Below are 116,109 nucleotides of genomic sequence, written 5' to 3' on the forward strand. Positions count from 1 at the left end.
CCAGAGAACGGAATCTCCCTTTTCCTCCTGTAACAGATGTTGGTCTATGTTTTCATGAGTAATGTATTCAAAAATGATCCGCGAGGGACTTCAGTACATCTGCTTAGCCCTTAATTCACCTGAGTTGTAAATTTAATTCAGGGGCTTCCTTGAAACCAAGCCACGTAGGACCCAGAGCTGAAGATTTTGCCGCACTGGCTTGAACAAATCACTGGGAAACAAGACAGTTTTTAATCATCTCAAGTACTCTGTCTCTACCTGCAATCAAATCTCCTCAATTCCGCCCCATTATATTCACTCGTTAAAGAGGTGCCCCCCGAAGAGGAGAGGATAAATACGTAGCCCACTTTTAGAGGGTACCATAAATAGCCTTCCCGTTTTCCTGCCACTCTTGCTTCCTGCAGTACCTTTCCATTCTACGAATTCCTTTCCTGTTGTTCTCTGTCTCCAAAGACAAGCCGACAAAATCTGAGCAGAAATCTCTTGATTTAATAAATATATCCTGGCCATAACCTAGCTGTCTCACTCTGTAAACTATGCCCTAAGCAGCAGTATTATGAACAAATACTGCATATGAAAATACATGATGGGATAATGACTTTGCGGAAGATTTAATACAGGGTTCCTATGAAGAAAATGAATCCAGTGCAATTATGATGCATTTGCCAAAAAAAAAAAAAATGCTTTTTTTAAAAAAATAGATGGTCTAATTCTATTGCATAAATATTTTATGTGTTAAAATCCAATTAAATAGTTGAAATAACACAAGAACTGGAAGAATTTAAAGCTTTTTATTTTCCATTCCCGTGTATTGAATATGTAAGTAATAGATGCCAGACACTCTTGTAAATGCTGGCAACACAGCAGTGAACGAGGCAAGGCGTTTATACTCAAGATGCTTATATTGGAAGGTACAGACAATAAGCATAAATAGGGAAATCTCAAACCACTAATTCTTATAATGAAAACAAGCAGGACAGTGGGGTAAAGATAAGGGTGTTATTTTAGATTGGGGGGCATCAGAGAAGCCCTATCTGAGTAAGTGACACTTAATCTGAGACCTGAATGACAAGAAAGATCCAGCTATGGAAATACCTAGAGTATACTAGGTAACAGGAGCAACTAGTACAGAAACCACAAGGAGCAAACAAACAGCCATTCCTCTAGACCTTGGTAGTAGTTCTCAACCCCAGGTGCACATTCTGAATGACCTAGGGAGATTTAAAACTTACAAATGGCCGGACCAAATGACTCAATCTCTAGAGGTCAGTGCCAAGCATAGTACTTTTTAAAAGCTCCCCAGTGACTCTAATGTGCACCCGTGGTTAACCATTGCTCTAAAGCTCTCAAAGAATGAGAGCCGCATTAGCATCACCTGGGAACTTGTTGGAACTCCAAGTTCTCAGGACCTACTTCAGCCAGACCTATTAACCCAAAACTCTGGGGTAATCCCAGGAAAAAAATAAATAAATATATATATATGTGTATATATATATGTATATATGTATATATGTGTATATATATATATATGTATATATGACTCCATTGATTATGACCCTAATCATATATATATATATCCTAAATCTTTCCTAATCATATATATATATATATATATATATATATATATATATATATATCCTAAATCTTTCCACTTTTCACTGACTCCATTGATTATGACCCTAAGGGTCATAATCAATGGAGTCAGTGAAAAGTGGAAAGATTTAGGATATGTTTTAGAAGGAGAACTGCATCGGGATTGGCTGATACATTAATTAGATGTGAAAACAGGTGAGGAAAAGAAATCAAACATGATTTCTGGGTTTGTAGCCTGGGCTTCTAGGTGAATGAATGTGCCCTTTCTTGAAAGGTCAGATGATGCAGCCATCTCCCCAGAATGCTTTACGGACTCTTGTCTTTACAAACAATCCTTAACTGCCTGGGCAAAGGCTGTAGTTGGTGACTGGGTAAAATCACACAACCAAGAACCAGTCTCTTAACTCTCAAAAGTCCAAGGGCTTTTCCACTAAATCATGCTGCCATGGGTCCCTCATTTGCTATATTAGCATTGATTTGTATTTTCAAGGATTAATTCTGTAAGGATTTTCAGGTATAGGGTCTTGAGGTTACTCTTGAGCCACAGTCATTTCTGGAGCCCTCCTACTTCCTGTTCTCATCCCTGTATAAAATGCTCCGCCCCTTCCTTTCTGACCTACTTATCCTTAGATGTTGGTCCAATTTCCTCCTCAGTAAGAGGAGGTCTATTCAGTAAGACCTGGTTTCCTATTCCAGTCACTTGTCCGTCTAGCTCCTCTAAGCCAGTGGTTCTCAGCCTTACTTACACGTTGGAGTTATCCAAGAAGTTTTAGGAACAGATTCTCTGGTTTCATGTCAGGCATATGAAAGGTGGGGAGGGAGGTACAGAGGGTCTGTAACTGTGTAACATCCTCTACGTTTTGATGCACAGTCAGCATTGAGAAACACTGGCATAAACTATATTCAGAAATAAATTAAGTACTTACCTTATGATATTCCTTGGATTGTTTATATATATTTAGCATTTAAAGTATACATATATAGTATTTAATATTTCACATATGCATATATACATTCTGATGCTTAGAAAAGAACACTTACTCCTCCCCTGCCATTGCCTTCCATACGGGAGGAAGCTCAATTGGTAATAATAGGTCCAGTCTCTCTGTGCTCTTTTATTCCCTGTGTCCCTGGTCCAGGGAGAAGTGACTTATCTAATTGGTGCATTTAGGAGAAATAAAGTGGGTTTGCTGAGCTTGGCTCCTCCCACATTCCTCTAGGGTGTGAGCTGCCTTAAGCCTCATAACTGTGTAGGCTTTCAGCATAGGGAGGGCCACACTAGTTCAGCATTGCCTCAACTTAGGGTTTAATTAGCAGGCCTGACCGGCTCTCACATTATTATGTGTTCTCTGACCTAGTCTTTATTATTAGTAAAGGTGACATTTGGCCTCCACATGTCTTACTGTTGTTTTTTTTTTTTTAATTTCTCAGTTGAACCACATTGTTCGTTGTTCCGTCTCAGCAATCCCATGCTGTTTTTAAGATAACTAAGAAAAGGGGTCATGAATTCAGCATGTGTATTACCACTTAGTAGGTGCTTGTCAGATATTGATTGGTCCAAATTTTTTATCTCTAAAGCATGGCAGTAAGCCTGAATTTTAGTCATTTGATTTCTAAGTATTGTGGAAAGGATTATGCTAAATGTGCAATGGATACAAACTAAGATTCCTGCCCTCAAGGAAAACCTAGTTCTAAATTAAGTGTTTACCAAAGACTTCCTTGTGCCAGGTACTGAGCTTGCCAGTAGCCATACAAAAATAGAATAAGTATGGGGCACCTGGGTGGCTCAGTTGGTTAAGCTTCTAACTCTTGATTTCAGCTCAGGTCATGGTCTAACGGTTCGTAAGATCGAGCCCAACATCAGGCTATGTGCTGACAGTGTGGAACCTGCTTGGGATTCCCTCTCCCCGCCACCCCTGCTCCTCCCCTGCTCCTTTTCTCTCTCTCTCAAAATAAATAAACTTTAAAAAATAGATAAAGGGGCGCCTAAGTGGCTCGGTCAGTTAAGCATCCGACTTCGGCTCGGGTCACGATCTTGCAGTTCATGAGTTCGAGCCCCGCGTCGGGCTCTGTGCTGACCGCTCGGAGCCTGGAGCCTGCTTTGGATTCTGTGTCTCCCTCTGTTTCTGTCCCTCCCCTGCTCATGCTCTGTCTCTCTCTGTCTCAAAAATAAGTAAAACATTAAAAAAAAAATAGATAAAATATGCTCCCTTACATAAAAGAACTCAAACTGGCTCAGCCTTTTTCAACACTGACCCTTCTGTGCATCATGAAATCAGTTTAATGAATCATGATAGGTACCTTAAAAAATAGAATAAAATAGAAGATACCACTGTGTATCACAAGTACTAAGGGCAAGCACTACTCATGAAACTTGTTTTAGTTAACTATGTATGTGGGTGTGTGTGTGTATGTGTGTGTGAACTGAATTACAATGCAAAATACATTCTTAATGTGGGTTATAGTTTTTAAAAAGTTGAAGACCTACAGTCTAGCAGAGGAAGCCAGACATATATATTTGTGACTGTTTGAAATATTATTGTACAGAATTATTGTACTATTGTTACAGAACAGGAATTTTACAGATCAGATCAAGGCTCAGGGAATCCAAAAATGTAGGAGTAGGTAAAAGGTAGAGCCGACATCCAAACTGAGGTCGGTCTGATTTAAAAGATCATTTTGTTTCCATTGGACCACAAGACTGAGATGCCATCAGGCAGGTTCTCAGGAAAAGGGGAAGATGGAAAAGACATGAGCAAAGTCTTGAAGTCATTCAAATGCATTTTGTGAGTATATACAGGGGAGGGTCAGGGTCCTTAAGATTCCAAGGAAAATATACATTTCCTTTCAGTTCTAATGACCTGGGAGTAGAGGTATAATATGGTGGCTGAGAACTCCTGTTCTGTAATTAGACTCTGGGTATGAAATCTGACTTGGTTGGATTAGTTCATCTCTCTAAAAGTTTAAACCACTTCCACGTTGGTAAACATTGTAATATTTGTGACCATTTGTAAAATAGGCATATTAACAGTGCCTTCTTCATAGGGTTGTTTTGAGAATTGAATGTGTTGCTACAAAGAGCTTACTTAGCATAGTGCCCTACACTTAGGAGGTTTTCAGTCAATGTTAGCTATTAATTTTAATGAATAACCTAACGTATTCTAATATAATAGAAGGAACAGAGCGGCCCAATTGGTTTCATCCAATTCATTTTTACTTAATTTGGAAGAGGGTTTGATCAGAGAAGCAGAACCACCATGTGTGGCGATATGGAATAAGGCAACTACTATAGGAATTAAAGGCAGTTGTGTGAGTGGTAGACCGTCTATGCAGGCGGTTGCCTCCATGTCCAGTGTTGATCCTACAGTTGCTAGCCCAGCAGTTGAGAAGGAAAACTGGATGTGAATGAGGGCAAGGGCAAACTGGGACCGACATCTATTACCCAGAAGGACTAACGAGAACCCACATCCTCCTCTCCCTACCTCCATCCTCAGTGCCACCCATGATGGTAAGAGAAGCCATCTAGGGGTTGGACGAGGCATTCTTCCCTAGGTGTCAGTCTCTCTGGGTCTTCAGGTGGCTTTCTTATAAGGACACTAGTCATCAGATTTAGGGCCTGATCTGGAAGGGCCTCATCTTAGTATAGATGATGATATTTGCAAAGACCCTCTTTCCAAATAAGGTCACATTCTGAGATTCCAGGTGGACATGAATTTGGGGAGAGGGGAGGGGACAACACCATTAAACTGTGCAGGTGGAGGAACTGCAGCTGGTTGTTCCCCCATGACAATAGGTGGGTTAGCTGCAGGTCAGAGACAGTGTGCCTGGCACCTACCACTAGCCATCAGAGCATTAAAAAAATAATGTGGCAGCTGCTTCATTTCTTCCTCCCAAACAGCATTCAAAATGTCTCTGTTGAGAAAAGGAAACAAACCATAAGAGACTCTTTTTTTTTTTTTAATGTTTATTTTTGAGAGCGACAGAGACAGAATGTGAGTGGGTTAGGGGCAGAGATAGAGGGAGACACAGAATCCGAAGCAGGCTCCAGGCTCGAAGCTGTCAGCACAGAGCCCGACACGGGGCTCGAACCCATGAGCTGTGAGATCATGACCTGAGCTAAAGTCCGTCGCTCAACCAACTGAGCCACCCAGGCACCCCAAACCATAAGAGACTCTTAAAGATAGAGAACAAACTAAGGGTTGATGGAGGGATGTGGGTGGGGGATGGGCTAGATGGGTGATGGGCATTAAGGGGGGTACTGTGGTGATGAGCACTGGGTGTTGTATGTAAGTGATGAATCACTGAATTCTACTCCAGAAACCAATACTGCACTGTATGCCAAATGACTAGAACTTAAATACAATTTGACAAAAGGACAAAAAAATGTCTCTGTTGGCCAACACTGATCCAGAACCGTACAGGAAAGGGAATTATAGGAAATTCCAGCTTAGCTAAACCACAGTGCAGTAAGTCATTGAGGATTTTGTTTTTTCTGGAACAGGGAAATAACCTGATGGAAATGTCTTAAAAACTTTGATCTGGCAGCTGAGTGGAGGAGAGATTGGGGGTGAAGGGGATTGAAGATGTTAAGAGATCATGGGCATAGTCTAGAAGAGTGGTCTCTAAACTCTTTTTGATTGTCCTTTTGGTAATGGTAGACAGCATGTTACGGAACCAGGCTGGAACACTGGCGGAAAAACCAAGGGGCACTCGGAGATCTTGGTGGATTGGAGATTTATTTAACACTGGCGGGCTCAGAGGAGACCATTTCTCCTAAGATCTGAGCACCGAATGCAAGTGGGGAGGGTAATTTATAGTTGTTAGCTTCCATATCTGTGGGGGTTTTCAGGCGCACAGCAAACAAAGGAAGAAGAACCGGAGGAAGGGTGTCTAAGCTACAGACCAGAGTTTGTTTTAGTCCCATCGGCCATCTTTGGTGCAGTATTTTATTCATTTCTCCAACAAGATCAATAGGGCTGACCGTCTGGCAGAACGCAGCTTAAAAATCTGAACTGAGAGAAACTCTAAATGTCAAAAACACTAATAACATAATGAAGAATAACCAGTCCAAGATCAGAGAGGAGACAGAAATGGAAATCCAGAACCAAGAGCTGGCATTTAAGGGGTCTTTTACCCAGAGATGCAACGGGGAGGTCCTGAAGAGAATGCTGAGCAGTTCTTCCCAGAGCTCTGGGGACAAGAGCAAAGCTGGAGTCCCGGGCTCAGGATGCTGGAAGACTACCAGGCCCGTGGGGCTGAGAAATCAGAAAGCCACACCACAGGAGTGAGAGGGAACCAAAAATAAACAGGCAGCCTGGGTCAGCTTTGCCTGATCTGGCTGACCCAGAAAAGTTCAAATCCTGAAATTGGATTAAGGAAATCCTGGATTACTACAGCCCCAAGGCCTGACAGAAACAAATTAAGAAACAAAACATTCTCGGACTCAAGTTATTTTTACAAATAAATTTTCAAACAGTTTCCAGCACATACTCAAGCTTTTTTTTAATTGTTGTTTGCCATTCTTAATTAAAAAAAAAAATTAGCACACCTTTAATACATATTTATTTGCTTACAATATGATAGAGACCAAAAAAATATTAAAATTTTCAAAATGTTATGCCTAATGGTAAGAAAACATTTTAACACCACTGTTTAGTAACCAAGTACCATAACCAAGTACCACAAACTGGGTAGCGTAAAATGACAGAAATATATTCTCTCATAGTTCTGGAAGCTAGAAGTGCCCAATCAGGGAGTTGGTTGGGCCATGCCCCTTCAGACGCCTTTAGAGGAGAACCCTTCCATGTCTCTTCCAGCCCCAGGCATGCATTGGTTTAAGGCAGCGTAAACCTAATCTCTGCCTCCTCTTTACAAGGCTGTTTTCCCTCTGTGCTTCTGTCTTCTCTTATAAGGACCCAGTCATTATTTTAACTGAAGTTTATCTTCAACAACCCAATTTCCAAATAAAATCATTTTGAGATACCGGGGGTGAGGATTTCAACTCATCTCTTTGTGGGCCACAATTCAACCCGTTAACAATCACCAGTCCTCATTACAATAAAGAAGATCTTTTGAAAGGGTTAATGTTTTAGATTCAGCAGCTCAATGATCTAAGTTCAGTTCACCTTATAATTGATTCTAATGTTTTTTCATAATTGTAAGAGATGCCTCAGAAAGATCCGGAGATCCAAATGAAAGCAGAGCATCTCTGACTGACTTTCTGAATGGGGATACACATTTGTCAACCCCATCCATTTATTATACAAAGAGTTCCGTAAATATTCAGTTAGTAAATTTCCATCCTTCCCGTGTCAGTTGTTCTCGAGCACTCATTGGGAGATGGTGCATTTTTATTATTTTTATAAATAACTTAAAAATCCATGAGGACTCTTGGGAAAATTGGCGACAAGTGAAAAAATTCTGGTTTCAAGTTTGTGAGTGATGCAACTGTGTAGTTTTTGACAAGTAAGTCATAGAACAGTGGATGTGTTTTCAAAATATTCTGTCCATCATGTGCACTTCTTTTCAAAGTAACTACTTTCTCCTTTATTAAGACATCCTCTTTATCTTGAGGAAACAGATTAGATGTGGCTATTTTTCCAAACTGTCAGCTACCTACTATACTATAGACAGCCACTCTATCATTTCGTTGCAGAAAAGACCAGCAAACTTTGTATTGTTGGCTGCTGGGATGACACCGACCTGCCACCCGTATGTACCCCCTTCACGGTGTCACACTGTAGTTCCAGCTGTAAGGAGCACTTCAGAGATTGGCTTGCCCACCCCTTCCTAGGCTGTCCACAACCAGCGACTGATCCACACACGAATACAAACATCTGGCCATCTGAACACAACTCAAGACAACTTGAAAGAGCCGTTCTAGCTCCAGAGCTCCTGTGGGGTCAGCCCAAGTCATTGGCCTGCGGTGCAACTTGACTTCTCCTTCTGATCAGTCCTGCTTCCTTCTTATTCTGCCTTCTACTCGTGTTGCAAACTGAGGGCATGCCCTTCATTACCATCTTGTGAGCTGTGTCTCAGAATGTCCTTCATAGGAACCCAACCTGGACGCCAACATTTAAGAGAAAATAATGCATAATTCTTTGCTAAGAGAAAATCAGAAAACTCCTGTGTGGTACAAAATATTTGCCGGCCATTCTGATGAGGACATATTCTTTTTAATTCTTGTTTTTACGTAAAATGAAGCCCATCGGAAACAACTCGTAGCAAAGAAACCGTAGCACACAGTGATCGCCAAAAGTGGAGCCCCTACTATGCCCTCAGGTTACTGTTTCTCTAGTTGACATGTGATCATATAGCATAAGGACAAGTGAGGGCCTCAGCATCCTTATAGTAGTAAATATTAGGAAAGGTTACTCTCCTTTTCAAACAAAAATATTTACTTTCTTATATTTTCCTTTTACGTTCTCCATGTATTATATTTCACATTCCACTCCTCTGGGCAAAAAGCCACAAGAACTGAACAGAGGATATAGCAAAGAAAGAGCAGAAGGGCCCAACACTATGGAGACAGGACCCATGAGTTATCTGTGCTGCTCAGGGCACAAAAACAGCTGATGATAACTTCCAGATTGTGACCCCAAGTGACTTAATGAAAGTCAGCACCTTGAACAGAAATCTTTGACTTGGGGAACAAGGTGACATTTGCCATGCTGGATTTGGATCGTGATGGCAGGACGTCTAGATAAAGACATTCAGAGGAGGAGCTCCAGGGCGGGCTGCGGGGGGGGGGGGGGGGGGGGGAGGGCGGGGGCGGTGTGTGGAGTTTGCTCATGAGAGCAGTCAGGCCACTTTGGGAATGTGAAAGCGAAGGAAGGGATGAAAGTATAAGAAAAGAAGGTGACAGAATCAAAGTAGTGTTTTTAAGATTACACCTAGAGGGGCGCCTAGGTGGCTTAGTTGGTTAAGCATCTGCCTTCGGCTCAGGTCATGATCTCACTGTTTGTGAGTTTGAGTCCTGTGTTGGGCTCTGTGCTGACAGCTCAGAGCCTGAAACCTGCTTCAGATTCTGGGTCTCCCTCTCTCTCTCTGTCTGCCCCTCCCCCACTTGCACTCTGTCTCTCTCAAAAATAAATAAACATTTTTAAAACAATAAAAGAGTATACCTAGAAATCTTGGGGGAGGGGGGAAGATTAGGCCCAGGAGGCCCACTTTGGCATATTAATATATATTTTTTTAATGTTTATTTATTTATTTTGAGAAGGAGAGAGTGTGAACAGAGAAGGGGCAGAGAGAGAGGGAGAGAGGAAGAGAACTCCAAGCAGGCTCCATGCTGTCAGCACCCAGCCTCATGCAAGGCTTGATTCCATGAACTGTGAGATCCTGACCTGAGCCGAAATCAAGAGTCCAACACTTAACTGAGCCACCCAGGCGCCCCAGCATATCGTATTGATATTTTGAATTAAAGGTGCAGGAGAGACAGCATATACAGGAAAGACACACTGATCTTCCTTTTCTTCATGAAAGCAGAAGATAAAATTCCCACGGGAAAGATGCCCTCCCTGCACCAAGAGGAAGGAAGGCATTCTTACCACCAGAGCGGAGAGTTGAGGTCAAGAGAGATCTGTATAAACAAACCTGGTTAAACTAACCCTTATCTTCCTGGCCACTTCTCCACCATCAACTTCACTGGACCAGCGCCTTTGTCTTGTCCCATTTTCACAATTGACTGCCCTTTGTCCAAACTATAAGCATGGACCCTGACTGCTTCTTGAGATCCTCATTTTTCTTGTGAAGGCTCCCATGTACATGTAAAATCTCTAAATACAACTTGTATGCTTTTCTCCTGTCAATCTGCCTCCTGTCAGCTTAATTCTTAGGCCGATCTGGAGACCCTAAGAGAGTGGAGGAGGAATCTTACCTCACCTGCAAGCCTCAAGGTGACATCAAGGAGGCCAAAGAGGTGCAGCTTTGGGTTAATGAAGTCCAAAGCGAGGGCATGGGGAAGAGGCAGGGAGGGAAAGGAGAGGATGGGATCAAGAGCTATCACTAAGAAGGGCAAGCTCTGTGAATGTGGGGAACCAGGGAGAGGTAAGAGTTCAAATTTTCCCTCTAGACCTTCCTTGGAAAAAATGTCTTCATTTCGAATACACTGTCTCCTCTCGTTCTGACCTCATGGAAATCCACATAAGCATGCTTCCATTTTTAGAAGTGGTTTAAGTTATAGTTAGGCATGGAACACACACCAGCTTCTCTATGGCAACTTAGCTAACTATAGTAATAGATTTTTATCTATACAGATTGTAGCAGCTGGTCACTAGCAAGAGGGTACGTGTGGCTGATCCTTGCTTTCTTGGTCTTCTCATTCCCACGACAAATAGAATAATCAGTTGTACAGATGAAAAGATGATATTGTAGCTGTTTAGGTCAATTTGTTAGGTTTTCTTAAGGATAGGCTAAACAATTTAGAACTTTAAAAGATAGAGAGGGGGGCGTCTGAGTGGCTCAGTCAGTTGAGCATCTGACTTCGGCTCAGGTCACGATGTCAGGGTTGGTGAGTGCCAGCCCCGCGGTGGCCTCGGTGCTGACAGCTCAGAACCCGGAAGCTGCTTTGGAGTCTCTGTCTCCCTCTCTCTCTGCCCCTCCCTTACCTGCTCTCTGTCTCTCTCTCAAAAATAAATAAACGTTAAAAAGAATTTAAAGATAGATACTCTTACTTTCACAAGGTAATAGATTGAACATTTGTAATGGATACTGTCTTAATCTGTTTGGGCTGCCGTAACAAAAATAACACAGACCGGCTGGCTTAAATAACAGACATCTATTTCTCATGGTTCTGGAGGCTGGGAAGTCCAAGATCAAGGGATCAGGACATTCAGTGTCTGGTGAGGGACCACTTTCTGGTTTATAGAAGCCTGTCTTTTCACTGTGTCCTCATATGTCCAAAAAAGAGAAAGAGATCTCTGGGGTCCCTTGCACAAGGGCACTAATCCCATTGGTGAGGGCTACACCCTCATGATATAATCACCTTCAAAAAGCCCCATCTCCTAATACCATCATTTGGGGGGGGGGGGGCTAGGATTTTTTTTAAGTTTATTTATTTATTTTGAGAGAGAGGGAGAGAGGGAGAAACAGAGGGAGAGAGCAAGAAGGGAAGGAGCAGAGAGAGGAAGAGAGAGAGAATCCCAAGCAGGCTCCGCACTGTCAGCGCAGAACCCAACACGGGGCTGGAACTCATGAACCGTGAGATCATGACCTGAGCTGAAGTCAAGAGTCAGATGCTCAACGACTGAGCTACCCGGGTGCCCTGGGGGCAGGATTGTAAGGTATGAATTTTGGGAGGACATAAGCATTCAGTTCATAACATATCACGCTTCTTTCCTGTAACAGCTCAGCCTATCTTATTTATAAATACCCCAGCTATTTCTGCCTATCAGAAAAATGGGCAACAACAGAGAGAGGCACTAATACAAAAGAAATGAATTCCTAAATCACATGCTGTTTTCCTTGGTGATACACAGAATGGAGTTTGCATCCTTCAATTTGAACAATAAAGTCCCAACACTTGCATTGCCAGAGAAATGTGACATTTTACTGGATCTCTCTTTTCTACTACAAAAATTTTCATTTCTAGTAGAATATTTTTTCCCCAGGATAGTTCATCAATCAGTTGATGAAGTTTTTGAAGGTCCGTTTGAATCAAGACTGGGGAGAATTGCCTTTGGTGATGACTGAAGACACTTTTATTGGACTTGTTATAGCTCACGTCACAATTTTCAAGCCATTGTTCAAAAAGCACTTGCCAGTACAATACTTTTTTACCCTATCATGAAAATGCAAAATTAGGCTCAAACTCTTTACACTGTAACTTAATTGAAGTCTGACTAACAGTAGCTGATAACATTCCTATTGTACTTGTTTACAATGTTTAAGATTTAATCTTCACCTCTATTCTGCTAGGCAAAAACTATTATGATTCCCATTTTATAGATGAGGAAGCTGAGGCAGAGAAGGTTAAATGTCTAGCTAGACCAAAGTTGCATAGCCAATAAATGGGAGAGCCAAGGTGCAGGCCAGACAGTGAGCTCCAAGTCCGAGCTCTTAACCCCTCTACTACCCTGCCTGTGTAAGGGAGGGGTGTCTGGTTATGGGTGGAAAGAACACTCCAGCTTGCCTCCATAAAATTCCAAGAATCTGACATGTAGTCATGTTGTAGATGGGGAAGAAAATCAAACTGGGACCTGCAGTCATATAGAATTGCTCCTGAAAGACGGGGCAGGTCCTGTCTGCCATTCAGGCTATGCTGCGGTCCCACCTTCCAACTTTCCATCTCACACAATAAGAAAGAAAAAAAAAAAAAGTACACGTGTTAGGAATCTAAAGGCAATACAGTCTTCTGACATTTTGTTGGTGAATAGTAATCAAAACCAAAAAGACAGAAAGCTGAAAGTGTCCTCCAGTTCAAACTTTCAGGTCACCAGTCATTCACAAGTTGGGAGAAGCATTTTTTTTTAATGGATTGCAATAGAATAACAATGTCGGAGTACGTTTCATAGAGTAAAGGTATCATTTTACTTATGAGACTTACTTTTGTACAGAATCACAGCCTAAATAGATATCTCTTACTGTGGGTTGCAAACAAAAAAACTTTGATATCTGCTGATCCAGTAGTCGATATATTCCCTTTCCCGAGAGACTAGAATCAAATCTTCACTCAGCAGTGGCTGTCCATCTGAACCGAAGCGCACGCTTAAAAAATTCAGGCCTAGCACTTACCACTTACTTGGGCAGTTTTTATTGCCTTCAGAATAACTCTAGATTTACAAGCGCCTAGGTGGCTTAATCGGTTAAGTGTCCGACTCTTGATTTCGGCTCAGGTCACGATCTCAGGGTTCGTGCTGTGCTGACAGCATGGAACTTGCTTGGGATTCTCCGTCTGTCCCTCTCTCTCTCTCTGCCCACCCACTCCCCGCTGGTGTTCTCTCTCTCCAAGTAAATAAATAAACCTAAAAAAAAAGAATAACTCTAGAGTTATATTTAAGACTGTTGTTTAACCTTTGAATCTTGCAACTGAACCTTGCAATGTTCTATTTTGTTTTTACCTAGAACTATATAGATTAAGCTAGAAGAGATTTATAGGTAAATGCCTCCAAAAAGTGGAGAGTTTTTCCAACAAAATAATTGCCCAAGAACTTCCTGTTCTTTGCTATTCAAAGTGTGGTCCACAGACCCCTGGAACTAGCATCACCTGAAGAAGAATCTCATGCCCAACCTCAGGCCTCCTCAGTCAGAAGCTGGAAGACCCCCAGCTGATGGGTATGCACTAATCTCATCCTTTGCCTCTCTATAAATCGGGACTTTTAGATACTAGCAGGGAGAATGTTCATCGATTTAGATCTAATAGAGCTTTTCCCAAAATTAGAAAACAGCAAGACAGAATAGTAGACACAAGTTATATCTTGCCTCTCACCACATATTTATAATTTTATAAGTTACATCTTGCCATAAATACACACACACATACACACACACATGTATACACACACACAAATATATATATACATATATATGCATATATATGTATATATATATACAAATATATATATACATATATATGCATATATATGTATATATATACAAATATATATATATACATATATATGCATATATATGTGTGTGTGTGTATATATATATATATATTTACAGATAGGCATGGTTATTTATGTCCTCATTCATTCTCTGGTCACCTCACTTACTACTCACCATCTCCTCTGCTTGCCCACCTGCTCTAACTCACCTCCCTATTCGTTCCCAGCTCCTCTCCTTTTCTCTAGCTACTTTCTACTATGTTCTCTCTCAACCCAAGCACAACATTAACCTTTTGTCCACTTTGCTCTTAGGATTGCACATCTAAATGTTTTTATGTACGTAGGTATAGCCTTATTAGTTTATATCTATGGTAGGTTTAATAAAATTTATTAGGGGGTCTAATGAAATGCATAAAGAAATTTCAGTTTTAAATTGCTTTTACTGAGTTTATGATCTAGGAAATATGGGGAAGAGGTATAAAGATGAAGGGGATATTGTTCCTATCATATTTTTTACAATCTTGTAAAGAGAGAAGTGTGAAATGTGTTGTATAGAAATGCAGATCCTATGTTATGGAAGCAGAAGCAGAATTCATTTTGGGACACTCAGAGAAACGTTCCCCAAGGGGTAGTTTTGCATTGGCCTTTTTTCTTTCTTTCTTTCTTTCTTTCTTTCTTTCTTTCTTTCTTTCTTTCTTTCTTTCTTTCTTTCTTTCTTTCTTTCTTTCTTTCTTTCTTGTAAGCTTCACACGCAGCGCAGAACCCAACACAGGGCTTGAACTCATGACCCTGAGATCAAGACCTGAGCTGAGATCAAGAGTCAGAGGCTTAACCAATTGAGCCACCCAGGTGCCCTTGCATTGATTTTTTAAGAGTGATTGACATTTCAGGGCTCCTAGCTGGCTCAGTCAGCAGAGCATGTGGCTCTTGATCTTGGGGTCGTAAGTTTGAGCCCAGTGTCAGGAGATTACTTAAATAAATAAAGTTGAAAAAAAAAATAGAATGATTGGCATTTTTATAAGTGGAGAAGGCAGAGAGAAGAAGAAGAACGAGCATGTCAAATGAGCATGGTGGGTGTTCTCAGGGAACAATAAGCAACCATAACACCTACGAATGGGTGGGACTGGAAAAATAGACAGCGCCTAGTCATGGAGAACTCTAATGTCATGCTCAGGCACTAGGTTCAATTCTAGAGTCTAAGGGAAAACACTCTTGTTATATCAAATGTTATTCTTTCTCCAAAACCCAACAGGAGTAATTTTGTTTTCAGACACAGAGCTGATGGTGCCCTGTCTGTAGCATCTACTCTAACCCCCACCCCTTTCACCAGCTCCCAGCGTTCTTGAGTCCAAGAGCAAATCTCCCACCCGTGACCTACAGGCCCTTGATCTGACCCTCCCTCCCCTCCCTCCCCTCTCCCCCTTGATCTCTTTACAGGAACCTTGTTTGCCTTTCACATCTGCAATCATCCGGGCTCCAGGGTGCCACACCATTACTTTCTGTGCCTGGAATGCTCTTCCTCCTCCTGCCCACCCTGGTCTTTAGCTGGTCGGCACCTGCCCATCGACTTCCGTTCATCTCAACTCAATCACTGCTTTCTGACTTAGTGGACGTAAGTTAGGTCTCCCTGCTACATATTCACAGAGTTGTATCCTTTCAAATCACACATTACAGTTCATAATTAAACACTTGCTGATCTCCTCATTTGGCGAAAGCGCCACAATAAGATTGTCAACTCCCAGAGGACAGATTTCACATCTGTTGAGCTCAACGTGAAGTTCCTGCCCTCAGCACTATGCCTATCACATAGTCTGTTGAATGAGTAGTTGCTAATGTCATAATTTGTACTGGGTTTTGGCAAAAAACTCAGAGGACAATAACGAGAGATTGGAGGCTCGAGAGCCCTGTGTGAGCATGGGAGGCAAGGGTGTTGCTAGAGAGAGACATATAGTATCACAAATGTCTAATTTTCACCATAATATGCATATATATATATATACGTATATATATACATATATATATACGTATATATATACAATGCATATATATTTGCATTGTAAATGTGTAAATTATATACACTTTAATGACATATGCATCCGTATTTCTTTTTTCTACAGGATCTATAGAAGACACATACCATTGGTCGATGAATAATTTATCAGAAGGTATTTGTTTGAGAAGAAGAAGTTTGAGAAACTTCTTTTAGTATGGAGTATAAATAATATATGCTCCAGGGTCTATATTTGAAAAGCACAAGTCAAAAATCTCACACAGGCAGGAATCACCTATATTTATCAAGAGGGCCACATAATTTCTTCAGCAGAGGGTGCTAAAATGTAACTTTGGCACAGTGAAGCTTGCTTAACATAAGTTTGTTTAGTTGCATAATAGATTTGCCTATTCCGTTCTAATGGTCAGATACAGCAAATGTATCTAAAAAGGACTAGTCTAGTAGAATATGGATATAAGAGCTCATAAAAGTTTTATAAGGTTTTTTTCAATATTGAATGAAATACAAAGGTAATTTCCTCTCTGCTATCTTGTCACTTTGTAAAATACTTAACGTTCAAGGGGGTAAAACTTGTTGTAGGGTGCCATACAAATAATACAATATATATTATATGTATAGTATACCTCAGGTAAGTTACCAGAAGATTGGAAGATGAGCCTTTTTGGAAAGGTTGGCAAAATTATCATCAGTCCTTCAACTTTGTAGAGGGCGTGTTATCACACTCATCAATCCAAAAGCTTTGTGGAAGTTATCTTCAAGGTTATCTGGAGGCCTATTTGTTTACTCCTCAGAAGCTTTTTAAGAAACCCTAGAATCAGTCAAGCAAGACTGGGTAACGCTGCCATAACAATCTCAGTTTCGGTGATTTCAACAACAAAGATTTCTTTCTAGCTCATGCTTCGTGTCCCTCACGTCGTTGTCCAGGGGCAATGCCCAGTGTTGTCCTTACAAGGGTAATCAGGTTGACGGAGTAGCCCCCATCTTGAAAGTCGCCAGTCACCATGGCAGAGAGAAAGAACAGCACGGGCAACTAGGCATTGACTCTCAAGGCTTGTCCGGAGGTGGCATCCATTATCTTTGCTCACACTTCCTTCACTAAAGCAAATCACGTGGCCGTGTCACCTAACATGTAGAGTTTAGGAAATACAACACATGCATATGGGAAGAAAGCCAGAAATATCTGGCTGATAGCCTCTGTCACTACCACATGCTACAAATGCGATAATAATTAAAAGTCATCAGAAATAATACAGCAACATTGACTTTGAAGTTATTTTACCTTCCAAGTAAGGGATTGTAGGCTATATCGCTAACTTTCTTCCTTAACGATAGGAACTGTTAGCACGGATAATCAAGCTATTCTCCTTTTGGCTTTTAAATTCATTGCCACATATGATTTGGAGGGGAGGGGTGGAGTGTAGAATTACTTCTTTACTTAGGGTTTGCTTTGATTAATGTTAAAACCAACTTGTCTTTTCTGAGCACACAAGAGCTGCTGTGGGTGTGAGAGGATGGAAGAGATACAACCAGGATGGGGAGAAAGGGTCAAGCAGCTGGAAGCTAACCTTTTGCTGCTGACGGGTGACAAAATAGAAACGAAAATTTGCTAACCAGCATTCCCTTTTCGCTTAACCTCATGAAGTCAGAGAAACCGCTTTCTTTAATAAAGATGTAAAATGGAGGTGCCTGGGTGGCTCAGTCTTTAAGCATCTGACTTTGGCTCAGGGCATAATCTCACAGTTCGTGAGTTCGAGTCCTACATCGGGTGAGCTCAAGCGCCGCATCAAGTGAGCACGAGCCCTGCTTCAGGTAAAACACCTACCCCAGATGAGCCCCACTTCCCTCTCTGTCTCTCTCTGCCCCTCACTCACTTGCACCCTCTCTCTCAAAAAAAAAAAAAAAAAAGTTGTAAAATGAAGTATTCCTTCCAAGTACTGAAAAGAGGAGTTTTCATTTCCTTTTATTTATTTTTTTTAAGTTTTTACTCATTTATTTTTGAGAGAGAGAGAGAGAGAGAGCACATGTGGAGTCTGGGGATGGTGCAGAGAGAGAGGGGGAGAGAGACAGAATCCCAAGCAGGCTCTGAGCTGACAGCAGAGAACCCGCCGCAGGGCTCAAACCCACGAACTGTGTGATCATGACCTAAGCCAAAATCAAGAGCCAGGCACTTAACCGACTGAGCCACCCAGGTGCCGCAAGTTTCATTGTTTAATGTAATAAACCTAAAGGAATCTCAGGTGGCTGTGCCAGTAAGCAGGGAGTTTGATCGCCTTCTGCAGTGACAGCTGTCACTGCTCACCAGGAACAATCCAGGGTTGCAATCAGGTTGTAATCAGAGAGGCACAAAACTTGTTATCTGGGGAACAAGGCTCTCCCGCCAAGATGGAGCTGGCAAGTTGCCTGACCTCAACAAAATGGAAAGAAGTTTTAGGTCAGAAGCAGGCCACAAGGACCATGGCCACTGGCAATCCAAACACGATCCTGGGCTTTTTTAAAGGGACCAGCAAAGAGACGATTAGCAGTGGATATGGATGATCAATATGCCCTTACTCTCACCACACTGACCTAGATTCTGCCTGGAAAGGGGGTGGAGGCAGGTGAGGAGTTAGCTCCCACCTACCCAAGGTGCAAGTTGCTGAGTTGTGGGGAAAGCTGCAAGGAATGCTTTGTGCATTTCTGCAAAATCAACAATGGGGAACAGACGCCCCAAGTAAACTTCGTAAGAATGCAGTATTACATTTCAATATTCATCATCTTCACTCTCCAGTCACTTGAACTTTGTTTGCTGATGTCCTACTCATCATTCAGGGGCCCTGAAGCTCCCAGGTTCTCCAAAAGCTTTTTCTAATCCCCCAAAGCAGAATTCTTTCTCTCTCTCTGTTCTGTATCACTTTTCACCCGTAGCTCTGTGATACCGTGCACCACAGTCCCCTTGTCATTGCACCTGCTTGTGTCTGTCGCCTTCTACCCCAGCTTCTGGATTGTGAGCATTTGGAAGGCAGTGATCAAACATCATGCCTGGGTGGCTCAGTCAGTTAAGCATCTAACTTCTGGTTTTGGCTCAGGTCATGATCTCATGGTTCATGAGTTCAAGTCCCGCATCTGGCTCTGCACTAGAAGCCCGGAGCCTGCTTGGGATTCTCTCCCTCTCTCTTTGTGCCCCTCCCCTGCTCATGCTATCTCTGTCTCTCTCAAAATAAATAAACTTTAAAAAAAAGTATATTGTTTATAAACTGATAAGAATCGTTATATTGTACACCCGAAACTAATAGAACACTGTTTGTTATCTATACTGGAATTAAATTTTTTAAAAAAAACTAAAAACAAAAAATTTTTTTTCAACCCATCAGTAGTAAATAAATAAATAAATAAATAAATAAATAATAAAAACTGATAAGAGGGAAAAAGAGAACCTATAGACCAAAAGAGAATTAAAAGATATATCAATCAGGTATAATGTAGGGGGTCTATTCTATAGATCCTAACTGAATCTGACTGAACACTGACTTCATTGGTATTAAGGAATTATTGTTAATTTTTTACGATGTGACAATGGTATCGTTCTTATGGTCTTTAAAAATAAGAATCCTTACCCTTTAGAGACCTAGCGTGATACACTTACAGGTTAAAATTTACAGTATTTGGGATCTGCTTCACAAATAGCTAGGGTGGGATTAAGGGAACCAAGTAAAGGCTCAGATGAGATTAAATTGGCTGTTGGTTGATACTTGTTGAAGCTGGGTGATGGGTACATGCAGTCCACTCATTGGAAATTTTGAAGTTTTCCACAAATACTCAGCTCCTTGAATATATTTGTCACGGGTTGGGTTTCCCCTGGGAAGCAGTCTCAGAGGTGGAGAAAATTCTCTGGGGAATGCGCTTGGGATCAGCATCTGTGAGGGAGTGAAGGCAGGAAGCCCAGGCAGTGGAAGGAGGATTCACTTGATCCTATGGGTGCTCAGGCCGGGATGGCACATCATTGGAACTAGCCCTTATATCCTCACGTGACCGGTCCCTTAGATGTATCCATGACCTGGGCAAAAGAGAGGCTACAACTTTGAGCCAAGCAGCAAGGTTCTCCGGCCTAGACTAAGTCCAGAAACACGCTCGACTATCTGAAGCCAACACTCACAGCAACCGGGAGAGTAAGTGAACGTGGACAAGGATAAATATTGGTCAGTAGCGACAAACCAACCAACCGACCCCTTCTTATTCCATTTCAAGTACATTATCTCCATCTTTCGTATCCTCAACAAAGACTGCCTCAAAGCAGGCATTTTATTTCTGTATATATTTCAGGAAGCCATTGTTCTCTTCATCGCTGTCTACCAGTTATAGCTCGAGGAAGACCTTTCTGTCCTTCCACAGGAGAGATACTTACACGCTTCTTCCCGGCTGATGAGTAGCTTCCTCCAGACACCTCCGAGAGGCAGCCAGAGAAGGTAAATAAAAATACAGAAAACTCCTAGAGAGCCACATTCGTTAACACGTTATTGCAGCCAGTTTTGTGTTCCACAAAGGCTGCGTGGCAGATGTCTGGTTTATCTCACTAGGGACTCTTCTCTCGCTGAAGCCCGGGCAAGTGTGTGCGTAACCAGCCCTTCTGTGTGCATAACCAGCTAAAACTTGCAGCCAGAGAGCAGTGACTCAGTTTCAACGAAGGCTAAAGCAATCCTTCCTCTCTTCTGCTGCAATATATTTTTTAAATTTTTTAAATGTTTATTTTCTGGGGGTGGGGGGGAGAGACAGAGAGACAGAGTGCAAGCAGGGGAGGGGCAGAGGGAGAGAAGGAGACACAGAATCTGAAGCAGGCTCCAGGCTCCGACCTATCAGCACAGAGCCCCATGCGGGGCTTGAACCCACGAATCGTGAGATCATGACCTGAGCTGAAGCCGGGCTCTCAACCGACTGAGCCACCCAGGCGCTCCTAGGTTTTTCACTCTTATTCAGTGGTCTGTCAGTGGAATGGGGGAGCAGTTCTATCTGGGTGCAAGCCACAAGGGGGTGTATAGTCTGACAAGAATGTAATAACATGTTTTAAATGAACTAAAACATCTGTCTGACTTTTATCATCACTATGTGAAGGGGTTGAGAGCCGGGCGGGGATAAGATGGGTGGCTCTCTGGCTGTGTGTAGAATCAGCTGAAGTTACCTTCTCAGCTGAATTTAGCAGGTAGCTGGGCTGGGATGGAAGGTCCAAGATGGTTTCAGTTCCACGTCTGCTGCCTGGTGTTCCTCCATGTGACTTTTTTCTCTTTACTTGGTGTCCCATAATACAGTGTGTGCTTGAGTTTCTTTGCATCCGGGTGGCTGGATTCCTCAAGAAATACAGAAGTTGCCAATCCTTTTATAGGCAAGGCTCAGAGTTGGCACACGATTACTTCTGCCATATTCATTGGTCACCGTAAGTCACAAGAGCAGCCCAGGTTCAAGGGGACAGAAACTAGATTTTTACCTCTTGCTGTGCTGACAGGAGAAAAAACAAAGGATTGATGGCATTCATCTTCAGGAAAAATATTTTAAAATGTCACATAAATATGGGACAAATGAAAAGAGAGAAGTAACTACCAGAAGACCTTCCCCAAAAGGAAAGGTCAAGGAAATTCCACAGGCAAAGGAACAGAAAGTTAGATCTATGAAAAGAAATGAAAATCTCCAGAAGTGATTAAACTGAAAGTAAAATATAAAAGACATTTTGTTTTGGGGCACCTGGGTGGCTCAGTTGGATGAGCATCCAACTCTTGATCTCATAGTCGTGAGTTTAAGCCCCATGTTGGCTCTGCACTGGGTGCCAAGGTCACTGAAAAAAAAAAAGACATTTTGGGTGGTTTTTTTTTTTGTTATTTATTCATTCATTTCTTTTAATTTTTTATTTTATTTAAATTCAAGTTAGTTGACATACAGTGTAGTCTTGGCTTCAGGAGTAGAACCCAGTGATTCATCTCGTACATATGACACCCAGTGCTCAGCCCAAAAAGTGCCCTCCTAATACCCATCACCCATTTAAGCCATCCTCCCACCCACCTCCCCACCAGCAACCCTCAATTTGTTCTCTGTATCTAAGAGTCTCTTATGGCTTGCCTCCCTCTCTGTTTTTCTCTTATTTTTCCTTCCCTTCCCCTATGTTTATCTGTTGTGTTTCTCCAACTCCATATATGAGTACAATCATATGATATCTGTCTTTCTCTTAGTGACTTTCTCTTAGTGACTTATCTGACTTTCTCTAAGTGACTTATTTCACTTAGCATAATACCCCCTAGTTCCATCCATGTTGTTGCAAATGGCACGATTTCATTCTTTTTCATTGCTGAGTAATATTCCATTGTAGATATATACTACATCTTCTTTATCCACTCATCAGTTGATAGACATTTGGGCTCTTTCCCTAACTTGGCTATTGTTGAGAACACTGCTATGAACATTGGGGGGCATGTGCCCCTTCAAATCAGCATTTTTGTATCCTTTGGGCAAATATCGAGTAGTGCAATTACTAGGTTGTAGGGTAATTCTATTTTTAATTATTTGAGGAACATCCATACTGTTTTCTGGAATGGCTACACCAGTTTGCATTCCCACCAACAGTGTGAAAGGGTTCCGCTTTCTCTGCATCCTCACCAACATCTGCTGTTTCCTGAGTTGTTAATGTTTGCCATTCTGACAGGTGTGGGGTGGTATCTCATTGTGGTTTTGATTTCTATTTCCCTGATGTTGAGTGATGTTGAACATCTTTTCATGTGTCTGTTAGCCAACTGGATGTCTTCTTTGGAAAAGCGTCTATTCATGTCTCCTGCCCATTTCTTCACTGGATTATTTGTTTTTTGGGTGTTGAGTTTGGCCAGTTCTTTATAGATTTTGGATACTAACTCTTATCCAATATGTCATTTACAAATATCTTCTCCCATTCACTTGGTTGCCTTAGTTTTATTGATTGCTTCCTTTGCAGTGCAGAAGCTTTTTATCTTGATGAGGTCCCAATAGTTCATTTTTGCTTTTATTTCCCTTGCCTTTAGAGATGTGTCAAATAAGAAGTTGCTGTGGCCAAGGTCAAAGAGGTTACTTCCTGTTTTCTCCTGTAGGATTTTGATGGTTTCCTGTCTCACATCCATTTTGAATTTATTTTTACACATGGAATAAGAAAGTGGGCCAGTTTCATCCTTCTGCATATTGCTGTCCAGTTCCCCAGTACCATTTGCTGAAGAGGCTGTCTTTTTCCCATTGGATACTCTTTCCTGCTTTGTCAAAGGTTAGTTGGCCATATATTTGTGGGGTCCATTTCTGGGTTCTCTATTCTAACCCATTGATCTATGTGTCTGTTTTTGTGCCAATACCATACTATCTTGATGACTACAGCTTTGCAATACAGCTTGAAGTCCAGAATTGTGATGCCTCCAGGTTTGGTTTTCTTTTTCAACATTACTTTGGCTATTCAAGGTCTTTTTTGGTTCCATACAAATTTTAGGATTCCTTGTTCTAGCTCTGTGAAGAATGGTGGTGTTATCTTGATAGGGATGCCATTGAATATGTAGATTGCTTTGGGCAGTATCAACATTTTTAAAAATTTTTTACTGTTTATTTATTTTTGAGAGAGATAGAGAGAGAGAGAGAGCACAAACAGGGAAGTTGCAGACAGGGAGACACAGAATCCGAAGTAGTCTCCAGGCTCTAGCTGTGAGCACAGAGCCCAACACGGGGCTTGAACCCACAAACTGTGAGATCATGACCCAAGCCAAAGTCTGTCACTTAACGACTGAGCCACCCATGTTCTTCCAATCCATGAACATGGAATGTTTTTCCATTTCTTTGTGCCTTCTTCTATTTCTTTCATAAGCTTTCTATAGTTTTCAGCATACAGATCTTTTACCTCTTTGGTTAGGTTTATTCCTAGGTATCTTATGGTTTTTGCCGCAATTGTAAATGGGATCGAATCCTTGATTTCTCTTTATGCTGCCTCATTACTGGTGTCTAGAAGTACAATCTATTTCTGTATGTTGATTTTATATCCTGTGACTTTGCTGAATTCAGGTATCAGCTGTAGCAATTTTTTGGTGGAATCTTTTGGGTTGTCCATGTGCAGTATCATGTCATCTGCAAAGAGTGAAAGTTTGACTTCTTCCTTGCTGGTTTGGATGCCTTTTATTTATTTTTTTGTCTGATTTCTGAGGCTAGGACTCCTAGTACTATTTGGGCAACAGTGGTGAGAGTGGACATTCCTGTCGTATTCCCTTAGGTGGAAAGCTCTGTTTTTCCCCATTGAGGATGATATCAGTGGGCCTTTCATAAATGGCCTTTATCATGTTATGTTCCTTCTATCCCCACTTTCTTGAGGGTTTTTGCCAAGAAAGGATACCATGTTTTGTTTGTATCTCTTGAAAGGATCATATGGTTCTTATCCTTCCTCTTATTAATGTGGCGTATCACGTTGATGGATTTGCAAATACTGAACCAGACTTAAAACCCAGGAATAAATCCCAGTTGATTATGGTGAATAATTCTTTCAATGTACTGTTGAATTAAATTTGCTAGAATCTTGTTGAGAATTTTTGCATCCAGTTTCATCAGGGATATTGGCCTGTAATTGTCCTTTTTAGTGGGAGAATTTGGAATCAAGGTAATTCTGGGTTCACAGAATGAGTTTGGAAGTTTTCCTTCCATTTCTACCTTTTGGAACACTTTGAGGAGAATAGGTATTAACTCTTCGTTAAATGTTTGGTAGAATTTCCCTGGGAAGTTCTCTGACCCAGGACTCTTATTTGTTGGGAGAATATTGATAACTTATTTAATTTTTTTGCTGGTTATGAGCCTGTTCAAATACTCTGTTTCTTCCTGTTTGAGTTTTGGTAGTGTGTGGGTGTCTAGGAATTTGTCCATTTCTTCCAGATTGTCTAGTTTGTTGGCATGTAATTTTCCATAGTATTCTATAATAATTATTTGTATTTCTGTGGTGTTGATTACGATCTGTCCTCTTTCATTTGTGATTTTATCTATTTGGGTCCTCTTTTCTTGTTGAGAAGTCTGGCAAGGGGGTTGTCAATTTTGTTTATTCTTTCAAAAAAACAGTTCTTAGTTTCGTTGATCTATTTTTTTTTTTTTTGGATTCTATATCATATATTTCTGCTCTAATCTTTATTATTTCCCTTCTTTTGCTGGCTTTGGGCTTTCTTAGCTGCTGCCTTTCTAGCTCCTTTAGGTGTAGGGTTTGTGTTAGGTTGCTTCTTGAGCTGGCCTGAATCGTAATGTATTTTCCTCTTAGGACTGCCTTTGCTGCATCCCAAAGGGTTTGGACTGTCGTGTTTTCATTTTCATTTGCTTCCATGTATTTTTTTAATTTCTTCTTTAATTTTCTGGTTAACCCATTCATTCTTAGTAGGATGTTCTTTGACCTCCATGTATTTGGGAGCTTTCCAATTTTTTTTTCTTGTGGTTGATTTCAAGTTTCATAGTGTTTGTGGTCTGAAAATATTCATGGTATGATTTCAATCTTTTTGTAGATGTTGAGGGCTAATTCGTGACCCAGTATGTGATCTATTCTAGAGAATGTCCCATGTGCACGTGAGAAGAATGTGTATTCTTCTGCTTTAGGATGAAATGTTCTGAATACATCTGTTAAGTCCATCCGGTCCAGTGTGTCATTCAAAGCCATTGTTTCCTTGTTTATTTTCTGTTTAGATGATTTGTCCATTGTTGTAAGTGGAGTGTTAAAGTCTCCTACAAGAATGCTATTATTATCAATGAGCTTGCTTATGTCTGTGATTAACTGATTTATATATTTGGGGTTATCAAGTTGAGGGCATAAATATTTACAAGTGTTAGCTCTTCTTGATGGATAGACCCCTTAATTATGACACAATTCCCTTCTTCATCTCTTGTTACAGTCTTTGAAATCTAGTTTGTCTGATGTAAGTATGGCTACTCCAGCTTTCTTTTGACCTCCATTAGCTTGAGAGATGGTTCTCCATCCCCTCACTTTCAATCTGAAGGTGTCCTCAAGTCTAAAATGAGTCTCTTGTAGGCAGCATATAGATGGATCTTGTTATTGTTATCCATTCTGATATGCTATATCTTTTGATTGGGGCATTTAGTCCATTTACATTCAGAGTGATTATTGAAAGCTATGAATTTAGAGCCATTGTGTTATCTGTAGATTTCATGTTTGTGGTGATATTCTCTGGTCCTTTGTAGTCTTTGCTGCTTTCTACTCACAGAGTCTTCCTTAGAAGCTCTTGTAGGGCTGGTTTAGTGCTCATGAACTCCTCTAGTTTTTCTTTGTCTGGGAAGGTCTTTATCTCTCCTTCTATTCTGAATGACAGCCTTGCTGGATAAAGGATGCTTGGCTGCACATTTTTCCTATTAAGCACATTGAATATTTCCTGCCACCTCCCTTCTGGCCTGCCAAGTTCCAGTGGACAGGTCTCCTACTAACCTTATGTGTCTAACCTTGTAGGTTAAGAACCTTTTGTGCCTAGATGCTTTCAGAATTTTCTCTTTATCTTTGTATTTTTCCAGTTTCACTATGATAGGTCATGGTGTTGACCTGTTTTTGTTGATTTTGAAGGGAGTTCTCTGTGCCTCTAGGACATGGATGCCTGTTTCCTTCCTCAGATTAGGGAAGTTCTCAGCTATATGTTCAAATAAAACTTCTGCTCCTTTTTCTCGCTCTTCTTCTGTAACTCCTATGGTATGGATATTGTCTTGTTTCATGGAATCACTTAGTTCTCTAATTCTCTCCTCATGACCTCGTAATCTCCTTTCCCTATTTTTTTCAGCTTCATTATTTTCCATAATTTTATCTTCTATTTCACCTGTTCTCTCATCTGCTTCTTCCATCCTTACTCTCACTGTACTAGTTTATTTTGCATCTCAGCTCTAGCATTTCTGACTTCATCCTGACTAGTTCTTAGGTCTTTGATCTCTGCAGCAAGGGTTTCTCAGGTGTCTTCCATGCTTTATTCAAGTGCAGCTACTAGTCTTATGACTTTTGTTCTAAATTCTTGTTCAGATATACTGTTTATATCTGTTTTGAGCAAGTCTCTGCCTGTGATTTCTTCTTGACCTTTCTTTTGGGGAGAATTCCTCTGTCTGATCATTTTGGCTAGGTTTCTGTCTTTTGCACGTTTTGTAAGTGTGTTATGTGTCCTGCACCTGAGAGTACTACCATATTGAAAAGGGGTCATACACTGTCAAGGGCCTGGCACCTCAGGAAGTGTTTCTAGTGTATGTGGTATACACTGTGCTGTTCTGTTTTGGCTGCTCTATCCCACTGGTCAGTCTTCTGCCGGGTTCCTCCTTGCTTGTAGTGGTTGAGTGTTTGGATCTTTAACTAGGTGTGCTTTTATTTGTTTGTTGAAGTAACCTTGGGGGGGGCGGGGAAGAAAGAGGGCTAGCCCCTAAAAAGGGAAAATGGAAAGGGGAGAAAAAAACAAACAAACAGAATATCAAAAAACTATAAGGCTGACTCCAAGGAAGGAGAAAGGAAAAGAAAGAAGGAGAAAAGAATAGAAGCAAAGAGAAAAGAAGAAGAAAGAATAGAATAAAAAAGTCTGATCAAAAAGTTAACACTATATAATAAGAAATGACAAAAAAAAAAGTCATAAACCATGAGCATGATTCCAAAAGAAAAAAAAGAAGAGGGAGGAGAAAAAGAAAAATAAAGAGTTGTCTATTGGTTCCTGGGGTGGTGGCTGTGCTGACCTGGAAGAGACGCTGGGTGTGTTGGGACAGTTAGTCTTGCTCCAGTAGATAAGCAGTTGCCAGGCACGTGGGGTTGGGGTTTGGTATAAGTGTGTCCCTCCTCCACCGGGGGCCAATTTGCTGCTCTCTGAAGTCCCATCACGTTGGTGTTGAGGGAAAAATGGCGCCCCCCCATCTCTCTTCCCCGGACTGAGGATCTCAACCCTTTCTATTCAGGCAACCCTCACAGAATAGCAAGGGCAATCAGCTTGCCCTGCACCACAATTCCCTGCACCTTCCCCTTGGTGATTGGCTGGGATTCAAAACCTGAAGTCTTAAAGGACCTGGCAAGGTGCAGATCCACTCCTCTCCTCTGGAGTAGACCCCCTCCACCCTGCTGATGAAAGGCCTTTGGCAACTACAGGGAGTTTTGCCTTGGGGAGGTAATAAACCCTCTCCCAAAGTACTCTAGGAAGAGGACTGTTCTCTTTCACCGTACCCTGGAGATTGCTACACCATGCTATGCACTCAGGATAGCTTCTTCCTCCCCAGGAGTGTGCACCGCAGCTCCGCTTGGAAGAAAATAGTGTTTCCAAAGCCTCAGAGTTTCAGCTCCAAAGGCTGTTTGCAGAAAAGAATATATACACTCAGAACTTCTCCCTCTCTATTCCATGGTCCAGAGAGATTTCCTCTTGTGCTGATGCCACACTTTTACAACTCTCTCTCTTTCTCTCCCTGTTGTCTTTCCACAGAAAGGGTTCCCTTTCTTCCTTAGCCCCACTGTTTTATCTCCCCCAGCTCACATACATGCACCTCCATTCTGCCAAGCTTTCGCCCTCCAACTGTGGAGATCCTTCTGCTTCTCTGCAGATCTATTTCCTGGGTGTTCCAAGTGATCTGGCCTTAGTACAGCTGTGTTTGAAGGATGAGGAAAATGTAGATCCCCTACTTCTCCACCATTTTAACTCTCTTCTTGACATTTTGTCTTTAATTGTGCTGAAAGATAATTGATTACTTAAAGAAAAATAGTATCAGTGGACTGTAGAATTGTGGCATATAAAAGAAAAATGTATGCCAATCACAGCACGAAGGATAGAAATGGGGAGTTGGAAGCATATAGTCATAACATTCTTATACTATGTAAGAAGCAGTAGAGTATTATTTGAAGGTAGCCTGTGATAAATAAAAGATTAGGGCAACCTAATTACATAGGATACAGAATACTGTGAACCAGTTTGCTTACCTGACATTGGGTAAAGCCAATATTCCACCCAAAATGACAGAATGCACATTGTTTTCAAGTACATGTGGAACATTTTCACCAAGATAGGCCAGATGCCAGGCTAACTGAATAGATTTATATTCTGAAATGTTTCCACAAATTTAAAAGAATTAAAAAACCATATGTAGTATGTTTTCTAGCCATAGCAGAATTAAACTACAATCCATAACAAAGAGAAATCTGGAAAACCTCCAAATCTTTGGAAATGGAATATTACTAAACAATATATGGGTGAAAGAGGAAATCACAGGGAAAGTAGAAAATATTTTGAATCAAATAAAAATGAAATAACAACATATCAAAATGTATAGGATATAGCTAAAGCAATGCTTAGAGGAAAAACTATGCCGTATATGCTGATATCAGAAAAGAAGAAAACTTAAGTCAATAATCTAAGTTTCTACCGTAAGGAATTGGGAAAAAAAAGTAAATTAACTCAAAACAAGAGAAGGAGGGAAATAATGAAAGAAGAGCAGAAATCAGTGAAATTGAAAACAGAAAAAACAGCAGTGAAATAGTGAAACCAAAAGCTGATTCTTTGAAAAGTTCAATAACATTGATAAATTTCTAGCCAAACTAATCATGGATATAGGAGAGGACTCAGATTACCAATATTAGGAATGAAAGAAAGAACATCACTACAGATCCTACAAACATTTAAGGAACAATAAGGAAATATGATCATGTATAAAATTATGCCCACAGACTTGACAATTTAGATAAAATGGACAAATTTTTTGAATGACACAAATTATCAAAGCTCACTCAAATAAAAATAAATGATCTGAATGGTCCTAGGTCTTAAAGAAATTGAATTCACATTGGAAATTTTTCTAAGAAGGAAAACTTTGGGCTCAGATGAGTTCAATGTTATATACTACAAAACATTTTAAAGAACAATAGTATCATTTCTAAAATCACAAATTTCTCCAGAAAATAGAAAAGATGGGAGGGGGGCACCTGGGTGGCTCAGTTGGTTGAGCGTCCGACTTAGGCTCAGGTCATGATCTTGCTATTGGTGAGTTCAAGCCCCGTGTCGGGCTCTGTGCTGACATCTCAGAGCCTGGAGCCTGCTTCAGATTCTCTCTCTCTCTCTCTCTCTCTCTCTGCCCCTCCTCCACTCATGCTCTGACTCTCTCTCCTTTGGAAATAAATAAATATTTTTTAAAAATTTAAAGAAAAGAAGGGAGGACATCCCAACTTATTTATTGAGCCAACTTGATTCTGATACCAAAACCAGACTAAGACATTAGAAGAAAACAATAGAATAATAACGCTCAAGAACAGAGATATAAAAAAAAAAAATCCTCAACAAAATATTAGCAATATAAGACCAAACAAACTTTATCCAGGAAATTGAAGTTAATTCAACATTCAAAAATTAATCAATAAAATGTACCATATCAACAGATTTAAAGAAGGAAAAAATATGTTATTATGTCAATAAACATGCCAAAACTATCAAATTTGACATCCACTTATAATAATAATAGAAAACAATTCTCAGCAAACTAAGAAAAGAGAGAATTTCCTCAGCTTAATAGGGAACATCTACAAAAACCCCAACAACCATCATTATACTTAATAGCAAAAGACTGAAAGCTTTACCCCTGATATCAGGAACAAGGAATGGACTTCCGCTGTCATACTCCTATTCAACATTATATTGGAGGTCCTAGTCAGTATAATAAATCAAGAAAAGGAAATAAAAGGAATATGGATAAAAAGGAAGAAATACAGCTGCCTCTATTCACAGGTAACATGATCATATATGTAGAAAATCTCAAGGAAGCTACAAAAAAAGGTTCTAGAACTAATAAGTTTAGTAAGGTTACAAGATACAATGTCAATGCACAAAAATCAATGGTAATTCTATATACTAGCAACAAACAACCATAAATTGAAATTTTATTTTTTATTTTTTTATTTTTAAAATTTTTTAACGTTTATTCATTTTTGGGAGACAGAGAGAGACAGAGCATGAGCTGGGAAGGGGCAGAGAGAGAGGGAGACACAGGATCTGAAGCAGGCTCCAGGCTCTGAGCTGTCAGCACAGAGCCCGACGTGCGGCTGGAACTCACGAACTGCCAGATCATGACCTGAGCCGAAGTCGGACACTCAACCGACTGAGCCACCCAGGCACCCCCATAAATTGAAATTTTAAAAAATCATTTATGATAGAACAAAAAAACATTAAATACTTAGTTATAAATCTAATGAAATACATGCAAGATATGCTTGAAACTACAAAGCATTGATGAATAAAGTCAAAGAAGATCTAAATAAATGAAACGAAATACTACTTCATGATAGAAAAACTTAATATTATTAAGGTGTCAATTCTCCCCAAAGTGATCTACAAATTCAACAGAGTCCCAAACATTCTGCCAGAATTTTGGTGTAACATTAATAAGCTTATTCTAAAAATTTATATGGGAAAGCAAAGGAGCTGAAATAGCCGAAACAATTTTGAGAAAGAGAGTGGAAAACTTTCAAAACTTGATTTCAAAACTTACTCTAAAGAAACGGCAATCAAGACAGTCTGATATTGGTGAAAAGGTAAACACACCATCAACAGAACAGAAGGGAAAGTCCAGATGCTTACCCACACATATATGGCCAATTGATTTTTGACACAGGAGCAAGGGCAACTCAAAAGAAAAAAAAAGGATGATCTTTTCAACAAATGGTGCTGGAACTATTAGACATCCACATACAAAAAAAAAAAAAAAGGGAAAAGAAAAGAAAAAAGAACTTTGACTTATCTCTTGCACCAAATATAAAAACTTACTAAAAATGAACCACATCAACCTAAATGTAAACTGTGACACTACAGAACACTACAAAATTCCCAGAAGAAAATAAAGGGGAAAATCTTTGTGACTCTGGGAAGGCAAATATTTCTTATCTACAATACCGAAAGCACAGTTCATAAAAGAATAACTTGGACTTCATCAAAACTGAGATTTCTTCTCTTTGAAAAGCATTGTTGAAAACAGAAAAAAGAAGCCATAGGATAGATAGAATGAAATATTGTACTGTACATATATGATAAAGGGTTTATATCCAGAATATATGGAAAACTGTCAAAACTCATCAATCACAAAACAAACAATGCAGTAAAAAATGGGCAAAAGATTTGAAGAGATTCTTTACTAAAGAAGGCATGAATGTGGCAAATACACCATGAAATGGCTCAGGAAATGCGTGAATGGATGGATGAAGGAATGAATGAATGAATGAGGCTTGGCTTTCCTGAATGCATTTGCTGATTAACTCCTTAAAATTTAATGTTGATGATTATTAACTAGATTAAGTGAAGATTATTCTAGTACCAACATATACACTAAAGCCAGAGAAAAGTATGTTGTAAGTTTCTTTATCTCTGAACCCTTCTAGCAGAAAAAAGAGTTTTTTAAAAGTCAATTGCTTTGGGGGGCTCCTGGGTGACTCAGTCAGGTAAGCCTCGGACTCTTGGTTTTGGCTCAGGTCGTGATCTCACAGTTCATTAGTTCAAACCCTGCGTCAGGCTCTGTGCTGACAGTACGGAGCCTGCCTGCAATTCTCTCTCCCCCGTCCCTCTGTCCCTCCCCAACTCACTCTCTCTGTCTCGATCTTTCAAAATAAATAAACTTGAAAAGTTAGCTACTTTGGGGTGCCTGGGTAGCTCAGTCGGTTGAGTATCCGACTCTTGATTTCAGCTCAGTTCATGATCCCAAGGTCACAGGATCGAGCCCTGGGTCAGGCTCCACACTCAGGGTGGAGCCTGCTAGCGATTATCCCTCTCTCTGTCCCTCTGTCCCTCTCCCCTGCTCACGCGCTCTAAATCAATCAATCAATCAATCAATCAATCAATAAAAGTCAGCTACTTTAAGATAAACACAATAAAGTATTTCATAGGGCTGTTTCCTGTGGCATTTCCTGATACAAATGATGCTATCATACCAACTTCATTTGAGTCAAACAATTTAGCGGGGCCAATTTGATTTGGTCCATGTCTTCCGCTTTCTAAAGATCTGGCTTAATACAGGAATGGATAGAGACTATTTGAATAAGACTACAAAAATGACAAATTTCCATTAAAAAATCTCTCTCTCAATTAGGCTTTTGATTGGTATCAGTGGGTCAAGATAATGCTACTAGACAGAGTGTAGATGGACGTCCATTAATGACCCTTACAACGTGTCCCAGAAGACACATAGTAAGCGTTGCTGTCTTCTTTCAAAGCTAACAGTTTATTTCCTCGGCTCTCCTCATTTAAGCTAAGAATTAAAAGTTGCTATTACCTTCTTTTCATGAAGACTTTCTTAGATGTCCTTTAGAGGTCTCTGAGACTATGTACTTCTCCCTTGGTCTCTACTATTTCATATTTTAAATATTGATTTGCAACCTATCTTCTGGCAGAATCAAGGATCTTGAGTAATCTCATTAAAATGTGTTTTTTTTTCTACTTGTTTTTTTCTTTTTCCTGAAGTAAAGGCTATTGACCTGTTAACTCAGCCTGTTCCAAAGGATATCAGTTTGTTTGAAACTATTTGTTTAAAGAATTCAAAAGGTGGTCAGGCCTTTGTGTTTATTCTTGTGCTCTGAGTAGTCTTATGAAAGGGCATGCTTCTGTTCTGGGAGGTAGTCTGGTTACTGAATACAGCTTAGTCTGGATGATGAAATTATGTATAGTCGTTGGCAGAAGTTCATTTTACAAGTTCAGTACCTGCTAGATAGTTTGGAGGTGAGAGTGAGGGTTGGTGGGGAGCAGAATGAGTCCTCCATATGGTAAAAGAGGCCATCCTCCACATATAGGGTCCTTAATGACTACTATGTATCAAAGTTAAGAATGTAGTGACTTTGGTTTATTAGAAATGATATAAATCGATGCACCAGGAATTTTAGCTATTGGTGTATTGCCTTTTAAAGCTGTAGACCTTCACATAAAAAGCAGGTGAGCACAAGTTCTATTGGACACATAGCCATGCTTCATTCAGTTGCATTCAGTTGGGAAGGACGATCAGCACAGGTACACATGAATTGAAGTATGTGTATTTTTAAGAACAAAAAATAGAAATGCAAAAGAGCTAAATTTTATCTACTTCATTGATAAAATTTCTGGGCCACACACTTGCTGGCTAGACTTATCTCATGCTGTCACATATGTAAGTTTTCCTAGTTCAGTGAATTGCAGCGAATATTAGAACTCAACAGATCCCATGGGCACTGGCTCAGGCAGGGTTTCTTCGCTGCTAGTACAATGTTAAGGTCCTCCATCAGAAATGGGGAGATAATGCTAGAACGTGCAAAACCCTGACTCCTAACGCAGCCATTATGCTTAATATAGGATAGCTAGAAATATGTCTTCCATTATTTTGGTAAACACTTCAGCGCTGGCCTGGTGCAGGCCTCAACAAAGTAATATCACATTTTTTCATGATATTGCTTATATAAATGATATTGTATGCTCAGAAACTGCATTTCTATTAGCCAATAATAAAACTATATTTTTCAAAGGCCTTTGAATCTAATCAGATTCTTATTAGAATGTCACAGAAACCCTAGGCGGCATATAGTCATGAAAAAAGTGGGGAAGGGAAGTGTATATTAAATATTAATTGAATGTTTGCTATGTGACAGAAGCTAAAAAGACAGTTGAAATTCGCATTTTAAGGCAAATTCTGATATAAGCTGAAGTATTTGTAGAACAAAATTAATTGCTAATTATCTTTAACAGAACTAGTTAGAGTGGGGACCAATTAGAATCAAGATTATTGCCTTATATACTTTTCTATCCAACTAATTTAATGGTAGAACCAAATACTATTTAAAAAATTCTCCCGTGACTCATTCTCTTGCATTCTGACCTCTTCCCTTGGAAAGGATCAATCCCGTTAAAGTCTCCTGTTAATTTTTTTCCTTTTCAGAGCTTATATAAATAAAGAAATCCTTGAAAGCCACTCTAGTTAAGATAGAACATGGTATATATTTAAAAAAGCAAGTTGGGCAACAATAGTTAAGGTGGCCTTGTTGACACTGTGGCTAGCAAGAGTATTTCTAAATGCTATGCATTCTTAACTTATCTCCATGTCTAAATTTTGAACTCTGTCTGAATTTTTACATTGCTAGGGAACCAGCTCTTCACTGTAAAATTTTATTTTTTAAATTTTTTTATTTTTTGACTTTTCCTTACTTTATTATTTTATTTTATATTAAATATAATTTATTGTCAAATTGGTTTCCATACAGCACCCAGTGCTCATGCCAACAGGTGCCCTCCTCAATGCCCATCACCCATGTTTCCCTCTTCCCCACCACCCCCCATCAACCCTGTTTGTTCTCAGTATTTAAGAGTCTCTTATAGTTTGCCTCCCTCCCTCTCTGTAACTTTCTTTTTCTCCCTTCCCCTCCCCCAGTCTTCTGTTAAGTTTCTCAGGATCCACATATGAGTGAAAACATATGGTATCTATCTTTCTCTGCCTGACTTATTTCACTTAGCATAGTACCCTCCAGTTCCATCGACATTGCTACAAATGGCCAGATTTCACTCTTTCTCATTGCCAAGTAGTATTCCATTGTGTACATAAACCACATCTTCTTTAGTCATTTGTCAGTTGATGGACATTTAGGTGCTTTCCATAATTTGGCTATGGCTGAAAGTGCTGCTAGAAACATTGGGGTTTATTTCGTCTTTCCCATGCAAATGCAACCATAGGTAATCAAAGAGCATATACGGGCAAATTTCTGGAAGTATCCTAGTTAATAAACGAAGAAGGAATGACAGAACTAGATTATCACAATTTCGCAAACCCTAATGAATGACTGGATGTAAACATTTGGCATCAACCACGGGTGCCAAAGCATCACAAAAGGAGCCACGATTGGATATCATGCGCCTCCTGATGGAAACACATGCTATTATCTCTGAAGCAGTCTTGCCAAAAATTTCTAACTTGAGTCTGAACAAGCCTCCAGAGCTAACTACGATTATCATTTTACAAAAACACAGAGGTCAGAAGCACATGCTAAACTGTACCCTGGGGATGCTGTCAAAAAAAAAAAAAAAATCCACACTGTGGGAAATTCTACTGTACAAACAAATTGCCAGAAAATGAAAAGAGATAGAGGGGGAGAGCGGAGATTAAAGAGACTTAAAGATACATCAACCAATTGCAATGTGAAGACAAATTTGGGAAATTTGCACATTCAGTGTCTGTAATTAATGCCACTAAGAAATTATGGTTAATGTTTAACATATCACGATGGGTTTGTGACTGTGCGTGGTTTTTAAAAGATTTCTTGTCTCCAGTGATACATACTGAAATATTTACAGACAGGGGCACCTGGGGGTCTCAGTCGGTCAAGCGTCCAACTCTTGATTTCCTCTCAGGTCTTGATTTCATGGTTTGTGAGATTGCGTCCCTGGTCAGGCTTTGCACTGACAGCATGGAGCCTGCATGGGATTTTCTCTCTCCCTCTTTCTGCCCCTCCCCCCTTCACTCTCAAAAATAAATTAACTTAAAAAAAAAAAGCAATATTTACAGACAAATGATTATATCTGGGATTTGCTTGAAAATAATAGAAAAAAAAACCCAAAATTATAGAACAGGGAGAAATAGGTAGGAGCATAGATGAAACAAGACTGGCCATGCATAAATAATTTTTAAAGATGAGTGAGGGATGCATCGACATTCATTATTATTCTGTCTCCTTTTGTAGATGTTCGAAATTTTTCGTAATTGAAAAAAATCAAATTGCCATAAAGTTTACACTTCATCTCCTCTTCTGAACCCCAGAAAGTGAGTTTCTCTGCCAAATTTATCAGGATTCTCAAAGATAGGGTTATTCAACACAGCATGGTGTCAGAGAAAGAATCCAACAGGCTTCAGATTGCATCCTGGCTTCCCCACTTCCCGACTGCCTATGTGACCTCGGTACACTAATTCCGTTCTTTAGACCCCAGTTTCCTTATCTACTGTTGTCAGTCATTTGGCATGGTTTATATTAGATACCCGATAGTTATCTGCAAATACCACACTTGAGCTAAAAGAATGATGAGGTCATAAGCTGAGGCTGCCTGCAATAGCTTCCGGATGAATCTTAGGATCCCTTTGGTCTGTTTCCCAGATGTTGAAGAAGTTGCTTGGGTTGTAGTGATGCACGTGGTTGACATCTGGGTCAGGTAAAAGGCTCTTCAAGCATCTGCACCTCATTTAGATTTTTCATTTCTATCCCGTCTAGAAGACCCATTCACCAATACACTGGTCAAATAAAATGTTCACTATTTGGGAATTACTATCTTGTATCCTCACTGAATACGAACTAGAACAGATATAACAACGTGCCAGCTAATTTCTAATAAAACTCTACTCCTCTAGCTATTTTTTATTCCCCCGTCATCTCAAACCATTCAACTTCTGCTTTCATTTAGGCGGAATCAATATTTTTGGGTAGAGTTTTTTGTTGGCGTATATGGTTTTAGTATTGAAAATCTTTTTTTTCAGGAAGAGAAGAGAAAGAATGTGCAGGGCAAATCAGTCTAAGATAAAGCAAAGTCAGGGGAGGGGTCTAACGCATTTTATCTGTTCGTGCAAATTTTACCATTATGACATTCACATTGTTAACATCTCAATCATTTACAATAATGTAAAAATGATTTCTTATAGATCAGCTATCTTTTAAGCTTATTTATTTATTTTGAGAGAGAGAGAGCACAAAAACAGGGGAGAGAGGCAGAGAGAGAAAGAGAGGGAATCTCAAGCAAGTTCCACACTCAGCACAGAGCCAACTTGGGGCCTGATGCCATAGTTGGGACCGTGAGCCAAAATCAAGAGTTGGACACTCAACCGACTGAGCCACCCAGGTTGAGCCCCTGAATGGTTGGGTTTTAATCAGCAATTTCTCTCTTTCCTCAGTTGATTTCTAGGCTTCATGTTAAGTATGGGGTAGGTTTGCAACAAAAAGAGGCTGGGGGACTACTGTCTGGGGTTAATCATGGAAGGTACACCCGAGGTAGAAACAGCCACTCTATGATGTGTGTTGGAAAGGCTATTGCCTTGGGACAACTCCCCTTCCTTGTGAAATAGGCACTCTCACCTTATGCCTGTGCTACTTGACATTCATAAAAGAGCTTTTTAAAAGAATATTCAAAGGAAATAAATGCAGTTTAACAGAACCAGTATATTTTAAAGACAATGGTAAAGACAAAATGTGAACAAATGCCTCAAGTAAATAAGATCAATTAAAGGAGCATAACAAAAAGACAAAAGATAAAAGTTAAGTGGCTGTACGAGTACAAAGTAATGGCTCCACTATGGTTTCCTGAACTGGGATGTCTGCAGCTGACCAGAAGACATCATCTGAGAATGTCCTTCCAGGACCAGGTTCCCTAGGGCTGAGATCCTCAACGGTAGGGCCGCAGGGCAGAGGTTAATGGCCATGGTGTCAACAAATATACGGATCTCCACCTACAAGAGTGGGTGAAGGTGGTGATGGGCTTGACAACTCTAACACCTGAGTCACACCTCTGGACATTCCGGCCACCTTCCTGATCCTCGAACAAGCCCACTTTTTCTCTCAGGGTATTTTCATTTGCTGTTTTCTCCACCTAGAGGGACTTCCTCTAGATTTACTTGTGGCTCCATAGCTGGCTTGTTCTGCCACTGAGATACTATCTGCTTAGAGAGGACTTTCCTAGCCATCTTATCTCAAGCATCCCTCCCACCAAGTCAACTCTCTACCATAGTATCATTTCTTTATGACATTTTTCTCTCTAAAATTATTTTGTTTATTGTATTATTCCTATAAAATACAGGCTTCATAAGAGAAAAGGATCTACCTATATTGTTCAAGGTCTTATTTATTGTATCTTGCTCCTACAGGGATTGCCACATGTTTTTGTAAAGAGCCACGTAGATGTGTGAGGATTTTCAGCTTTCAGGGTCGCCTGGGTGTCTCAGTTGGGTTTGAGCATCCGTCTCTGGCTCAGGTCATATCTCACCATTTGTGAGTTTGAGCCCACATCGGGCTCTGTGCTGACAGCTCAGAGGCTGGAGCCTTCTTCGGATTCTGTGTCTCCCTCGCTCTCTGCCCCTCCCCCGCTCGTGTTCTGTCTCTCTCTGTCTCAAGAATAAACATTAAAAAAACAAAAGCCAAAACACCCTTCCCAACTTCCTCCTTCTTCTCCATAAAAGTAGCATTCCTCTCCTGTGATGGACTTACCTGTGATTTGGCTGTAGCTTGCGTGTCTGAAATTGCAATTGTCTGCTCTTCCCGAATAAATCCTTTTTTTGCTGGTAAAATAACTGTTTTGTTTTTAAGATTAACGCAGGCCATGGAGTTTCTGTCACGATCACTCAACTCTGCCATTTTAGTGCAAAAGTCACCATAGACAATATGTAAATGTATGGGGAAGGCTGTGTTCTAATAAAACTTTATTTACAAACAGAGGCAGTTGGTCAAATTTGGCCCGTGGCTATAGTGTGCCGATCCCCGCTCTAGGACATTGTACTGAAGCACGGTACTCAGTAAATATGTCTAACTAAATCAACATAAAACTCTTCTTACCTGGATTGATCCAAGGTAACAAATACAAAAACCGTGGAGAAAGGCGTTATATTAAGTTAAAGGCACATTATAAGTGAGTATTTTTCTTAGGATAAAATACAGTGGTGCTAAGTGTCAAAGGAAGAATGCTTCAGATGAAACCACACAAAAATATTAGACTCATGGAAAACAAAGTTTTTCCCACTTCATAATTTTGATGAGAACTAGAAGGCTAAAGCTGGAGAGGCAGTAGTTACAATGAGGACATTGAACCAGGGGGCAGATCAGGCTTTAGGACTATGACCTATTACTTGTTGGTCTTCTCTAACTTCTCTGAGATAGACTTTCTTCACCTGCAAAATACACGTATATATATACACACATATACATATATGTATGTATACACACATACGTATATATACGCATATATATGTATACATACATACACACACACACGTATATATATGGAGTCTGATCTCTATTCCTAGGTTTAAGATTCTTAGATTATGCTAGTGATCATTTCCTATAGCACTGTGTTCATGTCAGTGCCTAACGCATAATCAGGCTCCAATTCTGTTATTGTTGTGCCTTAGCTGATGCACACGCTCCATGTAGGCATGCCCTACAGCTAAAGAAACATAAGTATATTCCAGTTTTTGTGTAATCTATATAAGAGAGCAAAAATAAAAGGAAGAAAATCCTATAAAAGAATGTTGATGGCATATTAAAATATTTTTATTGATAGATAAATGAGGGGACTCTCGTGTTTCCTCTGATTAGAATGTTGAGGTACCCTCCCAGTTTTGTGTTTATAGAGGTAGAACCACTTCCTTTTCTATTTAATGAGATATGGGTGGGGAAAAAAATACCCTCTTGCATATGACGATGTCTCCTTTGTTTTAGTGACAAGGAAAGCCATAAAATAGTATTTTAAGAAATAGATACGATATAGGGAACTTTTAAAAAATGTTTATTTATTTATTTATTTATTTATTTATTTAGAGCGTGAGTAGGGGAGGGGCAGGGAGAGAGTGAGAGAGAATTCCAAGCAGGCTCCCTGCTCAGCGCAAAACCTGTCGCAGGGCTCAAACCCATGAATGGTGAGATCATGACCTGAGCCAAAATCGAGAGTTGGATGCTTAACCAACTGAGCTACCCAGGTGCCCCATACATAGGTAACTTTTTAGATCTCCTTCTGGTTCTAGCTACGTTTTTAGACAACAAATGTAAAATAACAGTTACCTGGCTAAATGGTAATGGGAAGCAGCAGATAAAGTGTTAGAGTTCCTTCTGTGTTAACCTGGCATGCTTTGCAAGGTACAGACGACATCCACGGCACAATTCCTGCCAGCAAACAGCAGAGCTTAGACACTGGCTATCACATGTCTTTTTCCCTTAGAGCTGTTAGAAAAACAGACTAAAGCTTTCCCGGAGCACCTGATGGACTTGTGTTCTCAAAATGTGGTCCATGGGTCACCTGCCTGCATCGGTATCATTCGTGATGCTTTTTAAAATTTGTATTCCTGGTCTTCACCGGAGACCCCGCATGGGTCCCAGGTCTCTGAAGCTGATTAAAGCCTCAGGTGCAATTTACACACAATAATGTCTGAGAATCACTAGGTTAACAATTTCCATTCCAGACACCTGGGTGGCTCAGATGAATAAGTGTCTGACTCTTGATTTCAGCTCAGGTCACGATCTCACAGTTTGGGAGATCGAGCCCCGCATCAGGGTCTGCACTGTCGGCGAAGAGCCTGCTTGGGATTCTCTCTTTCCCTCTCTCTCTCTCTCTCTCTCTCTCTTTGCTTCTCTCTTTCTCTTTCAAAAATAAATAAATAAGCTTAAAAAAAAAGAATTCCCATTCTACCACATCAGATTCATGATACAGTGAAATACAGATCTGGTATTTTTACAGTTCAATACCCAAAGAATGTAGAAGCTATTTTTATGGCTTTAAAAATATAAAATAATACATGTAAAAAAAAAAGCCTGAGAAATAAAAATACCAAAAACACTATCCCATACTACTGTTATTGGGGGCAGGAGGGAACTCTGAGTATTTGGTGAATATTTCAGTGAATTTCCTTCTATTCCCTGGATATCATAATATGGATCATCACAAGATTCTGAAAACTAATGTTAGGGGCTGTGTTTGTTTGTTCATTATTGTATCCCCAGCTCATACCACAAAGCCTGGCATAAAAGGTACTCAAATATTTATTGAATGGGCTTATTTCTGGGCTTCCTATTCTGTTCCACTGATATATGTGTCTATTTTCTTTAAGTTATTTTCTTTTGAGAGAGAGAGAGAGGGAGAGAGAGAGAGAGAGAGAGAGAGAGAGAGAATCCCAAGCAGGCTTTGTACTATCAGTGCAAAGCCTGATGCAGGGACCTGATGCAGGGCTCGATCTCACCAGCTGCAAGATCATGACCTGAGCCTAAATCAAGAGTTGGACACTTAACCAAGTCACCCAGGGGCCCTTGTGTTTATTTTTGTGCAAGTACCATACCGTTTTGGTTACTACACCTCTGTTGTATATCTTGGAATTTGGGATTGTAATACCTCACGCTTTGTTCTTCTTTAAGATTGCTTTGGCTATTTGGGGGCTTTTGTGGTTCCATGCAAATTTTAGTATTGTTTGTTTTAGTTCTGTGAAAAATGCTCTTGGTAGCTTGGTGAGGATTGCATTCAATCTGTAGATTGCTTTGGATAATACAGACATTTTCACAATATTAATTCTTCCAATCCAGGAGCACGGATATCTTTCCATTGGCTTCTGTTGTTTTCAATTTCTTTCATCAGTTTTGTAGTTTTCAGGGTACAAGTCTTTTACCTTTCCAGGGTACAATATTCCTAAGCATTTTATTCTTTTTGGTGCAATTGTAAATGCAATTGTGTTGAATGAATTAAGAGAATGAATGAATCGAACCGGCATCAAATTGTATATTTGGTTTCAGCCCTACAGACATTTTTTTATAAAAACATTCCAGCATTAAAAGGAATATCACTTTCTGATTTTCACAGGTGTCAGATCAATAACAAAATCAATAATTAATACTTTTGCACCAGGCATTTTTCCGGTGCCTTTGCATATTAATTCAATCCCAACAACAATATATAATGTGCCATTTTTATCCTCCATTTTATAGATCAAGAAACTGAAGCACAGAGATGTTAGGCAACTAAACCAGTATCACTCAGTATGAGGCAGGGCTGACTCCTGAGCCCACCAATGGTGAGATTTTAGAAGCCTTGGTTAATAAATACCTATCTGTTCATGGTCTAAAGTTACCCACCTCTTATAAGCAAGTATGTACCTGATGTTTAACACTCCAACTACAGGAAACTCTAAATACTAGGTGATTATACGACAAGAGTTAGCTCTGACATCTTTGGTTATTCACTTTGCTGCTTTACAAAATTGCAAATACATCTGCAACACTTCAGGTATGGATGCTAGGCGTATTTGCAGGTACCTCTGTGCACATGCAGATACGGTGTTCCTGACTGTCAACAAACACATTCACCTTTGCTTGCATTTCAGCTTACCGCGTCGGCCACATAAAAAAAAGCAAGCACACATTCTTAACGCTAAACCAGAGGAAAGGCCATGTAGCAATCACAAGTCTACCTTTCTCAGCATCGTTCACTCGGGCAACAAAAACTTTAAAAAATTAGAAGCTCAGGATCTAAGATGCCATACTTTCTTTTTTTTTTTTTAATTTTTTTTCCAACGTTTTTTATTTATTTTTGGGACAGAGAGAGACAGAGCATGAACGGGGGAGGGGCAGAGAGAGAGGGAGACACAGAATCGGAAACAGGCTCCAGGCTCCGAGCCATCAGCCCAGAGCCTGACGCGGGGCTCGAACTCACGGACCGCGAGATCGTGACCTGGCTGAAGTCGGACGCTTAACAGACTGCGCCACCCAGGCGTCCCAGATGCCATACTTTCTATTCACAATTAAGGGTTAAACTAACCATCGGTGGCATTAGCTAAGAAGACCTTGGAATAAGACCCTCTGGAGACAGCATCGTGGGGGACAAGGAGGCTCCGGCTCAGACTGATCCACTCCGGACCTCATGCCAAACAGAACCCGACCGATAGACCTGGATCTAAAACACCCACATCCCGCAAACCTGCACGGGCTCGGGCCATTCTCCTTTAACGCGTGCCTGAAACCGCGGAGTCCAACTAAGAGCACCAGCAGCGCCCTGGCCCTCTACAGCCCCCCTGGTCCCCGCAGCCGCCGCAGCCGCCGGGGGGCGAGGGGGGGCAGCGGCCAGAGGCGGGCGGCGGGTCCGCGCCTAGTCTCTGCGAACGTTGGGCCATCCCACGAGGCGGGCGCCGGCTGGGCCTGCAAATCGCCGCCCGCCCGGCAGGGGGCGCCGCGGCGGCGAGGGCGGAGCCGGGCGCCCGGGAGGGGGCGCGCGAGGCCGCCCGGGTCTCCGTCTCGCTTGCCCCCGCCCCGCCCCCGCCCCGCCCCCGCCGCCCTCCTCGCGCCGCGGCCCGCGAGGCCCCGGCGAGGGGAGGGGCGGGGAGCGGCGGGCGCCCGAAACGGCCCTGGAGCTCGGAGCGCCGCGCGGGAGCAGCGCGAGCCCGAGGGGGCGGGGAGGCGGGCGGGCGTGCGCGCGCCGGGCGTGGGTGTGGGCGTGGGTAAGTAGAGCGGGCGCGGCGGCAGCGCGGGGCAGAGGGACGCCGGCTACCCTGGACAGCGCATCGCCGCCCGCCGGGGTCGCCGCGCCGCAGCCGCCGCCGCCGCGGATCATGGTGAGTGGGCGCCGCGCGCAGCCGGCGCCCTTCTCCTTTCTCTCCTCGACCAACGCACTGGGCGGGAAGGGGCCGGGCGGGCGGCGGCGCGGGAGCTGCGGGTTCGACCGCTGGAACCCGTCGCGCCGGGCGGGCCTGGGGAGGGGGCGGTGAACGTTTGGGTTGGGGGCGCGCGGGCCGGGTCGAGGCCGCGGTCTCGGGATCTTTGTCCGGGGCCGCGGTCCCGCCCCGGCACCTCGAGGCGCCCGCTCGCGTCCAGCCCCCTGTTGCAAGCACGCGGCCGGCCGGGCGCCGGGGATGCCCGACGAAACCGCCCCCCGCTCCCGCGGCGGCCATTCCCGCTCGTCCCCCGGACCCTGCTTTCCCCCGGCCTTCGACCCCTGGAGTGGGGGACGGCCTTTCTCTCGCGCGGTGCCGACCCTGCCTCAGGAAATTCTGGGGTTTTGTCTCTAACGGTTGAATCCGTCCCTCCTCTCCTCCCTGCACCGTGCCTGCAATCCCGGGGGTGTGTCTGCGTGCTTGCCCCGGCCTCCCTGGGGTTGCATCGCGGAGTCGGGGAGGTTTCCTTTTGTAAACGGGGATGGGGGGGTGGGGTGGCGGGGGGTCCTGGTGTGTCTTTTCCGACAACTACTCTCGTTCCCGGTTTCCCAGGCCAGTACTTGACTCTGAATTCTTAACGCTTTCTGCTGGCCATTAAGCTCTGTTCCTGGACAGAGAGGGGTGCATGTGTCCGTGTGTGTCCCCGTGCCTCCGTATCCCATGAACTGCCTGAGAGTTTTGGCAGAAGAACCTGTTTCTGGGACTACAAAAAGAGAAAGTGATGTGGTTTCCATATGGTTTCTTCTCCACTACCGGGCATGTTAAAATATGCTAATCTCCTTTCTTTTCCCCACTCCAGCTGACACTGATCAGTCCTAGATTTTGCTCTCTCTATCCTCTCAGGCGCACACCATCTACTTTATTATACGTGAAGCCTTCTCTGGCCACTCTGTCTAAAATTTCGGTCTTTCCTACCCCAGCCATCACAGTTCATATTACCCTTTTTGCTTCATTTTTTTTTTCTTTTCGTCATGTATTATTTAACACACTCTTGTTTACCTTGTTTACTGAACGTGTTCCCCACTAGAATGTGTCAGCGCAGAGATTTTTGTCCTTTTGTTCACTGCTGTATTTCTAGTACCTAAGCGGTGCCTGGCACATAGTGTGTGTTCGGTACATCGAAGAGGAAATTAACCCAATAAAACAGTATGCTAATGGTGATGTACAAAAGGGAAGCGGCAAGGCAGTTACAAGGATTATCCAGTTGACGCTTGTAATGATGAGAATCTCAAGGGAAGTTTGAGAGGAGGGGTACTCTTGGAAAGGAGGGACTCAGCGTGGTGACCCTCAATGATGAAAATATAGCTGGCCGTCTCAATACCTGGGTCTATCACTTCATGCTCTTAACACCTTTGCACTGGGAAGGACAAAGCATTTTTAGTGCTAGCAGGCTCTCTCCTTGGGGGCCTGAGCCTTTGTTACAAATTATTATGAATTGTAATGAGTAAGGACCCAAGTCCAAGGATATCGCCTTAATTGGATGGAAGAGTCATGGGAATTAATCTAAAAGAACCGAAATAAAGGGCTAGCTGTTACAAACACTACCCTATACTACTGTGATACTACCTTTATAGGAAAGTGTTTTTCAGAAACTTTGGGTTTTCAGAGATCTTTTTATATATATGTCCACGTACAAGTCCTCACACTTCAAAAAAAAAAAAAATGATGCTGTGAGTGGGAAGGTTTCCGGGGGGGGGGGGTTAAATTCAAAAATAAACTAGTAGGTCCGTTCAGAAGGATACTGTTTTGGATCTAAGTCCAACATGAACAGCCTATCACGAGGTCTGCTAATTAATCTTATTCCAAAGCAAATATTTTTCCTTCAAATTCCTTTTGTTTTCCCATTTCTATAATGTAAATGGATAGCAATCCTTTGTTTTAAGCCTGGATACATGTGTTTTTACAATCTGAGCCAAACTGCGTAGTAAAATTTACATGGGCAAGTTCCTGAAAATGATGTGATTATTATAGCCATCACTGTTCAAGTTTAGCGGTTCTATAATTGCTGTCTTGGCCAGATAGGTAGTAAAAAGTAAAGATGTAAAGGAAGGAATAAGTCTGTCTTTGAAATTAAATCCAACCACCAACCATACATGAAAGACCCCTCATTCTTTTGATCCCAATTTATATTTCTAGGAGATTTTATGCAATGATTCCAGTAAAAAAATCAAGCCGTTTTTTTTTTTCTTTCTATTCCTCAAAGGATAGCATTTTCAAGGCATAGAAATTATCCTGTTGGGTAAGCTAAATTTTTGTTCCTTCAACAAACGGTTGAAATTTAATCCAGCTCCCTTAAAAAAACATTTTTTTTTTTTTAATTGTATAACTCATCCCTTCAAAACATTGTAATCACCGTTGGGGAGGGTCAGATACTCCACAGGGTGTTTAAAATATAAGTGGCTCCATATCCTATATTTAGTTATATTCAGAAAACAGGGCCCTTCTGTTGAGGGTCGTGCCCAGGATCATCTCCCTTGGACAATGTACCATCTAACTTGAAAGTTTTGGATTTTTAGGAGTAGATGTTGACAAGAGGCAAGAGTTTGCACCAGTAATCTCTTATTGCAGCTAAACAGGGTGAAAATATGCCAACATGAGTACCTCGGCAAAATTCTGAAGTTAAAAATTTTTACACATTTGTATTTTTCCTTTATCGAATTGGGACATCACTGGTATGTCGCTGACTCCTGACAATGGACCATTCTAATAAATTGTTAGTTTCAACATGACCATTTAAAATCTAACAATTTAAGAGTTGCAAAGTATAAATTGTTCTGGAATTCGTGTGGCAATTTAGACCTTGAGATCTGGGGTCAGTCAAGGATTTGAACTCCCAACACCAAGATTTCACTGTGTGACCTTAGGCAGATTAGCTTCTTCAGAACTTAGTGTTTTTTTCTTTTGTTTTGTTTTTGTTTTTTTGTAAAAAAAAAAAAAGAAAAGAAGAAGAATGATATCATTTCATAAGGTTGTTGGGAGGAACAAATGAGATAACACATTAAATGTGGCTAGTGTAGTTCTTCGAGTGTTCAGAAAATATTATCTTTTATAATGACATGCGTTCTTTCTCCCCTATCTGACTGTTTCTGGTTGAAAGACCTCAGAATAATGTCTGTGATTCACCTCAGGGTTCTTGTCCCCTTACGTGATTCTGAAACGTATCTAGTATTGCTCTATATCAGCACTGTCCAGTAGAAATATGCAAACTGCATATGCAATTTTAAATTTTCTCATAGTCACACTAAAAAAGTAAAACTGTGAAATTAATTTTAGTAATATATTTTATTTATGGGGTGCCTGGATGTCTCAGTTGGTTAAGCGTCTTACTTCAGCTCAAGTCATAATCTCACGGTTCATGAGTTTGAGCCCTGCATCAGAGACTCTGCTGTCAGCACAGAGCCTGCTTTGGACCCTCTGTCTCTCTCTCTCTCTCTCTCTCTCTCTCTCTCTCTGCCCCTTCCCCACTGGTTCTCTCTCAGAATAAATGAGTAAACTTAAAAAATATATATTTTGTTAACCTAATTCATGCAAATATTATTTCAACATGTAATCATGTAAAAAAAATTTGGATACTTTACATTCTTTTTTTTTTTTCCCCCCCACATGGAATCTTCAAAATCTGGTTGTGTGTTTTATGCCGACAGCACGTTCAGTTCAGGCTAGCCACAATTTCAAGTGCTGGTTTGCCACATGTGGTTAGAAGCTACTGTGCAGACAAAACAGCCCCAAATGATACTCATCTTCCAAATTTCCCTCTTAACCTGCCGGACCCTCCCCGCTCCTGAGAATCGCACTGCCACCTTAAACCTCGTGTTACTAAAAGTCAGCTACTCGTCTTTCACCCTGTCCTCTCTGTTCCCTTCGGCTGTTAGTAATTCCACCAGCTCTCAAGTCTACTCTGTCTGAAATCTGATTCTCACTCTCCTTCTTGTATTGTTTCGTGTAGAATCTCACATTTTTACTTGAAAATATCTTTATGTCTCCTCTCTTCTCCAACCCCCTATCCACTAGTCTTGCCTTTTTTTTTTTTTTTTTTTTTTTAACAGGTTTCCTCCTTTGTGGTCCCTTAGTTTTTAACCTTTTTCCTTGAGGTCCATTATTTCAAGGCCAGAGGCCTCATTTTCAGTTAGTAGCTGAAAGGTAGGGGGGGCTCTAGGGACTCCCGGGTGGCTCAGTCGGTTAAGCATCCGACTTTGGCTCAGGTCATGATCTCGCGGTCCGTGGGTTCGAGCCCCGTGTCGGGCTCTGTGCTGACAGCTTGGAGCCTGCTTCGGATTCTATGTCTCCGTCTCTCTCTGCCCCTCCCCCACTCATGCTCTCTCTCCCCATCTCTCAAAAATGAATAAACATTAAAATAAAATAAAAGGTGGGGGGCTCTAGCCCTAATATATTTCCAAGGCTTCCCTCTTGCCTTCCTGTGCTGTGCTCCCATTCCTTGTGCCTCCTTCCTGCCTCTGGAGAGAGGTAAGTTCTCTACTGCCCAGGACCGCCCAGGCGCTGGGCTTCACATTCTTCCATTCTCTTATTCCTGGGTTTCGCACCATTATCAAATATCCAAAGATACATAATTCCTTTACCTGAAAATCTGTTATTGAAATGACCCACCTATGGAAAGATGCACAGATAAAGGAAGGAGAAAAATCAACCATGGGAAGGGACAGTGAAATTATTCTTTGAGCTTTAGCTACCTTTCAAGAAATATCAGTGGACCCAATGAATGATAATAATAACAACAACCACAGCAGTGGTGACACCTTACATTTATTCGGGGCTTTGCAGGAAACAGAACACTTTCCTCTAGCCTGGTGAACAAAGGTACGAGACAGAAGAAGAGCACTGGACCGAGAGTCAAGAAACCTGGTTTCTTTCTAGTCCTGGCTTTGTTATTGACTAGCTCTGTTCCCTTAATCGCACCACTCTGAGACACTGTTTACTCACCTGCAAAATGGGGTATTCTTTTTTTCACGAGATTGTTTTGGCAGAATCAGTGGAGCCTCTACACTGGCTCTTCCCGCTGGCTGGCTGGCTGGATCTTTCTGCCAGAGAGCTGTGTGGCTGTCTTCTGAATACCTTCTTCTTCTTCTTCTTTTTTTTTTTTTTTTTTGTATAATTTTTTTTTCTTAACTGTTGAGAGAAAACAGATCTTAGGATCAAAATAGTCTTGGGAAACAGAGAAGTTTTCTCTCTCTCTCTCGCTCTGTTTTGTTTTTTTTTTTTTGAAGTATAGCTGATACACAAGGCAATATTAATTTCAGGTGTACGACTTAGTGATTCAACAAACCTGTACGTTATGCTGTGCTCACCATAAGCATAGCTACCGTCTGTCATCATGCAACAGTAGCACACTCTCATTGACCATATATATTCAGCATGCTGTACCTTTCATCCCTGTGACTTATTTATCCCATAATTGGAGGCCTATGTCTCCCACTCGCTTTTACCCATTTTGCCCATCCCCTGTGCTCCATCCCTCTGGCTATCGCCAGTTCTCTGCATTTATGGGTCAGTTTCTGCTTTTCTTTGTTCATTTGCTTTGTGTTTTTTTTTTTTATTCCACATACACATGAAATCATGTGGTATTTGTATTTCTCTGTCACACTTATTTCACTTAGCGTAACATTCTAGGTCCTACAATGTTGTCACAAATGACAAAATCTCGTTTTTTTTTATGACTGAGTAATATTCTGTTGTGTATTTATACACATTATCTTCTTTATCTGCATATCTACTGCTGGACACTTGAGTTGCTCCCATATTTTGACTATTATAAATAACGTTGTAGTTAAAAAAAAAAGGCGCATATATCTTTTTGAATTAGTGTTTTCGTTTCCTTTGGGTATGTACCCAGTAGTGAAGTCAGTGGATCATATGGTAGTTCTATTTTTTATTGTTTGAGGAACCTCCATACTGTTTTCCACAGTGGCCACACCAGCTGGCATTCCCAACAGCAGTGCAAGAGGGTTCCTTTTCCTCCACTTGCTTTCCAACACTTGTTATTTCTTGTCTCTTTGATCCTAGCCATTCTGGCAGGCGTAAGATGATAGCTCATTGTGGTCTTGATTTGATTAGTGATGTTGAGCATATTTTCATGTGTCCTGGCCAGCTGTCTGTCTTCTTTGGAAAAATTTCTTTTCAGGTAGGTCCTCTGCCCATTTTCTAATTGGATTATTTGGGGGGGGGGGGGGTTCTTGGTGTTGAATTTTATGTTATTTATATACCATTTGCAAATGTCTTCTATTCAGCAGGTTGCCTTTTTGTTGTGTTGATAGTTTCCTTCACTGTGCAGAAGCTTTTTATTTATATAGTGTTTTTTTGCCTTTGTTTCCCTTGTCTGAGGAGACAGATCTAGAACAATATTACTAAGGCCGATGTCAAAGAAATTACTGCCTATATTTTCTTTTAGGAATTTTATGGTTTGGGGTCTCCCATTCAGGTCTTTAATCCATTTTGAGTTTCTTTTTGTGTATGGTGTGAGAAAGTGGTCCGGCCTCATTCTTTTGCATGGAGCTGTTCAGTTTTCCTAGCACCATTAATTGAAAAGATGGTCTTTCCCCACTGTATATTCTTGCCTCTTTTGTCATAGGCTAATTAACCAACATAAGCATGAATTCATTTCTGGGGTTTCTGCTCTGTTCCATTGGTCTGTGTCTGTTTTTGTTCCAGTACCATACTCTTTTGATTCCTGTAGCTTTGTAGTATATTTTGAAATTGGATTGTGATACCTCCAGCTTTGTTCTTTCTCAAGATTGCTTTGGCTGTTGAAGGTCTTCTGTGGTTCCATAGCAACTTTAGGATTATTTGTTCTGAGATGTGTGAAAATGCTGTTGTATTTCAGTTTCAATGTTGGTGGCATTGAATCTGTAGATTACTTTGGGTAGTATAGACATTTTCACAATATTATTCCTCCAGTCCATGAGAATGGTATATCTTTTCATTTGTTTGTGGTGTCTTCAATTTCTTTTATCAGTGTTTTATACTTTACAGAGCATAGGTCTTTCACTTCCTTGATAAAGTTTATTCCTAAGTATTCTTTTTGGTGCAGTTACAAATGGAACTGTTTTCACAGTTTCTCTTTCTGCTTTGTTATTAGGATATAGAAACGCAACAGACTTCTGCATGTTAATTTTATGTCTTGCAATCTTACAGAATTCACTTATTCTAATTGTGTTGTGGTGAAGTCTTCAGGGTTATCTATAGATAGTATCCTGTCATCTACAACTAGTTTTCCTTCGTCCTTACCATTTGGATACCATTTATTTTGGTTCGTTGTGTGATTGCTGTGGCTGTGACTTCCAGTATTATGTTGAAGAAAAGTGGTGAGAGTGGACATTCTTGTCTTAATCCTGATCTTAGAGGAAAAGCTTTCTGTTCTTCCACCAATGAGTATGATATTAGCTCTGGTTTGTCATATATGGCCTTTATGATGTTAAGGTATATTCCCTCTAAGCACACTTTGTCGAACATTTTTATCACAACTGGATGTTAAATTTTGTCAGATGCTTTTTTGCATCTATCAACGTGATCATATGATTATTATCCTTAGTTTTGTTAATGTGGTATATCCTGTTGACTGATTTGCAGACGTTGACCATCCTTGCTCCCTGTAATAAATCCCACTTGATCATGGTGATCCTTTTAACGTGATGTTGGAATTGGTTTGCTAATATTTTATTGGGGATTTTTGCATCTATGTTCATTAGGTATATTGGCCTATAGTTTTCTTTCTTTCTTTTTTTCTTTTTTCTTTTTCTTTTCTTTTTTTTTTTTTTTTTTTTTGGTAGTGTGTGGTTTTGGTATCACAGTAATGCTGACCTCATAGAATGTATTTGGAAGCTTCCTTCCTCTTCTGTTTTTGGAATAGTTTGAGAATTGATGATAACTCTTCTTTAAATGTATGGTAGAATTCACTTGTGAATCCCTCTGGTCCTAGACTTTTGTTTACTGGAAGTTTTTTGATTACTGATTGAATTTTGTTACTAGTAATTGGTCTGTTCAGATTTTCCATTTCTCCCTGACTCACTTTTGGAAGATTGTACATTTCTAAGAATTTACCCATATCTTCTAGGTTGTCCAGTTTGTTGGCGTATAATTTTTCATAGTAATCTTTCATAATCTTCTGCATTTCTGTGGTGTTGGCTGTTACATCTCTTTCATTTCTGATGTTATTTATTTGGGTCCTCTCTTTGTTTCTTGATGAGTTTGGCTAAAGGTTTATAAATTTTGTTTATCTTTCTAAAGACCCAATTTTTGGTTTCATTGATCTTTTCTTTCCCCCTCTTCTGCCACCCCTCTTGTTATATTGATCCCTTTATCATTATGTAATGCCAGTCTTTGTTTGTTACCATCTCTGTTTTAAAGTCTGTTTTGTCTGATATAAGTATTGCTAGTTTGGCTTTTTTTTCCTTCCTTTGCATGAAATATCTTTTCCTATCCCTTCACTTTCAATCTGTATGTGTCTTTAGATCTGAAGTGGGCAGCATATATGAATCATTTTTTTTTCAATCATCCCACATCTTTTTTTTTTTAATGTTTATTTTTGCTAGAGAGAGAGAGAGAGAGAGCAAGCGAGCAGGGAGAGGCAGAGAGAGAGGGAGACACAGAATCCAAAGGAGGTTCCAGACTCTGAGCTGTCAGCACAGAGCCTGACGCAGGGCTCGAACTCATGGACTGTGAGATCATGACCTGAGCCAAAATAGGACACATAACTGACTGAGCCACCCAGCCCGCCCCCCACCATCCTACATCTTTTGATTAGAGCATTTAGACCATTTACATTTAAAATAATTATTGATAGGGGCGCTTGGGTGGCTCAGTCGGTGAAGGGTCCGACTTCAGCTCGGGTCATGATCTCGAGGTCTGGGGGTTCGAGCGTTGCATTGGGCTCCGTGCTGACGGCTCAGAGCCTAGAGCCTGCTTCAGATTCTGTCTCCCTCTCTCTGCTCCTCTCCTGCTTGCACTCTGTCTCTCTCACTCTCTCTCAAAAATAAGTAAACATTAAAAAAATAAATAAAAATAAAGTAATTATTGATAGATATATACTTCCTCCCATTTGTTAATTGTTATCTGGGATTTTTTTTCTTTTATAGTTCTCTGTTCTTTTCTTTCTTTCTTTTTTTTTTTTTTTTCCTGCTCTCTTTCCTTGTGCTTGAGGACTTTCTTTAGTGTTATGTTTGGTTCTCTTTCTCTCTTTTTTTAAACGCATTTATTATAGGTTTTTGGTTTGTGCTTTCCATGAGGTTCATAATAACATTTTAAATATATGGCAGTCTATATTAAGTTGATGGTCACTTAAATTCACACACATTATAAGGAAACTATTTTTACTCCTGCATCACGTTTTACGTATTTGTTGTCATATTTTACATCTTTCTATTTTACGAGTTCCCTTAACTAATTTTTAATATATAATTGACTTTGCTGCTTTTGTTCTGTTATATGCATAGTAGCTCTATAAGTGATTGTTTATTTTCTTTACTGTGTGTTTGCCTTTCCTTATGAAATTTTGTCTTTTCATAATTTTCTAATTTTGAAAAGTTCCTAATTTTCTTAATTATGACTGTTTCTTCTTCACTTAATGAAGTCCCTGTAACATTTCCTGTAAGGCCAGTTTAGCGGCGATGACTCCTTTAACTTTTGTTTGTTTGGGAAACTGTCTGTCGTTCCTTCTATTCTGGATGATAATCTTGGTGCTGGGTAGAGCATCAAGCATTTTCCTTTTAAGCACCTTAAATATATCATTCCACTCCCTTCTGGCCTGCAAAGCTTCTGCTGAAAAATCAGCTGACAGCCTCCTGAGATTTACCATGAACATATGTGATTAGTTTCTCCTTTCTTGCTGCTTTCAAAATTCTCTCTTTGTAATCTTTAACATTTTAGTTATTATGTACCATGGTGTGGGCCTCCTTTGTTCATCTTCTTTGAAACTTTTTGTGCTTCTTGAACCTAGAAGTCTGTTTCTTTCACTAGGTTAGTGACGTGTTCAGCGATTACTGCTTTAAATATGATTTCTGCCACTTTCTCTCTTTTCCTTCTGGGACACATATAATGAAAATGTTCCTTTCCTTGGTGTTGTCCAAGAAATCCTTTAACCTATCCTCCTTTTATTATTCTTTTTGATTTTTGCTGTTCAGCTTGGGTGCTTTCTTTCCGTTACCCTGTCTTCCAGATTGCTGATCTGTTCTTCTGCATCCTCTAATCTATTGTTGATTCCCTTTAGTGTATTTTTCATTTCAGTTATTGCTTAATAACCTTCTTAATTAGACCTACCCTAACCACTCTATTTAAAACTAAAACCTGCCCTGCCATATTCACACCTGCCTGATCCCCTTACACTGCTGTATTTTTTCATAGTACTTACAATCTAATGACTACTCATTTATATAGCACTTTGTACATCTTACTAGTTTACTTATCATGTGAAATGATTTTTGTCCCTTCATGTCCCGCTTTGTTTACAAGCTTCATGAAGGCAGATTTTTGTTTGCCTTGCTCAGTAAAGCATCTCAAGCATCTAGGCTAATGCCTGACCTATAGTAAATGCTAAACAGTTGTTTGCTGATAAAGTGAAGGCCGGTTGTGCTGGTTCCCAGTGCAGTGCTCTTTTCTCATCAGTCTGCTTTGCAAACATACCCACAGTACAGTTCTTTTAAAGACTAGTATCTCTTAATGCATTCACAATGTTTTATCACATTTTAGCTTAGGCATGTTTTAGTAATGTAGCTGTTTTATCCATGCACATATGTTTGTGTAACCTTTCAGTGAATAATGCATCTGTATTCCTACAACTATATTTATACTTCACAATCATTGTATTTGTGGAAGGGGTCAGGTTATGTCCTTTTTAAGTAATGAAATGTATAATTTTATTATAAATACTTATTGAAATTGAAATGTGTATCCATTTCTATAGTTACATTTGCTTGTTACAATATAATTTGTCGATGAGGCTAGATTATGTTGTTATCTTTACATAATGAAATCTAGAACAGTGTTAAATTCTTACCGAAATTTTAAAAAAATGAATATCCTAATAGTAGTATAAACAAACCTATGATTTGTGAATTTACTGAGTAATTATTTTGGTTTTTACATATATGTTGTCTTTTCTGGCTTTAGTCACTTAAATACGCTATAAACATGGTAATATTGTTTTACATTTATTAATCAGTTAATGTGTGTACAACTGCATTAAAAAACATGTATCTTTTTTGAAGTCTTATAAACAACTTTTGAGAGAGGCAAGTCCTGTATCAGTAGACCTACTTTATAGGTGAGGAAATTGAGTTTCAAAAAAAGATAAGTGATTTATTCAAAGTCACATACTAGAGGTAGCAAAACCAGGTATAAACCTTCTGATTCCAAAAATATAACCTATTGTATTCCATATAGATTTATCCATGAGCCAGTGTAAATGTACTTTTCTCATATAAATCTGATGAAAGCAATAGTACTTTTTACCATTATCGTAGGTGACAATAGGAAAATCAGAATGACTTCCCCATGTAGTTTCTTCCCCATTAATTATAAGAATAGATGGATGGATAGATAGGTAAATATATGTTTGTATTTATGTACATAATATTTGTATTTACATATTACATAGATCCTAGGTATGTACTTACATATATACACACATATATACACAAATATGTAAAACCTAAAGATCCATTTCAAATATGTGGAAAGTGGAGCCAGCAAGGGAAAGTGTTTTTGTAAATGGAAGTGATTATGGACAACGTATGTACATATACATACTCTACAAGTGTAATCTTTTAGTATAATAAATAGGACACTCATAGTAGACAATTAAGTAATAAATATTCAACTAAATAAAGTGGTTGCTGTTTTTAAATAGAATGACTTCAGTATTAAGACATTGATCAGAGAGACGAGTGGTAGCTTTGCACATAAGTTTTGTTTCATAATGACAGTTTATCATTTGAGTTGACTTGCAATACTTAAAGACTTAAGTTATTGATTTTTCCATATTGCTGAGCAGAATTTGGTTAATAGAATCTTTGAGTTTAACAGCTTTTAAGGCCACTTGGGGACCCTGAGTCTTTTAGTAGGGTCCAAGGTTTATTGACTGTTAAGTTACACTGAAGTTAGATAGAGTTAGTTAGAGTCAGATTAAAAATTAACTCAAACCTTTAAAGAAGAAAACAGAAGTTGTCCATAATGCAAAAATAAAATTAGGTCATTTTCATTTTTTCCGGAAAAAGTTCTGATCAGCTTATTTTCTTTGCCTATGAGAGGTCTGTGCAGTATTCCCCAAGACATGGCAGGACAAAGAAGGAGCCTATACTTTGACCTTTTCTGCTCTCATTCCAGGGGCTTTCCTTAAATTGTTACAGGGAAGATTCATTCTCTTGGAGCCAGCAGCTTCCTTGATTTGGGGAATTGCATATTTTGTGACCATTTTAATGTCAGGAGTGCAGTTATGCTTAAGGAGGGTGCGCTGGGCTGTCAGAAAATACTCGGTTCCACTTCTAGGACATCCCAGTCAAGATTGTCCTTAGAGGCCAGTTCACATCCCTTTCTCCATGGGCTAGGGAATTGTTACCTCTTTGAATGTTTCAGGATAAGCATTCCCCCCTTACCCTTGGTGTTTTCTGTACTCAGACTCCTAAAAAGAAATGGCATGAGCTGCAACTTTTTTTGAGATTTAACTGCCTGAAGTCCGTTTCAAGCTCACCAGTGCAAAGCAGCCATACTAGTTAAAAAAAGAATAAAAATAGTCTCAGCCTACATCAGGGCTAACTTCTTTATTGAGCCAAGAATGTGATCAGGACCAGGAGGTGGTTGGTAATTGAGGAGCCAAAATCATCGGGATTGATAAGGCTGAAGCCAAGGTTTTGTCTGTGACACCAGAGAACTCAGATGAGTCAATTCAGTGAGAGGAGAAAAAATTAAACCAGTTGTCTGGGAAGTGACATGGGTAGATGGGGGCCAGAACTTGGGAATTTAGACAGGTGTTTAAATGCACATTCCCATACTGGATGAAGCCATACCCACTGAATTAGAATCTGAGCGAGGGGCTTTGGAATCTGCATTCCAGGAATCGAGTCCATGTAAATCTGGAATCTGGTATTCTAGGGGATCAGAGGAATGAACTAACAAACATATTTAGCATATGGTTCATGAAGGGATTGAGATCGACACTGGATCTTGACTAGGTTAGATTTTGATATATAAGAAAAAGGGTGAATGTAGAATCAAGCAGAACATTCCATTTAGGGGAGATGACTGGGTAAGGATCCACAGAGCAATAACAGATATATTTGAGAAATACTCTACTGTGAGCAATTTACAGACAGGGCCTTATATCCTCGCAGAGCCTAGCTTACATTAGATGCTCACTAAATGTCTTTTGAATCGTGAAGGCTGTGGACCAACAGAATTATGAGATGGGTCAAGTCAGATTTTTGAGGAGTCTTGAATCTAAGAAGTTCCTTCTAGATTTTGTAAATGAAGTTTTTGGAGTGGAGAGTCAAATGATGAAAGTGTCATTTAGGAAGATTAACCCGATTTCCATAATACCTGGGCTGGGAGAGCCTGGATAAGGAGGTCATAAAGGGGTCGAACTAATATGTCAGTATTCCCTTGTTTTCACGTTGTCAACATTTGAAAAACTTCAAATTTTTATGAATTGAACACTCGTGGGTTTAATTCTCTACTCCAATTACCTCATCTATAAAATGTGTATAATGACACATGGTGGAGGTTGGGTCACATGAGATAACCTACATACAAAGTTCCTCATAATATGCAAGCTAAGCTAGCTGATAGTGAATACTCAAAACTGGGGCTGTTACCCACAGAAACTTAATCAGATTCATCTTTACAATCCTAACTTTTTTTTTCTCTGCGCCTGGAATAGAGATTTTGTTGTTGTTATTGTTAAACTAGATTACATTTACGTACATTTTTAAAATCTTCATATTCCTGTGACGGTGGATTTTGGTTTAACATTCAGGACTTTTTCTGGAGAGAATGAAAGAGTAATAAAAATTTCATTCTCTGATATTTAGTTCCTTTTCCGGCTGCATGGGGTCTGTTAATTAGCGAAAAATGAAAAACCAAGCTCCTTGCTAGTTTCAAACCCGTTTTTCCTGCTGAATAGTTCTTACCTATAGATGCACTCATGTTATGGAACGGAATGTAGTTTGAAAATTGTTGCATGGGTTTGAATCATAACTTGAGAAAATCCTGGGAGCTGCACATAATCAGATTAAACCTTAGCTGTTTGCCCAGCTGCCTACATCAAATTGCCTATGCCTTGAGCTTCTTAATGGTGCTAAATCTAATGCCTTAATCCTTAAAAATTTACCCTATAAGAAAACATATCTTCTGCTCTCTGCCTTTCCTACTGGATTGTCATTATTTCAGTTACTAAAACTTTATGTAGAGTGGATAATAATCTAAATCCATACAAATTGGATTTGTAGACTGTATTGGAAATAACAAGGAAAGAGAATGGATGTTTGTTTCCCTACTTTTTTCTTCCCACCTTTCCCCTGTCAGTTTAGAAGTAGTGAAAATTGATTATAAACTTAAGTGTATGGGTAAAAACGAAATAAGTGGACAATATAGGACTTTTTGCCCGATCTAGGAGGAGACAGTGTCAGAAGAGACTAAGATGAGGTGGGTGGGAAAAGTGGAAGAGCCATCAGACATGTCGAGGGCCGCGAATAGGCCAGCCTGGCTGGTGGGAAGTTGTTGCATCGAGCACTGGTCCCAGCAAGGCTGGAGGACTGCTTTGGACCAAACACAATGAAGTCTCTGGGTTTCTGGTCAAAGTCCCTGATGCCCTCCAACATAAAATTCTTTCCTATCTGGGGGACTTCTAGTGTCTTGCATGGCTTGACTCTCTATCAGTTCATTTTCAAATAAAATAGAATAATTACACTTCCCATTTTTGAGCACCTTCAGAGGAACTTCTGGCAGCATCCCAGATAGTGATCATCATAATAGCACACGCTTGGAGAGCACTTTTTCAAGTTACAGAACTCTTTCACTGTTGAGACAAGCATGAATTAAAGAAAGGATATTTCGTGTGTGTGTGTGTGTTTTGTGTGTGTGTGTGTGTGTGTGTGTGTGTGTGTGTGTGTAGTCACTCCCTTTAGGTTATCCAAGTATGATGGCAGTGGGAGATAATAAGGTATGCCCCTGAATTGGGATTTGAAAATGCAGGACACTGAATGAATGATTGTCTATTTAGCTTCTTTTTAGTGTTCAGCCTATCGTAGATGTCTTTGCAATCCTCTGAAACTAGGGTTACTCTTCTCATTTTATAGAGAGCAAAGATACTGCTCGGAGACAATGCCACTGAGTGTCAGAATCAAGACTAGAACCCTTGTGAAGTCTCATTCTTTGCAATGGACCACACTGGGTTCCAGGCTACCTCTTCAAACCATAGCTTTAAGTGACACCCCCCCCACCACCAGCCCCAGACACCCGTGTGAGTGAGTGGCAGGAAGGCAGAGCATTCCTGTAAACAGTGGTGGATCATGATTTACTACCTCTCTGAAGTTAGGCACCTTGCTTTACCTCTTTCAACCCCACTTTACTCATCTGTCAAGGGAGATAAAATGCCTATCTTGCAGAGTAGTTGAGAGAATTAAGTGAGATAGTAGGGTGTAATATTAATATGCCCAGTAAATACAACAGTTGGTACCCACTAAGCACTTTCTAACAATTTTCACTTATTATTGTCACCAGTAGTTTCTGTAATGAAGAAATCAATCAGCCTGTAATGAAGAAATTGCAGGCTGTTTCTGAAATTAGGAACTCCTAGATGTATTGTTTTAAGAAAAAAATACCCTAAAAAAGCAAGCTTCATAGAAACTGATAACTCATGAGGGAGAATTTAATCCTTTTTTTCATAAACCAATTAATAAGAAAAGAAAGGAAGAGAAAAAGCCTATGACCATTATTATAACTTGGAGGCAGTTTAGTCTTCTGAGGGAGATACTTTGGACTGAAGTCCTCTGACAATCAGCCCATTTGTCTATACCTGCTTCTCACTGACGATAAAATCTCTTTACAAAAAGTGGCCAGACAAAGCATAAGAGACTCTTAAAAACTGAGAACAAACTGAGGGTGGATGGGGGGTGGGAGGGAGAGGAGGGTGGGTGATGGGTATTGAGGAGGGCACCTGTTGGGATGAGCGCTGGGTGTTGTATGGAAACCAGTTTGACAATAAATTTCATGTTAAAAAACAAAAACAAAAAAAAAAAAAGAAAAACAGAAAGTGGCCAGACTGAGGAGTCAGTAAATAGTTAAGTCAAGTAGTAGCTTATCAGGGCAGCCACGACACGGACCTGTTTTAATCTATCATGGAGTTAAAATACTACATCCAAATCTAAAGCAAAACCAAATCCTCAAAGCAACCAAAGCAATTTATACATTGCTATAAAGAAACTCGCAGCCCTCATTTGGTGGATGGAAGAGAAGAGAAATCCAAGTGTCTGTAGATTCTCCCCACCCCTCAAAAACAGTCCAAATTAGGTCCATTTGGAGGAATGGTATCAGAGGGGAAGTTTTTATCTAGTTACAAGCAAAAGGAAATGGTTATTTCCATAGAAATATGGCTTTCAGAGTAAGAGGTAACAGTTCTGTCACATTCTGGAAATGTTCACTTCTGAGGGCTCACTTTTTTAAGACGTTGACCAACTAGAATAAATCCAGAAAGGAATGCCGAAGAGTGTAAGGGTCTAGAGCTCTTGTGCTATATATGGACATATGTCTACTACCTAATGCATTCAACTGATGCTTGTGGCTGGAAGGAGGAAGGGAAGGTCAGAGGACACAGTAGGGAGGAGGGAGGGGAGGAAGGGAGGGTGGGAGCAGGTGGGTTTACAGAGGCTGGTTAGCCAGGAAAGCTGAAGCATGGTGTGAAATGCCTGTCATCAATGTCTGAAGGGCTCTCAGATGAAAAAGAATACTAGCTGTGTATGATGTCAGAGGAAAGAAGCAGGATTGATGGGTAACACTTGAATACAGAAAGATTTTTTAGCTCAAAATAAGAGTTTCCCAAAAACAAAAAACATTTTAAAAACTGAATGTGCTACCTTGCAAATTAGTGAGAAGTCTTTCTCTGGAGTTTTTCCAGTACGATGGGTGAATTTCTATTGGAATTATTGTAGAAAGCAGTTATTTCCAGCTTTGGGTGGAAAGTTGAGTTAGGGGTCTGTGATTCTCTGATATTATGAGAGCCAGTACACTGCCCCTTGATTCATCTGAGGTTTAAAACATCAATCTGTGTTTCTCCTTTCTATGTGGCTATTCATAACAAAAATTCTGGACTATGCAGGGCTAATTTTTATGACTTTGTAGTGCTTTGTGATGGGAAAGGAACCCCAATATATTAATTTTTACTCTAATATGTTAAAAGTTATTTTTCACAAAACACAGAAATGTTAAGTTTGCGAAATGGAGATATAATCGCATGAAAAATTCCAAATATTTTTTAATGTTGTTCTACGTAAAGATATTACATCTCCATGTAAGGAAAGACAGTTCCTCTTTAGAGGGATAGTTACTCTGTTAGATATAGTATTAATACTCCATATAGCTTTGTTAAAATTCATATGAAGAAACCAGGCTACAGTTTATAAACTGGCAGTAAATCCTGTTATTTCTTCAATTTTGATATGTTGTCCAAAGCTAGAGGCGATTTCGTATGAGTTAAGAGTGTGGCTAAAGATAAAAATTTCATTTCATTAATCCACTGATCATGTTAGAATTACACATGGATAAAGGTGTATTTATTTTACGGGATTCTAAAGTACAGTAGGACATCTTAAGGCATATCAGTGTTTCACGAATACTTGTCATAAGATCTTTGTTTCTGAGCAAATGGCACTTAACAGCAGCTAATTCAGTCATCTTAAGAAGGGAGGGTGTTTTTTTCCCCTGTATTATGTAAATGAGGTTCAAGATGACAGAACTTGTTGGTGCCAGAGTTAAGACAAGAACCTGGGTTTCTTAATTCACATTCTGCTTCATTATGACAGTTACTGACATTATAATGAAGCAATTATGTTTTCTAAGTGGCTAAATGTATGGGCATTCTCTTTAAGAGATCCCATGGAATTGGGAAAGCTCATTTTTGATAAATAGGGTTTTTAATTAACATATGTATATATATACATACATATACATTTGTACATATACATACTTATATGTATGTATGTGTGTATATATATGTATATGTGTATATATATATATATATATATATATATATAACATTGAGTTTATCCTACATTCTGACATCCTGCTAAGTGCATGCAAGCTTGTCCTTACAGGTTTGACACGAATGTGTTTTATTCTCAAAGATGCAAGCCAAAGTGACCATTGTTGTCATGGAGTTAAATAGCCCTCTTTGTGAATACATTCAAGGGACTCCTATTCAGGTGACTCCTATGTTAGAGAATTCTAGACACTGAAGGAGTAGTAAGCTAGAAAGAACAGTTAGGTGAAAATCCAACAACTCACTCCAGTCCTTCAGAGGGAAAAGCTAGAAAAAGTGGCAAATCAGTATTACAAGGTTTTCCTTGCAGTTGTAAGGAAGCACTGTAAGGTTTTTTCCTTCTGATTGTCACCAGCTGCTACCTTCTAAGTCTCTTGGACTTAAGAGTCCTATATTAATGAGACAATGGGCATGAAGAAGATACTAATAAACAGCTCCCATTTTCCCACAATTCCTAGTTTGTCTAGTGAAACAAAGGAGGCTGTCTACTTAAGAATCAGGTTCCTGGTGGCTGTCCCAGAGATCTGCAATATAACGCTTCGTCCCTGAGTCTGGGATTCATGTGGGAGTTGGCCTGTTCCTCCTGTGACAGCCAAGGAGAATCACAAAGCGTTTCCTGCCACATGCTGCCCGGCCCTCTGTGTAGCCCAGCACAGCATTATCTGACCTTCAAGCCTATGTGGGAGTCACTTCCATTTTCAGTCCTAGGGCTGTTTTAAAGCTATGTAGATGAGTTGGCCAGACTTCTCTCCTTTAAAAAACAAAAACCTCGTAGCCTGACATCTTCTTTAACTTTCCTAATATGTTCAAATGCAACACACATTTATTTTCATGCAGTAAGCCTAGGAAACTTTCCTTAAGTCTTTACTTCTCCAGAGGCTAATTTGGGCTACTATTCGAGAGACAGGTAGAAGCATTTATCAGGTGGCAGAAATGGAAGCCAGGCTCTTGTAACTGTTGCAGTTGCTGCTTCCGCCGTATCTTCCCAAAAACAAGTCTGCATCCAGAATCTTCTTGAAGAAAACCCAGGAATGTTTCTCCTCCACTGCTTCCTTTGCCCAGAATCATTGTTTCTTAATGACACTGGCTTTATCCTTGCCTTTTAGAGGTTGGGAGGGAAAACACTATAGCAGTTAACATTTCTAGAATGATACAGCTCTAAAAAGCTTTATTTAAAAAGAAAATTTAGGGATGCTTGGGTGGCTCAGTTGGTTAAGTGTCTGACTCTTGATTTCGGCTCAGGTCATGATCTCACCGTTGATGAGATCGAGTCCCACATCGGGCTCTACACTGACAGCACGGAGCAACGGAGCATGCCTGGGATTGTCTCTCCTCTCTCTGCTCCTCCCCCTGCTTGCTCTCTGTCTCTGTCTCAAAATAAATAAAAATAAACTTTAAAAAATAAAAATAAAATATTGTGTTTTCTCTATTATAATTTTTATTATATAATCTTATTATAATAGAGACAATATTTATTTGTTGTTGTTTTTTTTGAGAGAGAGAAAGAGCATGTGTGAGTGGGGAAGAGGGGCAGAGAGAGAGAATCCCGAGCAGGCTCCATGCTCAACACAGAGACCTATGTGGGGCTTGAACTCATGACCAAGAGACCATGACCTGAGCCGAAATCAATATATTATAGAAATATATTATAGAAAATATATAGGGAGAAAATAGAACATACAGATATAGGTAGGTATGATTATTGCTTAAACAATTAGAAATAAAATCTGGCTCATTTTTTTCCAAGAAATCATTAAAAGCTTTCCTCTGTTCTCACATTCAAAAGGATACCACTTACACATGCAGAATAACCAACCTGCTTCCCCTCTGGTCCGTACTTGATAACCAGGGCACATACGAACAGAATCTCCTTTCATTCTGTTGTTAATTGTGAAAGAGCTTTATTCTTCCCCATGTCCCCAAATTCAGAAACTGGTCCAGTTCCAGGGTGTCCTGGATACAACTGTCTGGCTTTGGATTAAATCTCCAAGGAGTTTTATATTCACTCACTACTTCCTGTGGAAGTAGAAGTTGTAATAATCATTACAAGTATCTTGAATCGCAACCTTAACGGCATTGTTACTGGCCTTTTCTGTTCCTTACATATTCAGTATCGAATCACTGAAAGACTCTATTTTCTAATTATGAAATTGACACTCTTTGTTTTCTTGTGCAGATTTCATTTAGTCACTCAAAACTGGCAAGTTATTCATTGTCTTTTAATGAGCCCAGAATGTTATGAAAGCAATGGGTTTTTGGATTTTATTTCCACGCTCTTGGAGAGAAGGCCATAATTTGCAAAGTAACTGGAAATAAACTAATATTATTATATTCACCATTACGAATACATGTTTGTTGAGTAAAATGTCAGTTTCCTTAAACTTGGCGAATATCTATGGGACCAGTGAATTAATTCACAAATCATTTTTTTTTTTTTTTTTTTTTTTTTTTTTTTTTTTTTTTTATTTTATTTTTTTGGGACAGAGAGAGACAGAGCATGAACGGGGGAGGGGCAGAGAGAGAGGGAGACACAGAATCAGAAACAGGCTCCAGGCTCCGAGCCATCAGCCCAGAGCCTGACGCGGGGCTCGAACTCACGGACCGCGAGATCGTGACCTGGCTGAAGTCGGACGCTTAACCGACTGCGCCACCCAGGCGCCCCATCACAAATCATTTTTAAGGTGTTGCAAAATCTATTTTTGAGACTTACCAATTTGGATATACTTGTCTCCTATCTTTGCTAACCAGGGACCATTCTGTGCTCCAGAGATCCACACGTGAACCGTCGCTCGCGGTACTTTGTACTAGTTTTTACGTCTTGCCAGTTCCTTCCCCAGCTCCTCACACATTCCCTGCGGTATCGTCTACCTTTGACATACAGCCATACCTGGGCAGTTCTTTCAAGAGTTCCAGTAGTTCACGTTCGTGGATAATTCTGGCCAGTTGTTTCAGGACATCTGGGGGGATACTCCTCTCGAGCAGATCCCCCTTTGTTGGGGAGGGCCGGTGCCACCACAGCTACCAGACATCCGCCGCTACATCTGCAGGGTGCTGATGGCCAGCATCACTGCTTGCCAGAGATGGCTGGTGCTTACGTCGGGTTTCCAGACTCCGCTGGGCCCCACTGCCGGTGCAGAGGAGCCTCGCAGGGCCCAGATTCCACACAGTAGTCTGTGGAAAAGTTGAGAATGCCTGTCTGTTGCTTTCTGCTCTGTGTTGGGGAGGTTGCAGAGCACTCCTCTCCTACAACCCCAATGTCTTAGGTAGAGTTAAGCACATCCTCTTTTTTCATGAGTACATTCTTTCTCCCTGGGACCCACAGGGACTGAACCATGAAGAGTCCCAAGTGACAGCCCTGAACATCACCCCTCTTGTGCAAAGCTTTGTTACCAAGACAGCCTTGTCAGTATCTGACCAGTGACCCTCCGTAGGATGCGTTTCCTCCCAAGATGCCGCTCAGGCTCTTGTGCCAAGTGGACTGCCCCAGCGGTTTGCAGAGGATTCTGAAGCCAGGAGGTGAGCCGGAAGCACCACCCACAGTGGATAGACATAGAAGGTGACTGCATACATATTCCCCTGGCAGCATTCTGGAAAACCATTAAAATACATCATTGAAATTTGTAACTTTTAAACACTGATCTCCATCGCTTAAAAATCTAGATCAGGGACACCTGGGTGGCTCAGTCGGTTGAGCATCCGACCCTTGGTTTCCGCTCAGGTCATGATCTCACAGTGTGAGTTCGAGCCCCATGTTGGACTCTGCACTGACAGTGTGGAGCCTGCTTGCGATTCATTCTCTCTCTCTCTCTCTGCCCTTCCCCTGCTTGTGATCTCTCTCTCTCTCTCTCTCTCTCAAAATAAATTTTAAAAATCTGAAACAAAAATACTTTATTTTAGAGTCTAGCTAGCTGGTTTCCGCTGGATCCTGGTTCTCTTTACAATTCTGGAATTACTTCTGCCTGAATATCCCTCTGCTCGATAATACAATGATACTTTATCAGATCTTTCAGTGTTTCCATTCTCTCTTCCTACTCCCCAACACTCTTTCCTCGCCATTGTATATTCATATATTCATAATTCTGAGAACTCTCTAAATTTGTCAAAGAAGAGTGTTGTGAAAGAAAGAAGAGGTCAAAAGTAGACCCCTGATGTCTGCTAGCCCTGTTCCTGGTATGATTTTGACAAACTCATTCATTTCTTACTACGTGAATTCCACAGACACTTATTGAGTGCCTCGTGTGTGCCAGGCACAGAGGATCTTGACCAGTTTGGGAGGAGAGTGGTCAGGGAAAACCAAAAAACTATCAGGAGTCATCCAGGCAGAAGGAGGAACACCTTCAATGGCACAGATCGAGAATGGGGCATTGGGGGAACTGCAGGTACTTGGATGTGCCTAGAGCAAAGGGGACACCTGCACATAGACATCTGGAAGGAGAGGAGGCTTAGCGAAGTGAGTGGAGGTGATTGGACTGTGGCCCAGTCAGCCAAAGAATTTAATAACAATTATTTTGATTTTTTGAAATTCTTCAGATTTTATACCAAACAAGTTGTAAATCCTTCGGCAACATTCAGGTCGATGCCAAGGATCAAGGTCAAAATGCACAGTACGTGCGTCTCGACTCCCTTCGTGCAGTCCTCTGATATAATGGACTTGCCTTCCTCTGAGCTCTCTATTTGCACTGTATTGAAATGTTGGTAATAACAGTAACAACACTTACAACAATGAAAATAATGAGGCTGTCACTAGATTTGCTTTGGGGCTTTGACTTCTGTATCATTACAATCTCCTGGAGGAAAAAGAGTCCTATTTGTACTGTTAACTAAATTGTAATCCGACGCAGTACTCTGAGGACAGACTGCTGCAAACCTTCAGACGTCCTATTGGTTTTCTTTGCTCCGATGGAAGGAAAGTCCTTCTACTGTGGGAGTAGGTCATTCTTCAGCGAGACGTCTTTTCCTGTGGTGTGTGTTAGTGGACAAAGCAGAGTAGACTGACTAAAGATTTCAAAGGCCCTCTTGTACCCTTCTTCTCCAGACATTTCTGAAAAACCTGTAGAGAAATGTTAGAGTAGACAGCTGCAGGTGTTACTGATCTTTTGAAGATAGCTGAATTCTGGTAGCTTAGTGTATTTAATAGAAGCTGAATAATATTCCATTGAATATATATAGCCGTGTCATCGGTATCCACTCATCTGTTGCCAGGACACTTAGATTGTTTCCATATGTTGGCTCTTGTGAATAATGCTGCAGTGAGCATGAAGGCAGAGAGATCTCTGTGGATACCTACCCAGAAGTGAGACTGTGGCCTCATATGGTAGTTCTATTTGTAATTTTTTGAGGGATCTCTGTACTGCTTTCTGTAGTGGCTGTGTCAGTTTACATTCCCACCAACAGCGCATGAGGGTTTCCTTTCTCCGCGTCCTCGCTAACACTTGTTAACTCTTTTTGAGGAGAGCAGCTCTAACGGGGACAGCAATACCTCATTATGGTTTTGCATTTCTCTGATGATTAGTGGTGTTTTGGGGTGCATTTTGGCCATGTTTGTGTCTCTGAAAAAAATGTCCAGTTCCTCTCCCCATTTTTTAATCGGGTGTTTTGTTGTTGTTGATGATGGTGATGTTTTTCTGAGTTGTGCGAGTTCTCGATGTATTTTTGGCTCTTAACCCTTTACCAGATCCATGATTTGCAAATATTTTCTCCCTTTCTGTAGGTTCCCTTTTTGTTTTGTTATTATTTCTTCTGTTTTGCAGAAGCTTTGTAGTTTGATGTGGTCCCACTTGCTTATTTTTGCTTTTGTTGCTTGTGATTTTGGTGTCATCCAAAAAAATGTTGCCAAGGCCAAGGAGCTTTTCTGCGTGTGTTTTCTTTTAGGAGTTTTATGGCCATTTTGTTTTAGCCATAAAACATAAAACTTAAGTTTTTAGCCCATTTTGAGTTAATTTTTGTGAGTGTAAGAGAGAGGTCCCATTTCATTCTTCTGCATGTAGTTATCCAGTTTTTACAGCACCATTTATTGAAGAGACTGTCCTTTCTCTATTGAGTATTCTTGGCTCCCCTGTCAAATGTTGGTTGATTGTATATGTGAGGGTTTATTTTTAGGCTTTTGACTCTGTTTCATTTGGCTGTGCGTCTGTTTTTATGCTTCTGTCATACTGTTTTGGTTACTATGGCCTTGTAGTATAGCTTGTAGTATATAGTTCAAGATGTCTGATGCCTCCAGCTTTGGTGTTCTTTCTCAGGATTAATTTGGCTATTTGGGATCTTTGTGGTTCCATACAGATTTTAAGATTTTTTTTTTCCTATTTCTGTGAAAAATGCCATAGGAATTTTGACAGAGATTGCATTGAATCTATAGATGACTTTGGAGACTATTGACATTTTAATGGTATTAATTCTTCTTTTTTTTTTTAACATTTATTTATTTTTGAGAGACAGAGACAGAACATGAGCAGGTGAAGAGCAGACAGAGAGGGAGACATAGAATCTGATGCAGGCTCCAGGTTCTGAGCTGTTAGCACAGAGCCTGACGTGGGGCTCAAACTCATGAGCCATGAGATCGGGACCTGAGCTGAAGTCGGATGCTTAACCTACTGAGCCACCCAGGTGCCCCGGTATTAATTCCTCTGATCCATGAACTTGGAGTGTCTATTTATTCGCCACTTCTTCAGTTCATCAAAATCTCATAGATTTCAGTGTACAGATATTTATTGGTTCAATTTATTCCTAAGTATTTTATTATAATTGATGCTATTGGGAATGGGATTATTTTCTTTTTCAGATGTTTTGTTGTCAGTGTGTAGAAATGCAACTGTTGATTTTATATCCTGCAACTTTACTAAGCTTGTTGATTAGCTCTAGCAGTTTTTTGGTGGGGTCTTTAGGATTTTCTCCATATAAAATCATATCATCTGTAGGCAAAGACTTCTTCCTTTCCAATTTGGATGCCTTTTATTTATTTTCCTTGCCTGATTGCTTTGGCTAGGATCCAGTACTATATACAATAAGAGTGGTGAGAGTAGACGCCCTTGTCTTGCTCCTGATTTTAGAGGAAAAGCTTTCAACCTTTCACCATTGAGTTTAATGTTGGCTGTGGACTTGTCATAAATGGCCTTTATTGTGGTGAGATGTGCTTCTTCTATACCCAATACCATGAGAATTTTTATCATAAAAGGACGTTGTATTTTGTCAGAGGCTTTCTCTGTACCTGTTGAGATACGATTTTTGTCTTAACTTCTGTCAATGTTGTGTGTCACATTTATCGATTTGTGTGTATTGAACCATCCTTGCAACCTGGAGATAAATCCCACTTGATCATGTATGATTCTTTTACTGTGCTGTGGAATTCAGTTTGCTAATATTTTGAGAATTTCGCATCTATATTCTACAGGGATATTGGTCTGTAATCTTCTTTTGTAGTTTCTTTTTTGAAAATATTTTTAATGTTTGTTTAGTTTTGAGAGACAGAGACAGAGCCTGAGTGGGGAGGGGAGAGAGAGACAGACAGAAAGACAGACAGAATCGGAAGCAGGTTCCAGGCTCTGAGCTGTCAGCACAGAGCCCGACGCAAGGCTCGAACTCACAAACCATGAGATTACCTGAGCCAAAGTTGGATGCTTAACTGACTGAGCCACCCAGGCACCCCTTCTTTTGTAGTTTCTTTATCTGGCTTTGGTATCAGGATAATACTGGCCTTGTAAAAATGAGTTTGTGAGTGCCCTGTTGTCATTTTTTGGAAAATTTTGAGAGGGCTTGGCATTCATTTTTCTTTAAATGCTTGGTAGAATTCATCAGTGATACCATCTGGTCCTAGACTTTTCTGTGATGGAGGGGTTTTGATGACTGATTCAGTCTGCTTACTCACGTTAGTTTGTTAAGATACCCATTTCTGCATGTCTTAGTCTTGGTAGGTTGTATTTCTAGGAATGCATCCATTTCTTCTAGGTTATCCAGTTTGTTAGTGTATAATTGTTCAGAGTAGTCTCTCATGATCCTTGTGTTTCTGTGGTAGGAGTTGTGATGTCTCCTCTTTCACTTATGATTTGATTTTGAGTTCTCTTTTTTTTTTTTTTTTCTGAATTAGTCTAGCTAAAGTTTTGTTAATTTTGTTTACCTTTTGAAAACATAGCTTTGGGCTGATTACTGTAATCACTAATCTTTTTGTATCACTACAAAATATTAAAATATATATTTGATGAAAACTTAGACCTGTCATATACTTAGTCAAAAATTTCACATAAGGTTATATTTTTTAATCATTTTATATCATAATACCTATTCATCTCATCTTTTATTTCAAATGAATAGGAAGAAACCAACCTATCCAAAACTGTGATTGGTGTTTTGGTTAAGACTTGAGGAAATTATACAACTTTCTTGATAGCCGTTTCATTAACAATATTTCCCTTATAGTTGTAATATTTTAATTACATAATTAATATATTGTTAGTGATTTCTATGACATTAGTCGCATCCAGAATTAATCTCTCTCTTTCCAATCTCCCTGCCCCTGTCATTCTCCTTTCCCCCTCAGAGATAATTGTGGTTAACAATTTGATGTGTCCCTTTCCAAAATTTTTCCTATGCATATATATACTTGATCATATACCTGCATAGACCGATAGATTGACATTTGTTAAACTGTTTACTTAAATGAAACCTGATCATGTGAAGCTTCTATTGTACTTTACGTTAGATGAGTTCAAGCCATGATTTCTTACACCAAGTCATTCTGTAAGGCTTATAGAAGGACATTCTTTGGGTGCCTGGGTGGCTCGGTTGGTTAAGTGTCCAACTTCAGCTCAGGTCATGATTTCACCGCTCGTGGGTTCAAGCCCCATGTCGAGCTCTGTGCTGACAGCTCAGAGCCTGGAGCCTGCTTCAGATTCATTCTCTCTCTCTCTCTCTCTCTCTCTCTCTCTCAAAAATAAATATGAAAACAATTAAAAAAAAAAAGAAGGGCATTCTCTGAGGCTATTTTTTTTTTCCTTTACTCAGTGTCTTAGCCAACTCAAGCAGTCATAACAAAATAGCATAGACTGGGTGGCTAAACTATAGAAATTTATTTTCTCACAGTTCCGGAGCCTAAAGTCAGAGATCTGGTGGTAGCATGGTCGAGTTCTGGCAAAGGTGCTCTTCCTGGCTTGGAGACAGCAACCTTCTTCCTGTGCCCTCACATGGCTGGGGGAGAGAGCAAATAAGAGCAAAGTGTCCTTAATTCCCATCACCTCTTCCACCCATAGTTCTACCCATCTGGTAACCATCAAGGTGTTAGTTAACACCTGTTGGTTAAACAGAGCTCGTGTTTTGGTTTATCTCTGTTTTGTCTTGGATTGTTTTTCTTCCTTAAACTCCACATGTGAGTGAAATATGGTGTTTATCTTTCCCCGACCACCTTACTTAGCATCACACCCTCTAGATCCATCCATGTTGTTGCAGATAGCAAGATTTCATTCTTTTTTATGGCTGAGTAATATTCCATTGTATTCCACGTACCACATCTTCTTTATCCATTCATTTGTTCATGGACACTTGGGTTGCTTCCATAATTTGGCTGTTAGCAGTAATGCTGCAATAAACATAGGGATGCATATATCTTTTTGAGTTAGTGCCTTTGTATTCTTTGGGTAAATACCCAGTAGCAGAATTACTGGATCTTACGATAATTCCATATTTTTTTAAATTTACATCCAAACGATAATTCCATTTTTACTTTCTTCGAGGAACCTCCGTACTGTTCACAGTGACTGCACCAGTTTGTATTATCACCAACGGTGTGTATGGGTTCCTTTTTCTGCGCATCCTCACCAACACGTGTTGTTTCTTGTGCTTTTGATTTTAGCCATTCTGATGGGTGTGAGGTGATATCTCATCGTGGTTTTGATTTGCATTTTCCTAATGATGACTGATGTTGAGCATCTTTTTATGTGTCTGTTGGTAATCTGTATGTTGTCTTTGTAAAATGTCTGCGCATGTCTTCCACCCATTTTTCAGCTGGATTCTTTCTTTTTTTTGGCGTGGAGTTGTAGAAGTTTCTTGTATATTTTGGATACTAACCCCTTATCAAAGATATCATTCGCAAATATCTTCTCCCATTCAGTAGGCTGTCTTTTTGTTTTGTTTATTGTTTTCTTTGCAGTGCAGAAGCTTTTTATTTTGGTGTATTCCAGTAGTTTATTTTTGCCTTTGTTTTGCTTGCTTTAGAAGACATATTTAGAAAAATATTGCTGTGGCTGATGTCAGAGAAATTACTGCCTGTGCTCTCTTCTATGCTTTCTATGGTTTCAAGTCTCCCGTTAGGTCTTTAATCCATTTTGAGTTTATTTTTCCTTATGGTGTAAGAAAGTGGTCTACTTTTCATTCTTTTGCATGGACCTATTCTATTTTCCCAGCACAATTTGTTAAGGAGACTGTCTTTTTCCTATTGCATATTTTTTCTTTGTCACAGATTAACTGACCATATAAGTTTATTTCTGGACTCTCTGTTCTGTTTCATTGATGTAAATTATATGTCTGTTTCCATTCCAGGACCATATTTTTTTGATTACTGTAGCTTTGTAGTATATCTAGAAATCTGGGATTGTGATACCTCCAGCCTTGTTCTTCTTTTTTCAGGATTGCTTTGACTCTTTGGGGTCTTCCTCTGGTTCTATACTTCCTATACGAAGTTTAGAATTATTTGTTCTAGTTCTGTGAAAAATACTATTGGTATTTTGATAGAAATTCCATTAAGTCTGTAGATTACTCTGGGTAGTGCAGACATCTTAACAGTATTTGTTCTTATAATCTATGAGCGTGGGATAGTTTTCCATTTGTTGTGTCATTGTCATTTTCTTCAGTCAGTGTTCTATGGATTTCAGAGTACAGGTCCTTCATCTCCTTAGTTAAGTTTATCCCAAGGTATTTTATTATTTTTAGTGCAATTGTAAGTGAGATTGTTTTCTTTTTTTTTTTTAATTTTTCTAATGTTTATTTATTCTTGAGACAGAGACAGAGCGCGAACAGGGGAAGGGCAGAGAGAAAGAGAGACACAGAATCTGAAATAGGCTCCAGCCTCTGAGCTTTCAGCACAGAGCCCGATGCGGGACTCAAACCCACGAACTGTGAGATCATGACCTGAGCCGAAGTCGGACGCTCAACTGACTGAGCCACCCAGGCGCCCCGAGATTGTTTTCTTAATTTATCTCTCTGCTCATTCGTTATCAGTGTATAGAAATACAACAGGTTTCTGTATATTGATTTTTGCATCCCGTAACTTTATTGAATTCATTTATCGGTTCTAATCATTTGGTGGAGTCTTCAGGGTTTTCTATCTATAGAATGGTGACATCTGCAAACAGTGAAAGTTTTACTTCTGCCTTACCAGTTTGGATGCCTTTTATTTCTTCTCCGATTGCTGTGGGTAGGGCTTCCAGTCTATGTTGAATGAAAATGGTGAGAATAGACATCTGGTCTTGCTCTTGATCTTAGGAGAAGAGCTCTCAGTTTTTCACCATTGAGTATGATGTTAGTTGTGGGTTTGTCATATATGGCCTTTATTATGTTGAGGTATGTTCCCTTTAAACCTATTTTGTTAAAGGTTTCATCATGAATGGGTATTATACTTTGTCAACTGCTTATTCCACATCTATTAAAATGATCAAATGGTTTTATCCTTTCTCTTGTGGATGTGATGTGTCAGATTGATTGATTTGTGAATATTGAACCACCATTGCAACACAAGAATAAATCCCACTTGACTGTGGTGAATTATTTTTTTAATGCATGGTTGGAATTGATTTGCTAGTATTTTGTTGAGGATTTTTGCATCCATGTTCATGAGGGATATTGGCTAGTTCTCTCTTTTTGTGGTGTCTTTATCTCGTTTTGGTACCAGGGTAATGCTTGCCTTATAGAATGAATTTGGAGGTCTTCATTTCTCTTCTATTTTGGAACAGTTTGAGAAGAATAGGTATTAACTCTTCTTTAAATGTCTGGTAGAATTCCCCTGGGAAGCCTTTTGGTCCTGGACTTTTGTTTGTTGGGAGGTTTTGGATTACTACTTAATTTTTTTTATAACATTTATTCATTTCTGAGAGAGAGATAGAGTGTGAGTGGGAGAGGGGCAGAGAGAGAGGGAGACACAGAATCTGAAGTAGGCTCCAGGCTCTGAGCTGTCAGCACAGAGCCTGATGCGGGGCTCGAATTCATGAACTGCAAGATCATGCCCTGAACCGACGTTGGACACTCAACCGACTGAGCCACCCAGGCACCCCTGGATTACTCCTTAAGTTTTATTGCTGGTAATCAGTCTGTTCAAATTTTCTGTTTCTTCCTGCTTCACTTGTGGGAGGTAATATGTTTCTAAGAATTTTTCCATTTCTTCTAGGTCATCCAATTTGTTGCCACATAATTTTTCATAGTATTCTGTAATAATCTTTGTATTTCTGTGGTGTCACTTGTTATTTCTCCTTATTCATTTCCGATTTTATTTGAGCATTCCACCCTCCTCCCCCTTTATTTTTTTTATTGAGTCTGGCTAAAGGTTTATCACTTTCATTGATCTCTTCAAGGAACCAACTTCTGGTTTCATTGTTCTATTGCTTTCAGTTTCATTTTATTTCTGCTCTAATCTTTATTATTGCCTTCCTTCTACTGGCTTGGGGTTTTTGCTGTTGTTGCTCTCCTTCTTTTTATAGCTTTTTTTGGTGTCAAGTTATGTTGCTTATTTAAGACTTTTTTTGCTTCTTGAGGTAGACCTGTATTGTTATAAACTTGCCTCTAAAAAAGAGCTTTTGCTCTTCTCAAAGGTTTTGGAAACTTGTGGTTTCCCTTGTGTGTGACTCTGTTCTCTTGCTGCATTTAAAATTCTCTCTTTATCACACTCTTGCATTGTTGGTGGGAATGCAAACTGGTGCAGCCATGGTGGAAAACAGTACAGAGGTTCCTCAGAAAGTTCAAATAGAACTACCCTAAGATCCCACAATTGCACTACTGAGTATTTACCCAAAGGGTACAAAACTACTGATTCGAAGGGATGCATGCACCCCTATATGTATAGCAGTGTTATTTATAGCCCTGATATGGAAGTAGCCCAAGTGTCTATTGATAAATCAATGAATAAAGAACATGTGTATATGTATGTGTGTGTGTGTGTCTATATACATACATATATATGTGTGTATATATATATACATATACACATGTTCTTTATCCATTGATTTATTGATAGATCAATATATACACACACACATACATATAATTCAACCATAAAAAGAATGAAATTTTTCCATTTGCAACAACATGGATAGAGCTAGAGGGTACAGTGCTAAATGAAATAAGTCAGAGAGAAAGACAAACACCATATGATTTCACTCATGTGGAATTGAAAAAAACAAAACAAGCAAAAGGAAAAAAAAGAGAAATAAAGAAACAGACTCTTAACTATAGAGAACAAACTGATGGTTGCCAAAAGGGAGGTAGGCAGGTGGATGGGGTGAAATATATAGATCTTTTACAATGTTCTTTGGCCCCAAATATAAAGCTATATCATTTTACTCTTGCAGAAAATTTAACTTCCTGTTAAATAGATAATATAAATAAAATTATCTCTTGATCACTGCTTTTTGCCATTTTAATTACTAATATGTCTTGGTGTGGACCTCCTTGGATTGATTTGGGGGGGTGCTCTCTCTGCCTCCTGGATCTGGATGTTTGTTTCCTTCCCCAGATTCAGGCAGTTTTCAGCTATTATTTCTTCCAATGCATTTGCTTCCAATGCATGTCCCCTTTTCCCTCTCTTCTCCTTCTGGGATCCCCGTAATGGGAATGTTATTATGCTTGATGGTGTCGCTAAGTTCCCTTCATCTATTCTCATTCGTTATTCTTTTTTATCTCTTGTTCGGCTTGATTGCTTTCCATTACTCTGTCCTTCTGGCCACTGATCCTCCCGCTTCCTCTAGTCTACTATTTCTTCCATCTAGTCTATTTTTAATTTCAGTTATTGAGTTCTTCATCTCTGATTGGTTCTTTTTTGTGTTTTCTATTTCTTTGTTGAGGGTCTCGCTGAGTTCCTCCACTCTTTTCTCAAGCCCAGCGAGTATCTTTATAATCATTATTTTATAATTTTTTCTTGTTTATTTATTTTGAGAGAGAATGAGTGGGGGAAGGACAGAGAGAGATAGAGGGAGAGAAAGAATCTCAAGCAGGCTCCACCCTGCTAGCACAGAGCCTGATGTGGGGCTCGAACTCACAAACTGCAAGATCATGACCTGAGCCAAAATCGAGAGGCAAACGCTTAACCGACTGAGCCACCTAAGTGCCCCTTTATGATCATTACCTTAAATGTTCTCTCAGGCATACTACTGACCTCCATTTTGTTTAGCTCTTTTGCTGTGATTTTGTCCTGCTTTTACATTTGGAGCATAGTCCTCTATCTCATCATTTTGTCTAATTCCCTGTGTCTGTTTCTGTATGTTAGAAAAGTCAGCTGTGTCTCCTGCTCTTGAAAGTAGTGGCCTCATGAAGAAGTCCTGTAGTGCCCTGCAGTGCAGTGTCCCCTGTTCATCAGAGCCTGGAACTTCAGGGGTGTCTCCTCTGTGTGTTGCGTGCCTTCTGCTCTTGTGGCTGAGCCTCATTTGCCTTCAGCTGTCGTCAGTGACTCTCCTTGCCTGCCATAGGCAGGATTTGGTCCCTGTGTTGTTAGTGGGCCAGTCTGCGACCACACTGGGCTTGAGTTGAGTCAGACCAGGCATATGTCTAGGATTCACTAGCACCAAATTGCAGGTGCTCTCCCTGTGTTGTCCCCTGAAAATCTTTTGTATGTGTCCAGGATCTGCAGTCAAACCAGATGTCTGCCCCCAGCCCATGGCTGGGGCTGTAGTAGGGCTGGTGTGTGTGGTTATCTTCCCCCCAATCCGAGTGTAGGAGTCACTCTGGAGTGCTCCTGGCCCCTGTTGAGGCTGTTTGCACACTGCCAAGCTTGTGGTACCACTTTGGATGCGTTCTGACCCAGGGCATATTGGAGGGGTCAAGTCCACAGGAGAATGAGGGGGTGGGGGAAGGGAATGGCACCTGCCAACTCTTTTGTTCTTGGAGAAGTCTCCCAAAGATCCCTGCCCCACCAGCACATGCTCTGAGATTAGTGCAAAGTTTCCCCCCAGGGGCGCCTGGGTGGCTCAGTCAGTTAAGCATCCGACTTCAGCTCAGGTCATGATCTCGTGGTCCGTGAGTTCAAGCCCCATGTTGGGCTCTGTGCTGACAGCTCAGAGCCTGCAACCTTCTTCCGATTCTGTGTCTCCCTCTCTCTCTCTGCACCCCTTCCCCTCCCTCCCGCTGGCATTCTATCTCTCTTTCTCTTAAAAAATAAGTGAACATTAAAAAAAAAGTTTCCCTCCAGTATGTCCCAGGGGTTTTTTCAAACTTTTGCTTCTATACTATATCTCTGCGGGCTATTGGTTGTGCTTTTTAAGGATGCAAACTCCATTTCCTCTCACCCCCTGGCTCTCCCAGAGCCAGCCTGCCGACTTTTAAAGTTTCAGGTGTTAAGCCCCACTGACTGTAAGAACTCATGAAGTTAAGTCCCTCTGGTTTTCAGAGCCAAATGTTTTGAGGATTTGTCTTCCCAATGTGGGTCCCCTGTGCCTGGGGTGCCTGATGTGAGTTCTGCTCCTTTCCCTTCTCTATACCTGTGGTGTCCCTTCCTCCCCAGGACAGTCTCGTGAGTCAGTTTTGCTCCTGACTGCGTTTCTGCCCTTTCTACCCTTTTTGATGTGGCCTCTTCTGTCTGTGAAGAGTCAGCTCTGCCAGTCTTTGGGTCATTTTCCGGTTTGTTACACTGATGCGGGTGTTAGCTAATTGTATCCCTGGGACTAGGTGGGTTTTGGGTCCTTGTACTCCACCATTTTCCCTGGAAGTCCAGAATTTGCATAGTCTTATCAGAGCACAAAGGTAGAGCTGAAACAAAGAAGATAAAATCAAAAGGAACCACAGTTTAAAATCCCACTTAAGTAAACAACAACAACAACAACAAAATGAGTTGTGTAAGTATAGGATGTATAAGGACAGCAGTTAACATCTAAAGCTCCTGGTGATGCTTGTTGACAAGTACTGACTGATGCACTGTGTGTGCATGCAATCTCCTGATGCCTCAGTAGAAACAGCCTCAGAAGAGGCCATGATCTGTCTGCACTCTTCCTGAGTAGGCCGCTTTCAGAATACCGTATGTAGGTACAGCAAGCATAAGGAGAATACAACTGAACCAGTGGTTTTATTTCTGTTTGGAATAACGTGGATACTGTCTGAGTTTGTAGAGTCAGTTACTAAAATGCCTGTGAAGTGAATGTTGGTATAATAATACATAGCAAGTGTAAATTTCATCAAGCCGAATATGTAATAAAATACTCAGTAGGTTTGTAGCAAGTAAGCAAGAACTTGGTATTTTTATAACAAAAGCACATAAATCAGTAATACCTTGATTATACTCCAAACACATTTCAAGAGACCCTAGTCTGAATCCTTGCTACTCAAAGTGTGGTCTGTAGACCACTAGCATCAACATCACCTGGGAGTTTGGTAGAAATGCAGGCCCCCTCCCAGATAATTAAAGTTTAAGAGCAGGAAAAATTGTGAACTTTCAGGTGTGTTCACTGAAAGCTTTAAAAAGCTATGAAGATGTCTCTAAGTGTCTCTTATCTTAAAGAGTGGTGCCATTTCTTGGGTAGAGAACAAGGAAAATGCAGAACAGTGCAGTAGTGACGGCTTATGTGATTATTTCATTGTCCTTCTAGGCATTTCTGTCATTCTTACATTTTCATAGTTTTTTTTTTTTTTTTTTGGCACAAATTTAGATGATTGATTAATGAGCTAATTTCTGGGATGATTAAATAGCAAAATGTTTTGAAAATATAGAAAGTGTACTAAGATCCCACAAAATATTCAGGTTTATAATAGGGTCCATTGGACTCCTGTTAATTGCAAAATAGAGTAAGTTTCATTCTATTTTAAAAATATACACATTTTTTTCCGTTGTTTTTTGGAAGAAAGAATCTTCTGAAAAACTCAAAAAATAAAATTGAGTCCAGTATACCCCGATGATACAGCAGGTGTTAAAAGAGCGTTGGGGATCTTTCCCAATGTACTGGAAACGAGATTGCACATAAGAAAATATAGGTAGGAATGCAAAGTAATATGAATGTAAGTATCAAATGAATACCGTAAAGGTTTAGAACAATGAGAGTTGCGTTCATTCATTCACTACGTATTCAGTGCTCATTATGTGCCAGGCATTGTTCTTAGAATTGGGGATAAAGCGGCCTGTTGGAGGCCCATTGGAGGACCCAGACAATAAACAAACTCGCCAGTGAAAGTTTGTAGAGGTGCTGTCCAGAAAAAAAGAGAGCAAAGAGATGGAGACTGGTTCTGCATCACAGACCAGGACACCACAAGGCAGACGCTTTCCTCCTTCCGTTGCAATTAGGCCTGAGAGAGATGGCTGTGGGAAGCGCCTCAGGAGTTGCCATTTGACCAGACACTGAACGAAATGAGACAAAGAGCCGCGTGGGGGAAATGGAACGCAGCAAACAAAACTGCACTCACACATCTTGCTCTAAATAGACCTTTCATCTCCTTAATTGAGCGAAACTGTTGTGAGGCCTCAGGGGTCCCCAGGATGCAGATAAAATCCACCTTTTTTTTTTTTTTTTTTTTTTTTTTTTGGTCAGCTTATTGTCCTGGGATGTAGGGCAGCACAGGAAATGTAAGCAGGAGCTCCACAAAGAGTCCTTCCTCTGCCACCCCAGCTCTGAAACCTCCCACTCCGAAGGGATCAAAGCTGCCGATTGTTACTGCACTTTGTTCACATTTCACACAACAGTGCCAGTCTTGAGCTCATGGTGTCCATTTCCACATCTGTAAACTGGGAAGACTACCCACCTTGCATGGCTACCGGGAAAGTCCTAGATAATATATATCCAGTGCTGGTGCATGAGTGTTTGATTGGCAGGTGCTAGTGCTATTCTTCACCATTCTGGTCAGTTCATTTATATTCCAGCCGTGGTAACTAAATATGTTCCCCCAGATGCCTCAATACCTGGCTTAGATGGTTTCAGCCTCATGAAGATTACTTCGTAAGACAAATAATAATAATTCAGAGTTCGTACCATGAGTAAGAGTTCCCTACCTAGTTCATATCCTCAGTCTCACTTAGTTGCTTCCTCCAGAGCACGGTGCTGGGAGGTAGGTGCTGAGCTGGCAGGTGTTTCAGCGTAAAATACACGTAAATCTACATGATGTGACGTCAGCTGCATGAAAGCCAAAGAATTCCATGTGTTCGCTTCTAGCCGTTCTCTAAACCTTCTGGTTTTATTCACAAATGTAAACACATTCTGATTCTTCAAACACACCACACGAGAGACTGGCTGGCAACCATCCCTCAGGGTCCGTCAAAAGAACTGGCAACATTAGACAGCCATCCTGAGCCCTGGGAACAACACAGAGACCTCGTTGCGTGACAGTAATCCGGTTTGTGCCCCTTGTCTGTGGAAGGAGATGCCAGCTCCCTGTCTCTCAGTTCTGTACAACTCAGCCTCGACCTTGAGGGTCCCAGGAATGTTTCAGATTGTGTCTGGTTAGTCTGAGAATGACACATTCCTGAGCTGGTTGGATCCCATATCCTAGCCTGCTGTCATCAAATGCTTCCGATTTCATCTTCTCTGAAACTTTTTTTTTTTTTTTTTAAAGGTAAGGATTTGGAGACTGTGTCTTCTTAGAAACTTAATAGTCTGTCTCATGACTTTAATGAGTTTTGCTCATTTTAAAAAGAAATGAGGAAGGAGTTGGTGGTGGGAAATGACTATTCTGATCGAATTAAGGGTCTTTAAAGGTTCCATGAAACCGTATCGACAAAACCGTATCAACACCAAGATCTTGAGTCATTGCGTTATACGATATAATACCCATGATAGATAATGCTGAAACCCACAAAATGCCGGAAACACAAATAAAGGAAGGAACACGGAGAAGGAATGAGGGAAGCGGGGGAAGGAAGACAGGAAGAGGAAGGAGAGGGAGGAAGGAGTGGAGTTCCACGGACACAGGACTGGGTGGGAGTCCCAATCAGCATTGTGGTGGCAAAAAAGTAGGCGTGCTGTTCATGGCTCTCCTGCTGCCAGGTTCTCTCAGAAAATGGCAGCCGAGGCAGGAGCGCATGGTGAGCGTGTCCACCGGCACTGGGAGTTGCACGGCACATCGCTAGGAAGACCACCTAGCTAGGAAGACCACCTAGCTAGGAAGACCTTCGCGTAAGGAGTCAGTCCAGTGGGTTTGCCTCAGGTGGGTCGCCGCTACCTCCAAGCGTGGTCTTCCTGCTGGGAGTAGAGCAGGGAGCAGGTGCAGGACACCACGTGGGTGTTCTGCAGCGCTGCTCCCGCTGGCAGGGATGAGCATGGTGTGAGGGGCGGTGATGGCAGGTACGGGGCTGGGAACGAGGCGGTGGAGGCTGGCTTGCTCTGACTTCTGGCTCTTCCATGAGACAACTCCATTTCTGGTGTTCTTGATCCTCTTCTGTAAATCCTTCCCATATGGAATTCTCTCCCTTTGGCACGAGGCGCATCGCCAGCACACGTTGCAGTGCGGTTCTGCCGGCTACAGAGCCTCTCACTTACGCGTAATAGGAAAACGTCCTCATTTCACTTTCATTTTTGGAGGATATTCTGTCCTCCTAGCCTGTGGTCCCCGAGCAACCACCGATTTGCTTTCTGTCACATATGTAAGCTCATATTTCCTCACGTTTTGTGTAAATGGAAACACACGGCATGTTCTCTTTCTCTCTCTCGGTCTAGCTTTCATGCAGCATCATAATTTTGAGATCTGTCCGTGTTGTCTGTGCATCGATAGTTCTTTATTTTTGCCCAGTTATATTTCGTTGTATGGATACCCCAGAGCTTACCCATTCACCTGTTGATGGACATTTGGGCGGTTTCCATTTTTAGCTATTAAAAATAAAGCTGCCGTAAATATTTGTGTACAGGTCTTTGCAAGGATATATGCTTTGTTTTTCCTTGAGTAAATATACCTAGAAGTAGCATGCCAGATCATGTGTTTTTACCAAACTGCTAAATTTTCAATGTGATTGCACCATTTTACATTCTCGGCAGCTGTGGTAAGCACGCAGGAATACACAATGAAAGAAGGCTGTACTTCCAATCTTTCCATCCTCCAGATATTGTTATACACAGCCATAAGTTAAATTGAAAGTCATGGAACATCCCACTGGGTATTTACCCAAAGAAAACAAAAACACTAATTCGGAGAGATATATGCACCCCTATGTTTAGCACACCACTGTTAACAATGGCCAAGCTATGGAAACAACACAAGCGTCCATCAGTATAAGAATGGATAAAGAGGATGTGATCTATATCAAGAGTGCAATACTAATCAGCCTTAAGAAACAAGATCTTGCCATTTGTGACAACATGGATGGACCTAGAGTGAAAGTGGAAGGAGTCCGAGAGACAAATACCATATAATTTCACTTAGGTGTGGAATCTGAAAAACCAACCAGACAAAAGCAGAAACAGACCCACAGATACAGAGAACAAGTTGATGGTTGCCAGAGGGAGGGTGGGTGAGGGGATGGACAAAATGCTTCAAGAGGAGTAGGAGATACAGGCTTCCAGTTATGGAATGGGTAAGTCATGGGGATGAAAAATGCCACTTAGGGAATATAGTCAGTGATAGAGTAATAGCGTTGGATGGTGATATGGGAGCTGCACTTGTGGTAAGCACAACGTAGCCTATGGGGTTGTCTTGTCATATCACTGCATTGTTCCCCTGTAACTGATGTAACAAGTGTACTTCAATAAAATAAAGTCACGGAATGTGGACCTTATTACTGTGTGGGCAAGGGGAAATCCCTGAGGTTGTTCTAGAAGTGGGATTGGAGAATGTTTGGCAGGGAATTCTGTGGCCTGGGGGACTTGGAACATAGTCTGAAGGGAAGCTGTGACCAGGCGTGGGCATCTCCCTTGGCTCATAGGATTTCCTGTGTCGAGGGGCATGGCCTTGGGACGGCCAGCATGGGGCCCTCTACAGTATGAGTTCAGGACAGCATGCCCCTTGCTTGGGTCTAATGACAGTGCTGTTCCCTTCTCTTCCAGTATGTCCAAACTCTAACCACCTTAAGTCCTCACTCCTGCAGTGTTTTCCATCAGTGTGGCAGTTCTGTGTACCTTCTTCTCAGTTGTTTGCTGTTTGCCTTTCTCTGTAGGTCTCACTTTCCCAGTTTGCCTGTAGGCTTTTGAGTTGACCACTATGCCTTTTTTGTCCTCATCTGTCTGACAAAGTGTTAGTACATAATGGCCGTTCAAAGTGTTGGCTGAATGACTGACGTGCTGCGTGTACTGTAGTTTGCTGATTTGTCTTAGCTCCTAGGTTATTGTGTTAGTGTTGGGACATCAGCCAGCATGCTTTGACGTTTACAGCAGCTATTAACGCATCACCCAAGCAGTGCTCTACCCTGCTTTGCTAAGCCTTCATGCTTAGTTGACTCATGCTACCCCGACTCTGTACTTACTACACTTAGGTTTACTGATCTAGGGTAAACTTTCATTTGTTCTTCTTATCTCCTCATTGTCTCTTAACATTGTATCCTTGCTAACTGTATTAAATAGTCCAGAAATAAAGAGGTCATTTTTATTCCAGTTTCTGATTTTCTCAGTATTGACTTTATTTCCACCTATCATGTGAGTCAATAGAGACCCTGGCCGTAAACATTTCCTGAGTGAATCCCATCTCAGTCTATTTGTATATGATGATTCTTCTTCCTGAAATGCTCTTTCTTCCCTTCTCCATCTAGACGATGTCCTGAGAGTCTTTCAGAACTCAATAGCAGTAGCATCTCCTTCTGGAAGGCTTCTGTTTTTAAGAGACCTATATTAAATTTCCTACCTCTATGTTCTTTTGTTTGTTTCGGGAGTACAACATAATAATTCAGTATTTGTATATATTGCAAAATGATTGTCACACTAAGTCTGATTCACACGCACAGTTCAAATTTTTTGTGTGTGATGAGAACTTTGAAGATCTATTTACTGCCTTAGCAATTTCAAAATATACAGTACAGTGTTATAGTCATCATGCTATAGATTATGTCCCCATGATTTGTTCATTTTACACAGAAGTGTGTACCCATTTCGCCCACCCCCCCATGCCGCTGCCTCTGGCAACCACCAATCTGTTCTTTGTATCTGTGAGTTTGGGATTTTTGTTTTTGTTTTTTTTTTTAGATTCCACAAAAACTGACCTATTTCTTTTTATTTACTGAAGCATAATTTAGATACAGTGTTCTATTAGTTTCAGGTACACAACATATTGCTTCAGTTCTATACATTACTCAGTGCTCACCATGATAAATAGTCACCGTGTGTCACCAGACAATGTTATTAACAGTATTATTGACTGTATTTTTCATCCCCATGACTTATCTGTTTTATAACTGGAAGTTTGTACCTCTTAATCCCATGTATTTTGCCTGTCCCCTCACCCACCTCCCCTCTGGCAACCACCAGTTTGTTCTCGGTATTTAAGTATATTTTTTTCTTTGGTGTTTTAGATTCCACATATAAGTGAAATCATGTGGTATTTGTCTTTCTTTGTCAGACTTCTTTCACTTAGCCTAATACCCTCTAGGTCCATCCATGTTGTCACAGATGACAAGATCTCACTTTTTTTTATGGCTGGCTAATACTCCAGTGTGTATATACATCACATCTTCTTGATCCACTCATCTGTTGATGAACACTTGGGTTGCTTCCATGTCTTGGCCGTTGTAAATAGTGGTACGATAGACATAGGGGTGCATATGTCTTTTCAAATTAGTGTTTTTATTTCCTTTGGGTAAGTGCCCAATAGTGGTATTACTGGATTATATGATTGTTCAGTTTTAATCTTTTGAGGAACCTCCATGCTGTTTTTCACAGTGGTTGCACCAGTATGTTTTTCCACCAACAGTGCATGAGGGATCCCTTTTCTCCACATCCTACCAACAACACTTATTATTTCTTGTCTTTTTGATACTAGCCATTCTGACAGGTGCAAGGTGGTATCTCATTGCATTTTTCAATTGCATTTCCCTGACAATGAGTGACGTTGAGCATCTTTTCACGTGTCTTTTGGCCATCTGTGTGTCTTGTTTGGAATAATGTCTGTTCATGTCCTCTGCCTATTTTTTAATTGGAATATTTGTTTCTCGGTGTGGAGTTGTCCATGTTCTTTATCTATTTTGGATATTAATCCCTTATTAGATATATCTTTTGAAAATATCTTCTCCCATTCAGTAGGTTGTCTTTTCGTTTTGTTGATGGTTTCTTTTGCTGTACGAAAGCTTTTTATTTTGTTGTAGTCCTAGTAGTTTACTTTCACTTTTGTTTCCCTTGCCTGAGGAGACATCCATGAATATATTGCTTACGGCAGTGTCCAGGAAATTACCTCCTATGTTTTCTTTTAGAAGTTTTGTGGCTTCAGGTCTCACATTTAGGTCTTTAATCCATTTTAATTTTGTGTATGGTGGTAAGAATGTGGTTCACTTTTACTCTCTTGCCTTGTAGCTCTCCATTTTTCCCAGCAGCATTTATTGAAAAGACTGTCTTCCCGTTGTGTGTATTCTTGCTTTCATTGTCATAGATTAATTGACCATATAGGTTTGGGTCTATTTCTGGGTTCTTTTCTTTTCCATTGAGCTGTGTGTCTGTTTTCATGCCAGTACCATACTGTTTTGATTACTACAGCTTTGTGGTATATCTTGAAATTTGGACCTGTGATAGCTCTAGCTTTGTTCATTCTCAGGATTGCTTTGGCCATTTGAGGTCTTCTGTGGTTCCATTCAAATTTTAATACTTAATTATTCTATTTCCATGAAAAACACTGTTGGTATTTTGATAATGACTGCATTGAATCTGTAGATTGTTCTGATAGTACGGACATTTTAACAATATTAATTCCTAATCCATGAGCATGGTATATCTTTCCATTTGTTTCTGTTATCTTCAGTTTTTTTCATCAGTGTCTTCTAGTTTTCAGAGTACAGGTCTTTAACATCCTTGGTTAAATTTATTTCTAGATATTTTATTCTTTTTGATGCAGTTGTAAATGGGATTGTTTTTTAAATTTATTCTTTTACTTCATTATTAGTATATAGAAATGCAACAGATTCCTGTACATTAATTTGTATCTTACAAATTTATTGGATTTATTTATTTGTTTTAATGATTTTTGATGGGAGTCTTTTAGGGTTTTCTATTTCAGTTTTCTGCAAATAGTGACACTTCTACTTCTTCCTTACCAACTTGGATTCCTTTTACTTCCTTTTCTTGTCTTATTCCTGCACCTATGACCTCCCAATACCATGTTGAATAAATGTAAGAGTGCACATCCTTGTCTTGTTCCTGATCTTAGAGCAAAAACTTTCGGTTTTTCACTGTCAAGTATGATGTTAGCTCCTGGTGGGTTTTTCACATATGGCCCTTATTATGTTGAGGTATGGGTCCTCTAAACCCATGTTGTTGAGAGTTTTTTTCATCATGAACGTATGTTGTATTTTGTCAAATGCTTTTTTGGCATCTATTGAGATGATCATATGGTTTTTACTTTTCTACTTATTAATGTGATATATCAATTGCTTTGCAAATATTGAACCACCTTTGCATCTCTGGGATAAACCCCACACGATTGTAGTGAATAATCCTTTTAATGTATTGTTGAATCTAGTTTGCTAATGTTTGGTTGGATTTTTGCATCTATGTTCATCAGAGCTATTGGCCTGTAGTTTTTGTTTGTTTTGTCATGTTTTTGTAGTGCCTTTGTCTGGTTTTATTATCAGGGTATTGGTGTAGAATGCCCTTTCTTATTCATTTTTTCACTGTCTGCTCTCTCTTCATTATCTTCCCCTCTGCTTTCTTTTATTTCTGGTCTTCTACTGTGACTTAGTTTCTGCAACATTGTAGAACGAATACAAGCTTTGTGACCTTTAGAGTTTTCTTAGACCTCCAGATGTTGGAAAATGGAGTTTGGACTGTAGCAAACAGACTGAAAACCTTTAAACATGTGTGGGTGGATGTGGCAATGAGAGGAAGATTTCACTGGTATTTGTTATGAAGGTGGATATATCAGTGAGATTAACATTCTTTGCTCAAGAATGAGAGGCCTCAGGACAGACCTTCTCTGTTCTAATGGCAACACAAATCTTAACTCTGTCACACTGAAATGTGAGGTTAGTGACCTTTTCAAGACTAAAGGTCTCCTGAGATATCCTTCATGGAAACCAAAACACTCTGTAAAAATTTCCAATCTTGGTTTAGCCCGGATACCTTTTATAGAGATACTATGATATAATAAAGGTCCTAATACATGACCAGCAGGTGTAGGTGCTAACAGATGTCGTCATTAAATCTTCTTCCACTCTCTCGAGCTTCTTAAAGTCTGCAAATACCTAAGTTTCCTTGAAATTTTCTCAGGATCAAAGTGACAAGTAAGAAATAGGTCTAAATGGTAGAGGCTGATCACCAAACCTGCAGATCTTCTTTTCAAATGCCAGCAAGTTAATTCTCTTCTTTGGCACTTACGCTTTCTTTGCAAATGAGATGCTTTGCACTCCGGTGGCTGATTATAGAGAATGTTCTAGATGAACATCCTGAGAGATGACGCTCACCTCACCAATCCACCAGCCCCAAATCATCATCAAAGATCCCTTTCCCACGAACACTGGGCAAATTTGTCTTTTCTTCCCTTTGCTTTAGGAGGTGCACTAGACCATTGTAGGCAAGGTTAGGGAACACCATCACAGGTATTTTGAACAACATAATAGCACACCAGAATGACCAGGAGCTAAATCCAGAGCCTGTAGCCAGTTTAGCAACCGTAAGGTTCTTAGCAGAAATTCTCCTATCCTGAATCCAGTTAAAGTGGCAGTAATCACCTGATGTACCCTAGAGATGCTGTTTATTGTAATATTAAATATATATTCATGTATAAGAAAGGTTTTGAAAACAAACAACATATAAAGGTTTTTAGATTATGGAAAAAATAGCTATAGTGCTTCATTGCCTTATTTGAAAAATAAGTCCCCTTTAAAGCTTTAAATTGAGCTTTGTGAAATACAGTTCAGCTGAATTTTTATTTAGCAATTACATTATATCCTGCAGGTGTAGACCCTCCCTGTTGCTTGCACGTGACTCCTGTTAATTGCAACAATAGAAGTTGCTTATGGAAAAGCTTCTGCCTCTAAGCATTTTAGAGGGAAATGGAATTAAGGTCAATAATCCTTCAGTGTTTAAAAATGTACCAAGCCTGTTTTTCAGGACTGCCTCTTTCCTTTCCTTAGGCAATAGAATTTTTTCCTTCTAAATCCACACAAGCTCGTGAAGGATGAGACTGCGTTTAACTGGTCCCCTTCCCGTAAGTGTTTGCAGCCGAAAGTCCTTGAAGCTAGGACTTGGAGATTCTGGCAACTACATGTCTGTTTTGAATTTCCCAAAAAACCGAATTAAATAATGTTTTCTTTTATCTTTTCAGGAGCATCTAAAGGCTTTTGATGATGAAATCAATGCTTTTTTGGACAATATGTTTGGACCTCGAGGTGAGTAAGCTACTTGAGAATTTCATGTGGAAGGAAACTAGTTGCAGAAGAGGGTTTTGTCATTTCTGGTGTTTTGTTTTTTTTTTTTTAATGTTTATTTTTTGAGAGAGAGACATACATACAGAATCCAAAGCGGGCTCCAGGCTCCGAGCTGTCAGCAAAAGGCCTGATGCAGGGCTCGAACTCACAGACTGGGAGATCATGACCTGAGCCCAAGTTGGACACTTAACCGACTAAGCCACCCAGGCACCCCTCTGGTACCTTGACGACAGTATGGTACTTAACATTTAGAGATCTAACTTCCCTCTCCTTTGATATCCTTCTCCAGAACATCTAGAAAGCCTCAGTGCACCTGCTCAACCTTCCTGGGATTAAAGTTCCAGGAGCCACAAGCAGGGACAGAATGCATTGAAGCCCTTCCCGTCGGTGTCTCTCGGGCCACCAGAGCAGGCCGGAGCCACCTGCTAACCGGGACTACTTTCTCCCCTGGCGCCACCGCCCACACACCTTCCACCTTCCTCACCCGTGCAGTCACCTCCCCTCTTTCCGACCTCGTGTGTCTGGGGGCGTGAGCTCGCTCCGCCCGTGCTGTGGGCTGGAGCCCCTGCGCGCCCCCCCTCTTTTGTGTGTCACCCGTCACTTAGACTCACTGCGGCGCGCCGTCCCCTGCAGCGCTTCTTACGCTTCCCTGGGCATCTTAGTCACCCTGCATAGCTCGCAAACAAGTGGATGTTTTCCAAACAACGTGTTTCATTTCACTTAGGCCTCGCTGGTTCACAAACCGTGGCGAATCTGTGCCTCTCTCCGGGTTATTTCCTCAGCACTGTTGGGTTAGGGAAATGAGGTTTTCCAAACAGCATCGTTTAGAGACTACTTAGACCACTCCAGTCTCTGCCTAGGCTTTGTAAACGTCTGATGAACGACTGTTTGTATTATTTTAATATAATGATGCTGTATGATTATTAGAGCTTTAAAAATATTTTCAGTCGCCCCCCCCCCCGGCCCCCCACCCACCACCATTTGTCCTCGTGGTGACCCCGTGGGGTAGGCAAGGCAGGATCTCTGTATCGCGTAAGCTCCCTTATTGAATATGTTCTCTGCCTCACAGTTCTTGTGGGTGCAGAGGAGGACGGTTCACGTAGAGGGCACGCAGGGTTTCTTGGCAACTGTGGCTTCTATTGGACACTTGCACCAGAGCGTGGAACAACAGTGTCTCTGTTCACACCGAGCTGTGCCTTTGCTAAGATTGTTGTGATCTGGAACTATGTGGATAGGGGTCCACGTACGGAGAGGATTGCAGTTTGTTTACTCAGCTCTGGTCATGTTTATGGAAGGTTCTTTGTGGCGAGGAGATGGGAAGATTGACAGTTGACAACCGGGTCGGGTGACCTCCACGGTGACAGGGAATCTAGCCTCTGGGCCTTCCAGCATCCCTTTCCCTTTCCCAAAAGTGGCACAAGCTTAAGTTGACTGGCAGGCCACCTAGCAGACTTCCCGGGTGTCCCCAAGTCTCTTCTGTACTCACTTTTTCCACGTTGGCATCAGGGGATCTTGTCCTGGGCAGATACCCGACGCAGATGCAGTTAACCATTAACGTCCCAAAGATAGGATAAATCTTACTGCAAGTATTTGTTCCTCTCTCTGGGCTGGGACAGTTAACTCTCCTCCTTGACAAAAGCGGCAAGCATTTACAGGACCATGACAAAAGAAAACGAACCACTGGAGATGCTGTATTGTGTACTGGGCTCATCCTGCCGATTGGCCTAGATTACACGACTCAGAACTCAGTGGAGGTATGGGTGAGATACGGTGGGAGTGTAAGACCTGGGGTCTGTCTCTAGGCGGGAGGTCAGACTACCACCTCGGCGGTAGTTGCAAAGCAGTGAAGCAGACCACGTGTGTTGGTTTCCCGGGGCTGTGGTAACCACCTGCCACAAACCACATGGCTTAAAGCAACAGTGGTTGATTCTCTCACAGTCTGGAGGCTACAGGTCTGACACCAAGGAGTTGGCAGGGCAGTGCTCCCTCTGAGTTTCTAGGGAAGAGTGCTCCCTGCCTTTCTCCCAGCTTCTGGCATTGCCGGCAATCTCTGGCATTGCTTGGCTTGGAGATGTATCTCCCTGTTCTCTGCCTCCATTTGCACGTGGCTTCTCCTCTTCGCGTCCCTGTGTCCACATCTCCCCTTGTATAGGACACCGGTCACAGCGAGGGACCACCTAGTCCAGTACAACATCTTCTTAACTGGGTCAGACCTGTGAAGACCTTATGTCCAAGTAAGGTCACAGTCACGCGGGTATCAGGAGTTCGGACTTAACCATATCTTTTGGGGGACACCATTCAATCCATAACACCGTAACAGGAGGTGGGGTAGCAGTTTAGTGCAAATATTTAACTGTTTCACTCTCTGTGGCTCAATTGTTCTCAAACATAAACTGGCAATAATTACATCACCTATATGGTGGATGCATCTGTTACCTTCACTGTGGTGATGGCATCGTGGGAGTTTGCATGAGTCCAAACCCATCAAATTACGCACATTAAATATGTACAGCTTTATCAGTTATACCTCAAAACTATTTGAGATATCAACTATATAATTAGATTACTTTGGGAATTAAGTTAATACATGTAAAAAGCTTTATTAGGACAGTGCCTGGCACAGAATAAGTGTTCAGTAAATATAAATTGTGATAACAGTGTTCCAGCCATAATAACACATTAATTATAAAATTATAATTACATTGCTATGCAGGTGGAGAGCTGTAGTAGGAAAGGGTAAGAAGAAGCAGCTCCCTTCCAACGGCAGGACATTTATCTGGTTTTTAGAGGATGCGTAGGATGTATTTTATTTTATTATGTCTTTTTTTTTTTTAATTTTAGAGAGAGAGTACGAGTGGGGGAGAGGGGCAGAGGGGGAGAGAGAGAATCTTCAGCAGGCTCAGCACTGAGCCCAACACGGGGCTCGATCCCACAACCCTGGGATCATGACCTGAACCAAAATCAAGAGTCGGTTCAACTTACTGAGCCACCCAGGCGCCCCATGGGCGCATAGGATTTGGATTCAGAGGTGAACATTAGGAAGTGGCACATGGGACAGACTTTTCCGACCAGTGATTTCCTGCAGGTTGTGTGAAGGTAGGTCTCTGCTAGTCACACGAATGCTGAGGTGGGCCCCTCGCCTGCCGTGTTCTCTCCATCACAACTGGAGGAGTTTACAGAACAGGTGATGGGACAGAGCCTGAGAAGGCACTTTCCTCTGTGCTGTCCGTCAGGTGGGGTGGAGTAAGGGGGGCTGGCGTGCGAGGGGTAGAGTGGAGCAGAAAGAGGGGCGGAGGCCTGGGGAGAGCAGAGAGAGGGAGGAAAGGACATGATCGGCTGGAGAAACCAGCTCCTTCCAACCGCATTTACAGAGATTAAAAACAACGTGCCAGTTTTTATCATTGTGGGCCAAATTATTTGCTTTATTGAGACAACAAAAAAGAGCAGAACAGAGAACTAAAATCACTTTGTGCCTACCGTTCTATTCAGATGTTAACTAATTATCTTACAGATCTATTATGTGTGCTTTATGTAGATTTTTACGTTTTCACCCTCCAGAGCAAGGAACACTTGCTGTATCTTGGTTCTTGCCTCCTGGCTATTGATACTTCTAGTCCATGGTCAGGTTTCAGTCCTCGGTTATATTTTCTGCCCTCACCTCTGAATCATCAGCCCCCAAGGCTTTGCCTTCTTCAGCTTCCCGTGGTTGTTGGGTTCAGTCCCACGGCTCTGGCTCAGCTGAGCTCTCAACTCTGCCTGGTTTACCACACGGTGGTCCTCACCGAGCTGTGGGGTGTGGGGTGTGTGAACCAGTATACGCTGTCGATACCCCTTCTCTCCTGCCTACTCCAGACTCCACCGAGGAAGGCAGCACCGGGTGGAACGTGCTGGGCAGCCGAGGTGAATTCAGATCCTGACGCTGCTGCCCCCTGCTGTGTGGCCTCGGCAGGTTACTGTAGCTTTCTGAGCTGTTTTTCATCCACAGAACGGCATGATGGCATGTCCTGTTTACAGAGTTAGAATAAATAAACATAGTAACTGTTCCGGGGAAGACGCTAGAACTCTTACCGCCCACCTTGATCACCTGTCCCCGTCACTCAGGGTTCAGCCTAAGCCCTGTTTGCTCCATGAGATCTTCCTTAACTCCTCCCACCCCAGGGGTTTCTTCTTCAGAACTGTAACTCCAGTCCTGCTTATCGCGGCTTATTACTCGGGTTCTTGTGGATTCTTGTCGTATTGTTGCTTGTTGTATCCACTATGGAACATACAATATATGTGACAGGAGGTCTTAAAAGTTCCCATGACAAGAAAAATTTTTGTAACTATGTAAGGTGATGGATGTTAACTAGATTTATTGCGGTGATGATCTTGTAGCGTGTGCAAATATTGAATCGTGTTGTGCTCCTGAAACTCATGTTCTACCTCAGTAAAAAACAAAAGGCCAAACAAAAAAAAAACCCAAAACTTTTTAAATACATGTGATAATATTTTAAAACTAAACAGAAGCGCCCCCCTTTAGGATTCTCACTGTATGTGTTTCCTTTCAGATTCTCGAGTCAGAGGATGGTTCATGTTGGACTCTTACCTTCCTACCTTTTTTCTTACTGTCCTGTATCTGCTTTCAATATGGCTGGGTAACAAATACATGAAGAACAGACATGCTCTCTCCCTCAGGGGTATCCTCACCTTGTATAATCTCGGAATCACACTTCTCTCCGTATATATGCTGGCAGAGGTAAGTGTCTATGTGGGAACTCTGGAGTCTGGTAAGTAAGTATCTCTGAGAAGTAAATCTGGCCTGCCAGAACTATCCAGCGCTGCTCTCAGTACCGTTCCTCAAGATCTCAGGAGCTGTTCCAGCATCTGATACTGTTTCGCCAGAAAATCTTGGGGAAATCTTTGTTTCTGAGAATTTTTCTCATCCCAATTTAGGCCTGTTTCTTTCTTTAAAAAAAATTTTTTTTAATGTTTATTTTTAAGAGAGAGAAAGCGTAAGCAGGGGGGAGGCATAGAGAGAGGGAGACACAGAATCTGAAGCAGGCTCCAGGATCCTAGCTGTCAGCACAGAGCCCATCGCGGGGCTCAAACCCACATACCGTGAGATGGTGACCTGAGCCAAAGTCACTTAACCAACTGAGCCACCGAGGCGCCCCCTAGGCCTATTTCTTGAATCCTTAGTCTTTTCACTATAATTCAAAGTCGCAATTTAGATCTGAGTGGGCCTTTAAAGCTCATATGTGCTAGTTTTCTCCTTTTACAGATGATGATACTGAGGCTTGGAAAAGTTACATGACTTACCTGAGAATAGACGGCTCTTGAGGACAGAGCAGTTTTTAAGTTAAAAATCAAATGCAGTTAGTCGGAAATACAGATACACAGTCCCTTAAAGACTACTCCCTCCATCTTTGGTCCCCTGTGACGGGGGCATCGCGGTTTCTGAGGACTGACTGCGGAGTCCCAGGCTGAGATTCCAGCCCCGCTCCTGCTGCCCTCATTACATCATGCATCGCCTGTTCCTTTGTAACGTGCCAAACCCAAGTCATTTTACAAGAAAGGGAACAAGTAACAATTGCACTCTCTGTACAACCCAAAGCCTGCTTCACTCTGCCTGCCACAAAGGAAAATCAACAAGTGCCAAATAAACCTGCTCCAGCGAGCAGAGGGAAAACAAAAACAAGACAAAACCTTTTTTAGGGAACAGGATAAAATCACTCATGTCAGTTACAAATGGCTGACAATGGCACAAGTATAGTTGCCTTCCTGGTCCTTGAATTCTAAAAGAAGATAAATCCTCACGTAAAATATAGATCCTCTCGGCCACAGAGTTCAATCTGTGCATTGCTCTGCTGTGCACCATTCTGAAGACGCTTAATAACCATTACTTAACATGACTTACAACACCGATGCCCACAGTTCCGTGATCGGAGTGCAGATGGAATTCAGGGTCTAGAAAGCCCCCCCTACAGTCCCGTCGCATCAGTGATCCTAATTTACCTGACTCTGAAAGGGGAATTTTTATGTAGGTTTTCAACGAGGTAAATCTTAGTTCACTAGATGAGCTTGCGAGATAGTGATTGACAGGGTTAGTTTCTTGGGGAAGAAACAAAGGGAAAGACACTCTTCCTTAGATTGTTCTCAGAAGCAGCACCTGCGTCAGAAGGGCAGCCGAATGTCTGACCACACCAGAAGCCCGAATACCAGCTGGAGACTTTGGAGTAGTGGAGTCAGCAGATGCGAATGCAGGTGTCACGCTCTGTAATTCTGGGGCAGTTAATTAGGCTCTCTGACCCTTACACGACTTGTCGTTAAAATGGAAATATGGGGGGCGCCTCAGTGGCTCAGTCAGTTAAGTATCGGGTCGTGATCTCGCAGTTGGTGAGTTCAAGCCCCGCATCGGGTTCTGCGCTGACAGCTCAGAGCCTGGAGCCTGCTTCGGATTCTGTGTCTCCCCTTCTCTGCTCCTGCCGCACTTGCACTCATGTTCTCTGTCTCAAAAATAAATAAACATTAAAAAAACAGAAGTCATATGGAGATATGGTCCTCGTTCTACTTAGCTCATGAGTCTGCTAGAAGGATTAGTCAGTTCTGTTCAGTCAACATTCTGTGAGCATCCACTAGGTGCTGTGAATTGTATACTCAGCCAAGGAGACATTAAGATGGGTAACACGTGATTTTTGTACTCGAAAAGCTCATAGACCAGTATACAGCAGGACTTCATGAATATGAGAACGCTGTGTAAATATTAAGGTGAATATTATTCACCATTAACAGGAATAAGAATAGCAGTGTTTGGACAAGTAAATGACTTCGACCCGTTTTTAGGGAGAACGTCGGTACTTAGTCCCTTCCCTACAAGAATGTGATCCACTGCTTGTCCACTGTGCTCTTCTCACACTCCTATAGCTCTTGGTTCACAGTTACCGCTGTTGATTGCCCCCTGCTGTCCTCTGATTGTAGCCTCTTCCAGGGCAGGCATACGGTCTTAGACACTTTTGGGGTATGTGTAACAGCCACTAGTTGATGATGGGTTGACTGAACCTTGCTAACTTGTTAAGCCCAGTTCAGATGTTTGCTTGGGCCAGGAAGGTACTGCTAAAATTACTTGGAGTCTTTCAACAAATACGCATGGAGTTTCTACAGTGTGTCAGATTCTATTCTAGGCTCTACAGCCCCGCCTTTCCCCTTGCAACGCTGACCAGTGGTGGGCTGGTGGGGGGGCAGGAAGGCCTCTGATATTCGAGCAGAAATCAAGCATATGAAGATCTGAAGGAACTGTGTTTGTGCAGAACAAGCAGTAAACGTAAAGGCCTTGAGGCAGGAACAAGCTTGGGATGTTCAAAGACCACAAAAAAGAAACAGTGCACCTAGACCACCATGGTCGGAGGAGGGGATGGTTCATGACGAGGCAGAGCGGTGGCAGAACACAGAGGGCCTTGTAAAGAGTTTGGCGTCTATTCTGAGTATCGTGGCAGGCCACTGGGGGATTTTAATGAGGGGAGTGATCGATCTTCCTTCTCAGATAGATGGTTGCGTCCGCTACATGGAAAACGGACTGGGACAGTGAGTTGGGGGCAAGAGCGGAAGCAGAGTCCAGGAGACGGTTGGAGCGCTGTTGTCACAGATGCCGGTGGCCTGGACTGAGGAGTTGGAAATGGGGAGAAGCGGAGGGATCCTAGACCTCTTTTGGAGCAAGCTAGGCTCCACCTCCTAAGGCTAACCCTGTCCAATAGCCTGGTTTCCTTTCCTTCAACACCCAGGATGGATGGCTCCTGTCTGCCAAGCCCACCAGGGGATAAGCAATGGACCTGTGCAAGGCACATAGAGTCTTTCATAGAGCAGCTGCTTAATTCTATTTAGGTTTTAAATTGTCAGTTTTAAACAATCTAAATGGTTTTTTTAGTAGTTTGACGGCTTTCAGCGTTCAATTTTAACATCCTACCACTCCCCCTGTGTATTTCTCTGCAGGGTGTACCTTTACACGCCTCTGATGAGCAGCCACAAATAGTAGGCCTTTGCATACCTTATGTAACACGTTAACTAGACTCCTCGTGGTGATCATTTAACAATATACACAAATATCGAATATGCAAAAGTCCTTGGCAAACTTGTCAGGAGCATAGGTTTCTTTTTATATCCAGAGATATTTTTCATTCAGCAATTGTAAACGACTGCCTACTATTCCTGAAGTTGGAAAGGTTAAACATTTTCCTATAAATAAAATTTGATGAAGGGGAAAAATACCGTCTACCTGCTTTGTATTCTAGAATCTTAAGTTTTTACAGTAATAGCCGGAAAGAAGAGAGAACTTCTTTGGCAGAATTTTCCACAAAGTATAAAAAGCTTATTTTCTCATAATTTATTGGGTGCTTTCTATGTGCTGGGCATTGGGCAAGGAATGGTGAATTCAAAGATGAGCAAAAAACACACATCTTTATGGAGACTTTTGGTTTTTGAACATAATGAGGGATATAAATATTAATCATTTATAATCACACACATGATTGAGTACCAAGTAGCATAAATACAGTGAAGAAAACGATTTAAGAACCTTTGAGCCCTGATTTTCCCATCTGTAAAATGGTAATAAATATGTACATAATAAAATTATGGAGACGATCAGCTAAGGCAAATATAAACCAATATAAAGTATTATTAAAATTTTAGTGTAGTTTTTGCATTTGTTTATATTTAATTCTGTGTTTTACCTGTGGAAACATACGGCTAGATGATTCCTTACATAAAATATTTTGTTACTCAAATGATAGCTAAACTCTGTTACTTTGGGCCAACGTAAAGTTCAGAAGTAAATTATACCCATTAAAGAATACCAACTATTGGTATCTATTCAACAGCAAGAATTAATTCCTTTGATAACATGTTTGGGGACAGGATTGAGAAAGTCAGATGCTGGGAAGTTTCTACTCAGACCTTGAACAGACAGATGCCAGTCAGGAACATGAATGGGAAATCTAGTCCTCTTTCAAATGTTCGTGTTAATTTTTCCCCCTCTGTTTCTTTGGCAGCTTATTCTCTCCAGTTGGGAAGGAGGCTACAATTTACAGTGTCAAGATCTCACCAGTGCAGGGGAAGCCGATGTCCGGGTAAGTCTTGAGAAGCTAATCGACCATCTGTAACCGTTTCTCCTAGAAAAGGAGAGGAGGCCTTATCCTTCCAGATATGAGGATGGGGCTGGGATTACGTAAGAAAGGGAGTCATGTTCTGATAGAAATACTTGGTAACAAAAATGTTTTTCAAATGTCCAACTATGGGGGAGCTGATTGAATAAACCATGGCTTGTCCAGGAATGGTTCCTTTTGCAAAACGGAATGACGAAGATCTCTATACTGTTACAGAGTAATCTCTGGGACGTGATCTCAGTTAAAAAACAAAACAAAACAACTTGCAGACCGTGTTTATAATATAGTACCTTCTGTGTAAGAAGTGATATGAATGTGTGTGTGTGTGTGTGTGTGTGTGTGTGTGTGTGTGTGTGTGTTTGCTTTTAAAACAAACCATGGTAGAATAAACCAAAACCCAACAAAGTGTTTCCTTTTGGGTGAAGGAATTGGGCAGAGGTGATAGGGATGGAACGTACCTTGAGTCATACTTGATTTTGGAACCATTAAGTGTTTTACATTATTTGAAACAAAATTAATTTTAAAAAGAAAGCAAGGCAGCCTTCCTCCCAAAACTTGGAAACTCAAAGAAATGGATATACCCGTGTATTAAGTGACTTTAAAACATGGTGTTTTGACTGACCCTCCCTAGGGGATGTATCTTAACAGTATTCAGTAATTTTTTTGATTGCTGTTAATGAAAATACTGGTGTTGCTTCTCTGAGACTGTTCAAGGTACACTGTAGGATGAAGTTAAGTATTTAATAATGTTAATATCATTACAACTAGTATTTGAGACCTAGAAAAGAGATACCAATTAAAAAGTCAAACGAACACTGATCATAGATTCAAATTGGAAATATCAGAATTAGCTTTATTCTTTCTAAAAACAAATGTGTTATTTAGCTCTATCTACAGAAAAGGCCTAGTTAGTCTCTGACAGCCCAGTGCGGTGAGGAGTGAATACCCAGATTGTGCTTTCTAAATATAATTTTCCACCAGAAGGGATTAGGATTCTTAGAGAATTGGCCAATTCCTGGGTTGGGGTGGGAAATGTGTATAAGCAAAATCGAGGACATCTTGTGACAGAAAGCACGTAAGCTGTCCAGACTACCCAGGTCATGACAAAAAGACTGAGGAGCCATCTTGAAGGGACTCCCAGCGTGCAAGATGGGACAATTCAAAAAGAATACTGACTGGAATGGGTTGAAGCATACCAAGTTTAGTAAAAACCCATGAGTTTAAAATGATACTAAAAAACACATTGTTGCCTTCTGAAGGTTGCTAGAACACCAGCTCTTTCTAGGGGAAAAATGTTAAAGGGAAAGAATCAAACATTGATCTTTGCTTTTCACGTGTGAATTTCCAAATAGAGGAAGAGAGAGAGCTCTTCTCTATAGAAAAGTGCATAAGTAACGAGAGAACTAGAAAATCACCCTTTTGCAACTCCTAGTTGAAATCATGGATCTGTTCGGCCGTCATCCATCCATAAGGGATAAAACTGTTGGGTGGACGCTGAACGGAACTTCATAATAATTGGATTAGCTGTTAACACCTGAACTCTATCACGAACGCCAGCGGGACGACCAGAAGTGATGTGCCCTCCCAGCGTGATGTGCCAGGAAGTACACAGAACCATGGACTCAGAGTTCCTGCCAAATTCCCTAAGTCTCAGTCCTTCAAGCCGCTAAATCTCATTGCTTTGTTTCACAAAATGTGGGGGATAGAGAAGTTAAATAACATTAGGAATTCACAATATTAGAAATTCCATGCAACAACTGATCTAGTTTTCATGAAGAAAAGACAGGAAGAGGGGAAGCAAGGAAAGGGGACTGTTACTGATTAGAAAAGACTAACAAACTTTATCAAATCAGTGCAAGCTGGACCTTGGTTGCATCCAGATTTAAATCAGTTCTAAAAGGCCATTTTTAAGACACTTTGACCATGGATGAGGCTATTGGTAGATATTAAGGAGTCCCTGATTTTATTAGCTAATGACATCGTGGTTATGGTGAAGTAAAAGTTTCCTTCCTCTCTCTCTGTTGGTGGTTTTTATAGATGAAATGATACCTTGCCTTTGCTTAGAATATGCTGTACAGCCCCTAAAAATGTTGAGAAATAGAATTGATCCAACAAATTGGAATCATATTGAAAGTTTTGAAGTTTAGTGATAGGTAACACAGGTTCCTTATACTTCCTCTCCTTGATTGAAATTTTCTATAATGAAAAACATGCTTATTAGCAGAAACCTTTTAATGAAAATCTTTCATAGTAAGATATACATTTCAGAATGCATTTTAAAAAACATCTTCAAAGCCGTAGTATGAAAAAAGTATATATAGAGGTTTCTCTGCACCCATTTTATTTCTAATGTATTATCACAGAGCAGCGCACTTTGGGCTACCATACAATTCTCTAAAAGTCATTGTCATTTTACATTTGTATTAGACTTAATATCTGTGAAGTTGAATCACACTCTCAAACATTAAGATGGAAACCAGCACACCTCCTTGTCTTCTTGGCAGGCAGACAATAGAGCATGATATTCTGACTTCAAAGTTCCTTTTGCACACACTCTCCTCATACGTTTAAATGTTAGTGCTAAAAACACTGCCGCTAAAGTATTTCCCTGTGGCTGAGACTTGTAAGGGACTCAGGAGGGAAAGTAGGAATCCTGACCCACCAACCAGGTCAGTGAGGAGGGAGGAGCATCGTGATTTTCTTTTTTAAGCTTTTGCTTAAGTTCCAGTTGACCAACATACAGTGTAATACTAGTTTCAGGTGTACAAGGTAGTGATTCAACACCCCATATGACACCTGGGAGCACCTGGATTTTAAATCTTCCGAGGAGGAGGAGACACGAAAGCAGCAGTCGTCCACTTACAGACGCCTCCTGGGCTCCAGCACAGCTAAGAGACCAAACACGCACACAGTAGGGAACTAGAGAAAAAATTAAGACCTAGTGTCACGAGCAGTAGCGATCTGTTGAGTGCTGAGCCCTGAGCAGAGATGAGACAGCCCCTGCCTTGTGTGATTTGCCCTCGGTCGCATTAACCCTCACTACACCGTCATGGTTACTGAAAGCAGAGGCATAAAGCAGTTTCCAAATGCAAAGGAAGACGTGGCTGATGAGGCCTGAGTAAAGGCGAGGAGAGGGTTAGGAGGAGGCATTTAAGGGTGTTCCTAAAGGATGCCAGGCGTGCGGTAGGAAAGGAGGGTGGACGCGGGGAGAAGGGTGCCAGGAGGCCCAGGGGCCCCGTCGGCGGCGAGTGCCGGAAGAGGGAGCAGACGGCCTTGATGGTGCCCGGTGCTGTGCTCTGAGAGGGTGCTGGAAATCCCTGGCAGCGCAGGCTGGAGAACGAGCCTGTGTTCGGCGGGTGCAGGGGAGTCACCTGATCAGATCACGCGTGTCAGAGGGGCAACTCCTTTTCACCAGAGTGGGGTGGATTGCTGGGAATGAGGAGAAGCTGGGGGCAGAGATGCCAGGAAGGTGCTTTGGTGATGGCCTGAGACAGAAACGCCCACTGGTGAAGTGCGGCATCACGCAGGTTGCTGGGGGGGGGGGGGGGGGGGGGCAGCCAGGGGGAGCGTTTTCATTCGCTCACGTTTTCTTTTTCCTGTTTTAACATCCTTACAGGTAGCCAAGGTGTTGTGGTGGTACTATTTCTCCAAGTCCATAGAGTTCCTGGACACAATTTTCTTTGTTTTGCGGAAAAAAACCAGTCAGATTACTTTTCTTCACGTATACCATCATGCCTCCATGTTTAACATCTGGTGGTGTGTTTTGAACTGGATACCTTGCGGGCAAAGTAAGTTCTGTTGCTGCTTCTTCAGTTCCGTGTCATGGGTCTCGCGAGGCCTCTAGTGGGTGCCTGGGGTTGAATACTGTTGTACTGATGTGGCTCTGGAGACGGAAGAGGGAGGCACACGGCGCAGCACGCGGCTACCGTGTGGCCACTTTCGCGTCTTTCGTTCCTGCAGAATGGGAGCGTTACCTTAAATTGTGAAAATGCATTTTGTTTTCCCCCTGCGCCAAATGTCCGCGGGCCAGAAGCACGCACCCCAGCTGGAGTAATTTTACTCCGGCACCAGGGGCTGAAGGACTCCTGTCGAAACAAATCCAGCACCTTCCACTTGGTGGAGGTCATCACTCAGCTGTCCTATAGATTGGACTTTTTTTTCCATTCTGAAAAGTTAAAGGCACGTCTCTGTGTGGCTTCCAACGTTTGTTTTTACTGAGAGCTACAACGCGCCTTATATCACAGCCTCTTTACGTGTATGCACTTTGTGTGGAACAGAAATTTCAGGAGATGTTTACCCTAGCTCTGTGATGCACTTTGGGTTTTTGTTGTTGTCGTTTCATTAATCCTGTTGCACTTTTTCAAAAAGCTGATGAGCGCTCTCACTGCGTTGATTTCACAGTCATTAATGGGTCCCTTCTGACCTGCAGTGCAGACAGCAGTACTTTCTATGTGATTGTCTTATGTCCCCAGCTTTAAAAATCTTCTGTGAAAACTCAGAACAGGTAAAACTTACGTCAAAATGATTTGGGGATCTTAGAGATATTTTTTAAATGTCAAGGAGAGGGGCGCCTGCGTGGCTCAGTCGGTTCAGCGTCTGATCACGGTCTCACGGTCCGTGGAATCGAGCCCCACGTCGGGCTCTGTGCTGACAGTGTGGAGCCTGCTTGGGATTCTCTCTCCCTCCCTCTCTCTCAAAATAAACTTAAAAAAATAAATAAAATGTCAAGGATATTTGGAATATATCCGTGACTATGAAGATGCAAATTAAAACCAGAGTGTGAAGCAGGAAAGTGCTGGGGATGAAGTGGTCAGAAAGATGTTTTTATTTTAACGCTCTCCTGGACCAAATCTGGCTTCTTGAGTTTAGTGATTAAAACTATGATAGACTTAATGCTGTCATCAATATATAGACCATAATCAATATCAAGCAACTATCAAGGTTAAGTATTTTTTATGATTGTCAACAATTTCATTACAAATCACTAAACATCTAAACCTCCTTCTCACGTAATCCCCACGTAAAGACCTGGGATTCTTGTAGATGAAATGCGGTGTGTGTGACAATTCATAGTCAACCTAAAATATTATAAAAATCATGTCCCAGGGGCTCCTGGGTGGCTCAGTCAGCTGAGCGTCTGACTTCAGCTCAGGTCATGATCTCACGGTCCATGAGTTCGAGCCCCGCGTCGGGCTCTGTGCTGACAGCTTGGAGCCTGAAGCCTGCTTGGGATTCTGTGTCTCCCTCTCTCTCTGCCCCTCCCCTACTCATGCTCTCTCTCTCAAGAATAAACATTAAAAAAAAATTTTTTTAATCATACCCCATTAATTCATGGTAATGAAAGCTCAAGCAGTAAAGAAATACTGCTGTAACCAGTTATTCCAGCCAGTGTTTGCTGAGTACTTACTAGATTCTGGCGGTGGTGTCTGAGCCACCCAGACACCCCTGTTTCTCATTCATTGATTTGCATGGATCTAACCAGACCTTGATTTAGACTGGGAAAACCAGGCTAGAGAGTTTAAATTCATTAGCCAGCGTAGGTACTGCACTTTTCAGTTTCCGTAGCATTATGCACTCAATCCCAGCACCGCCCAGAGAGCCAATTACTGTCCTGCCCATTTCCCAGGTGACAGAATCAAAATTTACAAAGTAAAACTAATGTATCTAAGGGGACATAGCTGATAGGGGTCCTCTAGCCCCACAGCCCCTTCCACCACAGGACTGAGAGCTCACAGCCCAGCCATCTGGATCCCAACGTAACAGAGGTAGTGTTTGCTTTGCCGGGCACTGTCGTGAGCACTTTGTGTGTATCGATTGGTCTAATCCTCACGACAGTGGGTTCCCGGTTTCCAACAAATAGACCCGTCTCTGACATCTCACCCCTTCAAACTAAATCCTTTTGCTTCTTAGCTGAGCAACATGGAACTTCTCTCTTTTTCCTTTGGTTTCCTGAAACACCATTTGCCCACGTTGACGGAAGCTACAGGGACTTCACGAAGGTGGCGGCAGGGGAGTGATAACGGCACAAGTTAGCACAGAAATGTCCTGCAATTGGATTTTAGATATTCCTTGTCCTAGAAGTCCATGAGGTGGTCCAGCTGCTGGGAAGCCTCACTGGCCAGTCCGTCCCCCCACCCCCCGTCCCGTCCCAGCCTTCTCTCCTGCTGCACCTTCTCTCACCTTGCTCTAGCTCTCCTGGTTCTAGGTCCCTGTCAGGTAGAATTTATTAAATTTAAAGAGCAGCCTGATCTCCTGGACTCTTTAGCACCTTGTTAAGCCCTAGACCGAAGGCCCTCTTTCCACAGTTGGAATGGCTCATCAGAGGCATAGTGGAAGCAGAGACACTTTCTAAGGAATTCCGTCACCGGTTTGAAGCTAACATTTCATTTTCTCCCTGATCACTCGATAGTAACAACAGTTTAAGGGACAGTAAAGCCTTTGCAAATCAGGAATTAACTGTTTGGTTGGCACTCTGACTGAAAAACCATCCAGTTTTGTCCTATCTCGGTGACTTTTGCGGAATCCTGGAGCAAGAGCGCGGAAACGAGAGTGAATTCATCGTGTGGATTGTGGCAGATAGTGCCACAGGTGTGACCCATCTTCAGCCGTGCTGCACAGGAAGAATCCGTCTCATTTGATGAAGAATGAACAGTAATTTTTATCCCATACTTTTACAGGTTTCTTTGGACCCACACTGAACAGTTTTATCCACATTCTCATGTACTCCTACTATGGCCTTTCTGTATTTCCATCTATGCACAAGTATCTCTGGTGGAAGAAATACCTCACGCAGGCTCAGCTGGTATGTTATCCCTTCGTTCAGCTCCTCTCCCTGTGAAGCATCGAATATTCTCATGGAGGAAAGAAATCTGTCCCCGTAGGCAGAGGCTTTGCTGTGTGTGAGGAGGCTGCCTGTTTTCCTCTAAAGAGAACCTTTTAAGGATTAAAATCTAGTGTGTCGAAATAAGCTACCTTATTCCTTGCTTCGAAGTGACAGTGATTTAACACAGACGTTAATTTTAAGATTCATTTTTATCTAAATAAGTGCAACTGCTACTCTTCCATGAGAAAACGAGCGGGCAATTAAATATACTGACTAGCATCGTTTCAAGCGAAATTTCTGGGTAGGATAGTGGGCTGCTTCCGCAGTTTTGCTTTCTTCCTGCAAAACCTAGGGAGTAACGGGAGTCGACTTCTAAATGTTTCGTATTTCCAAATGGTGTATTGCGTGGCTCGGCCTGGCCGCCCCCAGTGACGCCCCCACCCCCTACCCCCCCACAGGTGCAGTTCGTGCTGACCATCACGCACACACTGAGCGCGGTGGTGAAACCCTGCGGCTTCCCCTTCGGCTGTCTCATCTTCCAGTCGTCCTACATGCTCACCTTAGTCATCCTGTTCTTAAATTTTTACGTTCAGGTAAGTGAAATGTACATCTCCGGTGGCGGAACATAGCAGACTGCGCTCTCGCCTTACATTGGTGTTTAATTTGCCCGAGGAAATCCACTAGCACATGCTGGTTGGTGATGGAGGCTCGCAAAGTAGAGAGTGAAAACTAACTCTCCCCCTGCCCCCAAGCCCTCCCCTTGAAGGAAAACCACCATGAATAGCCTTAGTGGGCATTTTATTAAACATTTTTCAGTGCATGCATAAAAAGTTTAATGAGGTCACACGTTGGTAACATGGGACGAAAACATGAAACAAGGGTCTTATATCTGAATCCAGGGCCTCTATACAAATGGAGAAGAACTTAGGCTGAATGAATTGAATATTAAAAAATCGTTCCTATATCAGCACGGTGATGTTGTGACCTATCTGGAAAAAATTCTTTTAAGGCAAGCCACCGTGGAAAGGTCACATTGGCTTTTTCTTTACTAAATGTCATTTTCTTTTTAATCAACAAATTAAATGGAACAGGGCTCCAAAACACGACATCAAAGCAACTCCATTAATACAAAAACTGATGAAGGCGGGGGGAGCAGAGTGCAGGCCTCAGGTGGTGGTAGAGTTTAAATTGCTCTCCTTTGTGGGCGGGGGAAATAGAAAGTAAGCTTCATGAAAAAAAGATGAGAACATACATTTCTATTCCAAACAGTACTTTCCAAATTGAAATCAACTGTATTTCTTTCTTTAGACAATAAATGCTTCATTTTTTTTTAGTTGGCATTTGCTAAAGGTTAACCTGTGGTGGCTTCTCACAAAGTACAACTGTGGGAAAGTGAACTGCTGACAGTCTTTTCAGCGCCATTGGACTGGCTAGGCTTTGTCTTTTATAACAGATAGACGATTCCTTTGAGAATTTCTGAAGAAATAACCATTGAGGGAACCAAACAAAGCCACCCAAAAAACCCAAAAAAAACAAAAACAACTCACACAGCAAAACTGACTGTTAACAGGAAAGCTAAGTGAGTCAGCGTGCACTTGGTGTTGAACCTTGAGGATGAGCAGGTAGCCGGCAGGGTGGGCAGTGGGCGTTCAAAACGTTGACCCTACTTGTTGGTTTACACAGAGTCTTACTCCTTTAGACTTCAGTATATAATTTCAGGCTTGACCCTTGTTAATATAGGTGCTTTAAAAAAAAAAAAAGTAAAAATGAGACAAAATCAGGTATTTGGACAGAAGAAGAAGGATATGCCAAAAACCAAATCAAGCCAGAATCCTGGGTACTGGTACTTTTAAGATAACAGCATTTTTTCCAACTTGAATTGGAAAGGATCTAATTTTTAGGAAATGCAAGTAAGCAACTAATGCAGAATAATTTGAATGCCAGTCCTGTAATACATAAACCCTAACCAGTGTAGAGAAGGTGACAGAAACAACCTTTCATTGGAATTCATTCATATTTGTCTCGGTTTTTACCCTATTTTTAGTTTTAACCGTTAGCTTAAAAATTGTCAGACAAAAATTCTTCTTTGGTGGGGGGCCTGGGTGGCTCAGCCGGTTGAGCATCCGACTCTTGATTTCGGCTCAGGTCACAGGTCGTGAGTTCAAGCCCTGGGATTCTCTCTCTTTCCCTCCCTCTCTGCCCACCCCCCCCCCACTTGTGCTCCCTCTCTCAAAATAGATAAACTAAAGCAAATTCTTACCTGTCCAATACCCAATAAAATCATGAACTGTTTTAGATTATATGCCATGTCGAAGTCTTATTCAAGAATCCTTTTTTCCCTCTCTTCAAAATATATGCATCCAACAGACGTACCGAAAAAAGCCAATGAAGAAAAATACGCAAGAGCCACCTGCAGGGAAAGAAGTTAAGAACGGTTTCTCCAAAGCCTGCTTCGCTGCAACTAATGGGGTAATAAACAAGAAAGCACAGTAAATGCCCAGTAACAGACAAAGCATATATAATAGCCTCACAGATTCGCTTGTTTTAAAGCAAAGACTGAATTGAAAGTTATATATGTTTTAGCATAAACTAATTTCTTTTGAGTTTATAAATCATTTGTACCCGGAATGTATTAATATATTGCTATTAGGTTAATCTGTTAACTGAATGCTTCCGTCAACATACGTGTCACCTCAGACACCGAACTCTGTAGACCTCAGAACTGGTGTGGCTCTGTCTCCTCCCCACAGACTGACCCCCTCACCAGAACCGTCGGTATAACGCCTTATACACGTACAAAGCCAGGAAACACGGAGCCTTGTTTTCCGAAGCCAGTCTTCAAATAAAAAGTTTTATTCAGATTGAAGTGTTTAAAACAAAATGTTAATTACCTTTCTAACTACAGGGTGTCTTAATCTATATTAAGCACTGCTCGCCAGTGTGTAATCAGTCCATTTGTTCCATTAGGACCTGACCCCAGAAAATATGAAAATGGATTACAAACGGAAGACAGGAAAATCTAGCACAACTTTTCTCTCTTAAGGTAGAGTCTGTCAAATTCCTACACTAAGTCTCAACTTAGTGATATGGTAATGAAATTTGTATTTGATTTTGACAATTACTTTTCCTAAGAAGAAAAACTCTTCTGCCAAATCCTCATAGCTCAGGGGCTTCGGATAGGAGTAGTTTCTCACTTTTTAATTTGGTTTCCTTAACTATTCACGTAGTCCTGTCAACCTCCCATGTTAAATTACCCTAGTTTAGGTCGTAAATGGACACCATGATCGGTTTTAAAAGCAGCATCTGAATCTGGCTGCCCGCTTTCTGATCAAGGAATCTTCCCTTCTCCTTGGAAGACTGAGCCACTGGAATATTTATGAATCAGAGCAGTTGGGGCAAAATAGACATTGAATTTGTCCACTCTTGTATTATCCCCAAATACCTGCTGTCACTCTTTTCAGGTTAAGTTTTTGAAAACAGGAAGAAAAAGAGGACTATGGAGAGATCCCAACATGAGCCTTGGGCTGGTAATGAGCCACAGTGAAAAGTGCCAATTTGGCAAACCCTACCCCTGCCCGGGTAACACGGGTTCTCCTGAGAACAAGCACAAAAGTGGAGGAAAACATAAATATTTTTTTCCTCCCTAAATATTGGACTTTTACTACTAAATTGCATCAAGCATGGAAACAATATGTTTTGAAGATGTGAGGAAGATTTATACCCTATGAAACTAAAAGACTTGCCAACTTTGACGCTTTTTCTTTCCGCTCTTCCCTTTAAAATAACTTTGAGGTCATAATGTTAAGGTCAAACACGGAAGTGCCAGAAAGGCATGCTCGCCATTACCCAGTGTTCAATCTGGGAGTGCCTCTCTGTCCTTTTTACCCTCCTTGCTTTCTAGTCTGAAAATTATTTCCCCCGTTTAAAAAAGAGCACGGACTTGGGGACGGCATTGCACCACGGACACCAATCCAGGTCTCCCACTTCCCGCTCGTGGCCGCCACCCTCTCAGGCCCCGGCCTGCTTTGCGGAAGGTGACTGACCTTAGCTGGTCTTCGTGGGAAACGTGCTGTGCAGATGCGTGCGTATCACATGTGGGCACTTGGTCCATTTTTATCAAACAGACACCCACTTACTCTTGGATTTATTTTTCTAAGTTTTCTAAAGCTGATTTTTCTAGGGTGCCTAACCCCCACTTCCTCCCATCCCATCCTAACAGTGTTGTTACGAGTATTGTCCTCTCCCAGAAACCTGTTTCAAAACAAGGGCTAGCTTCCAGGAGTTATTTCTCCTCTGTAACAAAACGCGAGCTGGACTCCAGTGCAGTTTGGGGTCCCAAACAAGGGCTGAAATCGGTGACCAAAGTGCATTCCAGGTAAAAATGAGACACAGGGAAGCCAGACCTCACTGGTCGTTCGTTGTTCGCAGCTTATTCTCAAATGTCAGTGAGGCCCTAAAGTCTCAGACTCTGCGTCACACCTGCAGTTTTGGTGACCTCACGGACCCCATACTGGCAGAGCAAGGAGGGAAGCCAGCCTTTGGCAGAATGGCAAAGCCAGACAGCTGTAAGTACGAGGCAGTTGGAAACCTCTTAGATCGAAGGGAAAAATGTGGGTAGTTGGTACTTCCAAGCTCAACTTAGAGGCGTTAGGATGCTATTTTCCCACTGGGGCTTTCATTCTTGTGAAGCCGACCAAACACTTCTAGCCTTAAACCATTCAAGGGCTGATACAAGAGCTATGAAGTCTTAGCCACAAAAACTGAATCAGGTAAATATTTTAACCTGTCTTTAAGCGTTGGAATTTAAAAAAAAAAAAAAACTACATTTAATGTGATTTTCCTAGAACCAGGAAAAAAAACTCTGTAATCTGTTAAAAACTTTTGTGCCCGAATTTCCTTTTAGTCATAAGAATGAAAATATTTAATACTATAAGCACATGTTACAAATTCAATTTTTTTTAAACAAAATGGAATGTTAAATGGAAATGAAGAGACATTTTCAACCCATCAAAACTATACATTGAACCAGTTAGGCTTATTGAAAGATAAGGTCCTCCCTATCCCCGCCAGAGGTATCTATTTTTATTGGTAAGGAAAAATGATATTTACTGTGATGGGCAGAACTGCACTTTGTAAGAGACCATTCTGATACTTCTGTATCATTTTATGATGTTTCTAGAGTCTTCCTTATTTGGAAAATAAGGATATCACTTTTTTGTTTTCTTTTGAAAGTACTTGAGAACATAATATCATGATTGGGGTGGACAGGGAAGCAGGAGAAGCCATTTTTCTTTGTAGACAGATAAAAAGCATTCTGTATGATTGTTGTATAATAAATTGATTTTTACACTAAAGCAAAGCATGTTGAGATTATTTGGTTGCAAGAAGTTAAAACGTGTGCCTGCGTGGTATTCCAAATGACCAATTTTACTCAGGAATTTTTTTTAATAAAGGGATATTTTAGTAATTAATTTTAGACAGTTCTTCATTTCAATAAAAAGTGCACGGCCTTTTATGTAGCATTATTAGTATATGAATACTATGTAAAACTATTTCAGAAAATGGTCATTACAAGAAAAACTTAAGACCAATTAGAGGAGTAGAGGCTATAATGGCTATTATAAATTTAATGGTTTAATATAATGGTTATATTAAATTTACTGTGTGGGAGCACCAGCTTGGTTGAGGGGACGATGTTAGGCAGAAACACCATACAGTGCTCTGGAGCCTCCGACTATAGCTCTGTAGAGTGCCCAGACCAGCAGAGAGGGTGCTGCTTCCGCTCAGGAGTGGGATGTAAGCTTTGACCATGGGGAAGCCCAAGAAAGACACGTCAGTCAAGGTCATAGGGCAGGATCACCGATGGGTGGTGCATCAATGGAGAGTTTTGAACGGTTACATTAAAGAGAACAAGACAGGCCCAAAGGACGTGCTCAAAGTCTGTTTACGAAATGGCTTAAATTCCTGGATGGTAACAGGGATGGGGCAGGGGTGGGAGAAAGGGTACGGGGGTGGCACAGAAGGGGGAAGGTTCAGTTTCGCTATCTGAACGGGGACCCGAGTTTTCGGCGGGGGGGGGGGGGAGGGGGGGGGGAGGAGAGGACATTTTAAAAAGTTTCCTTGTAACCTACTGAGGTTTCATTTAAACAGTGGGTAGATAGGAGCACTCTCAACAATGGCCAAATTATGGAAAGAGCCTAAATGTCCATCAACTGATGAATGGATAAAGAAATTGTGGTTTATATACACAATGGAACACTACGTGGCAATGAGAAAGAATGAAATCTGGCCTTTTGTAGCAACGTGGATGGAACTGGAGAGTGTGATGCTAAGTGAAATAAGCCATACAGAGAAAGACAGATACCATATGGTTTCACTCTTATGTGGATCCTGAGAAACTTAACAGGAACCCATGGGGGAGGGGAAGGAAAAAAAAAAAAAGAGGTTAGAGTGGGAGAGAGCCAAAGCATAAGAGACTCTTAAAAACTGAGAACTGAGGGTTGATGGGGGGAGGGAGGGAGGGGAGGGTGGGTGATGGGTATTGAGGAGGGCACCTGTTGGGATGAGCACTGGGTGTTGTATGGAAACCAATTTGACAATAAATTTCATATATTAAATAAAAAATGGTATGTTTATACAAGAAAATATAGGACTAAATAATATTGAAAAAAAAATTTTTTTTAAATAAACAGTGGGTGGAACCAATTCACGTGTAAAAACAAGCCTTTTTGTCTCTGTGTCAAGGCCTAATAATTCGTTGTAGAGTGAAAGAGCTGCCTGACACGTGGGAAGCATTCACCCAAACACATTTCCTAGTTTCTGTATAAAAAGAAGATTGCCGTGTGTTTTTATTACAGCAGGCTTTCTTCAAAATCGGCTACTAAGTTCACGTACTTAGGAGACAGCTGTCTTCCCAGGCAAAGAAGTAAGCACTCGTACAAGACTACGGTCACCTGAGATATCCTTTCACCTTCAGTCATGGAGAAGAGGAAACGCGATCAACGTGTAGGTCATTTTGCCCTGTTAAAGCGTGTAGAGGGGACACTGGAATAAGAGCAGGAGGGCGCAAATCTGAAATTCGTACCCTCATGGGGCAGCTTGTCAGCACAGGTCATCGTGCATCTGCGGAGCAGCTCACGGGGAGCCCTCGAGGAAGGTGTCTGCGGCCAGGTCACATTCGGCAGCCCGGGTGAGGCAGACCTCTGCTCCCTCCGTGCACTCGAAGCTCGTGGCACCGACCTGTGCCGTTTGCAGGCACCGCCGTCTGTAGCCCGGAGATGGGCCTGTGAGCTTGTTTTTGCCACAGTTACCATCTGCCTTCGGTCAACAAACCTAGCCGCCCCCCGAAAGGCACGTGGGTCTGTGACTCCCGAGCATTGAACAACAAAAGGCAAGGTTTTGCAGCATTGCCTGGGATAATGTCGCGTACGAAGAGGGAAATGAACTTCACACCTGTTAGTAACGAATAGAAGTCGCACATTTCTCTGAAAGATTTAAGCACTCTGCCTGGGCTAGTCCATGTAAAACTGGCCCTTATGTTTTTAATGCTAGTTTAGTCCTACAGGATCTGATAAACTCTGGAAATAGGAATGTTCACTTAAATATTTGTCAAATCTACCTCGCCCAGTGCTGCGTATTACACTAGAGGTACAGAGGCGCCCCAGGTGAAATCCTGCCCGTAGCCTTCATAGTCTAGTTAAGTAGATGGAGAAATGTTTAGTTAGAAAATAATGGACGCGTTAAAAATAGTGGGGGCGCCTGGGTGGCTCAGTCGGTTAAGTGTCCGACTCTTGGTTTCTGCTCAGGTCACGATCGCGCAGTTCGTGTGTCCGAGCCCCACATCAGGCTCTGCGCTGACTGTGGGGAGCCTGTTTGGGATTCTCTCCCTCCCTCTCTGCCCTTCCCACACACTCTCTCCAAAATAAACTTAAAAACAACAGCTTACCAAGAAAACTTTCCTAAACGAGGCAATAATGCCTGAGCTTAGTTTTTGATGGATGGGAAATTGTCCATATAGACAAGGAAGGGACCTTGTTCAAAAAAATTCCAGAAGTTAAACACCTAGGATTCCAATGGATTCCATTACTTGAACAAGTATTTGAATGCCCCCTGTGTGCCAAGCATTGTCCCAGAATTTGGAATAAAATGGTAAAAAGAACAGACGAGCGGTCTGCTCTTAAGGAGCTCATGTCTAGTGGACACCTTCTAGAGGGAAAACAAGCAGTTACCACGCTCTGTAAGATGTGCTATTCACATTAACAAACATGCACTGGGGTCAAGAAGCCTTTGTGCCTAAAAAAGGGAGAGGAGAAAGCTGGCCCCGCCAGAGACTTAGCCAGAAACAAAGTCGTAAGAAGCACTGAGAGAAAGAGGAGGAAGTAGTGTCCCAGAGGCCAAGAGAACATTTAAACAGACTCAGATGCTGCAAGGTTATCAGGTGGGCAAATGCTGGGGGGAAAAAAAGGGCATTAGGTTTGGTCAATGGGAGGCAATTAGCAGATTTCAGGGGATTTAGAGTTAATGAGAAGCCCTCCCCCCCACCCCCCCACCAATCAAGCCATATAGAAATAATGTCTAAGAGTTGGAAACAGGAAGGGAGAGCTCTAGCTGCTAAAAGAGAGTGAAGCTGAGTGAGTTGCAGTTAGAGGGAAAGTCCGATGACCTCGCAGCTTGTGGGGAAGGATCGGGCAGTCGGGCCCCTCCCTTTGTTCCCACAGGAAAACTACTCAGAGTCCACTGCTGCATCACCTGAGAGCCATCGATGACCTTGAACGGACCCTACACAGAAAGCAGCCCAGGGGCGTCCTGCCCTTGGGCAAGGCTTGGCCTCACTCTCTTTGCCACAGGAAGGGTGGAGAAGGAGCCAAGGGGTGGGAGAGATACGAAGACAGGAGGGTCACCCACAGAACCCAACTTGTGTCTCAAACTGCAAAGTCCAGTTCAAGATGGCAACGTAGGAAGAGTCTGAACTCGCCTCCCCCACAGAACACACCAAATCACATCTATTAATTCAACAGTTCCTCCTGAAGAACGATCGAGGGCTGACCGAACGGCTACTGAACAACCCCAGGCAAAGAAACCAGCAAGAGAGATGGAGACGTGGTAACAAAGGGAACCCCCACTCCCAACTCTGTGACCAGAAGTGGGGAGGGACAGTACTGAGAAATCAGGAACAGATCCCTCTCTGTCCTTGGGCACAGAAAAAAACCCAAGGCTTAAGAGAGCAACACTAGAACTCTACCAAGCAGCAGGGTCACCGCAAGAACTCTCTCCAGGTCAGAGGGACCGGAGAATGACACAGTTTACGTTGCCACCCTACCTTGGGAGCTTGGACTGGAACAGAGTCCAGCCACCATGACAAGCAGGTCTGGTTGTTTCGGTGGGCTTGTGACCTCAGCAAACCCAGGGTCCACAAGCCCACGCCAGCCCTAGACACGCTGGAACACAGAAAAAGAACCATGGTTTAAAAGGGCAGAGGAACTATGGGAACCCTCTCCCTTCCATCTGAAGGGCCCAGACTGGAGCAGGTCTGGCTGCCCACAAGGGGTGGGTTCAAGATGCCATATTGGAGGGCCCTGGTACCATAACTGAAGCCCACAGGAGCCCTGGCCATGATGGTGCACAGAAAATAAAAAGCCAAGGTTTACAAGAGCTGAGGAACTGTGGGAAGGTTCTCTTCCCCTCCACCTTCAAAGTCCAGACGAGAACAGGGTCCGGCTCATGGTGACTGTGCCACCTCAGTAAGCCCAGTGTTCACAAGCCCACACCAGCTCCCCTGTGGTGCTGGGGCACAGAAAACACAAGCTATGGTTTTGTGGGATTTTTATTTCTTTTCCTTTTAAAAATTTGTCAGGTCTTGTTCGTATTTTTTTCTTTTTGGTCTTATTCTTTTTTCTTTTAGTTTACTCTTTTTAAAATTTCATTGTTTTTTCCCTTTATTCTTTCTGTAGAAAGCCATGGTTTAAGAGAGTAGCTGGTGTATACAGCCACACAGCTCCAGCCATCCAGCAGAAGTCACAAAGCACACACAGTCTACGTAGGGAACACCATACAGGGGACCACTCCTTCAACTGTAGGAGAAGTAGCCATGTTGCTTAGTCCACAGTAAAAAGCACAAAAAGTCAAGCAAAATGGGGAAACAGAGAAATATACTTAAAAAAAAAAAAACTCAGAAAAAGGACCAAATGAAACAGATCAGTAATATGTCTGATAAAGAATTGAAGTAATGATTGTAAAGATATTACTGGGCTGGAGAAAAGAATGGAAGAACTCATTCCAAGTGAGACAAAAAAATATATATATATATTAAAAAGAACTAAGCAGGAGGGCACCTGGGAGGCTCATTCGGTTAAGTATCCAACTTCAGCTCAGGTCATGGTCTTGCAGTGTGTGAGTTCAAACCCCGTATCAGGCTCTTCACTGTCAGCAAAGACCACTTCAGATGCTCTGTCTCCCTCTCTCTGCCTGTCTCACCGGTCCTCTCTCTCGCTCTCAAAAATAAATAAACTTAAAAGAACCAAGGAGAGCTGAAGAATACAATAACTGAAATAAGAAAACACTAAAGGGAATCAACAGATTAGAGGATGCAGAGGAACATATCAGCGATATGGAAGAGTAATACAACAAACTAAAAAAACAAAATTAATGAGGTTAGATTAAGAGAGCTCTTAAGCAACATCAAGTGAAAAAAACACTTGCATTATATGGGTCCCAGAAGGAGAGAGAAAGGTCTAGAAGACTTATTTAAAGAAAT

At 41.3% G+C, this 116,109-nt stretch overlaps 1 protein-coding gene across 2 annotated transcripts; it reads left to right on the forward strand.

Moving 5' to 3' along the window:
- The first annotated feature begins 44,160 nt into the window (after window positions 1-44,160).
- On the forward strand, window positions 44,161-108,217 carry ELOVL2 (ELOVL fatty acid elongase 2). Of its 2 annotated transcripts, none has more exons than XM_058733010.1 (8): window positions 44,161-44,397; window positions 89,294-89,357; window positions 93,944-94,131; window positions 98,420-98,497; window positions 102,150-102,321; window positions 105,211-105,335; window positions 105,815-105,949; window positions 107,724-108,217. In XM_058733010.1, exons 1-8 carry the CDS (start codon window positions 44,395-44,397, stop codon window positions 107,847-107,849), a joined length of 891 nt encoding a protein of 296 aa, XP_058588993.1. In that variant the 5' UTR covers window positions 44,161-44,394; the 3' UTR covers window positions 107,850-108,217. The 2 variants fall into 2 exon arrangements, with proteins under 2 accessions (XP_058588993.1, XP_058588991.1); XM_058733008.1 differs by lacking the exon at window positions 44,161-44,397 and adding an exon at window positions 89,126-89,176.
- The last annotated feature ends 7,892 nt before the right edge of the window (window positions 108,218-116,109 follow it).

This window comes from Neofelis nebulosa, chromosome 6 (assembly GCF_028018385.1).
Source record: "Neofelis nebulosa isolate mNeoNeb1 chromosome 6, mNeoNeb1.pri, whole genome shotgun sequence".
NCBI lineage: Eukaryota > Metazoa > Chordata > Mammalia > Carnivora > Felidae > Neofelis > Neofelis nebulosa.

Coding starts and splice junctions, on each gene's coding strand:
- ELOVL2 (XM_058733008.1), top strand. CDS start 89,147: ATGAGACTGCGTTTAACTGGTCCCCTTCCC. Junction 94,132..98,419: donor CCGTATATATGCTGGCAGAG/GTAAGTGTCTAT, acceptor TTTCTTTGGCAG/CTTATTCTCTCCAGTTGGGA. Junction 105,950..107,723: donor TCTTAAATTTTTACGTTCAG/GTAAGTGAAATG, acceptor TGCATCCAACAG/ACGTACCGAAAAAAGCCAAT.